This window comes from Neomonachus schauinslandi, chromosome 11, assembly GCF_002201575.2.
Source record: "Neomonachus schauinslandi chromosome 11, ASM220157v2, whole genome shotgun sequence".
Taxonomy (NCBI): Eukaryota; Metazoa; Chordata; class Mammalia; order Carnivora; family Phocidae; genus Neomonachus; species Neomonachus schauinslandi.
In genome coordinates, this window is record NC_058413.1 from 10,773,555 (window position 1) to 10,917,733 (window position 144,179).

Consider the following 144,179-nt stretch of genomic DNA (forward strand, 5'->3'; position numbering starts at 1 on the left):
CTTTAGACCTGAAGTAGCCGATGTGGAGGAAGTAAGAGAATGGCTTTTACTAAAAATGGCGTTTTTACCAAAGTTTGCAACTTCTCAGTTACTTCAAAATCATGGTTTCTGAAAACACCAAAGGCTCTGCACTTTGCTACCCAACATGTTCTCTCAAACTTTGAAAATTGTGAGACTTCAGCATCCCAAATCCCTGCACCTGGTCACAACCTCCACAAAGTTTTTTTGTTTGTTTGTTTCCAGTGGAAATATCTGTTAGACTAAACAGACTTGAGCCAGCAAATCACATACCTTCTATCCTGTTCTCTCATAAGGTGTGAACATAAAAATATTATGTAATACGACATACCCTTGTCTAGGGCAAATTATTTACCCTCAATTGTAGAGAAACCCATGTAGTACACAGAAGTGCAGAGTGTTTTCAGCAATCTATAACACAGCTTAGAGAGGACACTAACTTCTTATCAAAATCTTAGTTCAGTTCTTCAAACAGGGTTAATAACAGAAGCCAATATCATCTATTTCACTGAGGGAGAAATGAGATACTCACCACGTCTTTATTATCTGTGATATTTTGCTTTGTATCCCCAATGGACCACTGTACACGTCAAAAACAACTCGAAGAAGGTGAATAGGAACAGATATTCTGAAAGAATTTTACCACTTCTCTGTTTCCAAAAATAAAATATACATTCCTTACAGATCTCTGTATGTTAACACGTTAGAAATAATAAAGGAATTGTACAATTGCAGGAAGGTGGAAAAATAAAAGAGAAAACTACTCAAAATATCCCCATCCCCTAAAGCTATGGGTATTTATATATACTTTTCTTGATCATAATGATAACCGATAATTATTAAGGATGAGTATAAGCTGACAAATTTCTGCCAAATGGCTAACGAGAATCATCGATTGTGTTTTCCTGTGTGTTGTTGTGGATAAAGTCAGCGAATTTTCACTGAGGCCAATGAGCCTCTGGAGAAGATGGAACTGAGATACTTTTGAGGTCGAGTGCTACAGAACTTATTTAACAGAGAGATGTTCAGAATTAGGCCTCTTTTGGGAATGGGCCCTATAGAGGAACTTACAGTGAAGGAAAAAAAGGTTTGGGTTTGTGATCCAGGCTCAATAGAAGAACTTATGCGTCCTGTGAGGAGGTGGTTTCCTCCTGGAATTGTGCCTCTGACTATAAGCCCCAGTAGACCTATAGCCTTGTAGGATTGTTGGATATTTGAAGGATAGAATACTGGAAGCCTGAAGAACCCAAAGCACTTTTGTGACAAGGCCACCATGGGCTACTGGGTCCAGTTTTCAATCCTGACACCATTTAATAGTAACTGAAGCCATGGCAGTGAAATTATGGGTATGCTAGTAGAGATGCTCTAGGATTCTAACAACTAGAGGTCTGGAGTCCATATGGAATCTTTGATTCTCAGTATTCTTGAATAACTTGAGAGGGTCAACAGGAAAGGGACCTCGGGAGGAAGGTCTTGGATTTCTTGCTAGTATGAACATCGGTGGTTCAAGAGATGAATTGGAAAAATGAAAGAATCAAAATTATAATTGCACTCCAGCCCAGTAAAATGAGACATTTCTGTTATGCAAATGTAATCTTAAGCAATATCTGGAGGTTTATATTTATTTAAGATTTACTTTCAGGTATCCTTCAGGGTATGTGTCCTAAAATATTAGCATTCCCTGCAGCAGTAAGATGGCTCTTTGATGTGTCATTTAACTGATTGCTGTTAGAGCTCAATTTTTTGTAGTGAAATAACTTGAAATTTAGACCATATTTTATTAGAATGAATGTTCTGCATGTAAATAGCTCTGACCCTGAGCAAGGAGCTTAACATTTCTTAGCTTATTTCTTTAATTGAGTCAGAGACATAAATCATTCCTTGAGGAAGTTTACAATCCTACTTGCCATAAAATCACTTTCAAATCTATGTAGAAATAAGAAAAAAATCAGCAAAATTCAAACCAACATATGCTTTAGAACAAGCTAATTAACCAAGAGTTTGGGATGTTGAAATAAGGAGAGTTTGCTGTATTAGGCTAAGAATTTAAAAACAGGCAACATCTAATGGGCTCAATTAGAAATTGAGAAAGAAAAAAGTTGGTTTCTAGGTCTTGGTCAAATGCCCAGATCTTTTGACCTCTGTCAAGCTCTGGGTAGATATGATAGAAGAGAAAGACAGGAATCCACAGAAAAGGCTTTAGAATTTATGGTTTTAATTTCTACCCAACTTGCTTAGCACTGATTCTCATCTCCTTGACCTCCTAGCTTCTTCTCTCCACATGAACAAATCTATATAGTTAAGTGCATAGATATCTACAGTTCCACATGGACAGAAACACAGAAATATATACAGATAATGAAACACAAACACGGACACACTTAAACAGACTCACGTAGACCTGCTGACAGGCAGACTGACAGACACAAAGCAAGCAGTTCAAAAATGTCCTATAGTCATGTGCATACAGAACTGAATATACATACATTCCAAATTACATACATCTATAGAGTCCAGACTTTTTCGCTCTGAAGATTACATCTCTGATGAACATAAATTCCTGGGCATCACAAGTACATAAGGATATTATTTCCTTCTTTGAAAATCAAATCTTGCTATAATAAACTTGATCACCTAGGAAAACTGGCCTCAGAGATGCAGGTACCTAGAAAGAACTAAGCGCCTATTATAAAAATATTTTGGATACCAGGTGGGACCAGAATTGAATATAATGCTAAATCACTCAAAATATATCTATTAATATTTATAATATATTCCGTTTGCTTACTTGAGGATTTGGGTGATCCTAGGTTTAGAAATGTAACCTGTAGTTTGAATCACATTTGTAGTACGTACATACACCAGAGTAAACTAATGATAAAGGTCACTGTCATATCTTGCATAATACTTAAATACTTTGATCACTCACCAAAGAATTTAAATGTAATTCTAAATTTGTGATGAGATTTTCATAGAAACCTGGTACTTACCTCTGGCCAAATAGGAGCATGTGTACTCAGACTATATATCATAAACTCAAATGATAGTAAAAGCAGACCAATCACTGAAATGCAGGTACTTAGAATGTTCACTATTATGGTATAGGATAGCTAAAATAGATAAAAAGAGTCACCTGGTCATTGGAAGTTATCCATATACATCACTGTCAAGTATATTCAAGTAGAAGATTTATATAAATTCTGATCTTTTCTGAATAGTAAGGTCATTAAAAGGACTGTCAGAACTGCAGATTTGTCAGGATCCCAATAGAACTGAACAATTTTGGAAAAAATAAAACTTTTGATGTAGCACGCATATATTTATTCCTTCACTGACAATTATGGAATGTTAGTTCTGTACCATGCAAATTATCGTCTGTCTTATTAGATCAAGAGGGAGAAAAGAAGTGGTCTCTGCAGTCAAGGAAGACTACTGGGGGAGACAAGCAAGTGCATATTAAATGTGAATAGAATGTAAAAAAATGCTAACAACAACAAAACGTACAAACAAACCAACATGCTAACAATATAGGCAAATTCATAGTGCCATACAGGGTCAGATTACCAGAGACCTAATATTCCAGGAGTTTGCCATGGTTCATTTAACAGTGCAAGAAGAGGAGTCATAGGGAATTTTGTTGGAGAGACAGGTGCTATCTAGATAGATAGTTAGGATTTTATCTTGAAGATAGGGGGGAATTACATTGCTGGAGGTGCCTGCTCTGTTTTTAGGCCACACCCCTGTCAGGCTATGTACTCGGGACAGTACGTATGTATAATGTTGCTGCATAATTATTCTTTGACCATGTATGACGTCAGAGAGGTGATAAGCCCTATGATACTGCTTTCGGGGACATCCTCTCTTATACTTATTTCCTTGTTCTCATTTGCACCAGTAGAATTCTTTCTACCTTATATGAAGTAGATAATAAATAAGAAAACCTAAACTGGATTCTGAAACCTATTTCACTGGATAAATCATATGTTTGTCTATATGCTATTCATTATTGTAGAGCGATCTTAATTTATTCTTTTGGAATAAATCTCCCTTACAGAGAGAGAATCACATTAAAATAAAATGTTCATTAACTCATTTTTACAACCTAAACACCCAACATTATTGGTTAGTAAATTGTAGTATATAAATGTAATTTCATCTTTAAAATGAAATATCTCATGAGTTTTTAATTATATGAACAAATGGTTATGACACATTAATCTTATATAGAAAAGGAGCCACCCTTGTTGAGGAAATGCATAGATGAGGCCACGTGGAGCAGGTGTTCTGTGCAGCATGGAGTTTTACTGGCAAAAATTGAAGAATTAAAAGGAGAAATAGAAAAATCCACAATCATAATAGATTTTGACATGTCTGTCTACGTAGTAAGACAAGTGGACAAAAACCGAGAGTAGAAAATGGAAACATCTGACCTCATTGACCTTCGTATATGTATGTACATGTATATGTGTATGCATATATTTATATCCCAGTGTACAAGCTGGACATAAATACACACGTACACACACACATGTGTGTGCAGTAATATTGTCTTGATTGTGGTAGCTATATAGTATTAGTTTTATACTTTCTTCCTTTTTTGGCTATTTCCATATAGATTTTGCAATCAACTTAATCAATACTGAGGAAAAATCCTTTTAAAGTTTTGATTGGGATTATATTGAGTCTATAAAATGATTTGAGGAAAAACTGACATCTTAAAAATGTTTGTCTTCCCATCCATGAACATACCCATTTATTTAGATACTGTTCAGTTTCTCTCTGCAATGTTTTGCAGCTCTCTATGTAGAGGTCTTAGAAATATTTCACTGATGCTTAGGGAAAATAATTTCTAAGTGTTTTATTTTTGAGTGTGATTGTAAAGGTGTTTTTACAGATTTCATCTCCAATACATAGAAATACAATGAATTTTTTATATGAATTTGTATTCCTCAATGTTGATAAATTCTTAGTTGAATTTTTTTTTTGTAGACTTCTTAGGATGTATAAGGGTGTCTATGATTAAAGCAGGTATTACTGTTAACTTTTTAAACCTTATGCCTTTTATTTCTTCTTGACTTATTGCACTGGACAAGAATGCCTGCACAAGAGCTCTCTCTCTGACAAATAAATAAATAAATAAAATCTTAAAAAAAACCCCTCCCTCACAATATTAAACAAATTTGGTGAAATGGTAATTTCTTGCAACACTTATGATCCAAAGGGAAACCATTTAGTCTTTCACCATTAAGTATAATATTAGCTATAGTTTTTTTTGTAGGTGCCCTTTAGCAGGTTGAGGATGTTCCCTTCTATTAATAGTTCAATAAGAGCTTTTCAAAAAAACATTTTTTTAAAGATTTATTTATTTATTTGAGAAAGAGAGAGGGAGAGAGAGAGTGGGGGGAGGAGGGGCAGAGGAAGAGGGAGAGAGAATCCCAAGGAGGTTCCATGCCCAGCTTGGAGTCCAATGCGGGGCTCGATCCCACGACCCCAAGAACACCCTGTGAGCCAAAACCAAGAGTCAGATGCTTAACCTACTGTGTCACCCAGGTGCCCCTAGAAAAAAAAAACCCCAAACATTTCAAATGATTTTCCTTCATCTCTTTAATTACCCTAATATGTTGAATCACATGTGTTGTTTTCTGAATGTTGAACTAAGCTTGCATTCCTGGAATAAATTCCACTCCATTATGCTTTTAAAAATATATCACTGAACATGATTTATGATATTTTAAGCATTTTGACACCAGCATTCATTATGGATAGTGATCTCCCATTTTTCTTTTCTTGCAAGTAAGGTTCTTGTAAATTTTTGGTGTCAGGATTATGTTGGACTCCAAAAAATCAGTTGGGAAATGGTCCTTCTTTGTTTTCTGAAATATTTTGTGTACCATGCGATATCATTTATTTATTAAATCCTTGATAAATGTATTACTTAACATGTGTGTCCAGAATTTTCTTCATGGAAAGATTTTTAATGACTAATAGAATTCCTTTAACAAATGCAGAGATAATTATGTTTTCTATTTCTTCTACTTTCTGTTTTGGTAAGTTGCATTTTTCACAATTTCTTAGTATAGAGTCATGTGTACCATTTCCTTGGTATTTCTTACTGTCTCTAGTATCTGTAGTGATATTTCACCTTTCATTCCTGATACAGTAATTCGTGTTTTATTGTTTTCTTGATCAGTCTTATCAGAGGTTTATCAATTTTATTAGTATTTTCAAAAAATAAATTTTCAGCTTTGCTAGTTTCTTTATTGTTTATCTATTTTCTATTTTATTGACATCTCTTTATTCTCTCTATTTACTTTGTATTAAATATGCACTTTCTTTCCTAGCTTTTTAAGTTGGAAATTTAGATAATTTGATTTTAAGCCCTCCATCTTTTCTAATATATACTTTTATTTATTTTTTTAAAGATTTGTCCATTTATTTTAGAGAGAGAGAGAGGGGAGAGCGTGCGTGCACGTGCATGAGGGGGCGGGGGAGGGGCAAAGGGCGAGGGAGAAAGTCCTAAGCAGACTCTGCCCTGAGCGCAGAGCCCAACCTGGGACTCAATCTCACTACCATGAGATCATGACCTGAGCCGAAGCCAAGAATTGGACGCTCAACTGGCAGTGCCACCTAGGTGCCCCTCTAGTATACAATTTTAATGCTGTAAGTTTCCTTATAAATAAAGCATTGCTTTATCTCAAAAATATTGATATGTAGTGTTTCCATCATTCAGTTCAAAATATTTTCTAACTTCTGTGATTTCTTTTTATCCATGAGTTATTTATTTAATGTGTTGTGTAATTTCCAATTATTTGGATTATTTCTTGGACATATAATAATTGATTTTTAATTTAATTCTGTTTTCTCTTAAGTTATTTCTATTTCCATGCAGTTGGTTGCCTATAGTAAGAATAGTAAACCTAGTCTATAATATATCATTCAATCTTGTGAAATTTGTTGTTACTTTTTTTCCGGTTCAGTGTATGCTGTATCTTGTTGAATACTCTATGTACAGTTTATTTATTTTATTTTTTTTAAAGATTTTATTTATTCATTTGAGACACAGAGATAGAGAGAGAGAGCATGAGCAGTGGGAGAGGCAGAGGGAGAGGGAGAAGCAGACTCCCTGCTGAGCCAGGAGCCCGATGTGGGACTCGATCCCAGGACCCTGGGATCAGGACCTGAGCTGAAGGCAGACGCTTAACCATCTGAGCCACCCAGGCGCCCCTCTATGTACAGTTTAAAAGAGCATGTATTCTACAGTCTTTTTGTGTAGTGTTTTACAAAGGTCAACGAGGTCAAATGTTTCCATTTTCTACTCCTGGTTTTTGCCCACTTGTTTTATCAATTACTTAGAGAGACATGTCAAAATCTATTATGACTGTGGATTTTCTATTTCTTCTTTTATTTCCTCAGTTTTTGCATCATTTATCTCAAACTTCTAATGTTAGATACATATACCTTTGTGGCAGTTATGTATTCCTGATGAATTAACACTTTGTTACACTGAAATGACTCTATTTCTAGTCACATGTTCTGTCTTGACATTTATTGGTCTTTAAGTATTATAACCACATGAGCTTCCTTATGCTTATGCATATGCATTCTTTCATGTATATATTTTTTCCTATTATTACTTGCAATCTTTATTTGTCTTTATATTAAAAACAAGCTTCTTAAAGACAGTGCATGCTTGGCATTATTTTTTATTCAGTCTGACAATACTGGACTTTTAACTGGAGTGTTTGTCTATTTACATGTGATATGATTATTGTCCTAATTTTTTCTTCTTCCTTTTCTGCGTTCATTTAGGTTAAAATAGTTTTTAAACTTTTATTTCCTCTATCGGCTTTTTAACTGCATTTTTTGTATTATTGAATAGTCTAGGTTCTACGGCATGTATCCTTAATTTTTCACATTCTACTCAATATTGTCCTACTTCATATAGAATGTAACAAATTTATGGTACTTTAATTCTATTTGCCTTTGTGTTATTTTGTAAATATTTTACTCATACATGTTATAAAATTGAAAATATGTTAATTTTTAAATTGAGGTATATAATTAACATACACCATTATATTGCTTTCAGGTGTACAATATAATGACTCAATATTTGTATATATTACAAAATGATCACCACGATTAGTGTAGTTAACATCCACCATCATACATAGTTAAAAAAGTTTTTATTCTAGTGATGAGAACTTTTTCTTTTTTTAAAGATTTTTATTTATTTATTTATTTATTTGAGAGCGACAGAGAGCATGAGCAGGGAGGAGAGGGAGAGGCAGGCTCCCCACTGAGCAGGGAGCCCAATGTGGGGTTTGATCCCAGGACCTTGGGATCATGACCTGAGCTGAAGGCAGACACTTAACTGACTGAGCCACCCAGACACCCCATCTAGTGATGAGAACTTTTAAGATTTACTCTCTTAGCAACTTTTAAATATGCAATGCAGTATTATTAACAATATAACTGCCCTATTGTGTGTTACATCTCTATGACTTATTTATTTTATAATTGGATGTATGCACCTTTTGAACTCTCTTTACTTATTTTGCCCACCCCCACCCTCCACTTCTGGCAACCAATCTGTTTCCTGGATGTATAATATTTGTGTGTGTGTGTGTGTGTGTGTTTGGATTTTAGATTTTTAGAAATCTTGGATTTTTTTATAGGTTTTATGTGTGTGTGTGTGAATATATTATATATATATATATATTTTTTTTTCATTCCTTTTCATGCCATTATGTAAAAAATGCCACATCTTATCCATTCATCAGTCTATGGACACTTGGGCTGTTTTTATAATTTTGCTACTGTTGATAATGCTGCTATAAACATCAGGGTACATGGAATCATGGAACACTACATCAAAAACTAACAATGTAATGTATGGTGATTAACATAACATAAAAAAAAAAAAAGAGTAAATACCCAGTAATGCAATTGCTGGATCATCCATTTTTAACTTTTTGAGGAAACTCCATACTGTTTTCCAGAGTGGTTGCACCAGTTTACATTCCCACCAAGAGTGCAAGGGGGTTCTCCTTTCTCTACACCCTCACCAGCATCTGTTGTTTTCAAAGGAAACATACAGAAGGCCAACAGATACATGAAGAGAGGCTCAACTTCTCTAAACACCAGTGTCTATCAAAACTATAATGAGCTATCACCTCACACCCATTAGAATGGTTAAAATCAAAATAGCAAGAAATAACGTGTTGGTGAGAAAGTGGAGAAAAGGAAGCCCTCATGTACTGTTTGTAGGAAGGAATTGGTAAAGTCACTTTGGAAAACAATATGAAGGATTTTCAAAAAATTAAAATGGAACTACCATGTGATCCAGCAATTCCATTTCCAGGTATTTATCTGAAGAAAACAAAAATACTAACTTGAAAAGATATATGCATCTCTATGTTCATTGCAGCATTATTTACAATAGCCAAGATATGAAAATAACCTACATGTCTATTGGCAGATGAATGGATAAACAAAATGTGATATATATATATATATATATGTACACATATATATGGATATATATATCACATATATATACTCAATAGAATATGATTCACTCATTAAAAAGTATGAATTTTTGCCATTTGCAACCACATGGGTGGAGCTAGAGAGTATTATGCTAAGTGAAATAAGTCCATCAGAGAAAGACAAATACCATATGATTTCACTCATATGTGGAATTTAAGAAACAAATGAACAAAGGGGGGGGAAGAGAGGGAGGCAAACCAAGAAACAGACTCTTAACTATAGAGAACTGATGGTTACCAGAGGGGAGGTGGGTGAGAGATGGGTTAAACAGGTGATAGGAATTAAGGAGGGCACTCGTGCTGAGCACCTCATGTTGTATGGAAGTGTTGAATCACTATATTGTACACTTGAAACTAATATTATACTGTATGTTAATTAACTGGGATTTAAATAAAAACTTAAAGAAAAGTCTATTTCAATCCTCTGCCCATTTTTAAACTGTTTTTTTTTTTTGCTACTGAGTTGTATTTGATCTTTATGTATTTTGGATATTAACCCATTATCTGATATATGATTTGTAACTATTTTCTCCCATTCTGCAGGTTGGCTTTTCACTTTGTTGATGGTTTTCTTTGCTGTGCAGAAGCTTCTTAATTTGGTGTTGTCCCCTTTCTTTATTTTCACTTTTGTTGCCTTTGCCTTTGGTGTCAAATCCAAAAAAACTCACCGTCAAGACCAACATCAAGGAGCTTATGGCCTATGTTTTCTTCTAGAAATTTTATGTTTTCAGGTCTTACATTCAAGCCTTTAATCCATTTGAGTTAATTTTTTATATGGTGTAAGATAGTAATGTAGTTTCATGCCTTTGCATATGGCTGTCCATTTATTAAAGAGTCTGTCTTTTTCCCATTTTATATTCTTGGCTCCTTTGTCATAAATTAAATTTTTTTTATTATGTTATGTTAATCACCATACATTACATCATTAGTTTTCGATGTAGTGTTCCATGATTCATTGTTTGTGCATAACACCCAGTGATCCATGCAGTATGTGCCCTCTTTAATACCCATCACCAGGCTAACCCATCCCCCACCCCCCTCCCCAAACTGAGAACCCTCAGTTTGTTTCTCAGAGTCCATAGTCTCTCATGGTTCATCTTCCCCTCCGATTTCCCCCCCTTCATCTTTGTCATAAATTAGATGACGATATATGCATGGGTTTATTTCTGGGCAGTCTATTCTGTTCCATTGATTAATGTGTCTATTTTTTAATGCCATTATCATACTGTTTTGATTACTATAGCTTTGTAACATAGTTTGAAACTAGAGACCATGATGCCTCCAGCTTTGTTCTTCTTTCTCAAGATTGCTTTTGGCTATTCAGCAGTAAAATTTCTGCTTTTGGTAGTCAGTAAAGATATTAAGAAATAAAAAAACACAATATTTTATCTTTACTCATACGTGGTAGGCTAAATAATGGTTCCATCATAGATATCCTAATCCCCAGATACTGTGACTATGTAACTATGTGGCAAAAGGGAATCTGCAGATGTGATTAAGTTAAAGATCTTTGAGATGGGGAGATTATTCTGAAATATCTGGTTTGGCCTAATGTAATCACAAGGGTCCTTGTAAGAGGGAGGAGAGAGGATAATAAAGAAAAGACAATGTGTTCATGGAAGCAGAGGAGAAGAGATTAGAATGGTATGGCTCCAGACAAGGAATGCAGCAGCCTCTAGAAGCTAAAAAAGGCAAATACCCAGTATGACCACAATAGCCGAACTATGGAAAGAGCCAAGATGTCCATCAACAGATGAATGGATAAAGAAGATGTGGTATATATATACAATGGAATATTATGCAGCCATCAAAAAAACCTGAAATCTTGCCATTTGCAATGACGTGGATGAAACTAGAGGGTATTATGCTGAGCGAAATAAGTCAATCAGAGAAAGACATGTATCATATGATCTCAGTGCTTTGAGGAATTCTTAATCTCAGGAAACAAACTGAGGGTTGCTGGAGTGGTGGGGGGTGGGAGGGATGGGGTGGCTGGGTGATGGACACTGGGGAGGGTATATGCTATGGTGAGCGCTGTGAATTGTGTAAGACTGATGAATCACAGACTCTACCTCTGAAACGAATAATACATTATATGTTAAAAAAAAAAAAGATAGTAGGAAGGGAAAAATGAAGGGGGGGAATCGGAGGGGGAGACAAACCATGAGAAACTATGGACTCTGAAAAAAAAATTGAGGGTTCTAGAGGGGAGGGGCAGTGGGGGGATGGGTTAGCCCAGTGATGGGTATTAAGGAGGGTACGTATTGCATGGAGCACTAGGTGTTATATGCAAACAACGAATCATGGAACACTACATCAAAAACTGATGTAATGTATGGTGATTAATATAACATAATAAAATTAAATTAAAAAAAAAGCATTAAAAAGAAAGAAGCTAAAAAAGGCAAGGAACAAAATCTTTTCAATAGATTCCAGAAGGAAAGTAGTTCTGTCAACATCTTGATTTTGAGAATTTTGATCTCCAAAACTGTAAGATAATACACTTATATTGTTTTAAGCCCATAAGCTTGTGATAATTTATAACAACAGCAACAGTGGACTAACAGACCACATATTTACCATTTCTGGTGTTCTTTTTTTGTCTTGTATGTCCAAGTGACCAAATATGTTATCATTTCCCTTCACCCTGAAGAACCTTAGCTTTCTTTGATAGTGTAGATCTGATCATAGAATTTTTTCTCAGCTTTTGTTTCTATGAAAAGGAATTTATTCTACCATTGATGCTGAAGGGTATTTTCAGTGGATATGGAATTCTAGTTGACAGTTTTTCCCAGGGCTTTGAAGATGCTATTATATTGTTTTCTTGTGTCCTTTTCAGAGAAGTCTTGTATATATTTTGGTATACTTGTTTCTAGGAGTCTTAACAATTTTAATATTAATGTAAATGGTACTTTAACATCAGTTTATCCATTGGCTTCTGCTAGCATATAGAAAGATAACTGATTTGGATTTTGTATATTGAAGACATTGTAAAATTCCTATTTCTTAAATTTTATCATCTAAAAATATTTTTTCTTCTTTCCAATCTTTAATATACTTCCTTTTTCTTTGACTTATAGCAATGGATAGAACACCTTAAATAAAATACTGAAGAAACATGATGATAGCTTATATGCTTCTCTTGCTAAAAGGTAACAAAATGTTAGAGGAAGTGTTAAAATTTTCACCATTAAGCATGATGTTATTTCTCCCTCTCTCTTTTGATAGATATCTTTTATTGATTTTATCATTTTTTTTGCATTCATTGAGTTGATCATTTAGTTTTTATGTTTTTAATGTGGTGGATCACATTGGTCTTCTGTCCCTCCTTCCTTCCTCCCTTCCTTCCTTCTTTCCTTCCTCCCTTCCTTCCTTCCTTCTTTCCTCCCTCCCTCCCTTCCTTCCTTCTTTTGAGGAGAGGGGGGAGAGAGGCAGAGGGAGAGAGAGAATCTTAAGCAGTCTCCACACCTAGCACAGAGCCCAACACAGGGCTCAATCTCACATGACCTGAGCCAAAATCAAGAGTTGGATGCTTAACTGAATGAGACACCCAGGTGCCCCCACATTGATTTATTTTCAAATGTTAATCTAACTTTGCATTTCTGGAATTAGTCATGAGGTATCATTCTATTTGTTTTTCTCACAGTATTCTATATTTTATTTGCTAATATGTATATTAGGATTTTTACATCTATGGTCATGAGAGATTTTGGTTTGTAATCCTCTTTTCTTGTAAGATCCTGGTAGAGTTTTAGGATCAATGATATACTATCCTCACAATGGGTTGGGAGGTATTACCTTCTTTTTCTATTCTCTGGTAGAAATTTGCATAACATCTCCAAATATGATTGTAGATTTCTTTTTCTTTTTAATTTCGGCAATTTTATTGTCTTATTTTGAAGTCACATTAATAGGTGAATAGATATTTAGGATTATTATACATTATGTTGAACTAAACCTTTTATTGTTATGCAGTGTCTCTTTCTAATAAAAATCTCTGATAATTTTTGCTTTAAAGACTACTCTGTATAATAATTAATATAGCCTTCTTTTTGGTTGGTGTTCACAAGAAATATCTTTTTTTCCAACTTCTTCTTAGACCTGTCTTTAATGTATGTTTTTAAAATAAATAACAGTGGTGGAAGATGGGGATCCAATTTTATTGTTCTGCATGTTGTGTATCTAGTTTTCCCAGCACCATTTGTTGGAAAGACTATCCTTTCCCAACTGGGTATTCTTGACTCCCTTGTTGAATATTGGCTGACCATAAATGCAGTGATTTAATTCCAGGCTCTCAATTCTGTTCCATGGGTTTGTATGCCAGTACCATACAGTTTTGATTACTATAGTTTTGTAGTATAGTTTGATATCAGGAGGTGTGATGCGTCCAGCTTTGTTATTTCTCAAGTGACTCAGAGACAATGCTACCTCCTTACTGACCCTCCTTCTTTTGGCAAATAAAACCGTTATCTCTAGAGTTGCTACAAACATCTGACTTACCAAGAACGTTGAACGCCTCTTCTCTACTATTACTGCAAGGACTCCTGAGAAGATAAACTGGAAACAAAAATCATGTTTATTAATACCCAGTAATTATGTTTATATATAAAGAGTAAGAGAATTCTGGAATGCTATAACATGAAGAATACCATCTTAATTCTTTAGTGGGACCGTTGAGAAAATCATTCAGAAAATAAATCAAAGGTTCCATAGTACAGAGATGGGGAAGTCATGAAGTCTCTGTTCAGTAATGTAACACATGCATTGGAAATGGAAGTAGGGGCACCTCAAGCTGACTTCATAGGGCAAAAGGAGTGTCAAATTTTATTTAGATTTTTGTCAGTAATAATTTATTGATCCCATAAGGTGAATTACAAGAAAATATATCCAGTTAATGAATTTACTAATAGACAATGTTCTATCTTGGTGATTTCACATGCAAGTACTTTTAATATAATGTTTAAAATAGTTTAGTAATGGAAAATATAATTCAGAAAATATTTAAGTTTCATTTTACATATTTAAACATAAGGTCACATAATGTCTTCCATGAGTAGATTGTTCTGAAGCCTTCCATCATTTCCTAAAACTTGTCAGAAACATGACAAGGTGTATCAGAAATTTATTTTTTTCATTGGTGCAACTTTATGCATGCATGGAAACTTCCTACAATTTAAAAAAAATAACTATTGAGTTAGTAGTAAAGGGAAGGAATGTTCTTTCCAGAGAAATGGGGCCATTAACATGTCAATACTAAGTAGCCTTTTGGGGTCTGGAGGATCCAAATTTGAATTCTTTGCACTTTACTTTCTATGTGACTTAGGAGGAATTACCTACCCTATCATTAGTTTTGCTTTTTTCATTGGTAAAATGGGGATTTGTATTTTCTACCTTTCTGTATTACTGTGTTGTTGTAATAATTACATATAGAGGAATTCACTGAATGATTTATAGCTAGCTTTGTCCTACTAGCTTGCACCTAAGGCTCAGAACTATATTTTCCAGAATTCCCTTCCTTATGTGGTCCCTGAAAGTATTGTAATACTCCAAACTGGAAGCAACCTAAATGTCCATCCATTAGATTACTTAAACATAGTAGATTAATATAATGGAATGTTAATCAGCAATAATAATGAATGAATGATTGCTGTATCAATAACAAGGTTGGGGCTCACAATCCTAAATTGAGCAAAGAAGCCAGATACAAAATAAAAATACTATATTATTCTACTTATATAAAGTTTAAAAACACTTAAGAGTAATATATCTGAAGTCAGGTTAATGGTTAGGGTAGGAGGGAGAAAGAAGGGACATGAGAGGGACTTCTGAGATGCTAGAATTTTGCTAATTTTTTTTGACCTGGGTGTTGATACACTGATTTATTAATTTTGGGATAATTGAGATGTACAATTATAATTTTAGATTTTTGTGTATGTATGTTTTATTTATATGTTAAAAAATTTAAAAACAGGATAACAAACAATAGCACCTAACTCACAAAAATTCTCTCCAACAGCCTTAGATAATTCAGAAAATTAATATAGATGCTAATGTACTAAATCTAATTCACTGTCAGCAACTTTCTTTTGGAATATCTTACATTCAGTGGCAAAACTTAGAATTTTTTCTCTCATTAAAATTTTGATTCAATGTTTTAATAACTCCAGGCACGTATTAGTGATCTAATGTCTTTGTGATTGTAATGTTATTTGAGATATTAATACAATTGACTCATCTGTTCTTTGCTTAGAACCTACATATTTGGTACTTTTAAAATTGAATTAAGGCCCTCATTTTTGTTATCTGAATTATGGTGGCCTCCTAGTTTTCTCAAATCTAATCTCTTACTACTCACAGAATGATGACTAAAACAATCTAACCATGGCACTATCTTCAGTCAGAATACTACTCTTCAGGGCTGTCCAATAGAAATATGATGCAAGGAATATACGTAATTTTAAGTTTTCCAATACACACTAAGAAAAGTAAAAAAGAAATAAACAAGTGTTGGCAAGGATGTGGAGAAAAGGGAACCTTTGTGCATTGTTAGTATGAATGTAAATTGGTACAGCCTCTGTGGAAAATAGTATGGAGGTTTCTAAAAAAATAAAAAATGGAAATACCATAGAATGCAGTAATTCCACTACTTGGTATTTACACATAGAAAACAAAAACACCAATTTGAAAAGATATATGCACCTTTATTTTTACTGCAGCATTATTTACAATAGCCAAGATATGAAAGCAACCCAGGTATTCACTGATACATGAATAAAGAAGATGTGCATGCGCACACACACACAAATGGAATATTACTCCACCATAAAAAGAATGAAATTTTGCCATTTGTGACAACATGGATGGATATAGAGGGTATTATGCTAAGTGAAATAAGTCATACTGAGAAAGACACATAGATATGATTATACTTATATGTGGAATCTAAAAAACAAAGGGAACAAACAAAAAACCAAACAGACTCTTAATACAGAGAACAAACTGGTGGTTGCCAGAGGGGAGTTGGGTGGGGGATGGGCAAAATAGATGAAGGAGATTAAAAGGCACAAACTTCCAGTTATAAAATAAATAAGCCACAAAGATGAAAAGTGCAGCATAGGGAATATAGCCAATAATACTGTAATGATGTTGCATGGTGACAGATGGTGACTACACTTATGGTGAGCACTAAGTAATGTATAGAACAAATCAATATGTTGTACACATGAAACTAATATAACATTTTATGTCAGTTATACTTCACTAATAACAAATGAAGAGAATTACAAAAGTGTAAAAAAATTTCAATAAAACGATTATGTTCCAAAGATTTAATTTTACACAAATATAACAAGAAATAAAAGTAAAATTACAAAAGTAAATATAAACATGTGAAATTTATTTTAATAATTTGTTTTATATAACCCTATAGATCCAAAATATTGTCATTTCAACATAGAATCAGTTCAAAATTATGCTATATTTTACATTCTTTTTATGCATATTAAGTTTTTGAATTCTGGTGTATATTTTACATTACAGCCCTTCTCAGGGTGGTTTAGCCCCATTTTGAATGCTCAGTAGCTACCTGTGACCAGTGGCTGCTATAGTTGACAGTGCAGCTCTAGTCCTGGGTCATCTTCTCTATTTCCACCCACTTCCTTAGTGATTTCAACCAGTTTTACAGGTTTCAAACATCTGCTTGCCAGGGACTCCCAAGCTCCTATCTGAAGCCTAGCTCTTTCTTCTGAACTCTAGATTCCATATCTAACAAGCTACTCAAGATCTCCAGTTGAATATTAAACAGATATCTCAAACTCAACAGGTTCAAAACAAACTCATTATCTTCCCTGAAAACCAGGTCTACCCACAGTCTTCCCTGTATCAGTTGATGACAGTCCATTCTTTCTATTTGCTTAAACCCAAACTTGAGCATTCCCCTTAACTTCTTTCTCTTATATTCCACACCAATCCATCAAGATATTCAATTAACTCTTAAAATTATGTTATTTTTAACCACCCTCACTACTACCAACCCTGTTTGAGTCTCATCTGGATTTCTTCAGGAGCTTTCTAAAAGGTCTCCTTGGCCCTCTTCATTATCTTTTCAACATAGCAGCCAAAGGGATCCTTTTAAAACTTAAACCAGCTTATTTAACTCTGTTCATCAAACACTACAGTAAGTCCAATTTCACATACACTGAAAAGCCAAATCCTTACAGTGGCTCTTGGAGTCTATGTTTTTGGCCCCATTATTTTTCTGACCTCTTTTTTGCTACTCTTGTTCTTTCTTACTCGGCTTCGGCAATCCTGGCCATACTTTTTTAAGGAGCATTGCAGGCACATCAGTCATTGAAGACTTTGTTCTGGCTGTTTCCTGTCCTAGAATGTTCTCCACATTTGGCAAAACCTCACTTTTTCGAACATTTGCTCAAATATCACTGTGGTATTTTGAATTATTGGCCACAATTCTTTACTTCCAGGCAGTAACATATTTCCATAATCTTGCCATGGTTTCATGGTGGTTGGACTGTATTTCTCTGTCCCTCAACTTACAACTTGGCCATTTTATTTTCTTTGGCTAAGATGTTAGCAGATGTGAGCCAAGCCAGCTTGAAATGTTCTTGTGTGATTAGGCTTGTCCTCTTGTGTTCCTGCCTTTTACTGTGAGAATATGCCTTCAGGAGTCAGTAGTCTAAAGAGGATGAGTTACATATGGAATAGATCTGTATCTGATCTGTAGCTTGAGCCAAGCCTGATTGGTACCAGCCTAGATAACCTGAATTTCTGCCAGCTTACAGATGCATGATTAAGAAATAAATACACTTGGGGTGCCTGGGTGGCTCAGTCAGTTAAGCATCTAACTCTTGATTTCAGCTCAGGTCATGATCTCAGGGTCCTGAGACTGAGCCCCGTGTTGGACTCCATGTTCAGTGTGGAGTCTGCTTGAGATTCTCCCACTCCATCTCCCTCTGCCTCTCCCCGTTCTGTGCTCTCTCTCTGTCTAAAATAAATAAATAAATAAATAAATAAATAAATAAATAAGTAAATCTTTAAAAAAAAACTTAAAAAAAAGAAAAAATAGAGTTGACCCTTGAACAAGTTGGGTTTGAACTGTGCAGGTCCATCACACATGGATTTTTTTGGATAAGTATAGTACAGTATTGTAAATATATTTTCTCTTCCTTATTATTTTCTTTTCTCTAGCTTACTTTCTTGAAAGGATACAGTATATGATACATACACAAAGTACATGTTAATTGACTTTATGTTATTGTTAAGCTGTTAGTTAAGTTTTGGGGGAGTCAAAAGTTATACGAAAAAAGAAAAAGATTTTCTTTTTTTTTTCCTTGAGTATAGTTGACACACAATGTTACATTAGTTGCAGGTGTACAACATAATTATTTGATAACTTTATACAATATGCTATGTTTACAAGTCGTAGCTACCATCTGTCACCATACATCTCTACTACAATAATACTGACTATATTCCTCATGCTGTGCCTTTTATTTCCATGGTTTATTCATTCCATAACTGGAAGCTTGTATCTCCCACTCTCCTTCACCCATCTTTCCCTCCCCCCAACCCTCTCTCCTCTGGCAACTATCAGTTTGTTCTCTGTATTTATAGGTCTGAGCCTGTTTTTTGTTTGTTTATTCATTTTTTTTTTTAGATTCCACTTATGAATGAAATCATATGGTATTTGTCTTTCTTTGTCTGACTTATTTCACTTAGCATTATACCCTCCAGGTCCATCCATGCTGTCTTATATGGCATGATCTCATTCCTTTTTATGGTTGCATAATATTTCTGTGTGTGTGTGTGTGTGTATGTATGTGTGTGTACCACATCTTCCTTATCCATTCATTTATTCATGGACATTTATTGATGGTTGCTTCCATATCTTGGCTATTATAAATAATGCTTTAGTAAATATAGGGGTGATTATATCTTTTTGGATCAGTGTATTTGTTTTCTTTGGGTAAATATCCAATAGTGGAATTATTGGATCATATGGTATTTCTATTTTTAAATTTTTGAGGGACCTCCATGCTATTTTTCACAGTGGCTGTACCAATTTACATTCCCAAGAACAATACTCAAGGGTCCCTTTTTATCCACATCCTCGTTAACACTTGTTATTTCCTATCTTTTTTATTTTAGCCATTTTAACACCTGTAAGGTGATACCTCATTGTGGTTTTGATTTGTATTTCCCTGATGATTAGTGATGTTGAGCATCTTTTCATGTGTCTGTTGGCCATGTGTATGGCTTCTTTGGGCAAATGTTGTAATCAAATTGCTTATTTTTTTGGTGTTGAGTTGTGTAAGTTCTTTATATATTTTGGATATTAACCCCTATCAGATATATCATTTGCAAATATCTTCTCCCATTCAGTAGGTTGTCTTTTAGTTTTGTTGATGGTTTCCTTTGCTGTGAAAAACTTCTTATTTTGATATAGTCTGAATAATTTATTTTTGTTTTTGTTTCCCTTGCCTTGGGAAACATATCTAGAAAAATGTTGCTAGAGCTAATGTCAGAGAAATAACTGCCTATGCTCTCTTCTAGGATTTTTATGGTTTCAGGTCTCACATTTAGTTTTTTAATCCATTTTGAGTTTATTTTTAAAAAGTGGTCTAGTTTCATTCTTCTACATGTAGCTGTCCAGTTTTTCCAGCATCATTTATTAAAGAGACTGTCTTTTCCTCATTGTATATTTTACCTCCTTTGCCACGGATTAATTGGCCATATAATCATGGGTCTATTTCTGGGCTCTCTATTCTGTTCCATTGATCTATGTGTCTATTTTTGTCCTGGTATCATACTGTTTTGATTACTACAGCTTTGTGGTTTATTTTGAAATCTGGAACTGTGATACCTCCAGCTTTGTTTTTCTTTCTCAGGATTGCTTTGGCTATTCAGGGTCTTTTGTGGTTTCATACAAATGTTAGTATTACTTATTTCTAGTTTTGTAAAAACTGCTGTTGGTATTTTGGTAGGGATGGAATTGAATCTCTAGATTACACTGAATCTATAGACATTTTAACAATATTAATTCTTCCAGTCCATGAGCACAGTATATCTTTCCATTTGTTTGTGTTGTCTTCAATTTCTTTCATCAATGCTTTATAGTTTTCAGAGTACAGGTCTTTCACTGCTTTGGTTGAGTTTATTCCTAGGTTTTTGTTTTTGTTTTTTGGTGCAATAATAAATGGTGTTGTTTTCTTAATTTCTCTTTCTGCTACTTTGTTATTAGTATATAGAAATGCTACTGATTTCTGGGTATTAACTTTGTATCCTGTAAGTGTACTGAATTCATTTATTACTTCTAGTAGTTTTTGGTGGAGTCTTTAAAAATTTTCTATGTATAGGATCATGTCATCTGCAAATAGTGACAGTTTAACTTCTTATTTACCAATTTGGATGCTTTTTATTTCTTTATCTTGTCTGATTGCTGTGGCTAGGACTTTCAGTACTATGTTGAATAATATATGCAGATTTCCAATGCACAGGGGGTCAGTGTCCCTAACCTCCACATTATTCAAGGGTCAACTGTACTTTTGGTTGTATGCCACTAGGTTTTGCATGGTTTTTATATAACAATAGATTACTAATAGTAATTTTTTCAATGAGGACTACCTCTACCATCCAATTTAAAACAATAACCTATATCCTTTTGCTACTTTCTCAGAACCTTCATTCCCCCTTACTCTACTTTTTCTTTTTTACCTCTATAGCCTTATCATCTTCTAACACACTAGCCCTGCTAGAATAAAGGTCTCTAAAGTCTGGGATCTGTTTTGTTTGTTGATATATTTCAGGCACCAAGAACAGGACTTGACACATAGTGGGTACACAGTAAGTACTGGTTGACTGACCAACTTTCAACTGTATTATTATTATTATTAAGATTTTCTTTTTTTTAATGTTATGTTAATCACCATACATCATTATTTTTGATGTAGTGTTCCATGATTCATTGTTTGCGTATAACACCCAGTGCTCCATGCAGAACGTGCCCTCTTTAATACCCATCACCAGGCTAACCCATCCCTCCACCCCCCTCCCCTCTAGAACCCTCAGTTTGTTTTTCAGAGTCCATAGTCTCTCATGGTTCCTCTCCCCCTCTGATTTCCTCCCCTTCATTCTTCCCCTCCTGCTATCTTCTTCTTCTTTCTTTTTAACATATAATGTATTATTTGTTTCAGAGGTACAGATCTGAGATTCAACAGTCTTACACAATTCACAGCGCACACCATAGCACATACCCTCCCCAATGTCTATCACCCAGCCACCCCATCCTTCCCACCCCCCACCACTCCAGCAAACCTCAGTTTGTTTCCTGAGATTAAGAATTCCTCATATCAGTGAGGTCATATGATACGTATTGACTTATTTCACTCAGCATAATACCTTCCAGTTCCAACCACATCGTTGCAAATGGAAAGATTTCATTCCTTTTGATGGCTTCATAATATTCCATTGTATATATATACCACTTCTTCTTTATCCATTCATCTGTCGATGGACATCTTGGCTCTTTCCACAGTTTAGCTATTGTGGACATTGCTGCTATAAACATCAGGGTGCACCTACCCCTTCAGATCCCTACATTTGTATCTTTGGGGTAAATACCCAGTAGTGCAATCGCTGGATTGTATGGTAGCTCTATTTTCAACTTTTTGAAGAACCTCCATACTGTTTTCCAGAGTGGCTGCACCAGCTTGCATTCCCACCAACAGTGTAGGAGGGTTCCCCTTTCTCTGCATCCCTGCCAACATCTGTCATTTCCTGACTTGTTAATTTAACCATTCTGACTGGTGTGAAGTGATATCTCATTGAGGTTTTGATTTGGATTTTCCTGATGCCGAGCGATGTTGAGCACTTTTTCATGTGTCTGTTGGCCATCTGGATGACTTCTTTGGGAAAATGTCTGTTCATGTCTTCTGCCCATTTCTTGATTGGATCATTTGTTCCTTGGGTGTTGAGTTTAAGAAGTTCTTTATAGATTTTGGATACTAGCCCTTTATCTGATATGTCATTTGCAAATATCTTCTCCCATTCTGTTAGTTGTCTTTTGGTTTTGTTGACTGTTTCTTTTGCTGTGCAAAAGCTTTTTATCTTGATGAAGTCCCAATAGTTCATTTTTGCCCTTGCTTCCCTTGCCTTTGGCAATGTTTCTAGGAAGAAGTTCCTGCAGCTGAGGTCGAAGAAGTTGTTGCCTGTGTTCTCCTTTAGGATTTTGATGGACTCCTGTCTCACATTGAGGTCTTTCAGCCATTTGGAGTCTATTTCTGTGTGTGGTGTAAGGAAATGGTCGTTTCATTTTTCTGCATGTGGCTGTCCAATTTTCCCAACACCATTTGTTGAAAGAGACTGTCTTTTTTCCATTGGACAATCTTTCCTGCTTTGTCGAATATTAGTTGACCATAGAGTTGAGGGTCCATTTCTGGGCTCTTTATTCTGTTCCACTGATCTATGAATCATCAAGACAGTATGGTACTGGCATTATTAAGATTTTCACTCAGGATTTTTTGGGGAAAAAGTTGCATCATCCACCATACTCTCAGACACAATAAAATTTTCTTTAGAGATTTCTTTTCAGTTCCACCAAATTCTTCTTGGACCAACAGAACAAAAAGATTTCATTTTTCTTTCTCTACATAAATTCTATATGTCCCACATTTCCTTAGCAATTATGCTCTCTCATCTTACTTGCCCCATTGGCAAAATAAATGACCCATGGGTAGTGAAACAGTCATCAACCATTTTCTATTTTCCCCAAATTCCCCTTGTGCATCTTACTATTGTTCCCCTTATCCAAGGAGCATGTAAAAAGTGTCCCTTTAACAAAGACATACTTTTATTATGAAAAAATATCACTGGTATGAATCTAGGTTTTTTTCTTTTTTTTTTTAAGATTTTATTTATTTATTTGAGAGAGAGAGAATGAGAGACAGAGAGCATGAGAGGGAGGAGGGTCAGAGGGAGAAGCAGACTCCCCGCCGAGCAGGGAGCCCGATGCGGGACCCGATCCCAGGACTCCAGGATCATGACCTGAGCCGAAGCAATCGCTTAACCAACTGAGCCACCCAGGCGCCCAAATCTAGGTTTTTTTCATACTGATATATTTCTTTTCAACTAGATATAAGAATTCATTCATTGAGAATAGGGATTGCAAATTTTTTGTGTTCTATCTCTGACACACTGCTTGGTTCAGAAACAGTTATTAAATATGATGAATAAATTAATGAATAACAACGAGGGAGTAGATTATTCACTTACACATGCAGATGACCAATATGGGTATCCTGTTATTGTTGAGAGAGGAAGATATGATTTTCCAAATGCAGAAGTTTGTGAGAGAAACAAGTATGTCCAGAGGAGTCCCACGCCATGAATATTCAGACCAGTCATTATTTGTATGGCCTGGGAGAAAAGAATGTAACTAATTACTTACTACTATTCTGGTCCAACCTTTGAAAGAAACAAACATCATGAAAAAGTAAAGATGGAGAAGGAAGGTGACAGCCTAACATGATTTTAAGATTCTCAACATTTAATTCAAATGAGGAGGTGTTGTTATCATTTCAGTGCAGTTTTCAGATACAGTGACTATTTCCATGCCTCATAAAACTTTACTAGGAGCTTGTTTATCTACTTGGTTCAAGAGGTCATATGGCATGAGCCCTGGATCCCTGGAAGAATTGATCTCCCTCAATATTCATCAGTTGCTATGTGGCCAATAATCCATATCTGCAGATATAACTCTTATGTTCTATAGGTTACCAGGCTTGGTATTTCTGACCTTACCTGCCCTTCTCTCATCCTCCCAAAATTGGGATTTGGACTTTGATTCCTTTTGTTCTACCCACCCTCAAGTCATCTGTAACTATAGTTTATAGCTGGGTCCTCAGTCCTTTATAAACAAGAGTCAGAGAAAGATAGTGAACCCTTGGGATTCCTGGTTTTTTATAACTCTTCCTAGGAACCATTGCCAGGTATGGAGTTTGAGGAGGATCTCTGCCCACTGAAGCCGACCAGCTGTGATAGTTTCTGAGTCAAAGGAGGAGGAGAATTTGAAGCTTGTGACATGGAGCCACAGCTCACTGTAGGGATTTCAGTTGGTTTTCAGATAGATGTTTCTCAGGCATGCTTCCTTCTGGCACGGCTGAGTAAACCACCCCTCCCTGCATCCCTACCACCCAAACACAGGAGTCAAGCCTGACAAAAAACTGAAGGAGTTACACTGGAGTTCAGAAACTGTCATATCTTGCCTTGTTCATATTTCTATGATGCCTGGGGACACTGACATCTTTCTTCCTCACAGATACTCTGAAACAGGATAACTTTAACTTGAAGTTTGTGATAAACTTCTGTTCTGGTATGTGATTATAAGGCGACCCAAGAAGTGGCTAGTTGGTGGGGATATTTCTCTCATTTAGAGAGTACTCTGCTTTCCAGGCAACACACAACTATACATTTAATGGCATTTCTGACAGGTTGTGGCAGGGGGAAGGAAGCAAGGGGACATTGGGGTAGATAGGTGGTGTAGAGTTTCATAGAATACAGTGAATTTGTCTGAAGTCTGAGTTTGGTGAAGGATATAGGATCTTTAAAAACTTTTATTTTTAAATAATTATAAATTCACAGGAATTTGCAAAAATAGTACAGAGAGGTCCTGTGCACCCTGAACCTGGATTCTCCCAATGGTTACATGTTATGTAACTTATAGTACAATTATCAGAATGAGGAACTAGACCTTGGTATAATGTCTGCCTCAGGTAGAAACATGTTTCCTATCCCCCAAAATCACTATCAATAGGCTGGGATGACACGACAAACTTTTAGTAGAAAATACAGAGGAGACAAGCTTCATGACATTGGATTTGGCAATGATTTTTGGAAAAAATGGATGAATTGAAGTACATCAAAATATAAAACTTCTGTGCATCAAAGAACACAATCAGCAGAGTAAAAAAGCAACCCACAGGATGGTAGAAAATTTGTGAAACATATTATCTGATAAGGAGTAAATATCCAGAAAATATAAAGAACTCCTCACGCAACAACAACAAAAACATACAATCCAATTAAGAAATGGGCAAAGGACTTGACATTTCTCTAAAGAAAATACACAAATGGCCAATAAGGACATGAAAATATGCTCAACCTCCTAACTAATCGTTAGGGAAATGCTAATCAAAACCACAGTAAGGTACCAGTTTATACCCATGATGATGGCTATCATCAAAAAAGAATACAAGCATTGAAGAGGATGTGAAGAAATTGGACCCTTTGCGCACTGTTGGTGGGGATGTAAAATGCTACTGATGCTATGGAAAGTTTCTCAAAGGTTAAACATAGAACTATATGACCCAGCATTTCCATTCCTAGGTGTGTGTGTTTGTGTGTGTGTTTATATACTAAAAGCAGGAACTCAAATAGATATTTGACACCTATTTTCATAGCAGCATTATTCACAATAGCCAAGTGTCTATTGATGGATAAATGGATAAACAAAGTGTAGTTATACATACAATGGAGTATAATTCAGCCTTGAAAAGGAAGGAAATTCTAACATAAACTACATCATGGATAAACCTGGGAGACATTATACTAAGTGAAATAAGCTAATCACAAAAGAACAAGTGCTACAAGATTCCACATATCTGAAGTACTAGAGCAGTCAAATTCATAGAGACAGAAAGTAGACTTGTTAATGCTAGGGGCTACAGAGAGGGAGAGGAAATGGGGGAGTTATTGTTTAGCAGGTACAGAGTTTTAGTTTTGCATGATGAGAAGAGTTCTGTGGAGGGACAGTGGTGATGGTTGCCCAACAGAGTGGATGTATTTAATGCCCCTAAACTATACACTTAAAAATGGGTTTGATGGCAAATTTTATGTTATGTTTATGTATTTTAGTAGAGTTTAAAGAACATATCACTTAAATCTTTTGCTTCAGCAAATCTTCTCTTGTACTCTGTTGGCAGGGACATGGGGGCATGGCTTTGTTACTGCTAGGTGGGAGTTTGATACCCTATTCAGCCTCCATTGACACTGTGGGAGCTCCTTAGGGCTTCCCACTAAGCCTCTGCTGATATCACCATGGCTTGTTGAGGAAGGGTCACCACATTACTGCTTCCCCATGTGGCCTCTACTGACACTGGGGAGGCTGGGATAGGGGGCTCGTTCCTGCTGAGAGATGATGAAGGTCTTAGCCTCCTACTCAGTTGCCTCCTGACACCACCCTGAGGAAGGGGAGGGGCCTTGTTATAGCCAGGTGATGGGGTGATGGTGAAAATCTAGGTTCCTGCATGGCCTTTGTTTATGGAGGTAAGAGTGGGGCTATAGTTTTTCCTATGGTGTGTTTGGCTAGAGTAGGGCAGTTATTGTCTAAAAGTTTTCTGCTTTTCTAGGCTGTCCCTTTCTTGGATCGATGATAAGCTTTTTTTTTTTTTTTTTTTTTTGCCTGTGCTTATTAATGTTTCTGGTTATAGGCTTCGTGAGCACTCAGTTTTGGATAAAGCAAAAAACCAAAAACCAAAAACCAACCAAACAAAAAAAAATCACGAAAGACCCAGGAAACTCACCACCATATCATTCCTTGGATTCCAAGGTCCCTAGCTCTTCTGCCTCCTCTGTACCTTTCAGAGTCGTCTTATATTTATCCAAAGTTTTAACTGTAATTAGTGATAGAAATAGGGAGAAGTGCATCTACTTCATCTTGTCCAGAACTGATGGAGTTCTGGACAAGATGTTGGAGTTTTATTGAATGAAATGAGACTCGAACCCTTGGGTAATGGTAGATCTCATTAGAAGGGCAGTAATGTGGCCAGTAACAGACCTATTTATTCTCAGACACACTTTAACTATTTCTTCTCAATACCCAGACCAGATAAGTGGGAAAGGGGGTTAGGAATCAAAATCTTTAATATCATAATATTGGGAATGAAGAGAGGAAATTTTGGGTTCATTGCTTTCTTATGTAAAGTTTTAGTTCAATTCTAGCAGAGGATTGGGTAGATCTTATGTAAGTGAAGGCAATAATAGACTTGAGATGTTGGGAATATCCTTGGACCAAGGTTTAATCCTGTTGGTTTGATTCCTAACCTGGCTCTATCACCCAGCAGTATGGGTAGATAATGCAAAAGGATGTAACCTGCTAACATTTGATGGGAGCTGACTGGGAAAACAGTGGCATGTCTGGGGGATGATGTCAAGAACATAGTGCCATTATGATCACTGTCCACAAAGCTTTATGTCTGCACCTTCTGAATATAGTTTCCACAATCTGACCATCTCCTTTGGGACCGTGTTATCATTAGCTTAGCGTGAAATAATTTACAGATGCCCAAAAGGGATTTTCTACCCATTTCCAGACTCAGAGTATATTTTCTGGGAGTATGATGAGGTTGTGATGGTTTGGGGTTATTTAAACGTAGTTGATAGATTAATAATCTCTGCTTTATTTAACTTTAGCCTGACATACAGTTTATCTGATCAGGCTGCATGTGGAAAATGCAGGTATTACATAACTCTTAACTCTCCTCCATTTGGAAAGGTCATAATAGAGGTGGTTAAAGTCTTCTCATTAGTCTATAGTAATTTACTTGCTCAAGTAGCATTTAGTTCTTACCCCCAACAATCTTGTTTCCTCTCTTATCCACAGACGACGTCTTGGCATTTTTCACTAAAGATAGAGAAGAGAAATGAAAGATAAATGTGTTTCTCTTCGTAGGAAAATATGAGGACAAATTAATATTAATTATTTTCTTGGGTACGACACTTAAAATCAAGAGGAAAATCTACTTCTAGAGCTGCTCATTTTTCAGTTTTGTAGTTCCCTGAGAGATGTTTTTCATCAAACCATCAAGATGGCTATCTTGAAAAAAAATCCAACAATTATTTCTCAAATAGTTTTATTCATTTGTCATCCTTAACTTGGACTGTAGCAAACTGTATGGGGTGGCTGCTCGGATCCATCAATCCCTCTAGAAATTACCCATATCACCGCATTCATGGGGTCTGGGAAATTGGACTTCTGTTTGCTGTGCTTTATTCTCTTACTCCATGCTATTTCTTTCCAAATTAAAATCTGGTGGGGGGGCACCTGACTGACAGAATCCATTCACATGCCTTTATCGGCTGCAAGGGAAGCTGAGAAATAAGGTGTCATATATTCTATTTTGGAAAGGTGGCTTCACAAGGTAGGGACCTACAAAAATATAGGAGAGATGTTCAATAGATAAGCCAATTAAAACTCATAGATATCTATCATTAAAATTGTGGAAAACCTTTGAGATTTCTGTAGAGCTCCTATCAGTCTTCCCTAGAATGCATATTTAATATGCATGAAAATATTAGAGAATTTTTCCTGATTGGGCCAAAGGTGAACATCTAACTCAAATTGGGTCCATAATATACTCTTTCCTGGGTTGTTTGAGCTGGTCTCCTAATGAGATCTAAAACCTTGGGAGCTATGGTTTGTCATGCTCCACCGTAATGGACAAAATGGTAGAAAAGGTGAGTTTTGAGTGTGAGATGAACAGAAAGGACACTCAAAGACATGAAGACAGGGAGAAGGAGCAGAACTTCCTGAATTTCTGATGGCTTTCAATTTTCTCCTTCCAGTTTCTTTTGGAAAACTGACTGACTTCTTGCCCTTATACTGTGTAAACATATCTGTTCATATATTACAATAGTTATATCTTCATTTTGCTAAAACTAGTAAGAGATAGTTTCCGATTCTTGCAATGCAAGTCTTCTTCTTCTTCTTCTTCTTTTCTTCTTCTTCTTCTTCCTCTTCCTCTCTCCCTTCCCCTTCCTCCTCCTCCTCTTCCTCCTCCTCCTCCTCTTCTTCTTCTTCTTTTCTTTCTTCTTCTTCTTCTTCATTTAATGGCCTTGTCTTTAAACTTTCCTCACATGGCTTTGAGAATCTGCTCTCCAGAATCTCCAATGTCTGACGGCTCTTCCTTTTTTTCTTCAACCTCTTATCTATAACCATACCTTAAGTCCAAGACCTGTCTTCAAATTTCTCACTTACAAACTTTTCCTTCCATTTACATAAACCGACAAATCTTACAGTTTGAGTTGCCCCCCCCCCCCCCCCCCGAGATGGACTATTGATGCTTGAAAATCAGAAAATGTAGAAAGGTATAGTGGAAAGAATCAAGCTGAAGTTCAAATTTTGTCCTTCACCAGTTACTACGTGGCCTTGCCCATATCATTCATTCTTTCAAAGGTTGTTTTCTCAGCAGCAAAAACAAACCAAAACAAAACAACCAAAACCCCCAAACCAAAACAAAACAAAAAGATCCCAAGCCAAAAAACCCTGTAGGATTGCGTTGGGGAGCAAATAAGAGAAACTGGCACAACACTGAAACTCAAACAAGAACTATCACTGGGAACGCCTGCTTTCAGAGTGGTCCGCACCAACCACCATGGATCTCTGCGGTCACTTGATCACAGGGCTAGGGGGCGAGATTGCACACGTGGCGCCCTTATGCCCTACCTTTCCGCTCCTCCCGGAGTCCCGGCCGCAGCGCTTGCCCAGCGGGCGCCCCTTCCTCAGCGGCGCCCCTCATTCCCCCTCGCGCGGTTCCAACGCCGCGGTTGTGGTCAAGAGCGCGGCGTGGCGGCGCAGTGCGAGGAGCCCCGAGCCGCCACCCGCGAGGTGGGGGCCGCCAAGTTCTGCTGAGTGCGGGCTCCTAGAACACTGGCTAGGCATGGGATGGGGAGCGGAGAGGGCACAGACTAAGCCTTTCCCGCCGGTGTTAGCATGGCACCCTGACGACAGATCTGGGCTGCTCCTGATTTCCCTGGCGGCCTGGGCAGAGACATCTCCATCAAATATCCTCCTCTCCACTTTTCTGCTAGGTTAGCGTCAGCAAAAGCCCTTTCTACCTTTAATTTCCACACAGCGTAGAGGAAAGAGTACTGGTCAGCAAACCTGGGTTTTGGTCCTTAAGTCTCCTTTTTATTAGATACATGAATGCCTGGGCAACATATTTCTCTTCCCTGTTCTTTAGATTGTTTCTCTGCACAATGAGATAATCTGTGTTCTGTGTACCTCCCACATTCACACTAATTTACTCTGAAAACCGAAATCCGGTTATACAAGCTTAAAATCTGCCATAATCAGTTCCTGAACACTAAGATGTTAGAATCCTAACTTGAGTGCTATCTCCATGAGGCAGGTACCATGTAGAACCTTTTTCCTTTTTAAAGATTTTATTTATTTGACAGAGAGAGCAGAAGAGCACAAGCAAGGGGAACAGCAGAGGGAGAGGGAGAAGCAGACTCCCCACTGAGCAGGGAGCCTGATGTGGGACTCCATCCCAGGACCCTGGGATCATGACCTGAGCTGAAGGCGGACCCCTAACCTTCTGAGCCACCCCGGTGCCCTAGAACATTTTTTCTTAAACAAATCACTGAACACTCAGTGTTAAGGGCACTGTGTCTGACACATAGTAGAAATGAATAAATGAATCAAAGGTCATCCACTCAAATTCCCTTGGTTTATACTGAGTCCCAGCTTACGAGAATAAATGCTTTGCTCTGATGGCTAACTAAAGGGAACCTTAAGACAGGGAGTGGAATGAACATTTTTTGAGGCTTTAGGTATCAGATGTTTTACACATTGTATATTTTTTTGAGCAAATTATTTGTTAAGCATCACTGTGTGTCAGGTACTATTCCACATACTGGGGCTAAAGCAGTGAAGAGAATACATGTATGTCCCTGAACCTCACGGGGCTTACCTTGGAGGTGGGTATGGATGGAGGAGACAAATACCAGTGTTAAGAAGTCAGGGAAATGAATATGACTCAGCATAGGAGACGAAAAGCATGGCCACCAAAGGACCTGAAGCGCTCTGGAATCTGATGAAGAAAATGCAAAATTATGGTAAAAGCCTCCCGGTTGGTCAGTTAAGATGAGCACTGAGCATTGGTCATTAGATTTTGCAATATGAAGATCCCTGTTATCATTGGCAAGAGTAGTTTTAGGGGAAAGTGGAGGCCAAACTAACTGGAATGGATTCAAGAGAGAATAATAGGAGATAATTGGGGAATAGTCAATACAGACAGTTCTGAGTTTTGTTTTTAAGGGAAGGAAAGAATGGAGTTAGAGTAGAGGCAGAGAGGATCAGGAGATTTTTGTTTTGTTTTGTTTTACGTAGGAGAAAGAATTACACGTTTATATGTTGGTAGGGGTAATTCAGAAGAGAGGGAAAAACTGAAGTCATCAGCTGAGCTGAGGGCACAGTGGGGTCTTTTGACTGTGTCCCCCGGAATCTGCCCTCTAGTGTGCACAGACCCCTGTACGTTCTCCACCACTTTTTTTTTTTTAAGGTTTTAATTTTTTTATTTTTTTATTTATTTGACAGAGAGAAAGACAGCCAGAGAGGGAACACAAGCAGGGGGAGTGGGAGAGGGAGAAGCAGGCTTCCCGCGGAGCAGGGAGCCTGATGTGGGGCTCGATCCCAGCACTCTGGGATCATGACCTGAGCTGAAGGCAGACGCTTAATGACTGAGCCACCCAGGCGCCCCACTCCACCACTTTCTGTACCTTCTTGGCCTGAAACCTAGTTTTCCTTTGAGGATAATACATTTTTTTAAACATTTGCTCACTCTCTAGAACCATGGATCCTTGGGTAGGGAGAATGAGGAATGCGTTTTCTATGAATTCTGCTGAAACTTTGAGACCCACACTGTTCAGAGCAAAAACCACTAGTCACATGCAGCAATTAGACATTTCAAATGGAGTCTGAGTTGACATGTGTTTTAAGTGTAAAACGCACACCAAATTTTGAAGACTTGATACGCTAAAAAGAATGTCAAAAGGATAAATATTTTTGACATATTGGGCTAATGAAATTTATTATTAAAATTAATCTCATTCGTTTCTGTTTATTTTCTTAGTGTGGCTACTAGAAAATTTGAAATTGCACATGTGGCTCATATTATACTTCTACTGGATAGTGCTGTTCTAGACCTTTTTACTGTCTTATAAACCTCTTCCCTTTCAGCTCTTCTCATCTTCTTAATGTCTTTTCTTTACATTAACATAAAATCCTAACAACTTAACAAGGCCAAAGAAGTACTACGTGAGCTGGCTCTGTCTATCCTTCCAACTCCATCCTTAATCACCTTCTTTTTTGATTAATGAGTTCTAACCACACCATCCCCTCAAATCAGCCAATCCTTTCCCCTTCTCAGACTTCCTTCTATCTCCTCTGCTTGGAGCACTAGTCTTCTGACTTTAAAAATGGTTGGCTCAACTTTTTCCTGCTGGTTTCAACCGAAAAGTCACATTCTTAGAAAAGCATTTATTTCTTATCTAAAATAGTGCCCACTATAAACCCCACCTCTCTTCCCATCATCCTGATTTCTTAAAAAGCACTTCCTAAAATTCTTTCTCTTTTTTAAAACTTATGTATCATTTACCTTCTTTATTTTTCTTATTTTCTTTTTTTTTTTTCAGATTTTATTTATTTATTTGTCAGAGAGAGAGAGAAAGCACAAGCAGGGGGAGTGGCAGGCAGGGGGAGAAGCAGCTCTCCGCTGAGCAGGGAGCCCGATGGGGGGCTTGATCCCAGGACCCTGGGATCATGACCTGAGCCGAAGGCAGACACTTAACCAACTGAGCCACCCAGGCATCCCTCATTTATCTTCTTTAGTTCCATTAGAGTAGGGGTCTTGTTTGTCTTGTTTACACCCAGTGTCTGAAACAAGGGCAGATGCCTAAATCTATGCTATATGAACATAAGCAATAAAAATGGGTTATATGTATGATAACATAGGAATATTTAATTTTTTAGTCAAAATAGTACAAATGTGGCTTGGCAGTATTAGAAACTATGTTTAAGTGTTAATTGTAGGGATTAGAAATAAGTGATTAAGTTATCTTAATTTAATTAAGAGTTATTATGGTTAAAACAACTGTGGGGTTTTTTGTTTGTTTGTTTACCATTGTCTGTCTCTTCTTTAGTTTCCAATACTTGGTTCACTCCTAGTTCTCTTTGGACTCTTGTGGACTCCTTTCTCTGGCCTTATATTTTGGTCTTAAATGATATTCTTCCCTTCCCTTCTATTTTCATTTTCTTCAGAAATCACAATTAGAAAGATATCGAGCTGAACTTAACAATTTAGTTTACAAACTTTAACGGGTTTTATTTATTTGACTAATTCTGTGATTTGGTTTTTTAACTCTGAGGGCCTTTTTGAGGACCTTTACAGGGGTCTTGGAATCTCTAAGATATCATCTGGCCACTACTTTGTAAAGTTTTATGCCTGGTTTCTTGTGGACATTTAGATTGCTGGACCTGCGCTTCTCCATGGGACATGCCATTTGCACATACAGAGTGTACCACAACCATATAAACAACTTCCAAAGCTGAACTTCCACCTTAGAATTCTCCACTGAGTTCCTAGTCTCATATTCCCAACTTCCTACAAAATATTTCTACATATATTCAAAGCAACTAGGATCTGATTTAAATTCATCATGTGCCTATAAAGATTTTCTTTTTCCTCTATGTCAATTAATAGCATCGCTATCCAGCTAAGTGCCCAAACCTGAGCACTGGAGTCACTTGCGAATCGAAATAATCTCCAAATCCTTTTGATTTTATCTTTCACATACAGTTTAAATTTTTCCTCCCTGTCTTTGTCTCCCACCATTCGAGGGGAAGTATGCATCATTCCTCCCCTGGAAAATTGTAGTAAACTTCTAACCTAGATAACCCACTTTTAGTAAAACAGCTGCTTCAGGCCCATCCTCCACATTCCAGCTACAAGGAACTAACCAAAAGTCTAATCATGATTTTATTTATTATGTTTCCACAGTACTCCGTCACTTACAGACTAAAATGCCAATGCCTTAGTGTGTCATCCAAGTGATGTTATCTGTTCCCTGTCTACCTTCTGCCTTCATTTACCACCTCCTCTCCACAGGCACTGTGGTTCACCTTCATCAAGTTACCTGCCATTCTGCAAATATGCCATGATTTTTCCCCTTGGTCAGAGCAGGTCAAGTTGCCTTTGCAATATTAAGTCATTCTGATTAAATCTATATTTCTGAATGAATGTGACAAAGTTGGGTAAGTAGAGATACCATTATCAATAGGCATTAGAACATTTTTTGTGTGGGTAGAATTAATCTGTTTTACTTTTTTCCCATTCAATCTCAGAGTCTGGATCTTAATTTTTAATGGCTGAAAACATTTTTTTTCTTAAAATTTTGTGGGTTTAATGTCAGTCCAACAGTTTGAGTTCTTAAAAATTTGGTTAATTAATAACACTGAGGCATTATTGTCAAATTATCTCTTTATTTTTTCTTTCCCCTTACTGTTTTTTACCATCGAATTGTCCCTTTGGGAAGTTTTTTCATATTTCAGTTACTATAATCTATATTGTTGAGTATTCCCTATTATCTGACATTTGTTATGAGTAAAACCCAAAAGTCTTCGGCCTAAATTTGATAGATGAGTGTGTTTATTGATTTCCTATTCTGCCAGCCTAAAATCTGTACTGAAAAGTCCCTTATAATTCTATTTCTTCACATTATTTGAACTCTTTGTTTTTATTCCCTCTTCTATCAATTATTTGTACTTTCATATGAGTGAATTTTAAAGTTGAAATTGCTGTTAGTCTATTCCCATGAGAACCTGGATTAAAACAAAAGAATGATCTTGGTATCTCTGATTTTACACGGACATATATGCAGTATCTGAAGACAGGCTCTGTTACCATCTGGTTCTTAATACCCTCCTGCCTCCCAAAGTCCTAACCCTCAGCACTTCCCCTACCTCAAATCTTATCCACTTCCAATACTCCCAGGTGCCAGAATCTGTTCCCATAAATTCCTGACTCTTCATACTCTTTTGGAGCAAGTATATAGACAAGAATCCGCACTATTGGAACCTAATATTGCCTTTGATTTGTCCCTTAAGTCTGGGCCTGTGATGTGAGTTTTAAAAATAGTTGACATCCAGCAGACACATGAAAAAGTGCTCAACATCAGTCAGGCATCAGGGAAATCCAAATCAAAACCTCAATGAGATACCACCTCATATCAGTCAGAATGGCTAAAATTAACAAGTCAGGAAATGACAGATGTTGGCAGGGATGCGGAGAAAGGGGAACCCTCCTACAATGTTGGTGGGAATGCAAGCTGGTGCAGCCACTCTGGAAAACAGTATGGAGGTTCTTCAAAAAGCTGAAAATAGAGCTACCCTATGTCCCAGCAATTGCACTACTGGGTATTTACCCCAAAGATACAAATGTAGGGATCCGAAGGGGCACCTGCACCCCAATGTTTATAGCAGCAATGTCCACAATAGCCAAACTGTGGAAAGAGACTAGATGTCCATCAACAGATGAATGGATAAAGAAGGTGTGGTATATATATACAATGGAATATTATGCAGCCATCAAAAAAATGAAATCTTGCCATTTGCAATGATATGGATGGAACTAGAGGGTATTTTGCTAAGTGAAATAAGTCAATCAGAGAAAGACAATTATCATATGATTTCACTGATACAGGGAATTTAAGAAACAAGACAGAGGATCATAGGGGAAGGGAGGGAAAAATGAAACAAGATGAAACCAGAGAGGGAGACAAAAAATAAGAGACTCTTAATCTTAGGAAACAAACTGAGGGTTGCTGGAGTGGAGGGGGTTGGGAGGGATGGGGTGACTGGGTGATGGACATTGGGGAAGGTAGGTACTATGGTGAGAGCTGTGAATTGTGTAATACTGATGAATCACAGACCTGTACCCCTGAAATAAATAATACATTATATGTTATTAAAAAAAATAGTTGGCATCAAAGTGAAAGAGGTAGACGTGCCTTTGACAAGAGTTTTCTGAATGAGTGATAAATGAAACAAGTTGAAGATAAATTTTGTCTTCCAGATTTGGAGTGGTAAATGTGGAGAGAGTAGAACTATATATAGCTTTACTAAATAGCTTCTGCACCAACTTTTCTTGGGATAATATCTGATGTTCCAACTCTCTAGCTCTAAAACATCTGATTTTTGAAGACATTAGAATATCTTGAATTTTTATATACGGCAAATTATAAAATATAGGGACCACAGATTTCTTTCTAAAAAATATTTATTTATTTGAGGGAGAGAGAGCAAGTGAGCAGGGGGAGGGGCAGAGGGAGAGGGAGAGAGAGAGAATCTTAAGCAGACTCCATGCTGAGCATGGAGCCTGATGCGGGGCTTGATCCCACAACCCTGAGATCATGACCTGAGCTGAAATCAAGAGTCAGACACTTAACAGATTGAGCCACCCAGGTGCCCAGGACCATAGATTTCAGCGTGCCTTTAATCCTGTGCCTGGTGATGGCATGCCAATTGTCCTTGGTCCCAGGGGAATATATATCAAATAAAGCAGATCTGAGACAGATAATCATACCTACCTACCTCTATTGTTTCAGGAGAGGGAAGATATAGAAAACAAACTTCTAATTTATTCAGTTTTGTATAGGGGGGTGTTTTTTTTTTTTTTTTACATTCAATTATAAGCCAAACAAGCAAACAAATAAAACAAAAAGTACTCATTTACCTCAGGATTTTTCAAATTTCTAGAAAACTCTGTAGAGTGAACATTTTCAGTTTTCCAATTATATCAATATATTAGCCCTTCATAGTGGGTTTATGTCCTGATTTACCAGAGAGAAATGAAATGCTGACTCTAGCAGTCATAGATGATTAAAACATTGCTTTTTATGTCCAGTAAAACTTTGTGCTCACTCCAAGATGTTGAATAGGAATAAAATACTCTTCCATAGCTTGAAAAGAAAAATGTATTATGTATATAAATCTGTAAAAATACTGGGGCGTCTGGATGGCTCAGTTGGTTAAGCATCTGACTCTTGATTTTGGCTCAGATTATGACCTCATGAGTCCTGAGATTGAGCCTCAAGTAAGGCTCCATGCTCAGCAGGGAGTCTGCTTGGAGATTCCCTCCCTCTGCTCCTTCCCCCACGTGCTCTCTGTCTCTCAATTAAATAAATAAATCTTTAAAAAATATATATATAAATACTTATTTTAAAGTATATAATAATGTAAAATTATAGAACGTTTATAAAAGAGGAAAAACACCCATAATAGCATGATGATTTTATGAATTATTCATATCAGTATCTTTAGTCAGTTAAAATTTATTATTTTTCTTTTTTTAAGATTTTATTTATTTTAGAGATAGAGATAAAGATAGAGAGAGAGTGCAAGATGGGGAAGAGCAGAGGGAAGAGGACAAGCAGACTGCCTGAGCACAGATCCTGACTCGGGGCTTGATCCCACAACCCTGAGATCATGACCCGAGCAGAAATCAAGAGTCAGATGATTAACCAACTGAGCCACTCAGGTGCCCCAGTTAAAATTTATTATTAATAGGTATATATTATGTGAGATTTAAACTTAAAAATATGCCACAGGGTGTTTGGTGTATCAGATCTGAAAATAATAATTTTCAGAAGAGTGAGCTGTTAATCATTTCTCTGTGTAAGTGGATACAAAGTATTATTTTGGAGTTTTTTTTTTTTTTAAGATTTTATTTATTTATTTGAGACAGAGAGAATGAGATACAGAGAGCATGAGAGGGAGGAGGGTCAGAGGGAGAAGCAGACTCCCTGCCGAGCAGGGAGCCCGATGCGGGACTCGATCCAGGGACTCCAGGATCATGACCTGAGCCGAAGGCAGTCGCTTAACCAACTGAGCCACCCAGGCGCCCTATTTTGGAGTTTTAATCTTTTTGGATTCTTCTCTGACCCCATATGTGGTTCTACAGATTTCAGGAAATTGGCATCCAATATACATAACATAACAGAACGTCTTTGAGGGGGGCATGGAGAGGACTTGACAAAAGATGCCTTTCCTAGTATATTGGGATGTAGAGGTGGCTGTTGAGCAGATAAGGTGAGAGAATTTGCATAGAGGGCAAAGGGTATGTGAGGAGAAAGGAACTAAGATGGTAACACATTTCCTTCGAACCACAGTTATTAGAACTTTCCTGGTGGACTGACATAGTCCCAAATTAGGTGTGCTCTCAGGAAAGGGCATGACAGGGGAACTCACCAGGAAGGAAGGTATCTGGATGGTGCCTTTGGGCTTAACGGAAAGGTACAAGAGTTCTTGGAGGCCTCCCTGTACTATGTGGGACTAGTTTTTCAGATTCACCAATTGACTCCATAGGTTGACATTTGCCGTCTTCAATCAGAGGGACTGAAATTTAAAAAAATTAACATTAAAATATATTAAAAATTCATGAAGCTAAATGTGAAATAAATTTAAATAACTAATAAAATGATTTGTTAAGTTTGCACTTCTGAAGTTATCTAAGCTTAAAGCTACCTTTTAGGACACTATAAATTGAAATACCTTCTCCTAGTCTGTGGCTTGTCTTTCCATTTTTTAAATAGTGTATTTTGTTGAACAGATGTTCCTAATTTTAACATATACCATTTTATCAATTTTATCAATATTTTTCCCATGGTCAGTGCTTTCTGTGTCTATTTAAGAAATTTCTACTTGCCTCAAGATCATGAGGATATTCACCTATATTAAAATCTAAAAGTTTATTGTATTATCTTTTTAAAAAATTGTGGTAAAATATATATAATATGAAATTCATCAGTTAAACCCTTTGTAAGGGTACAATTCAGTGGTATTAAGTACATCCACAATGCTATATACACATCACCACTATCTATAAGCCTAAACTTTTTCATCATAAACTCTGTATCCATTAAAATATAACTTCCCCTCTTCTCTCCTTCTAGTACCTGGTAAGTTCTCTTCAGCTTTCTGCCTCTATGATTTTGACTATGCTAGGTACCTCGTGTAATTGGAATCATACATTACTTATCCTTCTATGTCTGATTTATTAACTGTGTATAATGTTCTCAAGGTTCATTCATGATGTAGCATGGATCAGAATTTCATTCCTTTGTAAAACTAAATGCTATTTCATTGACTGTACAGATCACATGTTGTTTAACCATTCATCTGTTGATGAAGATTTACCTTGTTCCCACATTTCGCCTATTGTGAATAATGTTGCTGTGGACGTTGGTTTACAAGTATCTGTTCGAGCCCCTGTATTCAATGCCTTGGAATATACATCTAGAAGTGGAATTGCTGGAATGTATGGTAATGCTATGTTTAAGTCTTTGTTTAATTCCACTGCTTTCCAGAGACTACAACATTTTGTATTGCTACTGGCAAAGCACAAGAGTTCCAACTTTCTACATACTCATCAACATTTGTATTTTATTTATTTATTTTAAATAATAGGCATCCTAGGGTGTGTGAAGTGACATCTCATTGTGGTTTGGCTTTGCATTTTTCTAATGATTAATGATGTTAAGCATAGTTGCATGTGCTTATTGGCCATTTGTACCTCTTTGGAGAAATGTTTATTCAGGTCCTTTGCCCATTTTTGGATGTTTTGCTGTTGAGTTGGGAGTTTTTATATGTTCTGGATATTAATCCCTTGTCCTATATGTGACTAGCAAATATTTTCTCCCATTTGGTAGGTTGTTTTTTCACCTTTTTGATTGTGTCTTTTGATGCACAAAAGCTTTTAATTTTGATGAAGTTCAATTTATCTACTTTTTCTTTTGTTGCTCATGCTTTTGGTGTCATACCCATGAAATTGTTGAAAAATCCAATGTCATGAAAATTTTCCCGATGTTTTTCCTAAGAATTTTATAGTTTTAGCTCTTAAGCTTAGGTCTTTGGTCTATCTTGAGTTAATTTTTGTGTATGTATATAAGGCAAGGGTCCAATTTCATTCTTTTGCATATGAATATCCAGCCTTCCCAGCACCATTTGTTGAAAAAAACTGTCCTGTCCCCATTGGATGGTCTTGGCACCTCTGTCAAAAATCAGGTGGCCAAATATGTGAAGATTTATTTCTGGTCATCCTATTCTATTCCATCAATCGATGTCTATCTTTGTGCAAGTACCACACTGTTTTAATTCCTAAGCTGAAATGGCACAAAGCAAAGAAGTAATTACCATTCACTTATGTGGAACAAATTTTGAAAGTTCCCAGACCCCCAAAATAACCTCATAGGCTTTTCTGGTACTTTAGCATACATCTTGCTATGGATGCACAAGATAAATTGAGATAAAGCACAGATGCTCAGAGACACAATTCAAAGTTATGGCAGCTTGATGCTGAGATGCTGAGTATAGCTCTCTAGGGAAGGAGCTTGGCAGAGCTATGTTTGCAGCTTAGGATGCACAATGCCTCTATAATGGCTCACTGCAAAACAAACGCTAAACATTATTTTCACTTTTTGTCCTTTTTTGTTAAAGCAAAAATCTTCTTTGGATTTCTTTCAGTTAGTGAAAACAGGCATTAATGCAAGTCTTTTTTCTTCTTTCTTTTTGTAGGTCTTTTGTAAAAGTGAAGTGACACAACACAGACTTTTGAAAAGTGTGGGGGGGATACATGTATAATTTTGTAATACAATTTAAAATCAGGAAGTGTGATGCCTCCACTTTGTTATTTTTTCTCAAGATTGCTTTGGCTATTTGTGGTCTTTTGTGGTTCCATCCAAATTTTAGGATATTTTTTTCTATTTCTTAGAAAAAGAAATACCATTGGAATTTTGATGGCTTGCAATGAATCCGTAGATCCCTTTAGGTAGTATGGATATTTAAACACTGTTAATTCTTCCTTCCAGGAACATGGGGTATCTTTTCATTTATTTGCACCTTCTTCAATTTATTTCATCAATGTGCTAAAGTATTCAGTGTACAAATCTTTCACCACCTTGGTTAAATTTCTTCCTAAGTATTTTATTATTTTTGATGCTATTGTAAATGAGATTCTTTTATTTCTCTTTCAGTTAGCTTATTGTTAATGTGTAAAAATGCAATATTATGTTGATTTTATATCCTTCAACTTTACTGAATTCATTTATTAGTTCTAAGTGATTTTGTGGAAACTTTAGGGTTTTCTACTTATAATACCATGTCATATGCAAACAGAGATGATTTTACTTCTTTTCTGATTTGGATGTCTTTTATTTCTTTTTCTTGCCTAATTGCTTAGGCTAGGACTTGCAGTACAATGTTGAATGGAAATGGCAAGAATGAGCACCCTTATATTGTTTTTGATCTAGAGGAAAAGATTTCAGCTTTTCAACATTGAGTATGATGTTAACTGTGGGTTTGTCATATATAACCTTTATTATGTTGGGGCACATTCTTTCTATTCCTAATTTTTGAGAGTTTTTTTTATCATGAAGGATATTAAATTTGGTCAAATGTTTTTACCTCAACTATTGAAGTGATTATATATTTTTTATCCTTCATTATGTTAATGTGTTATATCACATTTATTTATTTGGTTATGTTGAACCATACTTGCATCCCAGGGATAATCCCACTTGATCATGATTTATGATCCTTTTAATGTATTGCTAAATTCAGTTTACTAATATTTTGTTGAGGATTTTTGCATTTATGTTCAATAAGCATATTGGCCTGTAATTCCTTTTTTTGAAATGCACGTGTCTGGCTTTGGTATCAGGGTAATGCCGGCCTTGTAAAATAAATTTGAAAGTGTTCCTTCCTCTTCAATTTTTTTTGAAGAGTTTGAGAAAAATTGGTATTAATTATTTAAATGTTTGGTAGAATTCAGGGAAGCCACATGGTCCTGGGCTTTTGTTGTTTGGGAGTTTACTAATTCAATATTCTTGCTTGTTATTGGTCTGTTCAAATTTTCTATTACTTAGAAAATGCAGTCTTAGTAAGTTGTAGTTTCTAGGAATTTCTCCATTTCTTCTAAGTTATCTAATTTGTTAGCATATGATTGTTCATAGTAGTCTCTTATGATCATATTTGCTTGGTATCAGTTGTAATGTCTACTCTTTCTTTTGTGGTGTTATTGAGTTAACTTTTTTCCTTAGTCTAGCTAAGGGTTTGTCAATTTCATCTTTTCAAAAGTCCAACTCTTTTTCTATTGATTTTCTCTATTGTCTTTCTAGTCTCTATTTCATTTATTTCCTTATTATATCTTTCCTTCTACTAATTTTGGGCTTAGTTTATTCTTCCTTTCCTAGTTCCTTGAAGTATAAAGTTAGGTTGTTTATTTGAGATTGTTCTTGTTTTTTAATGTAGGCATTTATTGCTATAACTATCCCTTTTAGAACTGCATTTACTGCATCAAATAAGTTTTGATATGTTGTGTTTCCATTTCTGTTGTCTCAAGATAGTTTTAATTTTTTAAAAATTAAATATTTTTTTGATTTATTATTTGACCCATTGGTTGTTCAGAAGTGTGTTATATAATATTCATATTTTTATGAATTTTTCAGCTTTTCTCATGTTCTTGATTTGTAGTTTCATATCACTGTCACTGGAAAAGTTGGAAAAGCCTTGATATAGTTTGACTCTTGTTAAATTTGTGAAGACTTGTTTTGTGACCTAATATATGGTCTATTTTGGAAAATGTTCCCTGTGCCCTAGAGAAGAATATGTATTCTGCTGCTGTTGAATGGAATGTTCCATATATGTCTGTTAGACCCATTTGTTCCAAAGTACAGTTCAAGTCAATTATTTCCTTACTGACTTTCTGTCTGGATGATCTGTTATCACTATTAATATTATTGCATTGCTGTCTATTCTTGCCTTCAGATCTGTTAATAATTGTTTAATATATTTAGGAGCTTCAAAGTCACATTTCAAAGGAGCGCACATATGGGGATATGAAGAATTTGTGACCATTTATACAATCTACCAGTTATCAATTCTCTGTACCCTCTCATTTCTCTTTGCCTGTATGCTGGCTCAACTTTCTCCTAACCTTCTTGAGAGTATCAATAGTATAAATTAATTTATACTCTTGTCTCTACTTTTTCATATACTGTTACATCCTTTTTACCTCCTGAAATTTAGCCCAAGATATAAATACCAACAATTTATTATTTGTCATTTCCATTATTTATTTGACACACTAGAATCCCTACCTTGGAACTCACCTCTCCTTTGGCTTTCGTGATACCATAATTATCTAATTTTCTGTATTTTCTATGACCACTGCCTAGACTTTGTTGTATCTTCTTTCTTGTCATGAATCTTAAAATTAGGTTTCTCCATGGTTCTTCCCTCAGTACTCTACTATTCACTCAGTACTTTCATTCTGGCTGGTTTCATTCATTCTCATATTTTAAAAAAATAATGGGGTTGAATTAAATATACAAAAAGCTGTATGTATCAAGTATACAGGTAGATGAATTATCCAAAGTGAAAATCCATGTAACCCACCCCATTTAAGTAAATATTACCATCTCTTGAGAAGCTCCCCTTCAGCCCTGTGATATCAAAACCCCTTTTTTTGTTTTTAACTTTTTATTTTGTAGTAAGTATAGATTCACAAAACTTCACAAAATTATAAATTCACAAATATAGTACAGAGAGGTCCCATGTAGCTTTCACTCAGTATCCCCAGTGGCTTTGTCTTACATAGTTATAGTGCAATATCCAAACTGAAAATGTGATATTGGTATTATGTGTGTATAGAATTCTGTCATTTTTTTATATACGTAATTCATGTAATCTCCACCACAATCACGATACAGACCTATTCCATTACCACAAAGATCTCCCTGATGCTACCCTTTATAGTCACAACCATCCCCCATCTCCTTACCATCTTTAACCCCTGGCAGCCATTCACCTGTTTTCCATCTTTGTCATTTAAGAATGTTTATATAAATGGAATTCTACAGTATGTGACCTTTTTGAAATTGACTTTTTTTTCCCTCACTTAGAATAATGCTCTTGAGATCCATTCAAGCTGTTATATTTGTTAACACTTTATTAAGAGTTTTTGCATTTATATTCAAGGGGGATATGATCTGTAGTTTTTTTCTTTTTTCCTTTTTTTTTTGTACTGCCTTTGTAATGTTTAGCCATCAGAGTGATACCAGCTTCCTAGAATGAGAGGTAAAGTGTTTCCTCCACTTCTATTTTCAGGAAGAGATTGTGTAGAATTGGTGTTAATTTTTCTTAAAATATTTGGTAAACTTCTCCAGTGAAACAATGTAGGCTTGGAAATTTCTTTTGTGGCTAGTTTTAAATTATCAATTCAATTTTTAAAGTAGTTGCAAGGCTAGTCAAATGGTCTATTTCATATTAGTGAGTGGTGATAACTTGTATTCTTCAAGGAATTGGTCCATTTCATGTAAGTTGTTGATTTTATGCAAGTTGTTGATTTTATGCATATAGCCTTGTTTGTAGGATTCCTTTATTGTCCTTTTGATGTCTGCAGGATCGATAGTGAAATCTTGTTTCATATATTGTTAATAATGTGTTTCCTCTCTTTGTCAGTCTTGCTAAAGTTTTGTCAATTTTGTCAATCTTTTCAACAATCAGGATTTTGTTTCATTTAATCTATTTTTCTGTTTTCAGTTTGATTTATTTTTTGCTTCCTTCTGCTTGCTTTGGGTACATTTGCTCTTTTCAAGTTTCCTAAGGTTAGGACTTAACATTAATTTGAGGCTGTTTCTTTTACTAATGTAAACATTAAATGCTATAAATTTCACTGTTATAGCTGCATCACACAAAATTTGATCTGTGGCATTTTCATTATCATGTAGCTCAATACATTTTTAAAAAAATTCCCTTAGAGACTTCTTGTTTGACCTATGGATTATTTAGAAGTGTGTTAATAACCATTCTTTCTTCTGAAAAGTTACCACTATATTGACTTCCAAAAGGTCTTTTACTTGCTTTGATCTTTAAGCAAATCGAATCCTGAACTATGTAATACTTTGTGTTTGATATTTTTGTTCAACATTAATCCATTCTATTATTGATGAGCATTTGGATTTGGAATTTTAGATTTTTTCAGTTGGGGTTTGGAATACTGATTCTATGGATATCTTGTTTTATGTTAAACATATGTACTAATTTTCAGGCTACAAACCTAGGAATGGAGTTTCTAGTGTTGGCTATTCTTAAAGTGTTATCCCAAGTGACTTTAGCAATTTATATATTTTATATGCTGGGCATGTAAGTTACGGGTTCTCTACATGATCCAAAAGAGTTGATATTATCATTCTTTTAATTTTTTTTTTTTTTGCCATTCAGTTGGGTGGGTAGTGTTATGTTTTATTCAACCTATACTCTGATATTTTTGTCTGCTTTTTCCATCAATTATTAAGAAAAGTTGCTAAAATTTTCCCAGTATAATGGATGGTCTGTCTATTCATCATTTTAGTTCTTTCCACCTTTGCTTTATGTATTTTAATGATATGTCATTATTTACTTACAAATCTAGAATTATATCTTCCTGGTGGATTGACGATGTTGATGAAATTTCCTCTTCATCTCAAGAATTTTTCTTGCTTTAATATTTACCCTAATACTAGTTTGTCTACCTCTGTTCTATTTCTTTTCTTTCCTTTCTTGCTTTCTTTTGGACTTCTCATATTATTTAAGTTATAAACTATTAGGCTGTTATACAGTCTTTAATTATTCTTTTAGTGATTACCTTAGAGATTACAGCATGCACCCTCCTTCAACTTATTAAGTGCTGTTATAAATCAGTTCTTTAAGGCAAGGATCCTAGAACACTTTAACTCCATTTATCACCTGTCTTGTGCTATTTCAGTTCCCTTTTAAATGTTTTAATATGCCTAGAAGTTATTGTTTACATGGGCACATTCATTTATCTTTACTCAGATATTTATCCTGTTTCATTTTTTTCCTTCTTCAAGTTTCTATGTGGGATTTTTTTCCTTTTGTCTTCAGAACACTTACTGAACTTTTTAATTCAATGAATTTTGGCATTTACTGTTTTTGTTAACAAATCAGCTGCCATTCTTTTATCACTGTTGCTTGAAGGTAAAATGTCTTTTCTCCTTATCTACTTTTAAGACTGTTCTCTCTCTGGCTGGTTTTATGCAGTTTTACTATGATGTGTCCTTAGATGTATTTGCTTAGTTTAGGATTATAACCCTTCTTGAATCTATGATTTGTCATTTTTTAATCAACTTGGGAAAATTCCCAGGATATAATCTCTTTGAATATCACTTATTTGTTCTTATCTCTACTCTCCTGAAATCTCAAATATGGGGTGTTAGAACTTTTCATCAAAGCCATATGTATCTTATTCTTTTCACCTCCCACATTGCATTTTCTATCATTTTTCTCAATGCTTGAGTATGATTTTCCTTCTACTTTTTCTTTAAGCTCACTGATTTCCTCATCAGTTATGTCTCATAGCTAGCTGTTACATTCATATATTTAGCTCTTAATTTGTTATGTGATTTCTCATTTCCATTTGATTCATCTTTATAATTTTCATTTCTCTGCTAAAATCTTGTCATTTAAGATTTTATAATTCTGTTATTTGGATCTACTGTGGGCCTGTGGCTTCTCTTGGATTCCAGTTAATTTTTTTTCCCTTTAAACTCTTGTTTTGATTAAATCCCAGACATTGTGTATGAAAAACTGTAGCGATAACTCGATGCCCAGGATAATGCTATTGTTCTCTTGAAATTTTTATTTTGGTAGAATATCAGATTTGGAGAAGCTCACTTTAGTACAATCTGTAACCAAGCTGATTCGGGCCCAAGCATCAGTCTATGAGAGGGAAGGCCCATTTTTGCTCACCTTTACCGTTAGGATGTAGCCCTTGTAGAGAACAAAACAGAAAATTCTGGGTGTTTATGAGTTTCTCACACTTCAGTGAGCCTGAGCTCCAATTAATTGTCTTTACAACCCAAAAGAATACTGGATGCTCTTCTCAGCTTCTTAATCTCTCATCTGCTGCTTGTGATTCAGAAAATGCATCTGGGAAAAAAGCTATGTCAAAAGCCTGGATTTATCTTGTCTTCAACCCTGGAATCTTGGCTCCTTAAATCTTAGCTTCCTTAAATCCTAGATCTCAGATACCCTCCAACAGATGGTGTTTTAAAATTTTGGCTTGCTTTTGTTGTGTTCTTTCTAAGAAACTAGTCCTTAATTGTTGAAAATGGAAACTTATTTCCATATTTTTAACTACCACCAAAATCAATCAATATATAGCTAACTTTTATTCAACCCCCAGGTAAGTATTTTCAACTGCCTAATAGATATCTCTACTTTAATGTCTCATAATTATCTCAAATTCAATTTATCCAAAACAGAACTTATCATTCAATCCTGCTGTGTCTTCTACATTTTGTATCACTGTAGGTATCACTCAATCCAGGAACTGGGGATTCTTTTTTTTCCTTTATAACTTATGTCTAATCAGTCATCATAGCTAAAATTTACCCTCTTTTTCATTGCTTGTCTGACTCATTGCAATAGTTATCCATTACTCTCTCTCACACTCCAGCTGTTCTTATCAAATTTATCCTTTCTAATGCATTCCCACCTAATTAATATTTTTTCCTCAAAATAAATCCAAGTCTGTCATTCCCTACTTAAAAACTTAAGGGCTTCCCACTATCTGCAAGATATGGTTCAGTACAATACAGTCATCAGTCCATCAATCTTTGATGATTTGAATTAGCACCTGGCTTCTTACCTCTCCAATTTTCACTTGACCTATTCCTTCCTGTCATTGTGTTTTAATGATATATATTTATTTTAGCTACTGAAATACACTATGATCTTTTTCACATTTTGATTTTTGCATGAGCTAATTTCATTTGAAATGTCTTCCCACCTTCCAGTCTGCTTTGTAAACTAGGATTAATCCCCTGCTGAGAGGCTGTATCCATCATAAAGCTTTATTCCCTCTCCCTCTTATTTTCCAACAAAAGGATTGTTATCTCCTCTGTGCTACTTCAATTTTTTTCATACTTCTGTTAATATATGTATCACACTGTATCACACAACTGATGAAACCTCTTGAAATTTAAATTATATTATATTGTAATATATAATAATTTTAAAAATTAGTTTATAATTTAAATTTTAAATGTGCTGCTGTTTATTTCCTACCTTGTCTTTCAAGAGGTTTCATCAGTTGTTACCTAATATTATAAAAAGATTTCATGGGTTTAAGAATTTCAGTGCTTAGCTTATGTCTATCAGTTCAACACATACTGAGTCTTCTGTGTGCCAATGACTATATTAAACTCAGGAGTATCAAAGATTAAGGGACCTCACCACAAAGAGTTTTTGTTTTAGGGAAAGAAACAAAGAGGTAACAAATCAAGACTATGCAGTGTGATACATATATTAACAGAAGTATGAAAAAAACTAATGATGTATGGTGATTAATATAACATAATAAAATAAAATAAAGGGCAATGAGGACCTTTACATTGGCAGGATATGTATCTCATTTTATAATATAGGAAATAGTTAAAAATAAAAGCCTTTTGAGTCAGCCTAAAAAAATAAATAAATAAAAAAAATAAAAGAGAGCTACATGAACTCAGTGGCATGATTAATACTGCTGAGCAAGGCTCTCTGAAGTTCTGTTCCCTATTAGAAGAGAGGGGGAGGGGCGCCTGGGTGGCTCAGTCGGTTGGGCGTCTGCCTTCGGCTCAGGTCATGATCCCAGGGTCCTGGGATCGAGCCCCGCATCGGGCTCCCTGCTCCGCGGGAAGCCTGCTTCTCCCTCTCCCACTCCCCCTACTTGTGTTCCCTCTCTCACTGTGTCTCTCTCTGTCAAATAAATAAATAAAATCTTAAAAAAAAAAAAAAAAAGAAGAGAGGGGGAATCTGAATTCAGAACAGATTTTTGGGAACTTCTCCTTACTACGGAAAAGCAGCTTGAACAGATGATCCAAGCAATGATAAGAAATAAGAAGCCAGGGAAATGAAAGGGAAGAAAGACAGTAGAGACTTTCAGGGCAGAAAGGAACTTTAATGAGGACAGGAGCAGTCAAAGAAAAACAATGAAGGGATTATGAGTTGGATGCAGGTAGAAGCTAGTTCAGGTAGAAGAGCTCATACTGAAATGTACTCTTGTAGGGGCATAAATTATTTAAAGTTTTCCTGAGAATTACATAGTATCGTGCTCCAAGTCTTTATTGCCTAGAGACAATCACAAATCTTTCTTTATGGTCTCTTACAAAAGCTCTATTAGGGAGAGTTGACAGCTTCAGAGTTAGACAGAGTTGACAGGTTCAGAGTACCTAGAAAATAAATTTTTCCTGTAATAATATATTTAAATAGGGAAAAGCTTTCTACTTGGAGCCTACAAAAATATGTGCAGAGAAATTTTTGAATACCAAGAAGAAAAATCCAACTTGTTTGTATTTTCTTTTGCACAAAATCTGTGGGCTTTGTAGCAGCCTTGTTATACAGATATCATGCCCACATCAGGTATGAGCACCAGGAAAAATCTCACATTTCTAAGGTTTTTAAAAAGTGCTCTCAGCTTCCTCTGTAACAGCTGTGAGAGTATCTTCATTATGATGATGACTCTGAAAAAAAAAATTAACCTTTTATAAGTCATATCATGCTTCCTAAGATCATACATGTAACAAATACTTATTTTTAAAAAAAATAAAAAGTGCTGATGTTTATAGAATAAAATGTTAAAGTACCATGTGTCCTCTTGGTGTCCCAACTATACTTCAACCCACTTTCTTAATTCCTACTAGACATTTGTAACTTTTTTTTTTTAAAGTAGGCTCCACACCCAGTGTGGTGCCCAACGTGGGGCTTGAACTCACAACCCTGAGATCAAGACCCAACCCGAAATCAACAGTTGGATGTTTAACCAACCGAGCCACCCAGGTGCCCCAGACACTTGTGACTTTTTGGCATACTTCCAAACTTTAACAACAAAAAATTCTTCTTGACTATGAACAGATGCCAGCACTCCAAAGGTTACCTTGTCATGATATTTCCCATTACCCATTTCTTCCCTCCAAAAGTAACTTGTGATTTTGACCTTTAGGTAATTAATCTTTTCTTTTCTTTCCAGTTTTACTAGCTTGCATCTCTCTGTAAACATTATAATTCAGCTTTAGTTTTGCCTGGTTTCAAACTTCATCTGAATGGAATCATAAAGTAGGCATTCTTTGGGTCTGACTTTCTGTATTTAACATTATATATGGGAGAGTCATCCATGTTGTTAAGTATAGGTATAGTTCATTTTAATTACTATGTAGAATTTTATTAGAGTAATATACTCAATATATTCACCCATTTGCAGTGTTTCCACTTTGGGACTATTATGAATATATTGGTATTTTCATGGAAGTGTATCTTAGTACATATGTACACATATTTCTGTTGGGTATATACTAAAAACTAAAATTACTGGGACGCCTGGGTGGTTCAGTTGGTTAAGCGTCTGCCTTCAGCTCGGGTCATGATCCCACGGTCCTGGGATCGAGTTCCGCATCGGGCTCCTTGCTCAGCAGGGAGCCTACTTCTCCCTCTGCCTGCCACTCCTTCTGCTTGTACTTTCTCTCTAGCAAATAAATACAATCTTTAAAAAAATAAAAAATAAATAAAATTACTGATAGGGTATGCGCAACTTTCCATAATGATGCCCCAAAAGTTTTCAAAGCTGTAATAATTTATATTCCAAGTAGGAGGGAGAGGTTTCTTTTATCCATCGGCATTATCATCACTTAGAATTGTACTTTGAAACTTAATCATTCTGTTAGGAAATGAATATCTCAGTGTAATTTTATTTTAATGTTATTATTGAAATGGTTGGATTTATGCCGAATACCTTGCTATTAGTTTCCTATAGGTCTTGTGTTTTTTTATGTTCCTCCTTTGCCTATTAATACTTTCTGTATATTATCTTAATTTCTTTGTTATCTTACTATATTTTTTGAGTGTTCTTAGTGTCATTAGTCTAGGAATTAGAATGTGCATCTTAATTTATCACAAACTGCTTCAGGTGCGTGCTACTTTAATTCCAGTAAAATATAGAAACTTCGTTCTCATGTAGCTCTATTACTTCCACCTTCCTTTATGCTATTATTGTCATATATATTACACCTACATGTTATATACTCAACAATACAGTGTTTTTAATTTTATAATCTTATCTCTTAAAATTTCAGAGGAAAAAGGAGACAATATATATCTATAGAACAGGGGCTGGCAAACTCTGGAGTATGGACCCAATCCGTTTCACTACCTGTTTTGCAAAGTTTAACTGGAACAAAACCATATCCGTTCATTTATATATTGTCTATGGCTGCTTTCATGCTATAAGGTAAAGCTGAGTAGTTGTGACAGATGGAATTAAGGTTGATAATAACATGACTTTAAAATAAAATTATTTTGGATTATCTGGGTGGGCCCAGTGCAATTTATGCAACTGTCTTTTCAATCAGTTAAGAGAAGCACAAAAGGTATATTTATATTGTTTTTTTATAGTCATCTCCAATAATTACCTTTACTGATGCTCTGTATTTCTTCATGCGTTTTTGAGTTCCATCTGATATCACTTCTTTTTAAAGAACTTCCTTTAGTGTTTCTTGTAAGGCAGTTCTCCCAGCCATGCATTCTCTGTCTGCTCACCTGTGTGTCTTTATTTGCCTTCTGTGTTTGAATGTTAGTTAAAGGATACCGAATTCATGCTTGACTGTTTTCCTCCAACACTCTGATGTGCCGTCTCATTGCCTTTGGGCCTCTATTGTTTCTGATGAGAAGTCAGCTGTTAATCTCACTGTGGTTCTATTGTACAGGAAATCATTTTTCTCTTGCTGCTTTTAAGATTTTCTCTCTCTTTTTTAGTTCAGTTTGGTTCTCAGGTGTCTAGGAGTGAATCTCTTTGTGATTATTCTAATCGGAGATTACTGAGCTTCTTACATATGCAGAATAATATTTTTCATAAAATTTGGGAAAATTTTGGCCACTATTTCTTCAAGTATTTTTCCTGTTCCCTCGTTTTCTGGGATTCTTATACATACATTGGTGTACTGGATGGTGTCCCAAAGATCTCTGAGGCACTATTAATTTTTCTTCCGTTTCCTGTTGTTCTTCAGATTGGATGATCTATATAATTCTATCATGTTTGCTAATTTTGTCTTCTGTCAGCACAAATCTGCTATTCAGCCCCTCTGGTGAGTTTTTCATTTCAGCAACTGTATTTCTACTAAAGAATTTCCATTTAGTTCTTTTTAATAATTAGCATCTCTTTTATTTATATTATTATTTATAAAAAAATTAATAGCTTTATTGAGGTATAACTGATATCCAAAGAACTGTACATATTTAATGGGTGCAATTAGACAAATTTAAATATATGTAAATACCATGATACCATCACCACAATCAAGGTAATAGACATTCATACTCTTATTTGATGAATCATTATCATCATTTTTAATGTTAATGTTAATTAACATTTCATTTTTTAACATTTTTTCTTTAGTTCTTTAAAGTCTCTGTTTGTGAAGCCCAACATTTTTCATTCTCTTCCCCCAAAAAACTGTAGCTACTGACTGCTTTTTTTCAGGTGTATATGTCACCATTTCCTATTCTTTGCATGTCATATTTTTGCTGTTGTTGAAAAATGGGTATTTTAGACAATATAGTGTAGTGACTCTGGATTCTGATTCCCTTATCTTCCCCCCAGAATGGTTGTTATTACTGCCTTTTGTAACTTGCCTGTACTAATTTTGTGGAGTCTGTGTCCCTTGCAGTGTGTGGCCTTTGATATATCTACTTATGTTTTTCATTTTTTTAAATTCATGTTTTTATTTTTAAGACTGGTTTAATGGGGCTCTCCCCTGGTCAGCATAAGTAGTCAGCCAATGACTGGTCAGAGGCTTTGCTTAAACACCATGTTAAGGGCCGCACTGTGTCCCCTTAAAGTTCGTATGTTAAAGTCCTAACTCCCAGTGCCTCAGAATGTGACTGTATTTGGAGATAGAGTCCTTAAAACAGTAATGAAGTAATAATAACTCATTAGGGTGGGCCTTAACCCAATCCAAATACTTACTAGTTTTACATGTAAAGATCATTGTTTATAATTTATACATACCTAAATATATATCTATATTTATGTAGATATAGATATATATTTGTTTGTTAATTGTCTTTCTTCTCCACTGAAAAGGAAACTTCCTGATGGTAGGGATGTTGTCTTGTTAATCATTGCATCCTTAGTGCCTATTATAATGCCTAGTAAATAGTAGGCCCTCCATAAATATTTGTGAAAGAATGAATGAATGTAGATATCTAGTTTCTTTTTTCTTTTTTTCTTGAAAGAGAAAGAGAGAGCACAGCATGCAAGAGTGGGGTGGAGAGGGGCAGAGAAAGAGAGAGAGAGAATCTTAAGCAGGCTCCACACCCAGTGCAGAGCCCTACGCAGGCTTTGATCTCATGACCTTGAGATCATGACCTGATCAGAAATCAAGAGTTGGACGCTTAACCAACTGAACTACCCAGGTACCCTGATATCTAGTTTTTTTTAAAGCTTGTATAAAATAATCATTCTCATAAACTTTTGTAGTACTGTGTATTATTACAGCATTTACGGATGTTATCAAACTTGTCATTACACTTCTAGGAATCAAATACCTACAGAAATACTAGTCATACATGTAAAGATCATTGTTTATAATAAAAAAAAACTGGAAAAAAACTAAAGACGCAGCAAGAAAAAATGTCAAAATAAATACTAAGGAAAAGTATGATGTTACTAAAAGGTATTGTTTTGTTTTACAATGAAAAGATGTTTATGATAGTTGAGAAAAATCATGTGACAAACAATATGAATATGATCACACAATTAGTAAACAAGAAAACTGTATAGTGTGTCTGTGTGTTTGTGTCTTTTTGTTTAGATTTGGATGGGTGGGTATGATGAGGACTACAGTAAGAGGACAATAACTTTTTACTCTATAATTTTACTTTATAGTTTCGTGTATTACTTTCATAACTTTATAAACAATAAAAATAAGGGAAAATTTTAAAGGAAATATGGTGACATATTCCATTTTCATGAGTTCTAACATACTGTATTATCTTCTTATAGGTTGTATGTGCTAGAAATCAGCATCTCTTGATTTGCCAGAGTAGATAAACACTTACCAAACCAATACAGCCAAAGATTGAGTATGTTAATGCAATAGAAAATTCCAAGGGGTAAGACATCAGTAAAATCCGTGAAACTTCCCTTCCAAGTTTCTGAAACCAGAAAATAGGGAGAAATCTTGCATTATTATCTTTAATAAGTATAATATAAATATGTTCACAGAAGGAGTTCCTACTATGAGAGTCAAGGAAAATAGGAAAAATAAATAAGCTGCTTTCACCATTCGACTTCCCTAGTCATCTCTACTAGTTTGCCTTCCACTCCACTTTTCCTACCCTTAATTCCCCCAGCTCATTATCTTCAGCTTCCACTGGTGGTCTTCATCACTCAGCATTCTTGTCTCACTTCTTACAACTCTTCATTCTCATTATTCTCTTCATGACAGAGTCTCTATCTGTTGGGGTTAATGTAGAGCATGAAATCATCCATAATACCTGGCTTGCTAAAATGTAACACAGAGGCCACTGGGGGTGAGGGAAGGTTTCGGAGAAGGGTGTAGGCCTTTGGAATGCTGAGGTCTGCGTGACCACTCTGCCATAGGAATGCCGTGGGGAGTTGCCTTCCCCGAAGCCTTCTTAGCCCAAACAGCTGCCCTGTGATCTAAGAGGTGTATGCACTGTCCCCTAGGCTATGTTTAGCAGAACTTGTAGAACACGCAGATTAGCATATCATATCATTCCCATAAACAGATCCTCCTAGTTGCAGTAAGACCCCTTGTCACACATCACATGCTTGAGAAACAGTGATTAAGATCTATGATTATCCTGAAGGACCAATAAAAGTGGGAGAATAGAAGGGCAAAGGGTCTTCGTCTCTGAGCACTGACCCCCTTGCCTTCTCCTCTCTTTCACAGCGAAGTTTGGAGTCATCGTTCATCCGTTGGTACAGGGATTGCTGGCCATTCCCGGCATCTATCCAAGCTCTTCGGTCAATAAGATTTGACTCTATCTCCAGTGATAAGATAGCTACTAAGGGATTTTATCAAGCAATTCTCATGTATTAAAACAACTGTTACTAATTACAGACTTAGTGAAATTTGTATGTGCAGTGATAAATATCTCACATAGAAATTGCTGTAACATGATGTGGAAGGATGAGTAAATCCTCAAACAACATCTCACTTGGAAGTATGCAGTGATTATGATTTTGATGGGATAATAAAGCAGATCCCTTCTGTTGTGATCAGAAAGATATTTTCAACTACATATCAGGATGAATGATATTGGTCCTAATCCTGAAAATAAATGTAGTTTTTGTGCTGGCTATAGAAAGACAAGAATGATATTCAGACCTGGAAAGAATAACATTACATTCTCTCTCCTTCAATTCTTTCTCTTCCACCTTTTCCGTTTTTGGGTTTATTTAATATCTTTTACGCAAGAAACTATTAGGTGGTAGGGAGTAGACAGTAAGAATGAAATGACAAAAAATTCCTGCTTTCTCAAGGTTTATATTCAAGTAGAAAAGACAGAAAGATAATATAAGGTAACATATAATAAGGTTAAATATGTCAGAATGGATAAAAACTTGCTCAGGAATTTTAGGGGACAGGAGGTTTGCCCTAAGCCATTCATATCCAGGAAGGCTTCATAAAGAGGTAAGACATTGTAAATAAGAGTAAGACTGAGAAAAATGGAGGGAAGCAACATTCTAAGCAGCTTTAAATTTTCATTTACTAGTTTTTTTGTAACTTATCTTGCTCCAGAAAAAAATGTAATAGCATAAATTAAAAGTGTGACAAAATAATTAAGAAATGGAGACATAAAATAGAAACAATAATAAAGTTAAAATACATATCACATGACCTGTGGTTTGATAATGTGAAGAAAAAAATGAATGCAAGAATGAACATGTAAGAAAATGATAAAGCGAGTTTAACTCAGGTATAGGGAGTATATGATAGTACCAGGAGGATAAAGAAAAGGCTATAGGGGGTGTGAAATATCAAGTTACCTTATCAGAATTCTGATTTAATTTTGTTGGCAGAAACACAATTGCAGCATTTTAGCTGAGAAGTACTGGTGACCTCTTTGTTGCCAAGACTGTAAAAAGTCATTTTGTCCACATTCCTTAACTTGTATTTGTTAGTGTTATTCTCAAATTCTGCCCCTGAAAATAGCAAGGTATCTGCCAGAGAAGTTCAAAGAGGCAAACAACGGAGAGAGTGACTGAGTTCTTGACAGGCGATTTAAGCCTTTGAGTCCAGCGCAAGTCAGTAAGTGCCCATTTCTTGCTTAAGTCAATTTGGGTTGTATTTCCCATCACTTACAACTAAGAGAGTCCTAGTTAATAAAAATTAAAGTGAATAATAAGCAAGCAATAATTGGTAATTGGGAGATAGTGGAAAGAAGGGTGAAGGATTACATCAAGGTTTTCAGCTTTAGAGGCTGAAATAAGGGAGTCTTGCAGCACAGTACTTTTGAGGAGGCAAACTTTTCCCATTTTATATCTGTTGAATTTGAGATGGTGACAACAGAAGCATATCGAAGTGGAAACATCAAGCTGGCCATTAGAAGAACAGGCCTGGAGTCTGGGAGACAAACAGTTTCACAGGTACGTGTTGGCACTTTCTCTACTGACACATAAAGAAACTCAGGAATAGGGAAGTTGAGAAACTTGTCCACAGGGTCACATTCAGTGAGTACTGAAGACAGTGTTTGAACAAAGTCAGTCTGGTTCTGGATTTAGAATATCAACCATTTTGCTATAAGATAAGTATGTTTCAGAGGCATGCACTTTTTGGGATAGCTGAACCTACCTGGGATCCCAACACTGATAACTTGATGAGTTTGTGGGTTTAGCCAAGCAGCTTGCTTATATTAGAAAAGCTGGCATTTGGAAAATCTTGTAAAATGTTGGCTGCCTTAGTAAATGTAGAACAGGATTCTATAATCCCTCTAAGAGAAGATTGTGGGTTAGAGCTGTAGGTCTAATATATAAGTTCATTAATGTAATTAATCACCACAAACAAAACTGAAACTTGTGCATTTGGGAGACTGTGAAATTGATCGTTAATACTGAGTTCAGATAAATACAGTCTACAGTGGTTTGTAATACTGTTTGCAAAAGGAAGAGTCCTGGAAATTATGCATTATCTTAAACTGATGATTATAAGCTTATGAATAAGAGTGGTCAGCTCAATATAATTTGGAACAATCCTCCACTTAATAACCTAATTCTTCTTCCTTATCTCTGCCACCAAAATTAGAACTGAAGATTCCCAGAATGAATTTCCAGGGAAAATGGAGAATTTTCTTACAATGTATAGGGAAAAATCTGATGCATACTTATTTAAATCAATCCATCATTCATTACACACAATCCCTTTTGGGGTACTATTGCATCTTCTCTCATCCTTTCATTGTCCTCTAGGCTTTTGTTCTTCATGCTTGGATTCCTTCGACTGATGGCCCCTTTACAATATAGTGCAGGTATAGAGAGAGGAAAGTTGAGGAAGGGGGAGCAGGAAGATTATGCCTCATCTACAATGAGTCTTCTCATTAGAATTATTTTTGAATTAAAACTTTCAAGTTGCTATTTTTTGTTTTGTTGTTCAACAATAAAGAGGAGCTCTACTCTAATGTATTCTCATTTGAATGTCCTTTGCAGCACTAATATTCTGTAATTCTGAATTTAAAGCCAACACAATTGAAATATATCAGTTGTGATATCAGTAAAGATATTCACATTTACTGGAGAATGTTACTATCTTAAGAAGAAATACAGTTACTTCTCTGGTGCAAAGTATGTGATTGGATATTTAATTAAATGGAAACAAGACAGGTTCACACACATGTAGCATTTGAACACATAAAACAAAATTCATGTGAGACACAAAAATAAGCTGTGTATGGGGGTGCCTGGGTGGCTCAGTTGGTTGAGCATCCAACTCTTGCTTTTGGTTCAGGTCATGATCTTAGGGTCTTGGGATGGAGCCCCACATTGGGCTCCATGATCAATGGGGAGTCTGCTTGAGGACATTCTCTCTCCCTCTCCCTCTGCCTCTCCCCCCACTTGCGCTCTCTCTCTCTTTCTAAAATAAATAAATAAATCTTAAAAAAAATAGGCTGTGTATGAAAAGCTCTGTGTTAAACCAGAAATTACCAGGTGTCTACAATTCCAAATATATGCATCAGTAACAGAATTCCTTTGTTGATTTTGGGAATGGTTTTAGGGTCTAGGATCATACATTTATTTCATTAAGAGAATCATCAGTGACCCCATGCCTAATGCATATACATTTATCACTGAAGTCTTCACATTATCTACTTGCTTTATTTTAATTGGGCATGTCAGGAATTCAAACATTCTATTAATATTTACCAAAAAATCATGTTAGAATTACTTCTGAATTGAAACTTTCAATCAAGAGCTTACTACTTAAAGTAAAGAATTTCTTGAAGACTAATAAAAGTCTTATTTTACCTCCAAAGGCTTTAAAACCTTGGAAGAGAATTGTTTGAATGGTCACTTACTGCTTGTCCATAATTCCTATATGACACGGAATTAAAAGAAGACAACTCAATTGTTGTTAGAATTGATGCAATAACTGCAACAATTATGCAGAAGATGTTCATGATCAAAGCAAATGTAATCTGAAAAGAAGATACAAAGTAAGCTTGTTATATTCTGAATAAACACTTAGGTTAAACAGTTTGTATTGCTGAAAAAAAAAATCATTTCGTCAAAACTCTGATCTAGGGGCACCTGGGTGGCTCAGTTGGTTGAGCGACTGCCTTTGGCTCGGGTCATGATCCTGGAGTCCTGGGATCAAGTCCCGCATCGGGCTCCCTGCTCGGCAGGGAGTCTGCTTCTCCCTCTGACCCTCCTCCCTCTCATGCTCTCTGTCTCTCATTCTCTCTGTCTCAAATAAATAAAATAAAATCTTTAAAAAAAAAAAACAACTCTGATCTAGTTTCTGAAGCTTTAGAGGTGCTGGAATGCTTGCCATTAGAATAAAATATTTTCCTGGTTTACATGAAACCCAGTTAATCTGGAGGGACCAGTGAAATATCACATCAGTAAGCATCAATCTTCCATTTGGGCTAAAAAATGTATTTTACAATCTTCTGAGTCATATGGAAGAAAGATTGTTAAGATGGGATTTGAACAAAAGGAGATCCACTGTAAAATGGAAAAAGAAACAAAAAAAGATGGAAAATGACTGCTTGTAGAAACAAGCCAAATAAGATTCAATGATTTTTAATCCAGGATTTTCATTCTCTAGGGAAATCCATCAATATCTTTGGATATGTTTTTATCTGTACAATTGTGAGATCAGACTCATTGATTTCTTAGCTCTAAGAGTCTAAGATTTTTTTCTTTCCAATATCTTATCTATACCATAGATGGATCTTCTGGACAGATCCTCTATCTTATTATAAGATATAATCCTGTTCCCAAACTAGGTAGTTAGGAAAATGAAGTTTTACAGTAATATTTTATCTATATATAAAGGCATTATTAGGTCCTACTAAATTTTTTCACTAGTAAAGTTCATACAATGTTAAAATAAGGTAGAATACCAAACAAAAAAACTCCTGTATTTAAATTTAGAACTTTTACATAATGATTCTAATTAATATAGAAAGTTTGTCTACATTAAGTTATGTGCTCCTAGGGGCGCCTGGGTGGCTCAGTTGGTTAAGCGACTGCCTTCGGCTCAGGTCATGATCCTGGAGTCCCTGGATCGAGTCCTGCATCGGGCTCCCTGTTCAGCAGGGAGTCTGCTTCTCCCTCTGACCCTCCCCCCTCTCATGCTCTCTCTATCTCATTCTCTCTCTCAAATAAATAAATAAAATCTTAAAAAAAAAAAAAAGTTATGTGCTCCTAGATTTTCACTTAATTATTTTAAAAGTAGGGTAGATGCCTTCATTGCTTAGGTACTCACTAAAACCTACTTAGCTTTGTGACAAGTGATTTCTAGGATACCCGAGGCATCTCCACTTACCATGCCTTGAGTTGGATGCCTTACTACTCTTATTATGGAGACTCCTGCAATGATAAACTGGATATAAAAACATATTTATAAATACTCATTGATAATGCTCATAAACTTAAGATGTATTTTTAACAACTCCCTCTTCCAGGTCAGTTATTTTTAGAATACCAAGAGTAAGAAAATATAAAGAAGTTTCAGTAGAAGGGGTCAGGACAAGTTTCCATCATATAGTCATGAACTGAAAGCTAATAGCTGGGTCCCTAATCACAGAAACATAGGGGACAGTGGGCAGAATTCAGGTTGTGGTATATACCAAAGATGACTTAAAGAGTCCTGAATCAGGGGCCAAGTTTGCTTATATTTGTGCATGCTTTTTGAACTCATTTGATTATCATTTCAAATGCTATCCTTCCTAATAAAATGAAGCCATTGATTGCAATTTTTGTATACATATCCAAATGTGAAAAAAGTGGTTCATGAGTCTATTCCAAATTGTGTTTGTACAAAATATATCTCTTGAGACTGTGGCCATTATTAAAATAATAACTGTAATTCATGTTTTTGCCTTTTTTAAAAAGAGTTTCCATTATTTCACACCAGGTTACTTTGTCTATTTCCCAGAAGTGTAAAGTTATGCCATATTGTTTGAAGGTGAGCTGCATACTTCCCTTGGAACATTCCTTTTGCCTTATCTGTTTTAGCGGATTTTACAAAGACCTAAGTCAAATGATAATCTGTGGAAAAACAGCACTCATGCTATACCATTTATAGGAAGGCCAAACCTTAAAGCTTACTAACTCCTCCAGGATAACTTAAATTTACACACACAGCACTTCATTCTGTAATAAAAGCTGAGATTTCTAAGGAGGTACACAGTGAAAGGAAGAACATAAAGTTGAATTATAAACTGGAGTGCGCTGTAGCTAGATTACCAAACCATGTGCTTCACAAAATGCCTTTCAAAGTTTATGACAGTTTTGCATTGGATTAAATTTAACTGAAATTTTAGATAATTTATTCTAGGAGCTACACATGCTATTTTTATAACATGTACAATTAAACACTGAGGGACATGAATCATTATCTGGATTTGTCTGCAAATTCACTATTGTTTTCTAAAGCAATGCTCTGACAATTGTGAGCCAATGTATAAAGGCAGAGGATCTCCTAGGGGCCACTGCTTTCTCTGTAGCCCTCTCAAGTGGTGGCCATTTTCTCCTCTAGCCCTTATACCTTCCCTCTCCTCCAGCTTTGAATCAAATGTCATCAGATTCTATCACCACTATCCAGCCTGGTTGAAGTCATCAACTGATGACTTGGTCACTCTAGTCTTGGTGATTTTAATTTCTGTCTCTCTCTCTCTCTAACACCTCTTAAACCTTGGTGTGATTGTGATCCTTCTAATACCTGGGTCTTCTGTTTCTTTGAATTTCTCTTCTCTAATCCTCTGACCCCATCCTAGCTCAGTCACTCACTCCCATATTCATTCTCTTGTGCTTCTTTCTGCCAATAAGGATGACATCTTTCAAATCTCATTTCCAAGTATCCCACTATGACCACCAGCTTCTATCTTTCTACATCATGTCCTGTAGTATCACAACTTTAACAATTCTTTGAACCCATCTGGATCTATAATCAAGCCCCTCACCTCTCTGTTATATTCTCTACTTTACCAGCTTAAATTTCATGGTTAACTATTACATTCACTTATATACACTTTCAACTCCTTTGCACTGTTCTTGTTTGATCACAGATGCATGGTTAAACCCAAATCCTGATTAAATGCAGTTCTCCTTCTCACTGAATGCCTGAACCCATGCGGCCAAACAGGACTTGAGAAAGACACACAACCATCTTGACCCATATCTCACTACACACATTCTGTTCCTAAAGCTTAAGTGAGCTCTTAATCTTAGTGAAAGTCTAACTACTTTTCCACAATGCATATACTCTCTTTTTCTAGGTGACTATTTCATATCCTCTCTTCAAACAACCAATTCATTATCCCATTCTCCTTCTCAGCTCATGATCTGGCTTCTTAATTCACTGAGGTATTTGAAGCCATCAGAAGAAAAGTTCCACAAGCTCCCAATATCCCATCTACCTACCTATCAAAATTTGTCCTTTCTCTGTTTCTCCACCTTTCCATCCTGTTACCCACCTTGGCACTATTTACATTAAAGATGGATAATTCTTTCTTATGAGGGCTATCCTATACTTTGTAGGATATTTAACCATATCCTTGGCTTTGGCCTACTAGATGCCTACCCCAGCTGTGAAAACCAAAAATGTCTCCAGACATCACCAAATGTCCTCTGAGGGGCAAAACCACCTCTAATTGAGAGCCACTGCTAGAGATGAACTGTCCATGAACCTAAGTATTTGTGTATTAAAATTCATCACCTCTTGCCTACCCCAGTATAGGATTCTAATAATTCCTCCTTCCCTCCATTTATTTCATATTGATTTTCCCTCTTCTGGCTCAGTCCCCTCAATAAAAGACATGATACTTCCAACTTACTGAAACAAATAAGCAAACCTTGTCTTGATCCAAACTTCCTCCCACTACTACTTCATTTCTCAATGCCATATTACACCAGAGTCCTTAAAGGAGTTTTATTTGCTGTCTCTATAGTCTTCTCCTCCCATTATTTCTTAAACCAACTCCAGTCAGGTTTTGCTTCACCATTCCACTGAAACTACTTGTCAAGTTTATTGCTAACTCCAATGGTCAATTCTCAGCCTTATTTGGCAAAATAACAGAATTTAATATAGTTTATCTTTCCCTATTTGTTCACTCAGCTTTGAGGATGCCATACTTTTCAAATTTTCCTACTAACTTATGGCTGTCTAGAAACCACAGAAGAATGCAGGTAATGACAAATTTAGAAAATGTGTGAGTAGGCACATTGTGTGAAGAAGGTAAGGATCCTAAATATGAAAATTAACCATGCTAATGGATATTATGGTTAAGATTCTTTGTCTTTCACATATCTAAAGACAATCCAACCTATGGTTGTCATTGTGTATTCCCTCCTGTATCCACATTTCTTGTAACAGCACTGGTAAGTTAAAGGTACTAAAAAAACATGTGTTGAAAAAAAGAATTTGATTTTGAATAAATTACCAACATGGGATTTACTTAACTGTTCCCTATCTTCCACTAGTGGCATGAATAGTATTTATTGAATGATTAAATCATATAAATATATTCTACTCACAAAAATTCCCCATAAAGCACATCCTGTTTTGTAAGTTATAGGTTCATACGTCCCAAAGACTCCTCTAATTTGTCCCATATACAAAATCAATAGGAAATACCACATGAAAACATGAAATATGCCAATCATAATCTGGAGAGCCTGTGAGAAGAAAATGATATTAGTACCCAAACCATGTAATTTATAACATTATTCTAGTAAGTGTTAGCTATAAGAAATATTCAATACTTTTATGAAAGATAAAAGGTAAATAACAATGCACTTACCATGTATTTTCTGGACTGGTTAGCCCCAAAGGAAAGCCCTAACCAGGAAGTACTGAGGTTTACCAAATAGGAGTCAACCATTCATGGAGCATCAGACTGTTCAATAATAATTCTAGTCAATTCTCCCATAAAATAGTTGACAATCTGACTCTTAATACTGGCTATCTTCCCTACCTATCAAGTAATGGCATGAAAGGAGAATACTGAAGGTATTTGGGGGGAAATATGGTTACTAATCTATATGGATGCAGGAAACCATGTATCCAATATATTCTTGTATATTAGTAATTATTAAGGTTGAACTACTTTTTGCATCTTTTTGAAGGTTTACCTCTGCCTTCAAGGTATATTTGGTATGTATCTTTATCACAAGCATGCTGGTGTGAGGTACAGTTCAACACAGAGATACAAAGAATATCCAATGTAGACTTGCTTGTACAAGGTCTTCCTATTGGATAGGGGATGAGTTGCTGGAGGGGTGAATTATTACCCAACTTTAATTTGTAAGAAGATAATTATAATCCAAGTAAATATGTGCCAGTAAATTTATTTCTCAATTTATATGTGGACTAATATTTCATATACTGAATCACATTTTTAATTACTGTTTAAAAATTTCAGAGGATTGGGGCACCTGGCTGGCTCAGTCGGTAAAGCATGTGATGCTTGATCTCAGGGTCATGAGTTCAAGCCCCATGTTGGGTGTGGAGCCTACTTAATAAAAAAAAAAAAAAGTAAAAATTTCAGAGGATACACTATTTTTACTTAATATAAACTTTAATAGGAAGCTATTTAATGCTTTAACTTTAATAGTTCCAGCTCTTTGTAAAGTAGTCTAAAAACACATAAATGCAATCAGCTAATATTAAAGATATATTTTAGAGAATTCTCTTTTATTATAGAAAGACGACTTTTTCAGTAACAATCTTATGCATTTTTATAGATTTAGAATTTTAGATTTCCTCTGCATCGAATTTGGAAGAATGGCATTATCTTCAGAGATTCTTTGGATCTGATTGGGAGAAAATCCTCTACTAGATAGCAAAATCCTTGAGAGCCTGGACTTCAGTTATCTCACTGTTGTCACCAGCCTCTAAAAGTGGGAACCCAGTAAATATCTCTTAAATAAGCACATCAGAATGAAGGACATTAATCCCACATGACTTTTCCAACTCTTAAGTGAGCTTGAAAAATAGTGTCTCCCTTTATAATTGGCGGTTGTCCTATATAATACTATGAAATATCCAAGTAAACAAAGCTTGAAAAGAACTCTATAAGAAAGCAAGGTTGCTAGTGTGTGGAGAAGAACAAGATGGGTTTTCTTATTTAAAAATCGTTCTTAATCTCGAGCCAATGAATGGCATTTCAGGAGGTCATAGGCCTCTTCTCCACACACAAAAATATGAGTGCAAAGGATTACAATATATACATGAAGCTGGGGAGAAGATCCGGAGCTTTCTTCCTATGTCTGAAGGGGTCTGTGACTCCAAAGAGATTAAGAACCTCTGCTGAACAGTCAGGTGGGAGACAATCTACACAGCGGCCAAGTTCAAAGGAAAAGTTCACATCCGGTGGAAAAGTTCCTTTTCTTTCAGATGTGAAAGAGCATGATCTTCAAAATTCCTTGGTGTTTATTAAGAGATAGCTAAGCTCTCTGTTTATAATTGAAGAGACAAATTAATAATCATTAAATTACACAGACATCAATACAGTAATTGAAAGAGATCAGCAAGAGATCCCTCTCCCAGTTTAAAAAAAATACTTCTTTTTCTTTTATTCCTTTTTGGGATTTATCTACTACCCTATGTATGTTGGTTTAGTCAGTATGCTTCTATCTGAGCGCATATTTGTGTATGAAGAGACGAGATCAGTTAAAATTTGTAGAAGACAATCAGTATTTAAAAAAAACATTTTTTGGGTGAAGGGGAGTGGGAGATACAGGGAGATTCCAGTTATGGAATGAATAAGTCATAGAAATAAAAGGTACAGCAAAAGGAATACAGTCAATGATCTTGTTATAGCATTGTATGGTGACAGATGGTAGCTACGTTTGGGATGAGCACAGCATAATGTATAAAGATGTCGAATCACTATGTTGTATACCTGAAACTGAGGTAACATTGTGTGTCAACCATACTCAAAAAATTTTTTTAAACCCATTTTTGACTTAACCAAGTATGCCCCTCTCCAGATTCAAGAATAATCCTTAGTAAATCGAAATATTCCTGAATTTAGTCAAAGTGAAGTCTTACTTACCCCTAAAACAAGACTATCTGCTGTAGAGATTTTTGAACACATACATGGAGCCATACTACCAGCATTTCCTCTAGATGATTATGCTTCTAATCTTTGGTGATATTTTTATTAGCAAACTTCTACAAAACAATACAAAACAAGTATACACACTTTGCTCAAAAGAAAATACTTAAGTTTGGTTGTTTCCCTACTGTTTTACAACCACCTCCCCAAACTCTGAAGCAATTGCTTTCTTCTTTCTGTGCCTAATTTTGTAAAGGCATCAGCTTGCATCTACCTGTTCTGAATAATGGCCTCCATAAGTGAAAACCCTCTCGCTACGGCTAAAAGGTACAGGCATATTACAGTTATTTTCTCTGAGTAGTAAACAGTGGCTCTGGATGATAAAGTATGAACACTTGGGGAACAGTGTTAGAGAATTTTCAGTAAAGCTTTTAACAACTTATTTGCAATTCATAATCAGTTCAATGCAATTCATAATGCCATGTTTGCATTTCAAAACCAAGTTCTTGTACTTAAATTCATCATGGGCTCATGATTTTTTTTTTTTTCCTGTCACATACTTGCTATCTAGTTCTTCTTTATGTGAAAGAACTTTTTCTGCCCTCAGACAACTTACCAAAGTTGCTTCCACAATCCTAAAGTCTTCTACTAGGGGTTCTTTTGTTGTTATCCGCCCCCTCCCCATTATTCCTGCATTTCTGGTGTTCAGAAAACCTGGCTAATAACTATATCCTTTGTGGATATGACATTACATTGTTCTACATCTTCTAACAGATCTTACTTAGGTCAGTAACATGAATCATGCCACTTAGCCAGGTGATCATCTAATGGATGATATTAAACCCTGAATCTTGGTCCTTTCGAAAGGAGGGTTTGAGTAAATGACTGCTCATTCCCTATACCCTTGAAATCTCATGATTTGATTATTTTAATGCATCTTTGGTTTCTAAAATTGATTTTTGGTTTCTAAAATTGATTATCTCTTAATTCTATAAAGTACAGAGAGAAAAAAGCTAGGTAAGAATACAAGAGCTATTGACAGTAGAGAAAACAATATGTTAATAACTTAAGTATAAATAATAAGTTTCATATATTAAACAGCACCTTTGAGAAATGCCAAAGAAAGGGTACAGGCCTAAAGGCACCCAAGATTAAGATTAATTATTCTGTTATGCTTAAATAAAAGACATAGAATTATAGAAGTCATATATAAAGTAATGAGGAAGTTATATCTAGATTGCTATTGTCACTTTTGAGAAAAAAGGAAAATAATAAAAAATAATTAGCCCTTTTTTATATGTATAAAAATTCTCACAGTTGATAGTGGAAACACCATGAGTGACTTGGGGAGAATATTTAGCATCACTATAGTGTCCATCAGGCCCCCACCAAAACCATCCCAGGTGAAGTACCAAGAAAAAATAGGTTGCACATGTGTTTAAAATTCTTTAGCTTAATTGATGGAAGAAAATAAGAAATTCTACAATATTGTTTCTGGAATAAATGATGGTCAGAATTTTTTAGAAAAACATTCTACAATACTCTATAATCCAGTTAAGTATCTCATTTTTGTAAAAATAATAAATAAATAAAAAATAAAAATTAATAATTTGTTTTTATTTTCTGGTGATCTCATCACTAATCCAAAAAGCAGCTGCAGAACAAGCCCCTAGCCTTTATTCCCAACCCTGTCCTCATCCCCTACACTTGCCTTAAAGACAGGAATTCTGGAACAGTCACAGAGAGCTTATGTCTAGAAGCCACTTCTCCATCTTTGTTTGGCAGAGATGCGACTCCTGTCTTCAGAATAAAGTTCAAACTCTGGCAGGGCCGGTAAAGCCCTTCATGAGCCCTGCCCACTTTCTCGGCCTCATCCAGCCCCTCCCTGGGTTTCTGCCCTAATGGCTCCAACAGCAACCTTCTTTGGGAAGCCTTCCCTGCCCCAGTCTGTTAGTACTCCTCTCCCTGCTCCCCTACATCACAGTGTTGTCTAACTGGATGATCAGGACTGGCTCCCAAGGCAGTGTGAGCTCCCGGAAGCCGAGGAATTCATTTCTCCATGTCCCGGGCCAGTCCTGGGCTGCGACCGAGGGGCTCACACTTGATGAAGCGGACTGGGCTGGGTGCACAGGGGGTGGCTGAGGTCCAGGGTCTGCACAAGGATGGACCGGGCAGGAGAGGGAAGGTGGGGGGCACCGAATTCTATCTCCGCGCCCCTTTTTCAGCTTTTAACACTTAAGAAATACTGTAAGCAAAGCGACATCATTACCCTTCATTTTACTTGTTCAAGGTCCTAAGGATCGAGTTTCGCCCTCTTGGGTCCAGGCCCAGGCTAAGGGGGCGGAGTCCCGGCGTGGGCCGGTCTCCTTGCCCAGGAGCACTCCTCCAGCACCCGGTCCAGGTCCTACCGCCAGTGCCCAGGCCCAGATCAAGAGGCAGATGTCAGCGGGCGGCGCCCTCAGGGCCAGGTTCCCAGACGCTGCTGGGCAAGCATCACTGAAGCAGCAAGGAGCCCAGGACCTAGCAGGCCCTCAGGCTCCTCAGGCCACGCGGGCCTCCAACGGCAGCAGCGAAGGCGCTGTCCTCGTGCGCCTGCGCACCCCCTCCTGGTATGGGGCGGGGGCGGAGAAGGCCGTGTGCGCAGACTCACTAGGGCTTTGCGGACCACGTGGTCAGACTCGCGGGAACTACGGCTCGGTGTCTGGAGAAATGGCTTCTCCAAACATCTATTTCTGATATTGGCCCTTCTGGTGCATTCGCTGCAGAGCGACTAGGATCACTGATGAAAAGTCAGCCCCTCACCTTCTCTGTCCTCAGAGGAAAATTGTAGCGCAAGTGCATTTTAGGAGGTGTAAATATTGAAAAAGGCAGTTGAGTCAGTGACTACCCTCCACCTATTTTTTTTTTTTTAAAGCGTTAGAAGCCGAAGAAGGAAATTAATGAAGAGACTATTTGGCAAGACACCAGAATGACTTTTTCATCCACCTGCTGAGGTGAGTTTACATTTCAGTTTATACCTGGTATCAGTTTTCTATTTGATGGGGAGAGTCGTTAAAACAGTGTGTGTGAAAAGATGTGTAAAGAAGTAGAGGTAGCAGCTGGAAGATACAGAAGGGTCCGATGTGGTAGATGAGGAAGTCGGGGGGTGAACCTCAAGCAAAAACTGTGATCTTAATTTAACTGACAAGTACGGGTACCCCTGTTACGCAACTCTCATGACTTACTGAGGCAGTAAAGTACCTGGAGAGCAGACATTCCTGCAGCTACTGAATATTAATGAAGTCTCGTTTGTTCCAGGAAAATTTTGATTGGTATTTTGGGAAAATTAAAATTCAAGCTACTGATGTAAATATTTAGTAAGACATAAATAATAGTAAAACATTAGGGAATAGAGACTGATTTTTCTTTTATAACGAAATTGCCTAAATGATACTAACACCTTTTTTATTTTTTATTTTTTTGCCAAAGCCAAATTACAATTATATCTTAAAGCCACCGAGATTTTTTATAATCATTTATAGTTCGAAAATCAGTTATAAACTCAATAACTTTATTATTAGCCTCATAGCTAGCTTCCTTATACATTGTGACTGTGCAGCCCCCTCAATTCAAAGAAAAAAAATATGTCCAGGATATTCTAATGCCTTTACATTTTGTTTTGGTCATTGTATCACTGAGGATATGAGTTTTAGTTGTAAGTAATAAAACAGTTTAGTTTCTGACATTAGGATTGTTCTTTTCTGCTTTACCTGTCTGTGAGCAGAGAGTAATCTGACAATGCTAAGCATTCTATGTGCTGTAGAAGAACTCACTTGAATGTGTTTTCAATGTCAAGATTATGGAATTAGTAGAAATGAGAGTCAGTTCTGATGAGATGACTCCTTATTGTAACTTGCTACCCTGACTGATTGATTTTGAGAGAAGAGAGCTATCTTTTCCTTTCATCTAAGGTTTACCCAACAGTCTTTGGAAATTAGCTTGGATTTGATGATTTTCTTGGATGGGGACCAAATATGTATTTGTATTTGTTCGGTGAATACAAATACATATTCATATATATTCAGTATGAACATAGACAAGAATAGATGATAAGTCAAACTGTGGGATAGGCAAAGTTCCTTGGCACTTCTTAATTCCTTTGATAATATTACAGATCAATCAACCAGTTTTGCTTTTCTCTATCCCTATAAACTGGGTTTAGAAATTTAGAATTAATTTCATTCTAATTTTTCTCACTTGGTTCTCAAAACTGCTTCCTTCAACAATGGAGAGGCAGTCAATCATGGTATGACATCCAATATAACTTACTTTTTTTTTTTTTACTTTTACTTTTTGTCATTTAAAATATTTTTCCATGCAGGTTATGTTGTTAATTTCCCTTGAACTGGTTCTAAGAACAACAAAGACATTATGAGGATAACAAAGACATTACTAGGAAATGTGCTGAGACCACTATGTTTGATATAATCAATGTTGTTAAGACCATCGTTGGGGGATCATTATAAGGATTCCATCGGCTATAAGCCCGCATAAAATATTTTGTCCAAATTGCTGTAAGGAATTGCATTTTACTTATGCACAAGACAAAACAGATACTTCCTCTGTGTAAACACGTTATTCTAGTAAGAAAAATGGAAATAAATCTGTATAACACTGGGGAAACTTAGCAATTGAGTTTATTGTAGGTGTGCAATATGTGTATATTTATATAAAATATAGTATATATGTATATGGATACACATACTTGAACACACACATGTATGTAGTAGATACTCATTTTCATATAGTTAGCGTTATTACGTTACTTTAAGGAAATGCTAATTAATAGTTTAAAAATTATTTTGCCCCCCCTTTTTTTTGCATTTACTGTGTCCAGGCAATATGTTATGTGCTTTACATGTGTTTAAAGATAAACTCAGATACATCAAAAATTTGAAGAGTTTGAGCAAACATTGACTCGAATTGGGCAACACCAAATTGAAAATGGTTGGGAACACCTCATCAGCAGGAGCTAGGGGAAAGGTTTTTATCTAGAAGATGTGGAAGCAAAGCAAGGAAATTATTTGATTGGCTGTAGTTTAGACAGCTGCCTTATTTGAGAGAGCTTAGTTAGCTGTGGTTAGTTGTTCTTAAGTTTAATTTTCTCGGGTTGGAGTGCATTGATTCTGGCTTTAGTTTCGGTTTGCTTATGTAGGTTATCAACGCATTAGAGCCATTCTGGTCTAATGGCCTTCTTGTTTAGCTGCTTTAACACATTGGCTTATCTTACGTAAACTGCACCATTGTTACTATTTTAACTGGTGAAAATACTGAGGCTTGGGGAGGTTAGGGGTCTTGTTCATAGTTACACAGCTTATATATGTGCAAGTTGCGGTTCTAACTCCAGCAATCTGGCTCCAGAATCTGTACCCCTTTGCTTTCTCAGGCCTCCTTCAGGAAGAGCTGTGCTGTATGACTGTCGCAGAATTGTGTAAAGAATACTGTTGGTGAAATCACAAGGTCTAGGGATGGGTCTCAGCTCCAGTTCTGGCTGTGTGTAATCCATTGTACTACTCTTTGACTTTGTTTTCCCCTCTGTCTTACGGTGTAAGTCCCTGACATTAAGCTTTTGATTGCCAGTGCATCCATTTCAAAGGCATCCCTCTCTAATAAATGAATTGCCAGCTGTATGACACAGCTACTGGCAAAACAACTAGAGAAAAAATAGGCCACTCCACCTCAGAAGATTCCCTTTTAGAAAGCTCTCTCTGGTTAACATAGATAACTAACTGCTTGAATGACCTCGCTTTTCCCTTTCTGTGCCCTAATTCCTGCTCTTATGTCTTAAATTCACTCATAAAGAGTGAACCCAAGAAACTGTGGGTACTCTACCTTCAACTCTAATAAAGGCAGAACCCCAGGTTTGTGCTTTCTCTCTGTCTCTCTCCCTTGCTACATGGCCCTTGGGGCATGCTGTGGACCTTCCAGGACTTGTGAGTAGTGAGTCCTGTCCTTCAAAGTTTCCTGATGGTTGTTGCTGAGGTGCAACCTGCAATCACAGTAAGAACCACAAGGGTCAGTCCCCCACTTGTTTCAGTAGGGGAACATCTGTGGGGGCTGCCATGAGTAGTAGGGCTCAGGCGAGGGCCTTAGGCATTCAGATCGATAGCATCACTATCAATAGGCTGAGACCAATAGAACTGGACATTGCAGCCAGCATTATATGACTATATGAAGTGATATTTGGCCAAAAAGTCTGTACCAGATTATAAGTGTTGCTAAGTTCTTAGGTGAATGGCAGGAACTGTGAAAACAAAGTCAAATTGTGAGTGAGGTTTAAACCGGATAGGCACCACGAGTGGAGAAAGAGATTGGTGCAGCCCACTGAGTACCAGTGAGCCAGGCAGTAGAAGCAAGTAAAGGGATATTCATTTTTATTTTTTTATTATTTATTATTTTTTAAAAGATTTTATTTATTTGAGAGAGAGAGAAATATTTATGTTTCTTGAGTGAAGTCTTTGTACTCAACTCCAGCATTTATTACTTGTAAATAATAAGTATCTGCTTGTGGGGAGGGGCAGAGGGAGAGGGAGAAGCAGACACCCCGCTGAGCAGGGAGCCCGCTGTCAATGGTCATCACCAAGCAAGGGGTTTCCATTTTTAGAGCGAAGTCTTGCATTTTCTTCAGTCTTCCTCACAGAGCAGGAGCCTCGTCATAGTCCATGTGCAAATGAGAACCCCCCTTTCTCTATGGGGATCAAATCTGGTTTGACCCAGGCTGGGAACTGGACTTCATGTCCTGCACTTTCAGCTTGATCTTTAGATACTTGAACTCAAAGCTTCCTGCAAGATCTTTTCTCCTGATTCAAATCTCTCCTACAAATAGATGCCTGGGGAACCTTGGCACCTCCGTCCCAGTCACCCGAATTTAGGATGGGTTTGGCCAGCATCTGCTCCATGGGATAAGGGGACAGTTGTGACTGATTGATTTTTAAAGGGATTTAACAAATGCAAAATAGACTCTGGAAAAACCTTTCAGAAATGTTGTGTAGGCCTGGCATGAATCAGTGATATGTATGTATCTATGATGTATTTGTAGATTCTGGAAAGATAACTCTGAATCCATGCATTTCATGAAATCTTGACCTAAGTCTTAGAATTTAGAATTGGTTGACGCCCTGGAGCTCTAGAAATCTAATAATAACCTGTGTTTTTCTGAAGAGGGAAGACACTAAATATAGGACGCACTTGGGTTTTCCTTGTATAGCTTCAGTTATATTTCTTGAGCGAAGTCTTGGTACTCAAACCCAGCATTTATTACTTTTATGTGAAAAAAGCATGTATATACTGGTATTAAGATAAAGCCTGCTCTATCCTGTTTTATATTACCCTAAATAAAAAGTATGTAAAACCTTAATTTTATGTAATAGCTTAGCACAGTGTTTGGTCACAAAGTAGTAATGTAATATATTTTTCTGGGCAAATGAATAAATAAATGAGTATGTTTTTAGATAATCCAGAATGAAAATCCGTAAGTCCTTTAATAATTTAGTATTAGTATTTTAGGTAATTTAGTATTTTAGTAATTTAGTATTAGTAATAGGCATATGACTTCTGTGCTGGGATATAATCAGGTCTTGGGTCACAGGTGCATTTTTAGAAAGCTTAGAAGATTTTAAACTTAAAATTAAACTTTGATTTTATTTTTTACAGGAAGTCTAACACTTAGATGACATAAGTATCCAAGGAACAGCATCTTTGTTTTTCTCAAGCACACGGAACAGTGCCCTGTACAGAGTAGGCACTCAGTTAATTTTGATTAGTAAATGAATACCTTCCCCAGTTGCATAAAAACATGATTGCATTGTTTAAAATGAATCCACTATATAAGAATTTTATGCTTACAGCATAGTTAAAATTGTAGAATTAGGCAGTCTTGTTTTTTACACTTTATAGCCTCAACTTAAAATACAAATTTTAGATGGTTGAAACCCAAATCTATTAGCATCTTTTGACTCTCCAGCAAAAAGAGGAGTTAGGGGGGCAAATCCATTGACACTCTAGATATTGAGTTAAGGGACTCTCAGGTGGGATTAAAAGTAACAGGGTATAATACTTTTTGATGGCTGCATAATATTCCATTGTGTGTGTGTGTGTGTGTGTGTGTGTGTGTGTGTGTGTGTGTGTGTATATACATACCACATTTTCTTTATCCATTCATCTATCGATGAACATCTTGGCTCTTTCCACAGTTTGGCTTTTGTGGACATTGCTGCTATAAACATCGTGGTGCACGTACCCCTTCGGAGGTATTATGCTGAGTGAAATAAGTCAATCAGAGAAAGACATGTATCATATGAACTCACTGATATGAGGAATTAATCTCAGGAAACAAACTGAGGGTTGCTGGAGTGGTGGGGGGTGGGAGGGATGGGGTGGCTGGGTGATAGACATTAGGGAGGGTAAGTGCTATGGTGAGCGCTGTGAAGTGTGCAAGACTGTTGAATCATAGATCTGTACCTCTGAAGCAAATAATACATTATATGTTAAAAAAAAAAAAGAAGAAGATAGCAGGAGGGGAAGAATGAAGGGGGAAAATCAGAGGGGGAGACGAACCATGAGAGACGATGGACTCTGAAAAACAAACTGAGGGTTCTATAGGGGAGGGGGTGGGGGATGGGTTAGCCTGGTGATGGGTATTAAAGAGGGCACGTTCTGCATGGAGCACTGGGTGTTATGCACAAACAATGAATCATGGAACACTACATCAAAAACTAATGATGTAATGTATGGGGATTAACATAACATAATAAAAAAAAATACACCTAACATACCAAACATCAAAAAAATAAATAAGTAAAAAGTAACAGGGTAACTTTCAGGAGGCAAGTCCTGAAAGTAGTAGTATTATATCACTAAAACCCTTCTCTCCCATCAGAGAGTTAGGTGGTTCCTTACACATGTACTACAGGTTTACTATAGAGAAACATGTTTGTTTGTTTGCTTGTTTTGGAGCTACTAATCTCTGATTCTATCCCAGAATAAGAAGAGTGGGAATAATGGTTAGGAGCACTGCCTGAACTTAGGAGCCAGACTGCCTGGGTTCGAATTCATGCTTCCGTCTATGCTAACTGCATGTCTTAATGGCAAGTTTTTAATCTTTCTGCTATGGTTTTCTCATCTGGAAATGATGCTGATTACAGTACTTGTTTCACAGGGGTGTTGTGAGCATTAAGTGTATTAACTTATGTAAGTGTTTGGGGATGTGCCTAGCACATAGAGTGGGCTAAATATTTGCTATTATCATTATTACTACTACTAAAGTAAAATGAAAATGGAATATGTTTGATGGAAATTTATTTCAAAAATCAACTTTGCTAGAAATGCTTCTCTTCCATAAAGCAAGTCTTACTTTTTAAGTCGTTTATATAGATTTACGGTATGCCAATCCTACAACCATTCTGGGGACACTATTTAGTTCCTAGACCCTCAGACCATGGACTATATGTCTTTACTTTCACTTAGCTGCCAAGCTTCATGGTAAAGGACACAGCATTCCTGATCACCCAGATTGCTGAATAGTTGGGACCCACGCAGACCAGGAAATTTGGAACTATGTAACATTCACCTGACATAATACATCTGCTTTCCCAGATACAGAAATTGCATTCTTCTCATCTGCCTCCTCCTTGATTTTGATTTCTCTACCTACTCTTTCCTTATATGTTTTGTCCCATTTGGCTTTTAAAAAAATTCTCGGGGCGCCTGGGTGGCTCAGTTGGTTAAGTGACTGCCTTCGGCTCAGGTCATGATCCTGGAGTCCCTGGATCGAGTCCCACATCGGAGCTCCCTGCTCTGCAGGGAGTCTGCTTCTCCCTCTGACCCTCCCCCCTCTCATGTACTCTCTCTCATTCTCTCTCTCTCAAATAAATAAATAAATCTTTAAAAAAAAAATAATTCTCAAGCTTCAAAAATAGGCATTACTTTGCTGTTTCCAAACCGTTTTCACATAATGTTCTCTTATTTGATCTTTAACCGCTCTGCTGGAGAAAGGCAGATAGCAATTTTTGATCAATTGATCTGTCCTTTTTTCTTTTCTTCTCCCCTTAATCCAGTTTAGATTCATAGTCCATCGTTGCAGCAATACTTTTGGCGATATCCCACACTTTTTTGCCACTTTGCTATTTTATCATTCCCTCTTGCAAAACCCTAATCCTGGATGAAACCAAATAGGCACTTTATCTGGATTCACACTGAGCAGCCAAGTCTTGCTGAAGCAGACAGTTTGTTTGTGCTATAAATTTGTGACCACTCCTTCAAATGTGCCCTCGGTACAGCCTGGCAGTCCTCTTCTGTTTCTCTGATTAGTTTATTCTCTATTTCCATGACTTTTCCAACACTACCCTTTCTGTTTAATATTCTGATTATACACATGGTCCCCACGTTGGGCATGACCTCACTTCTGCTTTGATGGGGACGACATGAGCCATTGTAATGGAGCCTCCTACGTACTCTGTACCATCCCTGCAAACCTACTGATATCTGCAACAATGACATCTTCCTTTCTTTCTGTTATGTGGATAAACCACCCTTCCTCATGACTTAGGCCATGCCTTCCATATACACTTTTGATTTCTTGATACACTGCAATCATCCCTTTTCTCTAGTATATTCAATAGCTTTCTGTCTTATCTGGATTGTTCCCATTGGCTTTTAAACATGCCCATGTTTTCCCTGTTTCAGAAACAAAACAGCCATAACCCAAATAGAACTCCCTCAGTGTACCATCCTTGGCCTGTTCTTGCCCCATTGCAAATGAGATTAATGTACATGAAAATACTCTGTAAATAGCAAAGCTTTGTAGCTATCCAGGAGGCAGGGTTTGATGAAATTAATGTACAAAATACTGTGAGCCATTTTCAGTCTTCTGGCCATCCGCCTCGCCAGCGTGGTAATGGTATGTAGGAAGAAACAGTGGCAAGGAAATACATGCAGTTATCATTAGTGATAAACTAAGAAAAATCTCAAACACAGTCTTGAAAGATGAGCAATCATCATGGACAGTAGAGGCCAGCTTCTTAAGAAGTTCCCGCAGAGCAGTTTAACCTCATGAGATTGCATGGTGCTCCTTTTTGTTTTTAGCCAAATTCTTTTTAAAGACTTTTTATTTATTTTAGGGTGAGGGGGGAGTGTGTGTGCACATGAGTAGGAGGGGCAGAGGAGAGGGAGAGAGAATCTGAAGCTGACTCCGCGCTGAGTGTGAAATCTGACGCGAGGCTCCATTCCACGATCACAACCCGAGCGGAAACCACAAGTCGGATGCTCCACCGATTGTGCCACCCAGGTGCCTCTCCTTTTTGTTTTAAGTGGCGTAAGTGAGGTAGCCATCGTTTCTGGGAGGAGCTGAGGAAAACCCTGGTGCTATGGGGCTGGCTGTATACACATTGGGAATAACCAGGACAGGCTGGAATGAATAAAACAAGCAGTATTATTACTACAGTCCTATTCGGTCCTGTGCCCCACCCTCCTCCCTGCCCCATGACTCAAGGACAAAGTGCACTCTTGTTAACCCACAGTGGGATTTAGCTGACACTTGTCTGTATTTCTCCAGCACATACGCAGAATATTTTACAGAGAAGAGGCCCAGCTCACCCTGTTGGTTTTGGTGATTGCTTGTTTGGCAAAATAGGCTGTAGTACAATTTGTGCAGAACTCCAAGAGAGAGAAGATAATCAGCATGGCTGCAATTCCTTTCCCAGAAAGCTGAAATCAGGAAAAAACATACCAAAATGTTGACTAATCAAGAAGTCTTCACACAAGCTTCAAAAAGTTACTGACTCATCAAATGTGCCATTGCTCTTACTCAACTTACTCCGTGATTGTTTCTCTATTATCATCAAATGCTTATTTCCTGGGAATGTGAATTAATTTTGAATTTAAAATGCCGGAAGATTTTCCTTTTCTCCAGCAGACTATTTAGAAACATCAGAAAGGAAGTATATATTTTTTTCTTTTAATGGCTTTCTTGTTTTTATAAAAATGTAACCTACTTATTAAAAGAAATCAAGCTATATAGAAAACAGTTGATTATTCCTAATGTCACTGCCTAGAAATAAGCAAAATTGAAATTTGATGCCTATTATTCTAGATCTGTATGTAGAGGCCAAAAGGCAGATAGAGAAATGGATGCATGGAGAGACAGCAAGAGAGGAAGCAGAACGAGAGAGGGGATGAGAGAACAAGAGAAAGAAACATTGTTCTTGAAGAATGGAATGGTTTTGTACTTACTGTTTTGAAGTAAAAGTATTACTTGATTTTTAAAAGAGTAGAAATAAGTAAATTAAATCTGCAAAAATTGAAAGTTTAGGGAATCCATGAAGAAGCTGAAGTAATTTTAAACCAACAAGTTTCTGTTTTAGACAGTATGAAATGACTGCTATGAAAAATGAGCCAAGTGGCACTCTCATTTGATATTTCTCTCATGTTCCCTCTCTTCACCTCCCAGTTTTTGGTGGTTATGTCATTTTTTCACTTTTTTGGGGGGGTGGTGAACATTAAAAGCTTTATATTCACTTCTGTAACTGTAATTTCTCCAGTTGTTCAGTCTTACAGTCTTAGATGAATATTTAAATGGTTTAGTGCTCTTCACTCATCTCTTTACACAGCTTCTCCCTGCCTTTCTGATCTTAATTTATCTCCTTTATGGTAGAATATTCCTTTTTTTTTTTTTTTTAAAGCACCAGTGTGTTGTTGTTTACTGAGAGTATCTTCTTTTTGCTTTTATACTTGTACAAGAATTTTATTGGATGTGTTATTCTTGAGTCACAATTTCTGTTCATCAGAATTTTATGACATTGCTTTATTGTCTTCCCTCATTGAACATTGCTGTGGTGGAGACTGAGCCACACTGATTTTTTTCCAGCTCACAGGTAATTGGGTTTTTCTGCCTGAAACCTTAAAAAATCCTTTGTTGTACCTTCTATCTTATCTTTGTATCTATGTCATCTATCTCAATTATTTTACATCTCTTTCTCCCAGTATAGGTTATTCCCTTTCAATGTACAAATTCAGTTATTCTCTTATTTCGGGATCTTTTTTTCAGTATTACTGGATACTTTTTTTTTGTACCATTTGTTGGATTCTCTAACACAGGGATACCACTTACTATGTTGGATGAAACTTGCCTGTCTTCCATGTTTATCATCTCTCTAATTATTTAATATATTTGTCATTTTCTTCTGTGAAGACTGTGATTACAGTTTTTCTCTCTACCATTTTTATCTGAGTCCATTCTATTTCTTGCTAGATCTATCTAGTAAAGATATGATTTCTTTACTAGATCTATCATAGTGGTTTGGGGTACTCAGTTGGTTTCTATAGTGCTGCAGTGTTCTTTTTTTCCTTCTGTCATTTTATTTTCTTATTAATGATTTTCAATAGTATAAAATGCTCATGAGGAATCTTCTATAGATAATTGGGTAATGTTTCTTCCATATTTTTTTTTAATCTGTACCACTGACATGCTATGGTATAACATGGCTTGACCTGCTTCTTGGAAATTCCTTTTGCTGTCTCTGTGTTAAATTGAAAAACGTATACCTAGGATTGAATTGAATACGAATTCCTGAAACCCAAGTGCTATGTCTGGGTCACGTGGTAATCACAGACTAGAGTCACTGTTTCATAGAACAGGAATTTGAGCTAAAATTTGAGGATGTGGCTTTCCAAATTAGTAAGGAATCTAACCATGAGAATGAGGAAACTCAGTGTATTCCTGATTTATGTGACTCATATCCCCATCAAACCAGGGCACATCTTGTGAGGAAGAGGGAAGGCACATGTGTTTGTGCCATTTTATCATCTGATACGTCTTTTATTCCAATCAGTTGAATTGTATTGTTTACTCAAAATAAATAATAGACATCTGAGTGTTCCTGCTGACCCACTAACCCATGGAAATCTTTAGTCTTTTTTCCTTTCATTTCTGCCTTTAATCACTCTAATGTATTTGGATAGTTTCCCTACCATTTTTATTTTTTCAATTTTCTTGTTCTTAAAGTGAACAACTGTATATAGGCTTTATGTTTGTTCAGATATGGTATAGGTGAGTTTTCCTTGATTATATTTCTACTTAACTACATCCACTTTGTCTTCCTTGTTTCCAGCTTCAATTTCAGGGCCAGATACTGTTTTATGTTCATTTTACGGAATGCTAACCATGCAGCTGTAGCAGTGAAAGAAATGGCTTAGTTGGCACTGAGCACAATTCTTGCTAGTGAATGTAGACTTTGCTTTCTCTTTCTTTTGAGAAATGTCTATACTCAGACCTGCTCCAAGGTCAGAGGTATATTCTGTTCCTGTGGATTTCTGTTCATTCCTCCACGTTATCAAGGTGCACTGGAATATGTTAATTCTGGTGACATTTCCTACTTTTCTTGAGGTCCTGAGGTGCTACACAAGGGCTTTTACCATTCAGGATTTGCTTTATACATTCTTTTTATTTTTAAAGATTTTATTTATTAGAGAGAGAGTGAGTGCACAAGCAGGGGGAGGGGAGAGGGAGAGGGATAAGCAGACTTCCTGCTGAGTGGTGAGCTGGATGTGGAGCTCGATCCTAGGATCCTGAGATCATGACCTGAGCTGAAGTCAGATGCTTAACTGACTGAGCCACCCAGGTACCCCTGCTTTATGCTTTCTTAGAATGGACTGCTCTCCACCTAAGTCTTCTTAGCTCCAGATTGGAGAGCATTAGTGAGACTTGTCTGTATTTTTTGGTGTCCTGCTTTTCTTAGTTTTGTTTCTGGGGAATAAAAGACAGGATCAGGAGCTGTACTTTCCTCTACCACCTTGAGACACAGCAGAATCATTTGGTTTTTTACTTGGATGCCAATTTAAAAGGTAGTTTTTGAGTAATTTTTGTTTTTTGGTTTGCTATTATAGAGGATAAATTTTGTGTTCTTGCTTCTCTCTACCACTCTTACCAAAAAGTTCCCTCATACCAAAAAGTTCCCTCATATTCTTGCCTTCTTATAAGAACTTCCGTACACTTTCTCTGCTCTTGGGGTAATTGTCAGAGTCCATGCTTTGCCTAATATGATAATGAATGGATGATTCTATTTTGAGAACATTCAGAGGCATGTGTTTCATTTTGAAGTTGTTTCATTCTTTGAGTTTCTCTAATGAAAGTGAAATGTCCTTGTTGCGGCCAGTTTCCCCTCATCCCATTCTTACTCTAAAATAAAACTACTCAATAACTTGACTATCTTATTTACATAGAATTTAAAATCTTTGGAAAATTCTATCTTGGTATCTTTAAGTGTTTTCCCCATTGTTCACATGATTAACAGTGAGACCAATAAAGGATGCCCTTTCTGCCCCAGTCCCTCTGTAGAGGTAGCTCTCCTACTTTTTCTGCAGTCCTAGAGATCATATGACTAGGAGTAGGGCTGGAATAGAAAAAGGGATTTTCCACTAGGGCTACTGTACAGTCATAAGAGATAAAAAAATAGACCTGCTGTGTGGGAGTGGAGAGGAGCATGGTAGGGTACTTACAACTGCCCAGTAGTCTTGGTTGGGTAGGCCATTGATGCTTACGTCTATCAGCAGCAGAATCACTCCAATGAAGGCAAAGAAAGCACTGACAATGTTCATTCCTAAGCTGCTTTTGATCTAATGGAGATGACAGGAAAAATAAATCATATATAGGAGAAAAAAAATTAAATGAAGTAAGAATCAGCTAAATGTAATGGTTCTTAATCTCTGAAATCTTGAAAAAATTTTTGAAGCTAAAATGACTTTTTTTTCTCTGACTTTCTGAGTTTTCATGAAAACTGTTCTGCATGCAGCCTAAATGTAGTGTACTTCTGAAGTCTGTAGAAAAATGTAAATAACGCAAAGCAGAAGCTCATCTATTAGGTTTGCCTAAAAGCCTCACACACAACAATTATATTACCTTTTTAAAGTAATAAAACAACAAATAAACCATTAATGAGCATTTTTCTGTGACAGGCGCTGTATTAAATTATTTAAATACAGTATCTCATGAAACTCTTACAACTACCGTATGAGGTAATACTATGTAGCATCCAATTTTATAGGTGGAAAAGCATGTGTGCAAAAGCATCTTTGCTAATAAATTTAGAAATTGACAAAAACCCTGAAGTCTTTCTAGGGACTAGCTAAAAAACCCCAGATTTAGAATGAGGAACTCATTAGGCTTTTGTGGGTAGAGGTGTATGGGTAGAGTACAAAACTTTCCTGTTTCTACAAGAAGATTTTGACAGATTCTGTGCTGGGACAAACAACCTCAGTTAGAGGGAAGGATCCATAAATGGTGCAGAGAAAGGGTGTTCTACTTCGTTTTTTGATTACAACAGAAGTGGTTAATTGGGATTAGGCTGATTAGTTCAGTTTAGTTTAGCCTAGTCTTTAGTTTCTAGTCTAGTGTTTAGTGTCTAGTTCAGTGTCTGTTCTAGTCTCTAGTCTAGTCTCTGGTGTCTAGGAGAACATGAGCAGCAAGATTCTGTGTTCCCATTTTTCCATTCTTTCCTCTTGTGCTGGATTAAATATCATCTTGAAACCACCTCTGCTTTAGTTGTCACAATTTCTTGGCAAATCATTTTCTCCTGTTTCAAAAGTAGACCAGGAAATTGTAAAAGGTGGAGAGCTGTGACCAAGAGAATTGAAAGACCTGTCTCAGTGATTATTTTTATAAACTTTTTGTGTACCCAGTTGGTGCTTTTAGTGATGATTTAACACACTGTAAAACAAAAGTCAAATCTGAGTAAAAATAGATATGTGCAAAAAAAAAATAAAAATACAAGGCAAGGCAGAACTGAGAAATGGCAAATGAATAATAGAGCCTTTGATAGTGAAATGGCAGGTGGGTATTTCCTGGCTCCTATCTTCTGCTTTGGACTTCCCCTAATGCAGCGTGACCCAGCTGAGCCAGGCAGCTTTTAGGATAAAGCTAAACAACTTTATCTGTACCACTTCTCACTTTTGTGATTGGAGAGTCAGAAGGTGGGGCTCTTCCATTTATGAGTGGCAAATCGTGTGGACCATGCTGGGGCACGCATGTCGTGAAGGCAGTCAATAGAAATATTTTTGGGGGGGCGCCTGGGTGGCTCAGTCGTTAAGCGCCTGCCTTCGGCTCAGGTCATGATCCCAGGTCCTGGGATTGGGTCCCGCGTCGGGCTCCCTGCTCAGCGGGAAGCCTGCTTCTCCCTCTCCCACTCCCCCTGCTTGTGTTCCCTCTCTCACTGTGTCTCTCTCTGTCAAATAAATAAATAAAATCTTTAAAAAAAAAAAAAAGAAAAAAAAGAAATATTTTTGGGAAAAAGTGTTCCCCTTTGAATTTGCTGAATCCGCTTTCTCAGTTTTCCTCTCCAAATCAACTAATGAATCTTCAAAAGAGTCTAAAAAGTGGAAACATTCTGACTTACCAGACTAGGAGAAAGTTTCTTGGGCGCCAGTATAGAGAGAGTACCAGTAGTAATGAACTGTAGAAACAGACACATTTATTTATGAAAGATGGGTTCTTCAATTCTGGGAGCTTCTCTCTTTGCAGGAAAGATTGGTCGATTGATGTTCAGCTAGTTTCCCTCTCAAAAATTCCTCTCATGCTTCTCCATTTTTCTGGAGTAACTTTCAGAGATTGTTTGTTTGACTTCTCCATTTGTTTCCTTAGTTTCTCGCATGTAAGGAGCTCATTTTTTTGTGAGCTTACCTGTTCTGATGATCTCTGAGCTCACAGCTCAGTCTCTTGTCATTATCACTTGCATATTTTTAATCATGCTCCCCATCACCTCCTTTTGCTTCTCCACCCAGTGCATACATTTCCATCTAAAATGTAATCGGGAACTAAAATTTTGGCTTATTGGTTACTTGATCAGAGTAAACTTGAGGGTATGAGTTTAAACTGCAGGTTAAAATGGAGGACAGAAGCTCTCCCTTATTTATAACCAACCAGAGCTGTTATTTATCAATTTTCCAGCTGATCTGATGCGGGGCTTATCAGAAAATGAGTTGTACATACGCTGGGGCCGTCCTTGATAAACTGAGAAGGAGAGGTGTTCTAGCAGTCTACTCACAGAGATGCCACCCCAGAATGGATATCCACTAATAAGAGCAAAGGAAGCAAATCCCAAAACTTGTCTATAAACGACGCTCATGAAACCTAAAATAATTCCGAAGCCAATGTGCATCAATCCAATCATGATCTGGATTGCCTGAAAAAAGAAAACAGGCATGTTAAAGTTGCTTCTTCATTTATAGGCGCTAAGGAGACATTACTGACATTGCTGCTACTGCGTATTTATCGTCTCCTCCGTCAAGAGGCACGAGTGTCCTTTAGGCATGCCTACTGTACAGCAGAGGTGGGCCAGGAAGATTCTGGCATATGCTGGAGCCAGGCCCACAGCATAGGCCTTGTTTGAGGTATCTGGGCTGGCTTGTAAGGGTGGCCCAAGGAGAGTTCTTTAGAAGCTGCTCCTTGTTAAGCATGCATTGGTGTCCCCTGAGAGCCTCTAAAAGACTCTGAAAAAAATGCTTTAACTGTGACTTCAGTGCTGTTTCAGATGGACCTATTCTCTGCATGGCAGATCCCAGTTATGGGGAAAGTATCCATGAAGGAAGTACCAATGAATTTTGGGGGCATTAACTACATATTTGATAATATTCTAAACACTTCACTTTTATTGTTGCATGTAATCTTCCCAGCGACTGGATGGAGATGCAGAGGTGTCTGTTTTAGTCTTCTCAGGCTGCTATAAGAAAATACTGTGCTACCCTCCGGGTAGCTTATAAACAACAGAAATGTATTGCTCACAGTTCTGGAGGCTGGGATGTTGCAAGTTCATGAAGGTTGCTTCTAGTGAGGGCCCTCTCCCTGGTTCCTAACGGTGCCTCCTCATTGTGTTCTCATGTAGTGGAAAAGGCTCAGGATCTCTGAGGAACCTCTTTCATAAGCCCATTCATGGGGGCTCCACCTTCATGAACTAATAAGTACCTCCTAAAGGCCCACGTCCTAATACTATCATTGTTAGGGTTAGGATTTCAACATAGGAGTTTTGGGAGGTCATTCAGACCATTGCAATGTCCAAACAATTACTGAGCGGCAGATCTGGAAAGTTAATACAGCAAATTGATTCCAGCACCCATGTCTTTTAGCTATTGAATATGGCCTCCCCTCAGGCTCAGCTCCAGCTCTTCTGTGAAGTTATCTTGATTATATTAGTCAATTTAAGCTTTTTTCTTCCTAAATTTCTGTTTTATCTGTAAATTATACATCTTATTACTTGGTTTTGTACTCATTTATATTGTTATTTTTTTTAATTGCAGGTATGCAAACATTTTCTTATTGGCCAGGCATATTCTCAAAGACAGAGGATACATCTTTGTACCTCTTAGAACACCTTCTTTCATTCTGAATAAACAGATTTGTGAGAAGTAAGTGCTTGTACTTTGGGCCAGAAGCTAACCGTAGATTTACCATTTGTTTCTTCCTAAACTTACATCTTATCTGTCCAAGAAGACTGCAAATACAAAGATTGCTGTGTTTATTTCTTCAATAACTTGCTATTAAATACAGTTAAGTTATTAAGCCAAAACAGAATTGGAAAAAATCACAGCTTCCTAAATAATGCTAAGAGATTCATATTTTCTTTGAGTACTCAATGAATTTCTTTGAGAGTAATAAAAACTATGAATCTTCTCCTTGAAAATCTGGTCTTACACATCCATACATACACACACCACACTTTTGCACATGACTTCAGAGGTGTCATGGGCTAAAGCCAGTCATGGATCTCAGTTGAAGGACTCCTGCATTAGGCATTATAATTGGTTTTTACAAGCTCTTCCTTAGAGCGGCAATTCAGTCATCTGGCCACAAACTTCTTATTCTCATCCTTGCCGTCATCTTGATGGCAGTTAGATATTGGATTAATACTGGCTTACTTTTCTTCCGGTATAACGATGGCTCTACCATTTACTGACCAAGCTTGCCTACGGGCCAGACGGTAATTTAGCCTTTTAACTCACTCTGGAGTTTTGGCCACAGAACCACTTTGAGTTCTGAGTCAACTGGGGCAGATGCTCCCTGTCCTACCCCATGAGGCCCCTGCATTGTTATGACTGGGAGCTACTAATAGCATAAGTGTACAATCTTGAGGGAGAAGAAGTAGCTTCTGCCAGCTGGGGCTTTTAAAAACAAAACAGCATCCGTCACTTTAAAGTGCTTTTCTTGAGTACCTCTTTGTTCCCAGGCAGAATGCTCCAGGGTTTCCCCACTCCACTCAGAGTTCAAAACAGAGCCTCTGTCCTCCAGGCCTCACAGGGTCTGGCCCCCACCCCTCCTCTGCCCTCCTTGAGGCGACAACCTCCCTCCATCATACTGTTCTACTTTACTGGCCTCCTCCCTGTTCTTCAAACACAGCAGACGTTTTCCTCTAGAGACCTTTCCAACTTTACCTGGAAGCTCTTGCCCAGATGACTGTGTGGCTTGCTCCTCCCCTCATGTCTTTGCTCAAATGTCATCTTCTAAGGAAAGCCTACTCTGATCAACTTGAAATGGCTACCCATACCCTTCACTGCCTGGTACTAATTATTAGCCGTTTTACACTTCTTTATTCTGTCCAAATCATGTATCACCTTCTAACACATCATGTACTTTAGTGCTTTTTTTTTTTTTTAAAGATTTTATTTATTTATTTGAGAGAGAGAAAGCACGAGAGGGGGGAGGGTCAGAGGGAGAAGCAGACTCCCCGCCGAGCAGGGAGCCCGATGCGGGACTCGATCCCAGGACTCCAGGATCATGACCTGAGCCAAAGGCAGTCGCTTAACCAACTGAGCCACCCAGGCGCCCACTTTAGTGCTTTTTTATGTGTGTAATCTGAGCTCTGTGATTCTAGTCTACGTGAGGGCAGAGGTGGTGCCTGTTTTGTTCTCTGTAGTCTTCCCAGCACCTGTGTGGGGTCGGCTTTGTGGGATGCCAGTTTGTCCCTTTGCTCAGTGGGAGCAGGGAATTTCCTTTCTCTGCCAGGAGGAGGATCTGAGGGGCCACCCCCACAGCCTCGATCTGCCTGCTAGAGGGGGCAATGCTTATTTTTACTTTTCTAAAGTAGTGAAACTTGAACTCGGTAGTAAGATGGCTGGACGAGTTTCTGGTACATAGTGGGCACTCAGTATAACTTACTGAATGCTCTAGCAGAGAAGTGAGAACTGCACACAGGGAGAGACAGTACTGTGTCGTGGAATGGTAGTGGCATGAATGAGGAACCTGGAAAGCAAAAACTAACAATTCTGTCTCTGCAGGTGGGTCTTCATCTACAAGTAGGGCATGTCTTACAATGCTTACATAAACAAGATTATGAGTGTTTAAAGCGCCCTTTGTAGAAGTAACATGGCAGTTAAGTCATAACATCTGCACAGGCCCTGGGTGAAAGGCACAGTAGATGGACTGGCCAGGAATTCTTCCACACCCAGTTTCCCCAGACTGCCCACTTATAGTTGTTTCTGTTTTTAAGGCAGCTGTCAGTGTTCATTTTAATGAGAATTCACCTATATACAAATACGAGGCTTGCACTACTGAGACGGGATTGAGGGTGCCCAAAGTGTCCTTTGCAGAAGTGAGATCAAGCTAGAAGTAATGGTGTTCCCATAATGTCAGCGTTACTGAATCATCCTGCTAGGAAGAGTCCTTTGTCACTCGTTAGGGTCTTTCTTGAATCTAAAATAAAGTGAACTCAGGGTAAAGTCTATATGCAGATGAATTATTTCTGCCTTAAAGGGACACAGTTTCCAGAGTAACATTCAGAACTTTTTAATGATTGAATGTAGGTCATGAGATCATAAACTTCTCTCCACCTATAACTTATAAGTACAGTATAACCTTGCAAATGCAAAATTAAAATTCTCATAGTAAGTAGACTTACCCCTAATATCTTTGCTTCTTCTGTGAAGTTTATGGTTGCTGTTCCTGTAGCTGGGATTACCACCTGTGGGTTTTCCTGGTCTTGCTGACTGTTGGTGATGATTCTTGGAGACCCGAAGAGGGGAGGCTGACCACCCTGAGCTTGGTTTCCCAGGTGTATGAAACCCATGGTTTGTTGAGACCTGGGAGCCTTGACGTTGTTTGGTGGATAAGGACTGAGCATGGTTTCATACATTCGGGGCTGGGTTGTTGGCTGGGATGACATCATTATGTCCTAAGTACTACAAAAGATAACAAACTGATCACTTTACCCCACAAAAAAAAAAAAAAAGACGTCAAATTTCTATGTAAATACTATAGAGCAAGTGAGCAAATAATGGGCAATGACAACCAATGTAAACATGATCCTCATTTGACTTTGGAATCTATACATCCTATAGTTCAAAGGAAGTGAAGGAGGGGAAGATAGGAGTAATTTTATTTTCCAATTCCTATTTGATTTTGTAAAGTATTTGTATGTATTTACCTTCCTTGAGTTCATGGCATCTGAAGGACAACAGAGAGAGGGAAGAGATGGTGGTAGGCAGAATAATGCACCTTCCCTTCCCCAGAAATGTCCACATTCTAATCGAGGAAGCCATGAGTGTGTTGGGTTACATGACAAAGGGGATTTAAAGTTGCAAATGGAATTAGGGTTGACAGTCAGCTGACCTTAAAACAGGGAGATTTCCTGGGTTATTTGGGTGGGCCTAGTGTAATCACAAGGGTCCTTAAAATTAGAAGAAGGAGGTAGAAGAGAGTTAGAGAGATGTGGTGGTGGAAGCAGGGTCAGAGAGATGCTGTGCTGCTAGCTTTGAAGATGGAGGAAGGGCCTGGGAGCCAAGGACTAGGGTGGCCTCTAGAAGCCAGAAAAAAGCCAGGAAAATAAACTTCTTCCTAGAGCCCCTGGAAAGGAATGCATCTCTGCCAACACTGATCTTAGCTCAGTGAAACCGGTGGCCTACAGAACTATCAGATAATGAATTTGTATTGTTTTAAGCTGCTAAATTTGTGGTAATTTGTTACAGCAGTAAATAGAAAACTAATTAATGGCGCCAAGAATACAATTGGACAGCAAGAAAGGCAGTCCATGATTTAAAATTATTTGTCACTACTTTTCCAAATAGATAATTCATATATGGCCAATTAAATTGTCGTGTTCTTTAGGAAGAATACTCTTGAGATTCCCTATTCATTTTTGTTCTTTGGAAGCACAGAGTATCTCAGGTCCTTTGTGGCCAAGGGGAATTTTGTTGGAAATCAACTAGCACAACTAGATATGGACAGCAGTCACTATTTATCCTTGAAAAAAAATTATGACACTTAAAAATGTCCAGTGTCCTTCAGTGTCCTTAGATTCCTCCCCAAACCATTTTTTTGTACACCATAAATACTAAGAAAGAAGGAGTTCTGAATGCCTTCATCACCGCAGGAAAGTATGAGTAGTCCACTGGCGCATTGCAACACTGGAATTTTAACAGGGGCACTTATTCAGACTATGTCCTAGAATCCTGGCATTTCAGAGCCTTTCCAATCATTCTGTCCTTTACCCTTGGTTTACAGAAGAGAAATTGAAGTGACACAAGTTAAATGCTGTGATCAAGGTCACATAGAAAACGTGTGGCAGAGCCAGGATGAGAAAACTGAGCTCTTGGCCTTGGAGTTCCCCACTCCAACCACACTGCTCACTCGGGACGCTTATAGAGCTGGTGTTGCAGGCCAGCCTTGGTGGATCAACTCTGCACCTACAACTGCCCAGCAACAAAACTGCTGTCTTCTGATGCTCTGGAGAAGACTCTACAAACCAGACTCACTCCTTAATGATTCAGTGATTAAGTTAGTAAGGTCTCTCCTCCATGAGCCTCAAGTGAGCTGTCTAGAGAGCTAACATTTCATTAAGCCCTCATTGTGGGCATAATAGGGGCTGTACAGTGTCATGGTTTGGAGCATGAACTCAGCATTAGAATCCTGGCTCTGATACCAGCTCTGTGTCTTTGACAAGTTTGTTAAACCCTCTTGGCCTTACCTTCTAGTCTGTAAAATGAGGATCCTAAGAGTACCTTCCTTATAGGGTTACTTTGAGTATGAAGGAGTTATTCCATGTAAAGTTCTTAGAATTGTACCTATTATAACTGCGTGTGTTGGGTAATTATTGCTTAGTGGGTGAAATATATTATCTCTCTTAGTCTTTAAAACCTCCAGCGAGGCAGGTACTAATATCCTCCCCATTTTACAATGAGAGAATTGCATCAGAACCTGTACTCAGCCCTTAACTCTAAGCTGCTTGGATGCTAGATACAACTGAAAAAGGTTGAAAACTCAGTGGAAAGGTGGGAAACACATTTTGGAAACCTGTGATTAAGAGATTACTTTTTTCAGAGTGGAAACAAATTTTAATTCACCAAAGTTTATTTTATTTTATTTATTTATTTTTATTAAAGATTTTTATTTATTTATTTGACAGAGAGAGAGATAGCGAGAGCAGGAACACAAGCAGGGGGAGTGGGAGAGGGAGAAGCAGGCTCCCCACGGAGCAGGGAGCCCGATGCTGGGCTCGATCCCAGGACCCTGGGACCATGACCCGAGCCGAAGGCAGACGCTTAACGACTGAGCCACCCAGGCGCCCCACCAAAGTTTATTTTAAACAAACAAAATAAACAGTTCCATAGCTGTGATTCTTGGAGTGACTCCCTGTAGCTCTCTAATAACGTTTGAGAACATGAGGTTTTATAACCTGTGCACGTGGTTTCAGTGGCCATTTAGTGTTGAAACCCTACCAATCTGGTCTCCTTAATCCTTAGTCTGCTACTTTAATAACCCTGGGGCCTTGATCAACTTCCTTAACTAAATCCACGTTAGTCCCTCTCTCAGCTATAAACTGAGACTGGATGTCATTCAAAGTAGCTGGTGTGGAGGCAGAGTTTAGATGGTGGAGTAGTAGGGTTACCCTGAACTTTCCTCGTCCTTTGATCACAGCTAGGTCAACATCCAACTGTTTTGAACAACTAGGAAGATGATCTGAGGACTAAGGAAACAATCTACACAGTTGGAGGGAGAGAATGTGGTAAATGTGAGGTTCGGAGCTGTGAATTGGAGAGGAAAGCCTCATGGCCGTGAAGGGGAGGGAACACTTTTTGTGGAGCAGAGTCAGGGAGAGGGAGAAAGTGGGAGAGAGCACAGTGGGTAGGGACTGCCCAATAAGCCGCAGTGAGGAGATCCCCTGAGTCACACTGGGAAAGATCAGCCCCCTTCCTGGACTACATTTGGAAGAGCGTATTTTCCCTCTCCAAGGACAAAAGGCCAGTGCGAGCCATTGAACAGTGGTGTGTGCAGGGGGCAGAAAACCTCTTAAATTTTCACCATAAGCCACAATAGGCTTAAACCTCTGTGTGCAGGCAGAGTGGCTGCTTTTCAGTGGCAGAACTGAGCAGAGAGCAGAGACTTGGGCAGATTACAGACAAGCGGGCTGCTGCTTCTCAGTGTCTGCCTCTGTGCTGCTGCTTTTCTGGGACAGGACAGCGCTGGGCATGCCGCAAGGCTCTCTTCCAGGGCTGGGGAGTGGGCCTGCACCTTGCCAGGCCTTTTAAAACTTGGAGTTTTGAATCCCAGCCACCAGCCAGAGATAAAATACAGGAGATTCATGGTGCCAGGTGTGCGGATGGCCCAGGAACAGACAGGTTAAGGGCAAGGAACTGATGAAAGCCAGGGCCACAGGAGATTGGTCGCTTTTCTGAGAGGGCCTCCTGAACAGCGGTGGCCAGTAGTTCTGCTCCCTGGGACGAGACGGCTGGGTGACACCATATTCTTCCTCTTCCCCTACCCCCTGCCCCCACAGCATAGTCAGACTTCAGAGAAACACAGCATCTCCAGTGGAGGCTGGAGTCCCCTACACTAAACCCTGCTCCCCTTCACCTGGCAGGGGCATCTTTACAAGGGCAAGTCAACTTGTGAGCCAGCCCAGCAGGCCTCTCCCTCAGAAGACCAGTGCAGGCTGCCGCATGTACCAAATCCACTGATTAAAGAATGCTCCAAAACATCATAATCTGCTGGAAATAGGACCAGGCTTGCTGCTGCTGCTTTTTTTTTTCCCCTTAATTTTTTTACATTTTTACATTTTTTATTTTTTTATTTCTCATTTTTTATTTTTTATCTTTTATTTTATATATATATTGTTTCCTTTTTTCTTTTCTCCTTCTCTTTTGTTTTGGTATCAGGCTTATAATTTTTTGTTCGTTTGTTTGTTTCCTTATTTCTTGGATCAGGCTTCTTATTTTTTTTTCTCTTCTTTCCTTACTCTTTCTTCTTTCTTTCTTATTCTTTGGAAATAGGCTTATGGTTGTTTGTTTGTTTGCATTTTTGTTTTTCTTTTCTCTTGGATCAGGCTTTTTTTTTTTTTTTTCTTCTTCCTTTTTGTTTTTTCTTTTCCAGGCTTATCACACCAGTTCAAGGTCCAGACACTCCCCGCTGCAAGCAAGGAGGAACTCTGTAGGGGACAGACCAGTGGAAAGAGCAGCCAAAACGCAATAGCAGGGTGTACATGGCATACACCAGAAACACTTCCTCAAGTTTTTGTTGTTGTTGTTGTTTTTATTGTTTTTTTTTTTTTCTTCTTTCCTTTCTTTTCTAGACAGAATGACAAGGCAGAGAAATTCACTCCAAGAGAAAGAACAGATGGTAGTACTCACTTCCAGGGATTTAATCAATACAGATAAAAGTAAGATGTCTGGACTAGAATTTAAAATGATTATTAAGATACTAGCTGGGCTTGAAAAAGGCATAGAAGACAATAGAGAATCCCTTACGGTAGAGATAAAAGAACTAAAATCTAGTCAGGCCAAAATTAAAAATGCTATTACCAAGAAGCAGTACTAAGTGAAAGCCATAAAAACGAGGATGAATGAAACAGAAGGGAGAATCAGTGATATAGAAGATAAAATGATGGAAAATAAGGAAGGTGAAAAGAAGAGAGAAAGAAAACTGTTAGATCACAAAAGGAGTCTTAGAGAACTTAGCAATTCCATTAAGCAAAATAATATATGTATAATAGGGGTCCCAGAAGATAAGGAGCAGGAGAGGGGGGCAGAAGGTTTGTTTGAACAAATTATAGCCGAGAACTTCCCTAATCTGCGGAAGGAAGCAGGCATTTAAGTCCAGGAGGCACAGAGAACCTCCCCCCCCCCCAAAATCAACAAAAAAATCTCGAATTATTATAGTGAAGCTTGCAAATTTCAAAGATAAAGAGAAAATCCTGAAAGCACCTTGGACAAGAGGTCCTTAACCTACAAGGGTAGACACATAAGGCTGGCAGCAGACCTGTCCACAGAGACCTGGCAGTCCAGAAAGGCCTGGCATGATATATTCAACATGCTAAATGAGAAAAATATGCAGCCAAGAATACTTAATCCAGCAAGGCCGTCATTCAGAATAGAAAGAGAGATAGAGTTTTCAGGACAAACAAAAACTAAACAGCCCTGCAAGAAATATTAAAGGGGATTCTTGAACAGAGAGAGAGAGCGCAAAGTAATAAAGACCAGAAAGGAACAGAGACAATCTACAGGAACAGTGACTTTACAGGTAATACAATGGCACTAAATTCATATCTTTCAATAATTACCCTGAATGTAAACGGACTCCAATCAAAAGACATAGGGTATCAGAATGGATAAAAAAACAAGATGCATCGATATGCTGCTTACAAGAGACTCATTTTAGATTCAAAGACACCTCCAGATTGAAAGTGAGGGTGTGGGGAACCACTTATCATGCTAATGAACAGCAAAACAAAGCTGGAGTAGCCATCCTTGTACCAAACAAACTAGATTTTAAACCAGACTATAATAAGAGATGAAGAAGAACACTGTCATAATAAAAGGGTCCAACAAGAAGATCTAACAATTGTAAACATTTATGCCTCTAACTTGGGAGCAGCCAAATTTTTAAAACAATAACAAAATTAAAGAAACACAGTTGATAATAATACAATACCAGCAGGGAACTTTAACACTCCACTCACAGCAGTGGACAGATCATCTAAGCACATCAACACGGAAACAAGGACTTTGAATGACACACTGGATCAGATGAACTTAACAGATATATTCAGAGCATTTCATTCTAAAACAGCAGAATACAAGAATACACATTCTTCTCGGGTGCACATGGAACATTCTCCTGAGTAGATCACATACTGGGTCACAAACAGGTCTCAACTGGTACAAAAAGATTGAGATCATACCATGCATAGTTTCAGACCACAATGCTATAAAACTTGAAGTCAATCACAAGAAAATATTTGGAAGGGCCACAAATGCATGGAAGTTAAAGAACATCTTACTAAAGAATGAATCGGTCAACCAGGAAATTAAAGAAGAATTAAAAAATACATGGAAGTAAATGAAAATGAAAACACGACAGTTCAGAACCTTTGGGATGCAGCAAAGGCAATCCAACGAGGGAAGTATGTAGCAATACAGGCCTTCTTCAAGAAGCAGGAGAAGTCTCAAACACACAACTTCATCTTACACCTAAAGGAGCTGGAAAAAGAACAGCAAGTAAAGCCTAAATCCAACAGGAGAAGAGAAATAAAGATTAGAGCAGAAATCAATGATACAGAAATAAAAAAAACAGAACAGATCAATGAAACTAGGAAATGGTTCTTTGAAAGAATTAATAAAATTGATAAATCCCTAGCCAGACTTATCAAAAAGAAAAGAGAAATGACCCAAATAAAATCATGAAAGAAAGAGGAGAGATCAAAACCCACACCGAAGAAATACAATTAAGAGAACAATTTAAAGATTTTATTTTTTTATTTTATTTTTTTTGACAGAGAGAGACACAGCGAGAGAGGGAACACAAGCAGGGGGAGTGGGAGAGGGAGAACAGGCTTCTCGCGGAGCAGGGAGCCCGACACGGGGCTCAATTCCAGGACCCTGGGGTCATGACCTGAGCTGAAGGCAGACGCTTAACGACTGAGCCACCCAGGAGCCCCCGAACAATTAAGAGAATATTATGAGCAATTGTATGCCAACAAATTAGGCAATCTGAAAGAAATGGATAAATTCCTAGAAACTTATAAACTACCAAACCTGAAACATGAAGAAATAGAAAAGCTGAACAGACCCACAACCAGCAAAGAAATTGAAGCAGTAATCAAAAATCTCCCACCAAACAAGAGTCCAGGGCCAGAGGGCTTCCCAGGTGAATTCTATCAAACATTTAAAGAAGAAATAATGCCTATTCTTCTGAAACTGTTCCAAAAAACAGAAATGGAAGGAAAACTTCCAAACTTGTTCTATGAGGCCAGCATTATCTTGATCCCACTAAAAAGAATTACAGACCAATATCCCTGATGAACATGGATGCAAAAATTCTCACCAAGATTCTAGCTAATAGCATCCAATTGTACGTTAAAAGGATTATTCACCACGACCAAGTGGTATTTATTCCTGGGCTTCAGGGTGGCTCAACATCTGCAAATCAATCAGTGTGATACACCACATTAAAGAAGAAAGGACAAGAATCATATGATCCTCTCAACTGGTGCAGAAAAAGCTTTGACAAAATACAGCATTCCTTTGGATAAAAACTCTCTGCTGTGTAGGGATAGAGGGAACATACCTCAATATCATAAAAGCCATATATGAAAGACCCATAGCAAATATAATTTTCAACAGGGAAAAACTGAGAACTTTTCCCCTAAGGTCAGGAACATGACACAGATGTTCACTCTCACCACTGTTGTTCAACATAGTACTGGAAGTTGTAGCCTCAGCAATCAGACAACAAAAAGAAATAAAAGGCATCCAAATCAGCAACATAGTGATTTAAAGAGTCACGTGTACACCAATGTATATAGCAGCAATGTCCACAATAGCTAAAATATGGAAAGAGCCAAGATGTCCATTGAGAGATGAATGGATAAAGAAGTGGTGTATGTATATAATGGAATATTACTTAGCCATCAAAAAGAATGAAATCTTGGCCTTTTGCAATGATGTGGATGGAAATAGAAGGTATTATGCTAAGCAAAATAAGTCAGAGAGAGACAAATACAGTATGATTTCACTCATATGTGGAATTTAAGGAATAAAACAGAGGATCTTAGGGGAAGGGTAATAAAAATAAGATAAAAACTGAGAGGGAGACAAAGCATGAGAAACTCTTAACGATAGGAAACAAACTAAGGTTTGCTGGAGGGAAGGTGCATGGGGGATGGGGTAGTTGGGTGATGGGCATTAAGGAGGGCACTTGAAGTAATGAGCACTGGGTGTTATATGCAACTGAAGAATCACTAAATTCTACCCCTGAAACTAATAAGTATATGTTAACTAAATTGAATTTAAATAAAAAAAAAAAAAACTCAGTGGCTGGTATGAAGATAGGATAATCCTAATTCTTTTTTTTTTTAGAATTTTTTTTTTTTTTTAGATTTTATTTATTTATTTGAGAGAGAGAGAATGAGAGAGAGAGCACGAGAGGGAGACGGTCAGAGGGAGAAGCAGACTCCCTGCTCAGCAGGGAGCCTGATGTGGGACTCGATCCCGGGACTCCAGGATCATGACCTGAGCTGAAGGCAGTTGCTTAACCAACTGAGCCACCCAGGAGCCCTAATCCTAATTCTTATTAAGCTGTTAAATCTGCCCAGCCAATGGCAAGAGCTTGATAAAAGATAGCTATCTTTCTGTTATCAGAGCCCAAAGGCTAGCTTTGAGAAGTGGATGTAGGCATATGAAAAGTTTATAATGGAGATTGGACTCAAAAGGTTAATTTCAACACCAGGGAGATGGGAGATGAGAGCTCAGGGTACAGAAATTAACCAGAACAAGATTTTTCTTGAATTTTTTTTTAAAGTATTAAAGCAATTAAATAATTTCTGCATGTATATGATCTCATTACCTCCTTCCTTTCCTGTTATTTTCAGTTTTGTTTGTTTCATCGAGAAATTTAATACAAAAACTAAGGCTTCTCATTTATTTATCAACATTTTTTTTTAAGATTTTATTTATTTATTTGACAGAGAGAGAGATAGCGAGAGCAGGAACACAAGCAGGGGGAGTGGGAGAGGGAGAAGCAGGCTTCCTGCCGAGCAGGGAGCCCGATGCGGCACTCGATCCCAGGACTCTGGGATCATGACCTGAGCCGAAGGCAGATGCTTAACTGAGACACCCAGGCACCCTATTTATCAACATTTTAAAATTTAGTATCTGCTATTTACTTTCTGGACTAAGCCCTATCCTGTGAGTTCCATATAGAATCCAGATTATTAATAGTTTATAATGATTATGCTAGTCTCAGATGCATTTTTACAGATCAAGTTCTGGTTTTATAAAAAGAATTAAAGAGCTGAGCCAGTCTCCATCCTTTGACTTTATACCAAAATGACTTAATGTGTAAACAGCTCTACTGGTTACATAGTTTGGTACAAGGGGAAGGAAAAATGCTTGCAGGAATAACTAAGTAATTATGTAGTTGAAATGAGGATAATCCTGAAAATGATGGAAGAAAAGGGAAACCGGGGCACCTGGGTGGCTCAGTCATTGGGCGTCTGCCTTCGGTTCAGGTCATGGTCCCAGGGTCCTGGGATCGAGCCCCACATCGGGCTCCCTGCTCGGCGGGAAGCCTGCTTCTCCCTCTCCCACTCCCCCCGCTTGTGTTCCCTCTCTCGCTGTGTCTCTCTCTGTCAAATAAATAAATAAAATCTTAAAAAAGAAAAGGGAAACCAATGAATAGACTGTTTTCATTGATTGCACCTATTGTGGAATTTTTTTCTTGACCATTGGTAAAATACTTACTATCATTTGTCTTTTCATCTAAAAATTAGAGCAACTGTAATTATTTGTAAACCCAAGAAACACATCAAAAAATAGGTCTGATGAGATCAAAAGGACAGGACTGTCACAAATAAAAATTGTAATAATTTACTTTATTCTAGTTTTTTTCTTCCTCCCTTCCATATGAATTTCACTTTTAACATTATAGGGTGAAGATGACTGCTATCTTTGAGAAGAGGTAGCATACAGGAGAGCATAATACCAAATCATTTCTACTGTGTCACCCAAGTACATACATGAATAAAAATACCGACTTAGTGAAAATCAGTGATATTCCCCACTTATTTTTGGTTTTTTCCCCCATAACAAAGCACCTTAATTAAAATATATTACAAAAGCAGTGCTACAGTGTTTTTGCTGTGATTTGTAGTCCTGTGGTAGCCACATTATCATCAGATTGCTCTCATTGGGTCATTGCTTCCCCTTGTTGATTAATATTCATGGAATGGCATACATTTGAACCTCCTATGTGTCACCTCTCTTAGCATGAATTTTGATTTTGTTTTAAGGTTTTATTTATTTGACAGCGAGAGAGCACAAGCAGGGGGAGCGGCAGAGGGAGAGGGAGAAGCAGGCTCCCCCCTGAGTGGGGAACCTGATGTGGGGCTCTATCCCAGAACTCTGGGATCATGACCTGAGCTGAAGGTAGACACTTAACCGACTGTCCACCCAGGTGCCCCTGAATTTTTAATTTTTTTTCTTGAAGTATCTTTTACCTGTGTTATAGCAACTGACATTCTTTTTTTTTAAATTTCTGTCCTGTTTTTCATTTTCCCCTTGTTTCATTTCCTATTTCATCCCTCTCATGATTTCTTTTCCCTCATTTATCTCTTTGGCCCAATTTAAGAGTCAAGATTGGCTTCATCCCTCCAACCTAGAGAATGGGATGCTGCAGAGAGCCCACACAGACAGACCAGCCCTGCTGTTTATGCCCATTGATTTGGGTGAAGAGATAGATAAATAAGTCAGTAGACTTACTCTGTTTCTTTGGCACCTGTCTGCTTCCTCTTTCTCCAAGTTCTGTGCTAGTTGGAAATGTTTATCTGGGTATAATAGGTACTTTTTACTTCCTTCTGTCAATCCAACCTGTCTCCTATCTTTATTTAATTCCAAAGTCCTTCTATTATGTATTATGCTTGCTGTGCTTTCACAGTTTCATCCTGTTTGCTCTGGGAAGCCTTTTCTGACACACCCAAACACTTAGGTGCTCATTTCCTCCAGCCCCTTTGTACTTTCTGATACTCATTAGTGCAACATCATACTGCATTTCAACGTCTTTTAAGTTAGATGAACAAAATTGGAAAATGTAGATAATAAAAAAGAAGAGAAAGAAAAAAGCATCCATACTCCCACCACCCACACATAATCAATGGTAGTATTTTCATTTAGAATTTTTAATCTTTTGTTTGTAAATATACATTTTACAGAGAGACATTTATGATTTTGTAAAATCACCAAATTAGGATCATTTTGTTTATAAGTTTTATAACCTGCTTTCGTAACTTCATGTTTTATAAACAGTTTTTCATGTCACCAGCACCTAAGTATTGTAATTCTTAATAGTGGCATGCTATTCCATTTTGGGGAAGTGTCTTATTACATTTCAATTATTTATCTTCAGGCCTGTCTCACAGATACAACTGAATGCCTTAAGGGCAGAGATCCTTGGGCAGGGGCCAACGTCCCATCCCTAGCCCTGTGTATTATACAGTGTCTCAACCATGATAAGATCCATTCAATATATATTGAACGAATTAGTAAAGTGAATACAGATTTCTCTTTTCATGTTTTTTTTTTCTTGTATATACTATTGAAAATTTTCTGTCTCTGGTGGTTTTACATTTGTATGTATTTTTCTAAAATGGAAAAATAGGTACTGAAGACTTATTAATGCTGTGAGCTAGGAAAGTGACAGTTTCAGACAATAACATCGCTCAAAGGCTGAAGGTGAATAAAGGAACAAGAAATCAGCATTGTTTTAGAAAGAGTCATGGTAACTGGCTGGCAAGTATCTCATGATTACCATGATTCATGTTATCCAGACAGCAGAAGAAGAAAGGTGAAAATAAATGGTGTTTTTTAAACCTAGAGTGCCCTCCTTTCTCCTGTAGCCTTCCAGACCCACATCCATGCAATAAATCTTACTTCATAAGACTTCTGCATTGTTCTCTCTCCTTCCTGATCTCCTAAGTGTGTGGTTGGTGCTGTTGGTGATGTGATTCTTTCATGTATTATTTTGATTCTTATTTCTTCAAACAATCTCTAAATTCCAAGAGGGCAGGAGATATAGCATCATTTCATAATCTCTTTTGTGTGACTGGCTTAGAAACATATTTGTAAAACTGAGTTTAACATTAAAGAAAGGTGACATGTTATTAGTTAAACATTAATTTTTGAAATAAACTGCTTACTTCGTTTTTATAAGGGAAGAGAAAGCTTCTTTCTTAAGTCAATATGGAACTCATTCTTCAGAGTTCAGAGCTCTGAAATAAGGGCTACCAGGAAGTATAAGTATTCTAGAACATGTGGTTTCTACTTCGGTGATCTTATCCAGCAACTTCCTATGGTGGTATCCTGTGGGATTGCAGTTCTTTGACCTACAACTGAAAGGATTTCCAGAGAAAGTGTGGAAATTATATCAGTAGATAATGAAAACCCAACTAAAGAAGGGATATTTGATGGTAGTTGCTATTATTATGATAATGTAGTTAACAGTTTTTAAAAGCTTATACTTTGACATGCCTCATTCTAAGCATTTTTCATAGATTAACTTTATAAAACTAAATCATAAAGAGGTTAAGTAACTTGCCCAGGATCATACAGCTAGTAAATGCTGAAAATCAAGGCCCCGCAAATACCACTTTTACATATGTTGTAATACCTGACTTTCATAGCAAAATTGGACTGCTCTCGTCTATAGTAATTTCTGTAGAAAACTGAGCATCAGCCCCTTAACCATGCAAATATTTTCCTTTCAACACATTGGGGTGGAATTCTTTCAATAGGTGCCCTACCTTAGAGGTACTACCCAGGGTAGCCAGGTCATAATCTAAATTTCTTTTGTCTACTGTTTTCTTGATCACATCCCTTTGTTTCATAGAACAAAATTAAGATGCTGATGCGTGAATTGCTGAGTTATATTTTGTTAATATTCATTCTCAAATTAAAGGCTAACAAACCTTTCTTAAAGAATTACTTCTCTTTTACCAACAAGATAATATACTTGCTGTTTTTCTGTAGATTTTCAGCATGATTTCAAGTATTCTCATGTCATTTATATCAATTATATTAATTTCTTGGTCAACTAAAAGTACACCCCTACTCCATTTCTCTAAAAAGTGGACAGTATTGCATTTAATTTTTCTTGTCAAATCACTGTTGCTAGGTAATAGCCTATTTCACTGACTTTATGTTGTCACTGGATTATCATTTTAGAAGTACGTTAATCTGTGCCTACTTGATTTCTCAAAAACTGGAAACAGCCAGAGGAGTGGTATGGCCTTAGTGAGAGAATGCCATGCATATTCACAAGTACAGTGTCTTTCTTATACAGCACCTTAGCAATGCAGGCTAGCTGCTAAGGGGGCTTCTTTGTACTGTGGAGTGGTTAGCTGTTTACTGTTTTCTCCTGTTTGTCTCTATATAAAGACACATTGTCCTGTATTAAGAGAAATTGCTGGTCAGTTTGTTAAATTGCATACATCCCAATCTTCTAAACTTTGCACATAGGTAACTGAGTGAACTTCTATGGCAAAAATATTATGGAGCAAATGATTTGTTCTTTTAGTCTGAAATTTTTATGTGTGTATACTTACTAGCACTCTATTGTATACCCAGAGATCTGTTGTTATAATTTAAGTACAATGAAAACACTTCTCTAGTTAGCTTTTCTAATAAGTAAGTCATTATTTTAGAAAATTTCAAGTCTGGGGAAATTGTGAAGCTGGATTCCTAAGAAAGAAATTAACAGTCCAAATTTTAGACAAGATCCAGAGAGGCGTGGTCCGAGCTGGATTTTGTGCGGGTGTGACGATCCCTCCTGGTTCCACGGGTGGGGTGGGTGAGTAACAGGACCCCTGACCAAGGACACAGACCTCCAGCTCAGAGATTCACAAACTAGCTGGGAAGAAAGACTGTTTAAAAAATTTTCTTTTCAATCCATTGGGAACTAACAACTTTGGAAAATATGAAAACAAAGTGATTTACTAGGAAAAAATAAAAACTATTCAACCCCAGTTCTTTTGTTAGACTCAGTAGGCAGAAAATTATAATAAATATAGTTTAAGCATACGTAACAGGGAAAATAGAAAACAGTCACAATATTGAAAGCATTCACTCATAGCAATCAATATTACATTGCACATAACTTTTTGTCTTTTCAAAATTGTAGCCAAATGAAAAGTTACAAGGGAAATCATGGGTACTCATGATTTTCCAAGCATTACTCATGCTTGGAATGAACACTGTGTAAACTTTCAGTGAACAGTTTAAAGTTCCACATTTAAATTAGTTTGTTTCCTGCTTATTATTTGGTTAATCTAAATTGGATTGAGGGCAGTGCTACTTGCAGAGGATAATGTATTTTTAAATTGTTTCTATGTTTTGTTTTAATAATACTCAAGAGTAGAGAAATCAATCACACGGTGGTATGTTGACAGGAAAAGGAGAGATTTTAGAATATTTTCAGCAAATGCAGGATATTTAACATCTTATTCCTAGTAAGGTAAGTGATGCCATATTTTGAAAACACATTTTCAACCTATCAGTGGTCAGTTCCAACAATTTATCCTGTAAAGTTACAGAGTAACTTTTTTTCTTTTGATTAAAAAAATGGATTCTGGGGCACCTGGGTGGCTCGGTTGGTTAAGCAACTGTTTTCGGCTCAGGTCATGATCCTGGAGTCCCATGATTGAGTCCCACATCGGGCTTCCTGCTCGGCAGGGAGTCTGCTTCTCCCTTTAACCCTCCCTCCTCATGCGCTCTCTCTCTCTCAAATAAATAAATAAAATCTTAAAAAAAAAAAGGATTCTGGAAAGGTTAACTTTTGACTTGTGGAGCTTTTTAAAGATTTCTTTATTTCAGTGAGAGAGAGACAGCACAGGAGGGAGGGGCAGAGGAAGAGGGAGAGAGAAACTCAAACTGTGCTGAGCATGGAGCCTGACGCAGGCTCGATCTCATGACCCTGAGGTCAGACCTGAGTCGAAACCAAGGGTCGGACGCTCAGCCCACTGTGCCACCCAGGCGCCCCTGGACCTTCTTTTGATGGGATATAAAATTCAGAAGGTGATTGGTCATGGCTTTTTGCAGATATGTTAATATCAAAATCATCTACCATTTCTTTGCTAGTTGTTGTTAAGTTAGATTACCTCCCATCACTGTTTGTAATCATTCTGTTTTTCTAACTTTCTGGCGTTTGCTTTTGCCTTTTCATCTTTTCATTGTAAAACATCTTGCAGTTCTCTTGGCATCGAGATATTCAGATTATTCCCCAGCAGGGAGCTGGGTCTGACTGAGTCTTAGGTACTTAGGAGCCAACCAGGAGGCAGAGTGCATTCTTGAATGGATACATGGGGCTTCCAGGGTTGTGCCTTTTCACAAGGCTTAGAAACTGTGTTTGTGTGGTTTCTGAGCCTGAGTTGTGGCCTCAAGTGACAAGTGCAGTAAGGAAAGTAATTTGACATAATGGTGACAAGATTTCACCGCCAGGTGTCCTTCGTGGTTAATTTTTGTTTTTTCATTTCACTTTTAATTTTTTTTCTGGAATATCAGGAAATTAGTTAGCTTGGAACCTTGGGAGGCAAGAAAACATGGCCTTGTGCTTCTCCCCTGACATTGTGTGGTCCTAGAAATTGATGAACACCTGGGAATCTTAGAACAGTGCTAGCACCGTATGTCTCTGGGTCAAATATCTTGATCCTAAAGAAAGTATTTGTCTGCTAAAGGCCTTGAATTCTACTAGGTAGGGATTAGTTGGTTTAGTGATACTAGTCAACACTAGGAAAGTGCAGAAGAACAGAACATGTTTTAAAATTCACTAGATGTTTACTGAGGGCCAGTTCAGTACCAGATACTGCCTTATGTTCTGATGAGTGAACAGGACAGAAAGTACTTTCACACTTTAGGGGCTGTGTCTTTTAGGGGCTCCTCTTTCTCCTGTTTTGCTTGAAAGCTTCAATTGAGCTGGCATGCCCAAGTATCCTAAGATAGGATTCTCTCATCAGAGCCCTCTGGTTCAATGCATAGGTAAGGGTAAAGGTTACAGACATAGATACTTATATCCTGTTCATGTAAGGGTCGGAGATGTTTCTGAAATATTAATACCTTCCATTTCACCAGTGGAAACCCATTTCTAACATGCCACTGACATAGTTTTGGGATGTTGGTGAGAAAGAATTCCTGAGACCTCTTTGTGCAAAAAGGTGATTTTATTAAAGCACAGGGACAAAAAACTGCTGCCCTGGCATTATGAGGAATGGCTGATTATATACTTGGGAGTTGGGGGAGGTAAGGAAAAAGGGAGGTGTCCAAAAGGACTTTCATATGCTAAAGAAGACCCTTCAGGTTACTGGAGGCCTGACTATTATCAAGCTAAGGTGGTTTTTCCCTCTAGCAAAGCATTAATATTAAGATAGTTGGAAGTTTCCTGGAGGAATGTCACACATATCCCACCCAGGAGTTGGGGTAGGGGGTTGCAGGATGTCAGCTTGTGCTTTGTCCCCAGCTTGCCTTCTGCTCCCTCAACACCAGTACTATGTCAGAAGCCACCCATTTTCAAAAAAAATTATGACATTTATCGCTCTAATTAGCAAAGTGTCTATGTCTAACGTCAATCACTACAACTAATTGCCTCTGGAGAATGGGTTTCATAGTTAGCATGCTAGTTAACCATCACCATTTCTAATTTAAATAGTGGCCACATTGGTTTCTAGCTTAATGCAGCTAAAAAGTAACCATTATTACACTGCACTGCTGTGTTTGAATTATGGATATTGTAGCCCTAGTCCTTACCCACAGATACTCAGATTGAATGGATCTGACATGGGGTTCAGAATTTTTAATCATCATTCCCAGTTGGAGGTAACCACCATATTTTGAGAATCACTGGATGATTATAGTAGAGGAAGCCTAGGAAGCTAGAAAAAGCTATAGAAGCAGGTAAGCAAAGTAAATAGTTTTCATTCAATGAATACTATTTAGTAATAAAGAGTAATAAACTTTTGATGCATACAACAACTGATGGATCTCAGGGGTATTATGTTGAATGAAAAAAGGCAATCTCAGAAGGTTACATACTATATGATTCTATCTATAGTATATTCTTAAAATAACAAAATATATGTGATGGTGAACAGATGGTTGCCGGGGTTAGCGATGAGGGTATGCCTGTGAAGGGATAACATGGGGGAGTTCGTTTGTGATTATGAAGAGTTCTGTATTCTCAAGGGAGTGTTTTTGGGGTGGCAGAACTGTTCTGAATTTCGACTGTGGTGGTCATTACATGAATCTATACACATGATAAATAAACTATATACACATAAAAATATTGTCTGTAAAAACTGGTGAAATAAGTTCTAAGGTTTATTAGTTAATAGTATACAAATGTCAGTTCCCTGGTTTTGGTAATTATACTATGATTCTGGAAGGGGTGAGCATGGGGGGAGGCTGGGAGATGGGTACCCAGGAGCTTTCGTACTATTTTAACAACCTGTTTGTGAATCTAAAATGATTTCAAGATAAAAAGTAGAAACAAACAACAAAATAAACCTACATGGATGTGAGGTTATAAATGTAAAGGTTAAAGATAGTGTTTGAAAAGAGAAAAGGATTCTCCCTCTCCCTCTGCTCATCCTCACTCTCTCAAATAAATAAATAAAACCTTAAAAAAGAAAAAAAGGAAGGCCTAGCATAAGGTGGGATCTAATGCACATACCCTGGGTTCAGATTCCTATTTTCCCTCTTGCTAGTTGTGACCTCGGGCAAGTTAGCCTCTTTGCGCTTCAGTCAGCTCATCACTGAAAAGGGGAAATAGCAGTGCCTATGCCAAAGGCTTGTTGCGATGGGGAAATGAATATGTATGCAAAACACTCTGTATAGTGTTTGATACATAGGAAAGACTCAGAGACTTTCCTTATTTGCTTAGAGAAGTGGGGAAAGAACCATCAGGGTGGGGGTTAAAGTGGCTGTGGGAACAAGGGCAAGTGCCAGGACCCCAGAAACGCAGGGACGGGGGAGGAGGACAGCCTGGCCTGCGTGTGGAATCCATAGGAATACATAGGTGGGACTCATCTGTTGGCTCAGAAGTTATAGACAATAGGATTAACTACAGTAGTGATTTGAACTACCTCTCCCCTCTCAGAAAGTTTGAGCCAAGAGAATAAAAGCTGAAGTACTTGGAACTGATGTTTGGGGGGTATTTGGAGGAAAGGAAAGTTGCATAGAAGATAAAGACGTATTTATTTTTGTTCTAATCTGAGTGCCTTGAGAAGTTAATGCTGCTGATGGAAGTTATGTCAGAGGTGATTTCACTAGGTTCTTAAAGAATACGTCTAACGTAATTATTCAAAAAGGATTGACTGAGCAGGAACTGGGGATGCTGAGGGGAATGGAAAAGCTGATATCCTAATGAGAGAGTCAGTGAATGAAAATCAATAAAATATGAGGTTACTCTGCAATCCAATGAGTTCATAAGAGAAGAATTTACAGTGCTTGGTGGGGAAGGATTTCACCAACTCATCCTTGACCCTGCCTTTGAGCAGGATTTCCTCTGAGGTAAGCGCTCTGTGGGATCTCTGGGGCTGAGAAGCAGTCTTTGATTTAAAAGCATTGGCCTGAGAATGTCACTTTGGCCAATACTGGGATCCGTTAGTGGCCTCTAAATTCTCTCTCATTGACTCTCCCCCAAAAGAATCCGTTAAAACGGATGAGTGGCCATGTTTGGTGGTCACCTTTCATATTCTCCCCCGAGTTTTTGAGTGGGAGAAATGCAGCCCACCCTCTCCCCAGGTTAGGAAACAGGGGTACGGATGTAGGGGGAACACAAGACTGGCCAGCTCCTGGCTCCATCCCCAGATGAACATCCTGTTCACTCTCTGCACCCCGCCCCCACATGAGTAATTGCTTTCTGGCGTAGGAGATGAAGGAGGTGTAGTGTGGGCCCAATCTCTTGATTATGGGGGGGGGGAGGGCCCTGAGCTTTCTCCTCCATGATCCTTCTCTGATTTTACAGGATACCCCCCAAGCACACCTTAGCTTTTGCATTATTAATAAAAGATTCTTTTTGTGGGTGTAGTCTATCACAGAATGTTCATGTTCTTCAGACAAGCAAAGCAAAAGAGCTTCTGTAGAAAATGATTTCTGCCAATTATTGGAAGGTAGAATATTTGAGAAATAAGAGCCATCATTTAAGTGTAAAGAACATAGCCAAACAAAGAAGACACCTCTTAGAAATTTTCTGTTCCAGACACCTGCCATCCAAGCGTGAATATCCAAATCTAAACTGCTTTTTTATTTTTAAAAATATATCTGCCAGAACTTCTATCAAGAGCCAGTTATATATCTAATTCCATTGACTCTGTCACATCATTGTTGGTAGGATGCACTGTTATTTTATAAAACACTAAGAAAGTAAAGTGGTGTCACTTAGCCTGTAACACTGTGAGATTTCAAAGATATTATAAGGTGAAAAAAATGAATTATAAATTGTTAGAAGATGGTGCATCTTTAGAGGAAGACAGAGATTTTCCTTTTTAGCCTTAAGAGAGACAGTAGGAGAAAGGATGAGGAGTTTGTCGTTAGACTGATTTGTGAATCCCAGCGCCCCTCTTACTAGCCCTGTGACTTTGAGAAGTGACATTTCTTTAAACTCCGTTTCTTCATGTGTAAAATGGAGTCACACCCACTGCAACTGGGTGGAGGTGAGGAATACATAATTTACTGGTTATAAAGCTTCTACCCTAATGCCTGTTACATGGTGTATATTTAACAAAAAGCAGTTTCTCTTCCCCTTATTTAAACCAATATATTTCTTGTATTGATTTAAATCCATTTCCTCATTTCAGTCCTTTCATGTGCAGGCAAAGTTCTAAATTGAGATGCCTTATAGAGAGCAGTCTTTGTTCCAGCAGAGCATCGCTCTTTCTTGCCATTGCTGTCCCTTTGCTCTTTGTTCTCATTCCTGCCCTGCCGGTTGAAATGTAGACCTCAGTGATTCATCACCTGACTGATTCATTATGGACTTCAGTGATTCATTACCTGACGGAATCATTACCTAAACTGCTTTGCATCTAGACATAGCAAGATGAGCTCACTTGCTTCTGGATGTCTCATCTAGTCCTTGGTTTTACACCTCCTCTTGTTTAAGACACTTTTTGCTTCTATCGTCATCTTTGATTGCCTGTAAAATCTCTTGCAGCACCTTGTTCTCTGCTGAATATCCAAAAAGAGCAATTCTCATTTCTTCTATGATGGACAGTAGCTTGGCTCAGCAGGGTTATCCCCCCTGTTAAGTATCTTCCTCTTTCTTAGATAATGCTATAGAATGCTGTTAAATATTGCCTTCCCGTTTTTTCTCTGATAACGTTCTACTCCTATCTTCTTTAACGCATTGTATCTTTTCTGTCACCAACTCTACTCTCTTTATTAAATTATCTCTTCATTATCTCTTTTATTTCATTTATTCACAAATTAAAGCATCCACCTTCTTTAAAGGTGCCCTCTCCAAAAAAACAAAACAAAACAAAAAAACCCCCAAGAAAAACAAAAGAAATAAGAAGGAAAGAAAAAGGGAGGTAGAGAGAGAGAAAAAAATGAACATAGTTTTATTCCACACTATTTGGGTCTTGTGGTTCATTATGTCTTGCATTTCCACTATGTTTTAAATATTTGATATTATTAATTTACTAAAAGCATAAACAAAGGGAAAACATTTTAGCAGGCAAATAAAACAAAAAAGAAAAATCAATTAATATATTAGAATGCTGTTTCATTTCACTAGAAATAAGAAATTATCACAATGACATACAGTTCTCTGCTTGATGAATTAATGAGGAGGGTGTGAAAGAGAGAGAGTGGTAATTTATTAAAATTATTTCACATCTGTCTTTTAGGGGGACAGTACATCTTATCTATAAACTATATAGAACAAATTGTCACACATGAAAAAATATTGAAATCCCTTTGATTCAATATTTCACTGACTTCTAATGCAAATTTCTTTAATAGATGGGTAAAAGAAGAATAAAACTGAACACATTTTAGTAGTTAAATGAGAAAACAGAGACCTAGATATATAGACAGCTAGGTACTGTGTACAGCTGGTGTCATCTGTAATGCTTACCAAGATAGTACAATAATTTTGGCATTTCTAGTGATGGACTATTATGTAACCATTAAAATAAGGATATGGAAAGATAAACATACATACATGGAACCCATTATAGGGGCGCCTGGGTGGCTCAGTCTGTTAAGCGTCTGCCTTCGGCTCAGGTCGTGATCCCAGGGTTCTGGGATTGAGCCCCGCATTGGGCTCCCTGCTCATCGGGGAGCCTGCTTCTCCCTCTGCCTCTGCCCTTCCCCCTGCTCATGCTCTCTCTCTCCCAAATAACTAAAATCTTTTTTTTTAAAAAAGAAATCCATTATAAATGTTATATAGAGAAAAGAGTATGTCTCTTGATTAATGTGAATCCAAGTAACCGGAACTGCTTTTCAGCCATGATTATTTAATAGATATTGTTTGAGGACCTTCTCTGTAGCACACACTCTTACGTGCTGGAGGTTCAGTGATAAACACTACAGTCAAGTCCCAGCTCTCAGGCACCTGTGTTCTTGGAAGGAGAAATGAACAAATAAACAAAGGAACATCAGATTGTGGCAAACGAGAGCCAGGCAGAGAATTACAGTGAAGTGGAAGTATCTAGAGAACAAGGTGAAAATTGGTCAGAAAAGACCATCAAATTTTATGTTGTCTTTTTTCCCCATCATTTCTTCAAAATTCTTGGAATAATGTCTTTATGATGCAAAAGTGTATTTTAGGAACTGCTTAAAGTGATAAGAAGTTACATAAATTTTGTCTTAATTATTTGGATTCCACAGAAGGAATTTAGACCAGTGGTCCTCAAACCAAAGCACCTTAGACTCACATGAGAGTTTTTAAAATTTCAACTTTAATTAAAAGAAAAAAAAATGCATGTGTCTGCTCCATGTAATAAGTTTTAATAAAGTTTTCTACCGTCTTGTGACTTGGATTGTTCCTGCCATAAACCTAGATTCACTGCAGCTGTTTCCTGCAAACGTAAAAGCGTAACTTAACAAGTTTCATTTCCTATGAAGATGAAAGCACAGAGAGGTGGCTGGATCTCTCGGCAGCTCTTTTACTGCAGGAGCTGTTGAAAAATGGTGCCAGAGTTATTTACATGATGAGAGCGTCTAGGCGTTTTAGGGCCAGCGACTTCTCTCTTCCTTCATCTCACCTGGTTAGCCCCAAAGACTATTGCTCTTGTCACTGATGCTGCAGTCCATGGATTTGTTTCAACCGTGCTGCATGTTGGTTGTTCCTATCAAAGCTGAGAACACACTGGTTTGCAGATCAGGGACACCGTGAAAGCCACCCATAATTGTAAGTTGTCAGAACATAAGTTAGAAGTGATACAACTGAACCCCAGCTGCTAAGCGAGTGCAAGTGTCCACACGGGGCTACATCCTCTTCACCAGTCCCTGGTAAACGCACGTTAATACATCTGCGTGACGTGAACCCCACGAGCACGGGAATTTTTGTCCGTGTTGTTCACTGCTTACATTCTCATCACTTAGAACAGTACCAAGCACATGGTAGGTGCTCAATACATACTTGAATTTGTTAAATGAATGTAGCCTCATACTTGTCTGTGCTTGCAGGTTTTAGGCTGCCCAGCATTCTGGGTAATTCCCTCCCTGCTTCTCTCCCAAACCCCTGAATTATCTCTCTCCTTGCCTTAATGACTGAACATCCCAAAGCAGATGCTCTTACGGTTTAAATGGTTTAAATGTTTTCCTGCCACATTCACTTTTCAGTGAATCGCAGTGAGTCTTCTTTCCTGAATACCCTTCTGCGATTGTTTCTCCTAATGCTGCCAGTGACCTGATTCCTGAACCCAGTGGCCTCTGCTCAGTCCTTGTGCTTTAGGACTTCTCAGCAACACCGCTGCTGCCTCCTTGCCCTTTGAGACACATGTCCTTCCTCAGCTTCCAAAACAGGACACTCTCTTAAGTCCCTCTCCTACTTTCCTCGACATCCTCAATTTCATCTTTACTGATTTCACTTTCTCTGGCAGCAGCTAAGTGTGGGCATTCCTTACAAAGTGTCACCCTCCCCCAGGAACTCCCACTCATTAAATCTATCAGTTTTAGGTGAATCCTTCCTGCAATTCCATTTTCAGTCCTGTTGTCCCATCTGATTTTCCAACTTGGACTTGCAGGTGTTTGCATATCAGAATGAATCTTTAGTCTATAGTGTGAAATTCTAGAACCAGTCTAGTCTGAGCTCATGATCCAATTCCTGTGCCTACAGTTTCTCAGTTTCCCATCTCTCTCCATTAGCATCATCCCCATCTCATGCCCTTCCTACCCCTGTCATCCAAACTCAAAGCTGAGAGAGATCTTTGATTTCTTCCCTTTTATAGCTAATAAAGTCCTTCATATCCATTAAGTTCTGTCTATTCCAGAATATCTTTATGTACACTCCCCCTTTTTTTTTTCTAGTTTCTAATTCAGGTCTACTTTGTTACTTATTCCTGTTGTCTCACTTTTGTAATTTCTTGCTTCCCGACTCAAACACCTCCAGTGATTCCCTAATGCTTAAGAATCCAGGTCTAGATGCGGTGGGCATTGGAGATTCTGCATACTGTGGTCCCAGCCTTTCTCTTTTGCCTTGGGTCTAATTACCTACTAATTTAACCAAAACCCATCTAGGTGATTCTGTTATTGCCCCTGAACACAACTAGAATGTTTCCGTTTTCATCCTGTATAGGTATTGCCCCACCTACCTGGAATATTTTTTCCTTATTCTCTTACTATAGATTCTACCTATTCTCAATTCAACTCAAATCCCTCCTATTCCATGAGGTTTTCTTGTGATGCTCTAAGCCCTCATAGAGCTCACTCATTTCCTTAACACTTTTTTTATTAAAGATTTTATTTATTTATTTGACAGAGAGAGACACAGCGAGAGAGGGAACACAAGCAGGGGGAGTGGGAGAGGGAGAAGCAGGCTTCCCGCGGAGAGGGGAGCCTGATGCGGGTTTCGATCCCAGGACCCTGGGATCATGACCTGAGCTGAAGGCAGATGTTTAACAGACTAAGCCACCCAGGCGCCCCTCCTTAACACTTTTGAGCAACTATTTTGCACTATGCACTAGGCATTTTACTGTTATTTAGTCCTTCCCGGCCATCTATCTCTTTTAAAATTATTTTTATTGGAATACATTCACACACTGTAAAACCCACCCATTTTAAGCGTTTTTAAATATATTCACAAAGTTTTGTAGCCAGCAACACTATAAATTCCAGAATATTTTCATCATCTCCAAAGGAAACCTGAATTAATTAACAGCCACTGTCCCTTTTCCTCTGCTCCCAGCCTCAGCAACCACTGACCTTGGCTCTGTTTCTATCGATTTGCCTGTGACAGGCATTTTGTATAATAGAATCATAAATTTGTGTCTTCTTATTTCTGGTTTCCTGTACTTAATGAGGTGTTTCCAAGGTTCATCCAAATTGTGACATGTACCAGAATATTGTTCCTTTTGATGGCTAAATAATGTTTTATTATATGGATATACCACATTTTCTTTATTCATCAGTTAATAGACATTTGGGCTGTTTCTGCTTTTTGTATACAAGAACATTTGTGTGCAGGTTTCTGTGTGATCATATGTTTTCGGTTCTCTTGAGAACATACCTATCAGTGGACTACTGGGTATTTTAGTAACTTTACGTTTAGCTTTGTGAAGAACTGCCAAATATATTTTTCAAGGAGTTACACCATTTTATATTACCACTAGCAGTATTATATGAGGGTTCCAATTTCTTCAAATATTCACCAACTCTTGTTACTTTCTTTTTGATTATAGCCATCCCTGTGGGGGTGATGTAGTTTCTCATTGTGGTTTCGATTTGCATTGCCCTAGTGACTAATGATGCTGGCATCTTTTCATGTGCTTATTGGTAATTTGTATGTTTTCCTTGGAGAAATATGTATTCAAATCCTTTGTCACTTTTTAAATTGGGTATTTGTCTTTTTAATTGTTGAGCTATAAGCTTTCTTTATACATTTTAGATACTAGACTCTTCTCAGATATATGATTTACAAATATTTTCTCCCCTTTGGTGGGTTGTATTTTCTCTTTCTTTATTGTGCTGTTTGAAGCACAAAAGTTTTTAATTTCTCTGATGTCCAATTTATTTTTTCTTTGTTTGCTTGTGCTTCTGATGTCATTCCTAAGAAACCATTGCCTAATCCAATGTCGTGAAGTTTCCACTTCTGTTTTCTTCTAAGAGTTTTCTAGTTTAAACTCTTACGTTTAGGCCTCTGCTCCATTTTGAGCTAATTTTGTGTGTAGTGTGAGGTAAGTGTCCAATTTCATTTTCATGTATCTATCAGTTTTTCCACCATAATTTATTGAAAAGATTATTTTTTTCCCATTGAATTTTCCTGAACCTCTACTGGTTTCCTTTTATTTTTCCCATAAAATAAATTTTTATTGTATGTTCTTACTTAAGTAAAATTGATATACAATATCCTGTTAGTTTCAGGTGTATGTATAATGGTTCAGTGTTTTTATGCGCATTGAAATGACCTCAAGTGCTCGCTTCGGCAGCACATATACTAAAATTGAAATGACCTCAAATTAGTGACCATTAGTCACCATATAAAGTTATTACAATACTATTGACTATATTCCATTTCCTGTGCTGTGCATTACATCCCCATGACTTACTTATTTTATACCTGAAAGCTTGTACTTCTTGACCCTCTTCACTGATTTTGCTCCTCCCTCCCCCAACACCTCCCCTCTCTGGTAACCAACAGCTTATTTCCTCTATCTATGAGTTTTTATGTTTTGTTTATTCATTCATTTTGTCTTAGATTTCACATGTAAGTGAAACCATTTGGTATTTGTCTTTATCTGACTTATTTCATGTAGCATAATACCCTCCATGTCCATCCATGTCATCTTAAAAGGCAAGATTTCATTATTTTTTATGGCTGAGTAATATTCCACCACACACACACACACACACACACACACACACACACACACTTCACATCTTTCTCCATCTATCAGTGGATACTTAGGTTGCTTCCATATCTTGGCTATTATAAATAATGCTTCAGTGAACATAAGAGTTGCATATATCTCTTTGAATTGGTGTTTTTATTTTCTTTGGATACTCAGAAGTGGAATTGCTGGATTGTATTGTAGTTCTATTTTTTATTTTATTTTATTTTAACTAGGCTCCATGCCCAGCCTGGAGCTCAGTGTGGGGCTTGAACTCACAGCCCTGAATCAAAACCTGAGCTGAGATCAAGAGGCGGATCCTTAACTGACTGAGCCACCTAGGTGCCCTTGTAGTTCTATTTTTAGTTTTTGAGGAACCCCTATACTGTTTTCCATAGTTACTGTACCAATTTACATTCCCACCAACAGTGTATGAGGATTCCCTTTTCTCCATCTCCACCAACACTTGTTATTTTTTTGTCTTTTTGATAGTAGCCAATCTGACCTGTGTGAAGTGATATCTCCTGTAGTTTCCATTTGCATTTCCCTGATAATTAGTGATGTTGAGCATCTTTTCGTGTGCCAATTGTCCACCTGTGTGTCTTCTTCGGAAAAATGTCTATTCAGGTCCTCTGCCCATCTTTTAATTGGGTTTTTTAAAAGATGAAATTGTGTAAGTTCTTTATATATTTTGGATATCAATCTCTTATTGGCTATATGATTTGCAAATATCTTCTCCCATTCAGTAGTTTGCCTTTCTGTTTTGTTGTTGGTTTCCTTTGCTGAGCAAAAGCTTTTTAGTTTGATATAATCCCATTTGTGTATTTTAGCTTTTATTGTGTTTGCCTGAGGAGACTGGTACAAAAAAATACTGCTAAAATTGATGTCAAAGAGCTTACTGCCTGTGTTTTCTTCTAGTAATTTCATGATTTCAGTTCCTACATTTAAGTCTTTAATCCATTTTGAATTTATTTTTGTATATGGTGTAAGATAGTGGTCCAGTTTCATTCTTTTGCATGTTAGCTGTCCAGTTTACCCAATTCCATTTATTGAAGAAACTGTCTTTTCCCCATTGTATATTCTTGCACCTTTTATCATAGATTAATTGACTATTTAAGTGTGGGTTTATTTCTGGGCTTTCTATTTCATTCCATTGATGTTATGTGTCTGTTTTTGTGCCAGTATTATACTGTTTTGATTACTATAGCTTTGTAGTAATGCTTGAAATCAAGGAGTGTGATAACCTCCAGTTTTGTTTTTCTTTCTGAACATTGCTTTGGCTATTTCGGGTTTTTCTGTGGTTCCATACAAATTTTAGGATTCTTTGTTCTAGTTCTGTGAAAAATGCTTTTGGTATTTTGACGGGGATTGCATTGAATCTGTAGATTACTTTGGGTGGTATGGACATTTAACAATATTCTTCCAGTTCATGAGCACAGCATATCTTTTCATTTATTTGTGTCACTTCAATTTCTTTCATCAGTGTCTTACAGTTTTCAAAGTACAAGTCTTTTATTTCCTTGGTTAAATTTATTCCCAGGTATTTTATTCTTTTTTATGCAATTGTAAATGGGATTGTTTTCTTAATTTTCTTAATTTCTCTTTCTGATAGCTCATTATTGCTATCAGAAATGCAACTGATTTCTGTATGTTAAGTTTGTATCCTGTGACTTTACTTATTTCATTTATTAGCTCTAGACTTTTTGATGGAGTTTTTAGGGTTTTCTACATTTAGTATCATGTCATCTTTAAATAGTGACAGTTTTACTTCTTTCTTTCCAGCTTGGGTGACTTTATTTCTTTTTCTTGCCTAATTTCTATGGCCAGGACTTCCAATACTATGTTGAATAAAAGTGGTTAGACTGGGCATCCTTATTCTTGATCCTTGAGGAAAAGCTTTCATTTTTTCATTGTTGAGTATGATTGTGGTTGTGGGTTTGTCATATATGGCCTTTATTATGTTGAGGTACATATCTTCTGTACTAACTTTGTTGAGAGTTTGCTTATCTTTTAATATGTACATTTTTTAATCACCTCTAAAATTTTTGAGGGCTGGGAGCTTCTCTTATCTTTAGGTATACCCCTCTGTACTTAACAGTATGTCTTACCCATAGTAGGTGCCCTGTGGATATTTTGCTAATGTCTCTTTCTCTAACCAGATAATAAGCTCTAAGAGGAGAGATCTCTGCTCATTTTTGCTCACCAGTAGGCTGAGCTCAACAGATATTTTTGGATGAATGAATGAATGATTTCCCAATGATTGGCTTGTGTCTTACTTTAAGATTTTTGTTCTTTCTTGCAGCAGAATACATACTACGTAAGAGTAATTTTCTTACAGTAAGTCACCAAGGGAAGAGGTGAGTAAAGGGCAAACATGACTCCAGAGGAAAATCTTAAGTTAGTTTTGATTTTGCCACCATACGATCCTACCATATTCATTTTATATTGCGTGGTCCTCTTTAGTTCAGAACACACAACCAAGTTTTGAATTAAAGGAAACCGCTTTAAGAACTGTAGACTTGGGCTGCCTGGCTATCTTGGTCAGAAAAGCACACAACTCTTGATCTCAGGGTTGTGAGTTTGAGCCCCACGTTGGGTGTAGAGATTACTTAAATAAATAAAAATTTTAAAAAAAGAATTTTAGACTTAGGAAAATTTCCAATTTCAACCTTCCCCATCAATGTTTTAGGTTTTGCACCAAGAATTTAAAACATATCAAATCTATCAGTGAACTCATGATAAATCAGTCTGAAGCTACCATTTTGATGTATTAAATCTTTTACTATTCTCTTGTCAAAGTGTTAAATTAATTTCCTGGCTTGATTTCATTACTTCCTATTGACAGACTGTGACAATGCTTGAAGTGTAAAGCCACATTTTGAATAATGAGAAGAGGAAATGTGTATCTTGCTCATGTTTTCTGTAGCTCCAAACATTTCCAAAAAAAAAAAAAAAAAGGCCCTTAGTACCCGACTATAGAGGAATATTGAATTATTCTATATTGACTCAATGAAGTACTAAGTTACCATGAAAAGTAACTTATGAAAATTATATATCAATAAGGAAAAATATGTATGATATAGTGTTGAGTATAAAAAGCAGATTATATAGTGATTGCAACTAGGTACAATTATGTATTACTGTGAACTGGAGTGACCAACCATCCTGGTTTGCCTCTCACTATTTGGGTTTTAGCACTGAAAGTTCTGCATTTCAGGAAGTCCTTCAGTCCCAGTTAGACTGGGGTGGTTAGTCACCCCATTAGGAACAAATTGCCAAAGGGATAATTGGGGAGAAATCATAGCAATTACTTTCATTCTTCTTCAACAATAGACATTAGTGCTGTCTCATAAGAAGTTACATGAGGTCAGTAAAAACTAATTATTTGAGATCATAAAATCGAATAAAATAACTAATATAATACAGTATGCTAATTATACTTGAACAAAAATATATAAAATATATATAAAAATATATATAATAAAGTATGTACTTGAATAAAAAACATACTTGAAAAAATATATATTAAAGACAGTGGATTCGGAGAGAGATCCTCATATATATTTCAGAAGTGGAGAAAATAAGATAGAGGTGAGATCTTGTCTTCTTTGAAGGTTTTCTCATTAATTGTTTTCCTCTGGTCTGCCACTGCTCTTGTCCCTTTCCTCTAGTTCAGGGCAAGATTGCCTGTTCTATATTTTAGCCACATTCTGGAGTGCTAAGTGGGAGAAATCTGTTATTCAATTATTAAATTTTCCATGAAAATATTCCTTGGGAATCTGTGTGTAAGAGTACACTGGCATAAATAGTTGAAGTCCTGACATCACACAGTTCAAACTCAGATTGAGCTTATGTGAATATGAATTTAAGGCTATGGGAGCTTCCCTCATGGGTTGACATCACAAGAACACAGAAGACTGGGCAAACACCATATTTGAATCATCGGTTTCAGACAAGAATACAAATATAGTTTTATTCATTTAAAGCTAATTTTGAGGACTTTACATAGAGAAATATCTTATCTCTTTTTTTTCTAATCACAGAAAATATCTTCTATTGGTGGTCCCTAAAAAAGTAGAAATATCACAAGGAGTAGAAATCTCTTTGTATACCTGCCAGAATCTGGCAGCACTTAACATATAGAAAATGCTCAAATGTAATTGATAGATTATAGTAACATTCTTTCTATGTAGGGTACTAGTATGTCTTAATATAAACAGGAATTGAGAAGTAAGGTAGCTATTGCCTGAGATTTGGCATCATAACTAATTATATTATTTTCAAGCATGATCTTCTTTTTTGAGAATGTCCATAGTACTTAGTGTCTACATTATGTAATCTAACAGCTAAGTATATATTAATGATGTAAGTAGTTCTCCAAATGTTGTGAATGTTTAAGTCTTTTTATCCCCAAGGAGTAAAACTTGATTCCTGACTCTTGTGTCTCTCTCAACACCTATTTCATGCTGGTCAGAGAGCAGGTGCTTATTAAAACCTGTTGACTTTGCTCAAGTAATTTATGCAGGCAGTTTGGTTATTTCAGACATTATAGGATTTGAGTAAGAAGATCTGGGTATGAAAAAAGGCTCTCAAAATTACTAGCTGTGACCACTGACAAATTACCTTTACTTCTTTATAAATTACTTAGCCTCTTTGAATCATTTGTATGATGGACATGGATAGGGTTTTTTTTCTTGATTATGGAAGATCAAATGTAATTATTTGATAGACTACTTTGTGAACTGGAAATTACAAATAATACAACTGTTGATTATCATTTAAGATTTGGGTACTCATTATGGCATTTTCTTTGATTCTTCTCTTGCCTAAAGGCTAAAAGTAGGTAGACAGTGCAACCAAGAGCCTAGAGCAGGAGTTAAGAAAAGTTAAGACAGATACAGACATGTCCATTTATAAGCTGTGCTGTTTGTACAAAGAAAGGGTTGGTGTTGGCCACTTAGAGCTTCTGTGATGGGGTGTGGATGCTCTAAGAATGTACCACAGTGTCAGCCCCAGAGAAAGATGGAATAGTTCCTTATTGCACCTCATTATTACTATTTTTTTACTTTCCTTAAGACAGTGGTGCAAAAGAGACTCCACAAAATATGTAGATGTGGAAGGAATTAAAGATAGTTTCGGGATGGCCTGGAGCCCACGTTTATCTTTCTCATTAGGGGCAGAGATGGAATTGCCACTTTGACCACTACTACAGAGCCTTATCCAAGGAAAAGGCTAGTGAGAAATCATGCGGTGCAGCACCTAGTCCGCCTTGTTGTAATGTAAGTAAGCTGCCCTGGACAGGAAACATGCTGACATGTTTTGCCTGCAATGGCTGTGTTCTCTGCATGAGAGAGAGAGAGAGAGTGTGAGCGTGAGTGAGCTGTGGTCACTCCATGCAAAGGCCAGAGAGACAGATGGAGGATACTTGCAGAAGGCCTCAGGAAATGGGGGTGGATATGTCTCTTGGAAGCTATGAACACTAGTTTCTAATGCCTAAGAAAAGGAAACAGAAAGAAAAAAAAAATAATTTAAGGAATGCTGTCATTTTCTATTGGTGAAGGTTCCTGATCCTGGGGAGGTTCTGGAAAGTTTATTTCCATTTCTTCTTCTTCTTCTTGGACTGGAATAATTTCAATCTCTTCTTCATTCTTTGGTTGGGAAGATATTTCAGTCAGCTCAACCATTTCATCAGTTGTTTCAATTGGCTGTTCTTTTTTTTCTTCAGCAGCTAACAGGACAACTACATCCTAGGACACAAAATTAAACAAACGTTTCTTGACCTTTTATATTGGCACATTTGTCAACAAACTCTATGAATATTTATCAAATACCTCCTGGTTTTTATGCTGTTTATGTTATTTCCTATATGCCTCCAAATACCAGGACTGATTTCCCAAGGGATCAAGTCACTTATCAAAGCTCATCTTCAAGGTCAGCAGATATTTGCTACATTGCCTGGAATGATCACACAGTATTTGGGAAAGAACACTGCAGTAATTGAGGAATTTAGATTCTAGTTTTGATTTGCCTTTATTGGATATAACCTTGGGAAGTTTGTTTTCCCTCGAATCCTATTTTTCTCATCTGTAAAATGAAGGAACTGTGATGATTTCTAAATTTTAAGCTAACATTCTGTAGTTCGAAGCAGTTGATAATCAGTCTGTCACTGGGATATTCCTATCTCCCAATTGTGGAGCCTCTCTGAACCTACTGTTTTGGAAGAGGGATTTGATGAAAAGGTGCAGGTGCGGCGGCAGGGGAGGGAATACTGAGAAATTAAGTGGATGAACTAGTGCTTTTATCAGCCTTCAACCTGCAGCCACCCCACTTTTACACGCTCAGTGTGGAATCATGAAATCAAGATGGGCATGTGGAGTGAAGCGGAACTCAGGGTCAGTAAGTGCACATATCAGAGGGCTGTATCCTCTGTCTAAACTTTAGGCTTATTTCAAATTTCAAGACACTTTTGCCTCATTAGGTATTTTCTGCTTTCCAGAAATCTGCCAAGACCGTTTTTCATGAAGCTCTTAGTCTCAAAGATAGATTAGATTACATTTGCTGTAAATGATTTTTTTGTAGGTATGATTTCCCAGAGGGGGTGAGTGGACAGGGTGGCTACTACTTACAGACTTAGGTTTGGAGCACAGTTGTTTCCATTCATGCTCAACAATGCCAGCCGTCACAAGTTTCTGGAAGAAGGTAAAGATCCCCATCACAGCAAAAATGCCCTGAAGAACGACAGAAAAAACAAGGGCAAAAATATAATAATAGCTTAAAGAATATGGTTGCTGCTCAGTCAGTGACTGTTGGCTAAAATTAAGATTAGAAGTTCAGTTCTTTAGGTAATGATCAACTGTAAGAACTACTATTATCTTTAAAACCCTAACACTTAGCACAACAACAGGCACCCCACAGATGGTTAATGCATGTTGCTGATAGAAAATAAGGCAACGGAAATTAGTTGAAGAATCAGTCCTATATAGGAAAAATTAACCACTGAATCCCAAATTAAGTTGTATCCAGCTTTAGGTGGTATGGTATCACAATGAAGGAAACCTATCTATACTTGGAAGATACATTTTCCCCCTTCAAATTCTACCCGGAAAATTCATTGAGGCAAAAGATGTTCATAATAACGTAGGTACTTCTTCAGCGTCCATCTTAATCATACTAATAATTATTAACCAGTAATAATAATAATAATAATGATTAATTTTAAAGCAAACACGTAGCATTTTCTGTGTTCCAGTTCTAAGCATTTTGCATATGTTAACTTAATCACTCAAAACAGCCCTACGAGATAAGTACTGTTAATTTCCCCATTTTACAGCTGGAGAAACTGAGGCAGAATGTGGTTAAAATTCTTGCCCAAAAGCTGTATAGGCCAGTAAGTAGCAGATATCTTGATCCAGAGTTGACACTCATAATAAAAACACTAAATTTCTTCCCTGAAAAGAAACCTGATTTCACACTTACCAAGAAAACAGATCGTATGCTGTCACAATATTGTATAGACAGAGAGTTTTTCTCAGCAGGGTTGGCTGGTTCACAGTTGTGTATGTTAATATATGGCATGGAAACGTTAATAAGATTCAAATTATCCATTTTAAAAAAATGGGAAATGGTAATATTAAATATGTCCATGATCAAAAAAATTATTCCAGAAATAGCAGCAAAGAGGCTCAATGAGTTCATTATCATTTTCCCTTTGACCTGAAATGGAGACATGAAGATTTGTTAATGGGGTTTGATTTCATTTGAAGAATCTAAGCGAGGAAGGAATTCCAGATCCCATTCCTCTGACTCACAAGGGCACTACACCTACATCATATTAAACCATACTTCTCTCAGTGGTTTTAGTGTCCTTGTCACTGTAAAATGACAACCTTCATCTCTAACTTGCATTCCTTCCTTGGTCTTCCCCATCTCATTTTACCGCTTCATATCCAGTTTATCAAGAGAAAATTCTAGGCGTCATCCTAAATTCTTCTATTTTGTACCCCTGCACTTGCTTTCACTGCCACTGCCATCACCCTGCTAGGCATTCAGTAAATATTGGTTGAGTGAGTGAATATAAATAGTATTCAGATTATGTCTGCATAGGAAGGTAGAGGGAAGAGGGGGGAAGGAGCTTCTTCCATCACAATGAAGTGAGGTGGTTCTGTGGGTTTAGGGAGGGAAGGAGCAGATAGAACCCTCTGGGTCTATCCCAACAAGTGGAAACAACAGTGGCAAGAACACCACCACCTACTCCCTGTTGACACAGGTTGCAATCAGCCTCAGCCTGCCATCTTTCAAAATGTCATTAGGGCTGATGTCTCTAGGTAGCGTAGGTAAAGGGTGTCAGAGGGAGTGTTCTACTTGCAGGAATGATAAAAGGTCAAAACAGGAAAATATATATGACAAGTACCTAATGATGATGATTATTTTAAGACATACATAGCTCATCCCTGGCAATAAGACCTACAGATGGCAAGTCAGTAGGACTGGCTATATCTGGAGAATAAAACAACTTGTTCCCCCCCCGCCCAAAACTGAGTTTGTCAGACCACTCTAGAGAAGAGCCATTTCCATTCACTCAATCCCTCACTGACTTTGGAAGTGACACAAATTAGTAATAACTTATTAGTAAGTATAAAAAACTTGGGGGAGGAACTTGCTGATAAGCTCATGACCCTGGGTATACATGTGTTATAGGGGTTATAGAGTAAGTTCCCCTGTAGCTCCTTGAAGCCCCTGAAGCACTTTCATGTATATTAGGCCATTCATCCTCATGACAATATGGTAGCACCATTTTATAGAGGTACATAGAAGTAAACTGACTTGCTCACAGTTAACGAGGATTAAGTGAATCACAGTATTGATTAGAGTTTCCTAAATGGTGGTCTAAGAGAAATGACACAGCTCTCAAAGAGATCTGTTACTCTCACACAACATTTAACATTCATTAGACCATAGCATGTTGCTGTTCATGGGTCAGCCTATATTTCTGTTTCCACAGACATCATAATTCAGGTAGGTCTCATTTCCAAGTTTATTATGAATAACATCACAGCAGCTTTCTAGAGAATATTTTGCTTTTGGGATTGAGAGATAACTCAGTGCTACTGTCATCCCAAAGGTTTTTAAAGGTTTTGTTTTCAACTGAGAAAGTAGATATTTCTCTGATGTGGGGAAAGAAGGACATACGATTACTTGCCAAACTCTTCCTGGGGTTTTTGTCCGCTGCTGCCAGGAGTGATCCAGAAATGATATACTGTGAAAAAAGAGGTGGTGGTTGGGGAAGGCATGGGGGACATGGGAGAAGAGGCAGAGAGGGAGAGAGGCAGAGAGGGAGGTCACTTTTTACATTGAGACCTGGTTGTAAAAAAGCTATCCACATTTCCAACCCCTTTCACAAAACTGTCCAGCCATTTTTACAGTATTCATTCATTTTTCAGCAGTCACATTTCTCCTTTATTCGTGCTCAGCTATATTCAGTCTATGCCTTTTATTCAACTAACTGGGGAGCTGTGACTAGGAATATAGTAAGACCAGAGGCAGAACTCATGTTTTCAGGTCAATGAATACTAACAACTGTGAATTTGAAAGTTTTAGTTTTAGTTTTTCTTTTTTCTTTTTTGAATTTGTGGATTTCTCTTTGGAGTTCACAGTGGTTTAAAGGACTGACGCCAATGAAGAGTGAATCAATGTGGAAGGAAATACTTGGCCTGAAGGCCGTAGGCGCTCCACTAAAATGTTGGCCACTGCAGGAAGTGACGGCGATTATTTCTTATCTTCCTTGTCTACTGTTCAGGACATAAAAAGGGGGAAACTCTTGTTTTAATCCATCTCTCTTTGTTCTGAAATTTTCAATCCTGGACACATCTTTATAGTGGCAACTATGGAAGTTATCATGATGGCATAAAAATGGCTGCCCCATACCACACCCAGACAAGATTACAAGCTTGGAAAACATGTACATGAAAGAGCCATAAGGATTGCTGCTCTGCTCATAAGCCAGAGGAGATTAATTTGGGATGGGACTGCTTTTACCACCTGCGACAAAGGTGCACAGAACTGTAGGAGAAAGGACCAGGTGGGAGGAAATGGGATGCTCCCTTGCCTTCCTGCTTTCTGAAACACCATGCTGTACGGTCCAAATGTTTAGTGCCCTTCTCCCCCATCTCCACATTGACTTTGGAGAGGTCCCACTTTGGACAATCTTCCTTCCCTCTGAATTCACGTGAAGCATGACCACTGACTTTCAATGGGATTCATGCTCAATTTAGTCAACTTCTCTTTCTGGTAAATTATTTTAACCTCATAACCTATTTCCCAGCCATATACTTTCCTCAGCCTTTTTGTCTGCATCACTTCCCAAATGGTTGTTAGCTCTTACTCACCATAATGCCTCCCCAGAGAGGGTACCACACAGTTATACATATAGGTGCATAGACATCCGTGTGAATCATCAGGAGGCCGCCTAGGGCAATGTGGAAGAGCCCATTCATAATCTGGATGACCTGGAGAGAGAATGGGGGCACTGATGATGCACTGAAGTCATCATCAAGTCAGAAAACAAAGGTAAGGCTGGAAGTCCTGGCTCCTGACTTGGGGTTGTGTAAAATGCCTAAAAGAAGTGGCGGAGGTGGCAAGACCTTTGTCTTGTTCAGATCGATTTTCCCCACCGCCTGGGGCATTTCCAAGGCAGATGTCTGGGATGCTGGTGACAAACTTGGATGGGAGACCCCTAAATACGCAAACCACAAAATCAAAAGGAGAAAGATCACTGTGGTAATTTCTCTGCACGTCCCTGATTTGGCACATTGTGTCAGATGTAAAGAACATCTCGGGTTGGGTCATATACCTTCTAGTTGGATTGCATTCTGTACCTAGCCTACAGCATCTGCTTCTGTAGGCCAGAGAGTCTCTAGGATACAGAATGGAGTGCAGCTGACTTACCCCTAATGTCTTAGATTCCCTCATGAAGAAGTTTTGTGTAGGGCCCACCACTGAAGGCATCCTTTTGGGAATTATTTTTTGAACAGGATGCATGGCAGTAGGACCTTTCATAGGATCTGCTTGGAAAGTTCCACTCCTTGAATTTCTGGGTGTCGTCATTTCACCCTCAGAACTCCTAAAAATAAAACAAATAATAAAATGGGCAAAGAGAGAGAGAGAGAATAGGATTTTCAGCAGTCTTTTATCTTGTCTCGTGCATCTGAATACTTTTCTCCGTATTCCTTCCACGAATGTTGTTGAGGGTGGACATGGCCTCTTCCCAGTGGCTTTGGGTCTGAGGCAAAGCCTACTGCTGTGTTTGAAGACAGGATCTGAAGGGGGCATCTCAGGCAAGGACCCATGAGCCCAGGGATCCCTGCCAGGATTCTTTTTTTTTTTTTTTTAATTGTTTTAATTTACAAACACAAAACACCTTGGAAGACAAAAAAATGAAAGAAAAACACAAAACATATAGGCAAATTTTTACTTCTTGAGCTTCTCAAATCCTCACTTATTCACCAATCCCCAAGATGAAAAACTCTTCTAAAAAGGTATTCAGCTGCCAACAATGATGTTATTAAGAGGGATAAGGATTAATTTTACAAAAAAGCCAATGAATCCCAGTATAGCAAATCCTAATGCTGTTGCCATGGCCATCTTCTGGCATTCTTTTCTATCAGGTTTAGTGCATCTTTTAACCACCCGAATTGAGTCCTTCACAAACTGCCGACTTGGCTCAACAAACTGCATTACCTGATCCTTGATGACTGCCAGCCAACCGCTCAGACACCAGGGACACGTAGCACAAAAGCAAACTGACCTCCCTGCCAGGATTCTTGACAACCATGTTTGGGGCATGCTTTATCATTGTAGAGAAATCCATGTTCGTCTGTCTGCATGGCCCGTGTGTCTCTCATTCCTGGATGCTTTTCTGCACTCTCATATTGGGAAATGTATTTTGTCATTGCCTTATCCTCATCCTTTTGCTTACCTGCTTTTGTCCATTGTGATGGGCCAGAGGCATCGTGAAGGAGTATGGTGAGCACTCATTAGAGTCAATAGGAGCTGATTCTAGTCTTCCTCTACCACCAGTTCTGCAACCTTGAATAAACCACTTTAAGGAGGCTCTCTATGGTTGTATGTAAGACTTGGCCTCCTGAGACAGGTTGCCTAGTTCAAATTGTGATTATTCTGTTGCTGCAAAACTACAGGCAAGTTCTTTAAATTCTCTGGGACTCAAGTTTTTCAACTGCAAAATGGGAATTATCATTCTTGTCTTATAGTATAGGGTTTCTGTAAGACTTAAATGGACTGATGGACTGTGCATGGCTGGTGTCTTTTCATTCAGGTGTAGCTCAAATGTCAGCTCCTCAGAAAAAGCCTTGCCCGAGTCCTCAGTCCACAGTGATCCTCATCCACAGCACCCCAGTTTTTTGCTTCATGGTACTTACCACTATGGGGAATTACCTTGATTATTTGCTTGCTTGTTTATTGGCAGTCTCTCCCCACTAGAATATAAATTCCATCAAAGCAGAGACCTTGACCCTCTTGTTCAGTATCTAAATTATGTGGATTGAGTAGTTTCTTAACATTGCTGAGGAAATAAATGTATGTAAAGCACTCGTGTCTGCATAATTATTACCTGTTTTTGTTGCTATTCTAGTTCTTAGTATTATTACCTTTAGGAGCATTAGTTCCTGTCTTTCCCACTGGAAAAATGAGACCAGTACCCCAGTCACGGATACATTGTGAGAAATAAGTAAGCTCACATATGAAAGTGCCTCATACATGGGGAGAAAGTAGGAAGTGCTGTCTGTTCTTAGATTTCATGATTTATTCATTTCTGAAGTTACTGATTATTACCAAGACCCTTCCCAGTTCTCATGTTGTAAGACTGTTCGACTGTCTTCATCTGTGCTTCCTTTTGGCACTTATTTGTTTATGTCAATTACTTACATGAATTCTATTGGGTCTTTCCTGGGCCCTGGACATCTCTCTTTAGGGGACACATCTTTGGTCTCGTCTTTGTCAACTGTAAGTCATGTAAGGGGCCTTGGAGACCAAGACTGTCTGCCCAGCTTGCTTATCCTGTTGAAGTCACACCGAGCTGGGTGCCTGTCGGTGTGCTGTGGGACAGGTGCTTGGGAGTCGCCCAGGCCTCATGTTTGCACCCACTTTATAGTGACAAAGAGATTTCACATCTGAAGTTCATTTAAGCCTCCCAGAGTGGACAAGGGATGAATTGTTGCTTCTATTGTGTAGAAAAGGTGATGGGGCACGAAATCGTTAGGTCACTTGTTCCAGTTACATGACTACTAGAGATTGAAAGTGAGGGCTTGGACCTATCTAACAAGGTATCTGGCTGCTTTGGCCCCCGTGCAGAACAGGGGTTCAGCCTTTCACCTATGAACCTCTCCCCTCTTCAGATGGTTGTGCTATTTGGGTGACTAGAAAGCAATCGAAAACAATATTTTTCAGGACCATGGGCTGAAGGGAAGAGAGGAGGCTTCAACTGGGTGCTTTGCACTTGATTTTGCTTCACCTCTCAATTATCAGGTGTCATGTGGTCTTGGAGGTTTTGGTGCTTTGCACCACAAACCAACCAACAAGATCACTGACGAAAAGGAATGTATTAATATAGCCCACGAAGGAGTTTACAGACTGATTCTTATCACCAGGCAGAATTTTTGGAGCTGGTTAAAACCTCAGAAACCATTCTGTTCGTTTGACAAATGAGGAAGCTGCAGCCCAGGCATGGGCTGTGGCTCGTTGCACACCTTGCATTCGGTGACAGCTAAACCAGAAGGCAGTCACCGCAGCTCTGAGGCTGGCGCTCTTACTGCTGCCTCGTGGCCAGACCACGTAGCTCAGTTGTTTACTGAGCACCCTCTGCATGCCTGGGATGTCATGCATCTAGTGCCAAGCCGCCTGCCTTACTAAGTAGGCATTTTGTCTTTTTTGCAGATGTGGAAGTGCAAGCCCAGAGAGGTTAGTTTTCCCATTGGTAGGAAGGGAATGAGCTGGAGTCCCCACACTCCTCTCCAGAGGGCTCTTTTTAGTGAGGACAACTTAAAGAGCAAAGGTCATCAGTTCTCTGGACAGAACAAGACAACTGGACTAGTGTTGTTTTAATTTCTCCTTATTTTTCAACTGCCTGAGGCTATGTCTGTATTATTGGTGAGATAAACCTCCTGTATAAGCCAAGTTCTACTGGGGCCATGTCTGCAGTGGCAAGGGGCAGTAATGACTGTTGGGGAGAAATATTTTATTTCGCTATTAAAACTGATGTCTCACTATGGCAACTCTATTTCTATGAAGCCTTCAACACGTATTATGTAAAATAGTAGTTTATAAACATAAACATACCCGTTTCAATATGCTACTTCATTTTTTATGGAAATAGTCTCTCTAAAATATATACATATTTTTATGCCAGAGCATTATAGACTAGGTAATGAAATTTTTGTTGTGTGGGAATATATAAAATTAGAGCACATACTCCTAAGGATATCATAGATTCCTGCAGCTTTGCCCTGTCATTGTTTTTTAATTTTTCACAATGACTTAAACAGTGCCCAACACACAGTTGTGCTCCAAGCCTAGTTGGTATATTAGCAAAGGGTTACTGGGCACATTGATCAGAATGTGATCACAGTAGGATTTTGTTTTCACTAAACTGTATTACCATCAGGGCTCAGTCGATCAGACACTGCCCCGTATTTTACTACAGTGACTTCTGCAAATCTCTTTTTGGTTTTTAAAAGGCACCACTGTTTCTGTGTACATCCGCTGCAGAAAATCTCACAGCCTTTATGGGTTTTGGTTCAAATAATGACTTTTAGGTCCAGTAATTACATCATGTAATGAGAAGTTCAAAGCTGCCTAGATTTTGTCACCTCAACTTCCTCCTTTGCCACTCAAAATAGTTCTGCATTTTTATCCTTTCTGGCCTCATGCGCGTATTATCTCTGAGGAAGGATGTTCTGACTTCCTTTCCCTCTGCCTGTGCTCCTCGGCCATCTCCGTGCACCAGGACGTCAGTCCTTCAGAGAAAGTGGTTCTTGTACCTTCGGTCTTTATTTGTGCTGCTGTACCACGGAAAGTGCTAGTCCCGGCTCTGCTGCTTGCCACTTCTCTCGCCTCACTATTCAGAGTACTGTTCGGGAACATGAGGTGATTTGCAATTTATAATGTACTAAACACTCAAACAAGAACCGTTACTACTGGACCTTTTGGTGATTAAAATGCGCTGCAGTGTCCCCATTCCCAGCCCCCTTCCTTCAATCTGGCAATGTCCCCAGCCACTGCCTAGTGTCCCTGTCTTAGCGCCAGCTTCTTCCAAGCTCCTCGCCTCCACCTCCTCACCACTCACTCGCTCCGCGAGCTTCGCTGCCTGCCGGATGCTGCCAGAGCCACTCAGCTGAGGCTGCTGTGTCCGAGGACTGTGCTGCAGAGTCTGTGGTCTTTCCTCAGGCAGGACCACTCAGACTGCTTTATTTCTGTTCCCCTGTCCCCCAGGCTTAAAGAGCGGGAGCCATGTTTCTCTCCAGCTCCTTCATCTCCATGTTCGGTCAGTCATGGCGCTTCTTCCTCTGTAAGGTGTCTTACTTGGCGTGTGGACCATTTTCTACTCCCAGTGTCACCCCATGAGTTTGATTCTCATTTCCCCTCCTGGGTTAGCACAAAAGTCCTACTCTTCTGCCTTTGGTCTTTCTCTTGTCTAATCCATCCTCTGTAGAGCCGCTAGATCAGGCCCCAAATCACCACTGGAAGGCCTGCCCATCCTGAGCTTGAACTCTTTGTCTGGGCTGTTATTGCCTCTGGGAGAAACCTGTACCTGGCCCCCCCATGGCCTTCAAGGTGCAGGTCTACAGCCCTTCTGAAGCTGCACCCCACCGCTCCCCACCAGAGCCACTGATCTGGACACATCTCCTGCTTTCTTCTTGGAACCCTGTCCACATTGAAATGCTCCCCTCCCGCCCCCTTCAGGGCCAGACTCCCCATTAGACACTCACATCACCTGAGACTGTCTCGCATGGCTTCTTCAAAGCCCCCAGCTCTCTGCATTCCTTCCTTGTCACCAACTGTTTTCTTTCTCATGAGCTAATACTGTAACTTTTCTAATGGGGTGTACATTTCTTAAGGGATGTCCTGCTAGGGTTACATAGAGAACCTGTTTTCTCCGTGTACTATGAGCTCAACAAATTTTAAACTGAACTTTTTCCTCAGGGAAGATTTACACGTAAATGCTCAGGATGTTGGACCAAAAGGTGATCGTTTCACCTCGCTTGATGATCAGTGAGATCAAGCCATTTTGTGGGAAATGGGAAAGGTAATCACATTATATATGGGTTTTAGGAAACAATTATGACATGGCTAAAACTCATCTTTGTGGCCCTTCCTTAAATCTTCCTCGTCTACAGTGCACAGTCTCACTGTAGGCTTCTTTGATAGATTTGAGGCAGGAATTTTGTGCTCAGTTTGATGTCCCCAAGTCCCCTCCAGAATATGTTAGCCTGTGATGTTTAACAACATCTCAGGGTATTCACATCTAGCAGGATATCTTTGGAGAAAAAAACATTCAGAACGAGAGAAGTCGAAATATTTTCATGATAGCCATGGCTGATTATTTTCTTCTGTAGAACCAGGTGGTTCTAAGAACTTTAGGATTTTAGCTCATTTAATCTTATATAAAGCAGTGTGTAATACATTGGCTGCCATCTTATAGGTGAGCAAACCGAGGAATGTAGAGGTTTGGTAACTTGCCTGTAGATCTGTAGGTGGTGGAGCTCCGGTTTGAGCCCAGGAGCTTGGTAACAACGCTCTTGTCTCCATGCTGCAATCTGCTGCTTTTGTAGAATGGCTCCTAGTTCATTGGCCAGGCTCTCTCTTGAGAGAGGGAGTGGTTAAGGGAGTGGGTGGGCAGCAAGCCCTGGTACCCCTCCTCACATTGTGACAATACCAGAAGACCTGACCAGGGAAACCCTTGAGGGAAAGCCGAGAATCTAGTCTCCAAAACCATCCAATACTTTACCCGTCACTCCCTTTTAGTCCCTTAAAAAAAGCAAACTGGCTCCTTACCTGAGTGTCCGAAGCCTTCGGGCGCGTGGCTGATTCGGATGCTTGCTGCTGAGTTCACTTCCACTGCTGGTGTCTCACATACACAGGGGTGAGTGACATAAGGCAGGTCTGGGGCCTCTCATAGATACCAGGTGACAGGAAATCAGTGGCTTCTGCTACCTTGGCCTTTGCCCCAATCACTCGGTTTAATGCACACTTACCAGAGCCAAAGGATATACAAAAAAGTTTCTGCCTTACCAGGAGGTTTCACTTCTTGAAAAGGACCCCAGGGGACTGCCTGGCGTACTTTACGCTACCTTAATTAGAAGAACTTTGCAGCCCCCACCCTGTAAGCAGGTGTGGATGGTGGATCCCCAAGGGCAAGAAGGGCTCTAGAAATTCTCTAAAGATGGGCTGTTAGGACTTTTACCTTTTTACTTCACTTTTAGGAGTGAGTAGGTAGGAAGAAGGTATCCAAGTGGAGAGATTCAGGAATCATTAAGCCCGGTCGTTTGGGAGTGTTGTAGGTATCCTTCTCCAAATATTGTCCACATTTACCCACACTTAGGGTTCTAGTGGGACCAGGTATGTCTTGTGTGGGATTTACTAGAAATGGCCTAAAAGTATACGTTGGTGCTATAGAATACATCCTCAGAAGCTTGAGGCAAGAGTTCATGTTTTGGGATACAAACTGAAGTAGCCCTTTTACCTACAAACCACCTCTTTTTCTTCCATCTGTCTCATTCCCTTGTGTCCCCTCTCTTTTCAGTCTGGCCTGGAGCTATACCACTGCTAGATCAAGTGAGAGAATGGAGGAAGCCGGTAGCCAAGGAAGTGTAAATATTTGGGAAAAAATCAAAGAAAGTTTTGCCCAAAGATATTGTTTCCCTTGCCCCCAGCAAATACAACTTTTATGTTCATATGTTGGATTTCTCGTTGCTTTTAATTTCCTTGTCCCTTGCTTTATTTTAAGAGAGACCCAGGGCTATAATTAGGTAGTTGTTTGCCTAATCTAAAAATATGGCAGCTCTCCTGCCAAATTTGAGGTTAATTCCTATCTTCCCTCCATCTCTCCCTCTATCCCTCTCTCTTCTCACCTCTCTCTCTCTCCCCACCTCCTTCCTCTGTTCTCTGTTTCTCCCTCTGCCTCTCTCTATGATGACGGTTTGGATCAGAGGGTTAGAGCCGATGGGTAGGAGTAGTTCTGGAGTGCCTGATTTTGGGGTAACATCAAAACAAGTGCCATCTTCCCACCATCAAAGCAGTTCATTAGTGGAACAGGCTACCATGTGAATAGAGAACTTGCTGTCATCAAGTATACACAAGTAAAAGGCATACAGTCACCTCTCATAAATCTTATAGAGAGAAGAGGAGCAGAAACATAAGATCTGCTGTCTATTTAAGCATCTGGTTGTAGGTCTGATGATCTGCCGGAGTGCTTGAATGTTGGCGACAGGGATGATAATTACAGGAGATCTGAGCTGTGGGTGATTGTGAGGCCAGAGGTTGGAGTCCAGGATGATGGGTGGTCACTGGAATCTGCCTTCATGTTAGTTGGCATGGAAATTTGGCAAATGCCTGGCATCAGTGAGGCTTGGACTGAGTTTTCATATCCTTTTCTCACACAACCTGAATTTTCGTATCCTTTTCTCTATGTAGGCCCTGTTCTTCCAAGTCTGTCTTAGAGTGTTTGTTACTCTGTTTTTTTTGTGGCCAGTGAGATCAGTTAGGCAGCTCTTGCGTGATTCCTCCTGAATAAACTTGAATTTGAATTTATATAAACAAACAAACTTTCACTTTGTCTTTGCTGGTTTGGATTGATTGACTGCAGTGCTGAGTATGTTGAAATCCCAACTACAGTCTGGATTTCTCAGTAGCACTTCCTGTGTTTCATAATTTTTTTTTCTCTGTAATGTTTGAGGGTATTAGGTCAAATATGTACACATTTAAAATCTCTCCCCCTCTTGTCATTACCTAGTGGCCCTCTTGCTTCCAGACGATGATCTCTTTCTTAAAGTCTACACAAAATTTTATTAACTAAACTTTAATTTAGTTCATATTTGCCTTCCTTTTATTCCCCCTACCTCCTAACTCTCCTATTTTTTTTTTTTTTTTGTCCTTGGAACATTTTGCCTCTCCTGTGGAAACTACGTTCTACATCATAATTACTTGTGTCCTTGCCTTACTCAGCCATTTGTCTATGTCCCTTGAAAGTGGGGCTGGTTTTCTGATTGCTGTGAGAGATTGTGATTCTGCTTTAGTTCTCCCATCCAGATGATTATCACAATGCTATCCAGTATCAGGAGAGCTTTGTAGTTTACGAGGTCTTCCTTCTGTTCTGAGGGACTACTTTATATTTTTAACAGGCAAATAAAATGAGTTCAACACCTACTTATATGCCAAGCACTGTCCATATAACACCTATAGTATTGATTCCATTTTGTAATTGTGGGGACTAACAATCAGGAAATGAGGGAAACTGGCCCCAAGCCACATATGTGATAAAAAGTGATGCTTGGAAAGCAAAAAAACCCCTCAATTATAAATTTAAAAGAAAACCTACCATTTACCATGTGATTTTTAAGTTCAAGGCACTGATTAAATTAGTTCACATTTCATTTAAGGCTCATGGTAAGCCCATTAGGTAGGTAATATTATTGCATTTTAGTCTAGGAGTTTAAAGCTCACAAAGGTTAAATAACTTGTTCAAGTCACTAAGCTTTAAATTGTAAAACTGACATTTAGACCTAGGTCTGACTTAAAAGCCCTTATTGTTAGGTGATGGGGATTCTCACCCTTAAATATATCTCACATACCCATTCCTCTCAGCCTCACTCAGGCGCCAGATATTTTTCATCAGAACATGATTCCACTGGAAATAAATTTTTTAAATAAATGTTTTTCATTAGAATCTCATTCCCCTGCCTCCTGCCCTCACATATGTACCCATAGGCCTTTCTCCTTCCAGCTTATGGCAGAAATGAAAACCTGATAGTTTATCTCTTTGCATATGCTAAATGTTTTCTATGCCAAAAGAAGCAAAGGATAATGAGATTTGGAGTTGGGCATCTTGACTCAAATCCTGGTTCTAAATCCTACTCCCTTTTGTGGTCTCAGAAAAATCAACCACTTTGAGCTTCAGTTTTCATGTCTGTGGACACAGGCTAGATGTACCTACCTCAGAGGGCTGTCGTGACAGCTGGGATGACAGAAGGAGATCCCTAATACTTAGCAGGTGTTCAGTCAGTGGAAGGAAATATAATGTAAGGCAGCCATCTCCCTGTGAGGCCTGGGAATCTCCCGGAGTCCTTGAGGCTCTTTCAGGGGGTCTGTGATCTCAAGACAGCTCTCATAATAATACCAAGACTTTAGTTTCCCTTTACGCAAGTTTACATCTGTCATCTCCACGGGCTACAGAACATGAGATATCACATCAGACTGAATGCAAAAGCAGTTACCAGAATCCAATTGCCTTTATTAAGCTCGAGAGAAGCTCTGCATTGGAATCACCTGGAGATCTTTAAAAACTATTGATGCCGGGCTCTCACCACATTCTGATTTAATTGCTATTGGGTGGTATCTGGTGCATTTGGGGGCGGGGAGGGCGGCGTGGGTTATTAAAGTTCCTCTGGTGATTTGAATGTGCAGTAAAGTTAAATTGGCCTTTGTTTTTCAAAGTTTTTGTTATGCAAAATGAATAAGTTCTAAAGATCTACTGTACAACAGAGTACTTAGTTACTAATACAGAATTGTACACTAAAATATGTTAAGAAGATAGATCTCATGTTGAATGGTCTCATCAAAAAACAAAGAAACAAAACCCCACAAAAGAGCACAAGAAAATTTTGGAGCTGATGGATATGCTTAGTACCTCGGTTATGGTGTTGGCATCAGGAGAGTACATATACATTAAGTGTGTGCCTTTGTTTGTAAATAAACTATAACTAAAAATAGCTAAAAATAAAATAAAAGAATGTTAAGTAAGCTAAAAAAGGAGATTTGTAAAACTATGTATCAGTGCCACTCTTCACACTCATTTTTTTTAATTTTGGAAAATAACAGTTATGTTAATAAAAGGTTACTTTTATTGATGTGTAATGAGTCTTCAGTAATTTTTTCAGAGTGTAGAGGAGTTCTGAGACCAAGAATCTAAGAGACGTTGGTATGTTGGTGTAGGGATTAAGACCCTGGGCTCTGGAGCCAGACTGCCTGTTGCTACCATGCTTTGTCACCTGGGACACTCTGCTCACCTTCTCTAGCGTTCAGCTTCCTTGTCCATGAACCGTGTATAATAATAAAATTCGCCTCTTAGACTTTTTGTGAGGTTAAATGAGTAATACACAAAAAACACTTAGCATGGTTCTTGGAACGTTATAGTGGCTTTCAACCAACATATATCCTCCGTGTTACTATTCTAGTTGTTATGAGTGGCTCACATTGATGATCTTGCAGTATCAATGCAAAATCTGTGGGCCAAGCCGTTCTTCCAACCAACTCATTTTTCCACACAACCATGGAGCCACTAGGTAGAATCTCTTAGAGAAATCATCAGGAGATATGATAGACCAGGTCACTCCACACCGTGGGCTTTGGTTCATTTCTCTGTTTGTACAGTGGCAACACTGCATTGCTGTCCTTCGGTTCAGTGCATGCATGACTAACAGAGGAGTGGCACCAAGATGACCATGTGATTTGGGGAGAGGAAGAGATGGCATTGCAAAGAGGCAGGATGTGTTTTATCAGCCAAAAGTGTTCCCAGACCCCACTCTCTTAAGTCACTTCCCTTTGCTTCCGACAGTTGCCAGTCTTAAGATTCTATGTTCCTTCTGGCTTTTTCTCACAAACATAATTCACTTCTTGATGATATTATAACACGTCTTTATTCCCACGGTGATATTCAGCACCATTAGTCACAACAATAAAAGGGTCTCCTCATAACTGAGAAAGACAGAGAGATGAATAATTCAATAATGCTGAAGGCCATCAACATAATCAAAATTCCCTGTAACAGAAGAAGAAGAAAAAAAGAATCACGGTATTAGCACAATAATGGTTTTTCTGATGACAGTGAGGTAGCAATGCCCATTTAAGAAAATCTCTCCCACATGTCTCAAGTGTATTGGATGCTTAGGAAGTAAAATAGTGGAGGATCACGAGAGCATACAGCTGTTTCAGCACAGGACAGCACATTATTTTCTTAGAGAAAGTCATACAAAACAATCCACATTCTATATCATATGCAGAAATGTTCCATTTCATAAATATATACAATACAAAGAAATAATGTGAAAAAGTGGTCTGTTGAAGGAGAAAGAAAGGTTAAGAAATAGGAAAAAAAAATAGAAGCGGAAATAGAAAAGGAAAGAAAAAGAGGGTAAGAACCCTAAAGGCACAGACAAAAGAGGAACGTGTAGAAAAACACACACAGAAAAGAAGCATAGGTGAATAGTACCGTCTTCTGTTCTTTTTATCACTGCTAGAGACCATTTTCAAATGCTTTGTAGCTTGGCAACAGAGAGCATGAATAGGATACACACCTTGTTAGGAACCCAGAGGCTGGACATACAAGTGTTTTGCCGGTGAAAGTTTGTGAAGGTCATATGGTTAACATTCTGTTCTGCAACTGTATCTTTCTACATGTTTTGAGTATAGGTTAAAATATTGTTTATTTTAGAGTCACATGGTTTTTAATGGCCACATAATAATATCTCATGGTAGAGTTGCCATAATTCATTTATTCTTTAGTGACAGGAAATAATTTATTTACTTTTCCTCCTCTTCTGTTGTGTTTATTCATTTTTTTTTTTTTTTAGATTTTATTTATTTATTTGACAGAGAGAGAGATAGTGAGAGCAGGAACACAAGCAGGGAGAGTGGGAGAGGGAGAAGCAGCTTTCCGCCCAGAAGGAGCCCCATGCGGGGCTCCATCCCAGGACCCTGGGATCATGACCTGAGCCAAAGGCAGACGCTTAATGACTGAGCCACCCAGGCGCCCCATGTTTGTTCATTCTTAATGCTCTGAATAATGCTGCAATAAGCATTCTTGTACACATGCCCTTATATGTAGGTGTTTAATTGCTATGGAGATAGCTACCTGGATATCTTTCATGTAAATGAATGCCTCCTTCCTTTCTGAAATGGTAGTAACATTTCAGATTTCTGCCATCAATACACAGGAACATCCTTTCCACCATTTCCCTACCTGTGATAATTTTTATAACTTTTATTTTTGCCAATCTAATAAATGTATCTTAGTCCACTATTAATTTAATTGGCATTTCCCTGACTACTAGTGAATTCGAACATCACTCTGAGTATATTTGGCCACCACATTTGCATTTTTGTAAATTCCCTCCTCATAATCTTGTCCATTTTTTAAATTGTGTTCTTGACTTTTTGTTAGTTATATTCATTCTTTGTATGTAAAAGCACTGAAACTGCTGTTATCTGCTTTAAAAATATTTTCCACTTCTTTTACCATGCCAGATTTTATATTTAAGTATATATGTATTTTACCCTTTTTTGATTTCCAGATCAACATGTATCACCCCAGTAAGTTCACTTGTGTCCCTTCCCAGTCAATCCCCCCTACCCCAGCCAGAGGCAACCACTGTTCTGATTACTAACACCATTTAATAACTTTGCCTGTTCATTTTTGTATCTGAATTTGTTTGTTCAGTCTAATGGACTGAGATTCATCCATGCTGTTGCATGTATCAGTAGTCTGTTTTCTTTCTTGTTGCTAAGTAGTTTTCTGTTGTTTGAATAACCAGTTTCTCTAGCCACTCTGTTGTTGATAGACATTTGGATTGTTTCTAGTTTTTAACTGTTATGAATAGGTTTTCTGTGAACATTCTTGTATATATTGCTAAGACATAAAATAGGCCTTGTTAATTTTGATAAAAACTACCAAATAGTTTTCCAATGTGGCTGAGCCATTTTACATTCCCACCAAAAATGTATAAGAATTCCATGTGCTTTGCATTCCTGCGAACATTTTCTTTTGCCAGTCCTTTTCATTAAAGTCATTCTGCTGTGCATACAAACATTGTGATTTTGAATTTGCATTCCTCTGGTAACTAATAATGTTGAGCACGTTTTTACATGCTTACTGGCTGTTGGCAGATCTTTTACTGTGAAGTACTTGTTCAAGTCCTACTCATTTTTTTTTTGGTCTTTTTATTATTAATATTCAGGTGTGCTTGATATATTCTGGATATGGGTCTTTAGTCAGATATATGCATTGAGGAGATTATCTCCCATTCTGTGCCTTGCCTTTTTTTTTTTAACTTGAGATATAATTGACATATAACATTGTGTGTGTGCATTGTTTGCACAAGGCGTGCAGTGTGTTGATTTGAAGCATTTATATGTTGCAATATGATTACCATTGTGGCATTAGATAACACCTCTCTCATGTCACATAATTATCATTTCACTTTTTGTAATGGGAACAATTTAAGATCTAATCTCTTTGCAACATTGAAGTATATAATACAGTATTGCTAACAATAAGCACAATGCTGTGCATTAGATCTCCAGAACTTTTTCATCTTCTAATTGGAAGTTTGTACTCTTTGGCAAACATCAGTCCAAATTCTCTGCCCCACAGCCTCTGGTAACCACCGTTCCACTCTGTTTTTATGAATGTGGCTTTTTTAAGATTCCACATGTAAGTGATATTGTACAGTATTTGTTTTCCTCCATCTAGTCAGATGGAGATCTCATTTAGCACAATATCTTCAAAGTCCTTTCACGTTGTTGCAAATGGTAGGATTTCCTTCTTTCTTGGCACTGAATAATATTCCATTGTGAATGTACCACATATACATCCATTGGTGGATGCTTAGCTTGTTTCCATGTTTTGGCTATTGTGAATGTTGCTGCAATGAATGTGAAAATGTCCATATCTTTTTGAGTTAGTGTTTGCTTTCTGATAAATACTCAGAAGTAGAATTGCTGGATTGTATAGTAGTTTTAACTTCTGAGGACCCTCCATGTTGTTTTCCATAGTGGTTGCGCAAGTGCACTTGCATTCCCACCATTAGTGCACAAGGGTTCCATTTCCTCCACATCCTCACCAACACTTGTTATTTCTTGTCTTTTTGATAATAACCTTCTAACAGATGTGAAGTGATATTTCACTGTGGTTGTGATTTGCATTTTCCTGATGGCTCATGATACTGAACATCTTTTCATGTACCTGTTAGCCATCTGTTATGTCTTCTTTAGAAAAACGTCTCTTCAGATCCTCTGCCCATTTTTTATTTTTATTTTTTTGCTATTGAGTTGTACAAATTCTTTATATATTTTGCTTATTAGATATGTGATTTGTAAATTTTTTTCCTATCCCATAGGCTGCATTTTCATTTTATTGGTGGTTTCCTTTGTTGTGCAGAAGCTTTTTAGTTTGATGTAGCCCCACTTGTTTATTTTGCTTTTTTTGCTTTTGCTTTGGGTGTCAAATCCAAAAAATCATTGCCAGGATGGATATCAAGTAGTTTACTTCCTGTGTTTTCTTCTAGGAGTTTTATGGTTTTAGGTCTTACATTCAAGTCCTTAATCTGTTTTGAATTGATTTTTGTGTATGGTGTAAGATAGTCGTCTACTTTCATTTCTTTGTGTGTAGCTGTTTAATTTTCCTAATACCATTTATTGAAGAGACTGTCCTTTCCCTGTCATATATTCTTGGCTCCTTTGTTGTAAATTAATTGACCATATGTGCATGGGCTTATTTCTGGGCTCTCTATTCATTCCACCAATCTGTGTGTCTATTTGTATACTCATACCATGCTGTTTTGATAACTCTAGCTTTGTAGTATAGTTTGAAATCAGGAAATGTGATGGCTTCAGCTTTGTTTTTCTTTCTTTCTCAAGATTGCTGTTGCTATTTGGGGTCTTTTGTGGTTCCATAAAATTTTAGGACTATTTTCTATTTCTAAGAAAAATGCCATTGGCGTTTTGATGGGGATTGCATTAAATCTGTATACTGCTTTGGGTAGTAGTATGGACATTTTAACAATATTAATTCTTCCAATCCATGAACAGGGGATATCTTCCCATTTATTTGTGTCTTCAATTTCTTTCGTCAATGTCTTAAAGTTTTCAGTGTACAGATCTTTCACATCCTTGATTAAATTTATTCCTAAATATGTTATCTTTTTTGATGTGATTGTTTTCGTGATTTCTTTCTCAGAGCTCGTTATTAGTGTATAGAAATGCAACTGAAACTGATTTTTGTATATTGGTTTTTGTATCCTGCAATCTTATTGAATTTATTTTATTCTAATAGTTTTTTGGTGGAGTCTTTAGGGTTTTCTAGGTATATGCCCTCTGCAGACAGATATTTTTACTTCTGCCTTTCTGATTTTGATGCTTTTTCTTTGTTCTCTTCTCTTCCCTTCCCGTCTATTTTTCTTTCTTTCTTCCCCCAGTTGCTCTGGCCAGGACTTCTTGTACTTTGTTGAATAGAAATTACGAGACTAGGCATCTTTGTCTTGTTCCTGATTTTAGAGGAAAAGTTTTGGCTTTTCACTGTTTAGTATCATGTTAGCTCTGGGCTTGTCATATATGGCCTTTATTATGTTGAGGTGTGCTCCTTTATCTCAGTGTGTTGAGAATTTAAATTTTTTCATGTTGAATTTTGTTAGAGTCTTTTTCTGCATCGATTGAGATGGTCATATGATTTTCATCCTTCATTGTGTTAATGTGGTATATCACATTTATTGATTTGTGTATGTTGAACCATCCTTGCATCCCTGGAATAAATACCACTTGATAATAGTGTAGGGGACTTTTAATATACTATTGAATTCAGTTTGCTAACAATGTATTGAGGATTTTTGCATATATGTTCATCAGGGATATTGGCTTGAAATTTCTTTTCTTGTAGCGTAGTTGTCTGGTTTTGGTGTGGGTAATCCTGGGCTTATAAAATGAATTTGGATCCTTCTTTTCTATTTTTTTGAAGAGCTTAAGGATTGGTGTTAATTCTTCTTTAAATTTCTAGTAGAATTCACCAGTGAAGCCATCTGGTCTGGACTTTCCTCTTTGGGGAGGTTTTTGATTACTGATTCAGTATTCTTACTAGTAATTACTGTGTTCAGGATTAATTTGCCAATACCAATTGTTTTCAGGTTTGTTAGTCTGATATCTTTACTTCAACTTAACTTTTAAAGAACATTTTCACTGAACACTGAATTCTGGATTAGCAGTATTTTATTTCGGCAGTTTAAAATGTCATTCCAGTGTTTTCTGGCCTCTGTCAGGCCTCCAAATGAAAAGTCAGTTGGAAGTTTACCTTTGTTCCTTTGAATGTAATGTATTCACCTCTGCCCCCACCCCCAGCTTCTTTTTAGGTTTTGCTCTTTATACATTATTTTCCCTCAGAAATTTAAGTATCATGTGCTTTATGTACTTTTCCTTGTATTTTCCTGTTTGTGGTTCATGTCTTGTCTTTGATTCCTTTACAAAATCATCAGCCATTCTCTCTGTGAGCATCGTTCTGTGCTGCATTTTCATTTTCTCTCTTGTGGTTCTTCAGTTGTATATAGGGCACCTTTTTTTCTGTTCTGCTCCATATGTCCCTTATGTTTGTTCTTTCTAATATTTTATATCACTTTCTTCTCTTTGGGCATTAGACTTCATATTTTATACTGATTCTCTTCCTGTGCCCTTCTGAAGTGTCTAATATGCTGTTTGCCCCATCTACTGAGTGCTTAGTTGCGGTTCTATAAATTCCAATGACTTCTTTCTAATGGGTCTCAGTGTCCCATAATATTCTCCAACTCATTCTCTTCTCTCTTGGATATAACAGCCATGTTTACCGTCAAGTTTGTATCTGATGACCCTACCATTCTGTGTCACCACTGAGGTGGTTTCAATCATTGATTATTTTTTTTAAAGATTTATTTATTTATCTAAGTGAGAGAGAGAGAGTGGGGGAAAGGGCTGAGAGAGAGGGAGAGAGAGAGAATCCTAAAGCAGACTCCCCACTGAGCACAGAGCCTGACCTGGGCCTCGATCCCAGGATCCTGAGATCATGACTTGAGCCAAAATCAAGAGTCAGACACTTAACCAACTGAGCTACCCAGATGCCCTGATTATTTTGTTTTTATTTTTTAGATGTTCAGTCCTATCTTCTGGTATGACTAATTTGTTTTGTTTTGTTTTACACTTAATAACAAATGTAGTATGCAAAAAATGGTAGAAATTCTAAATTATGTTATCTTCCTCTAGGGATGAATTAATTTTCTTCCATCAGACAGATTAGGAGAAGGTTACCATGATCAAAATAATTCAAGGATGAATTTCAGTTTTGTGAGGCTGGTCTGTTTCCTTTGTCCTTAATTCTAGGGTGTAGTCTTTCTTCAGAAGTGAAATTTTGGAGTGTTTACCAGACTCCACTACTCCTCTTGGTGGACTCTGAACAATGTGTGTGTGTCTGCGTACTGCATGACTGCTGAAATCTCTTCTTGGCCTTTTAGCCTCTTAGCTTCTTATCAACTTGGCTCCTGAGCTTTGCATCCTACACATCTTAGGTGTCAGCAAATAACTTGTGGAGAAAAGTGATGGAGAATTTTGGGTTTAGTTCATTCAACGTGTACAAATCTCACAGGATCCTTGTACTTTAAATCCTGGCTGCCATGGTTTCTTTCATGTATATTCAAACATTTGGAAGTTTTTTGTTATTTTAATAAGCTCTTAATAAAAATGGTTTTCACTAGAGAGATGCTCTGATATAAATTACTCTGTCATAACCAGAAAAAAAGGATTTGTATACTTTACTAGTATTTTCAGTAAACCAATCATTGGCTGTTTTGATCCTTTCTGATGTGTGCATGATTTTTGTTTTGTTTTGTTTTCACTAATTTCTTCTCTTGTCATTATATATTAATTCCTTTCTTCTTCTTTCTTTGGACTAATTTTCTCTCCTTTAATCCCTGAGATTAATATTTGGGCCATTATTTTTCAAAGTTTCATGTTTTATAGTATCTACATTTCCAAGCTATGAATTGCCTTAAAAGTATTGCTTTACCTTCGCCCTCAAGTTTTTGAGCTTTCATTTCAGAACATCTTTGGATTCATATTATGATTTCTTTCCTGATCCAATAATTACTTTGAAACCTACTGCTTAATATCCAGCCACACAGGTTAAAATTATTTTTATCATTGCTTATTGTTTTATTGCATAGGTCATACACTAGGACTTCAACCTTTGGTATTAATCTGGAATTGTCATATTTACCAATATATAGTCATCTTTTGTTGGTATGTGTTACAAAATTGTGTATTCTTTGTTGTTGGATATAATAGACTAAATATATCTATTAGTTCTAGTTTTTTACTTTTGATGATACCATTAGGTGTTCAAACATATCAAAGTCTAAAAGTTCTTCAAACCTTCATGCTCTTCTCAGAGAAAACTCAGGTCCTTAGCAAACACAACTAACAAAAACACCATTTGCTCCCTTCTCTACTTATATGTTAATGCTGACTGGTATTTTAAATACTTTATTTTTAATCTCAATATATATTATTATTACTGCATTACACAAGCAGTATTCACTTGTATTTGTCCACACGTTTATCACATTCTTTATTCTTCAGTCCTTCTTGCATCTCATTGTGCTATCGTTTTCTATTTGGAGTTCATTCTTTATTCCTTTAATTCTGGTCTGCAGGAGGCAAGCTCAGTTATTCTGTATCTCTAAAAATTCTTCATTTCACTTCATTCTTGTAAGATTTTTTTCTTCTCCTTTTTCTGTTTCAAGTTTTTATTTAAATTCTAGTTAGTTAACATATAGTGTAATATTGGTTTCAGTAGTAGAATTCAGT

At 37.7% G+C, this 144,179-nt stretch overlaps 5 protein-coding genes across 5 annotated transcripts in view; all 5 read right to left on the bottom strand.

Annotated features, from left to right (window-relative positions):
• Positions 1 to 49,404: 49,404 nt before the first annotated feature.
• On the bottom strand, positions 49,405 to 68,807 carry MS4A13 (membrane spanning 4-domains A13). Its single transcript, XM_021684888.1, has 7 exons — positions 68,531 to 68,807; positions 66,259 to 66,377; positions 63,737 to 63,877; positions 60,525 to 60,581; positions 59,050 to 59,169; positions 54,571 to 54,666; positions 49,405 to 49,982 (listed from the first exon to the last, which is right to left on the bottom strand). The coding sequence occupies exons 2-7, from the start codon at positions 66,310 to 66,312 to the stop codon at positions 49,920 to 49,922; spliced, it is 531 nt and encodes a 176-aa protein (XP_021540563.1). The 5' UTR covers positions 66,313 to 66,377; positions 68,531 to 68,807; the 3' UTR covers positions 49,405 to 49,919.
• An 8,795-nt stretch (positions 68,808 to 77,602) lies between these two features.
• On the bottom strand, positions 77,603 to 88,442 carry LOC110576171 (membrane-spanning 4-domains subfamily A member 12-like). Its single transcript, XM_021685244.1, has 6 exons — positions 88,176 to 88,442; positions 84,333 to 84,470; positions 83,685 to 83,741; positions 81,793 to 81,909; positions 77,893 to 78,003; positions 77,603 to 77,704 (listed from the first exon to the last, which is right to left on the bottom strand). The coding sequence occupies exons 1-6, from the start codon at positions 88,440 to 88,442 to the stop codon at positions 77,603 to 77,605; spliced, it is 792 nt and encodes a 263-aa protein (XP_021540919.1).
• A 31,069-nt stretch (positions 88,443 to 119,511) lies between these two features.
• On the bottom strand, positions 119,512 to 131,425 carry MS4A1 (membrane spanning 4-domains A1). Its single transcript, XM_021684887.1, has 7 exons — positions 131,364 to 131,425; positions 125,244 to 125,418; positions 124,685 to 124,804; positions 123,499 to 123,555; positions 121,776 to 122,012; positions 120,926 to 121,027; positions 119,512 to 120,046 (listed from the first exon to the last, which is right to left on the bottom strand). Exons 2-7 carry the CDS (start codon positions 125,400 to 125,402, stop codon positions 119,828 to 119,830), a joined length of 894 nt encoding a protein of 297 aa, XP_021540562.1. The 5' UTR covers positions 125,403 to 125,418; positions 131,364 to 131,425; the 3' UTR covers positions 119,512 to 119,827.
• LOC110576170 (protein transport protein Sec61 subunit gamma-like) lies at positions 125,838 to 126,140 on the bottom strand. The gene has a single exon (XM_021685243.1). It carries the CDS (start codon positions 126,138 to 126,140, stop codon positions 125,838 to 125,840), a length of 303 nt encoding a protein of 100 aa, XP_021540918.1.
• A 4,823-nt stretch (positions 131,426 to 136,248) lies between the features above and the next one.
• Positions 136,249 to 144,179, bottom strand: part of MS4A5 (membrane spanning 4-domains A5) — a 19,163-nt gene continuing 11,232 nt past the window's right edge. The window contains exon 5 of the mRNA XM_021685242.1: positions 136,249 to 136,344. Within this exon, the coding sequence (XP_021540917.1) occupies positions 136,249 to 136,344 (96 nt within the window). The remainder of the gene's footprint in view (positions 136,345 to 144,179) is intronic.

Excerpts from the sequence above, each read along its gene's own strand:
- MS4A13 (XM_021684888.1), bottom strand. The coding sequence starts at position 66,312 with ATGGCTCCATGTATGTGTTCAAAAATCTCTACAGCAGATAGTCTTGTT. Across the intron at positions 60,582-63,736 it reads GTGCTTTATGGGGAATTTTT|TTTATCATTGCAGGAGTCTC; the intron begins GTGAGTAGAATA and ends TTTTATATCCAG. Across the intron at positions 59,170-60,524 it reads GGCATCCAACTCAAGGCATG|ATTACATTTGCTTTGATCAT; the intron begins GTAAGTGGAGAT and ends TCTTCTTTTCAG.
- LOC110576171 (XM_021685244.1), bottom strand. The coding sequence starts at position 88,442 with ATGATGTCATCCCAGCCAACAACCCAGCCCCGAATGTATGAAACCATG. Across the intron at positions 84,471-88,175 it reads AAGAAGCAAAGATATTAGGG|GCAATCCAGATCATGATTGG; the intron begins GTAAGTCTACTT and ends TTCTTTTTTCAG. Across the intron at positions 81,910-83,684 it reads AGAAACTTTCTCCTAGTCTG|ATCAAAAGCAGCTTAGGAAT; the intron begins GTAAGTCAGAAT and ends CATCTCCATTAG.
- MS4A1 (XM_021684887.1), bottom strand. The coding sequence starts at position 125,402 with ATGACGACACCCAGAAATTCAAGGAGTGGAACTTTCCAAGCAGATCCT. Across the intron at positions 124,805-125,243 it reads GGGAATCTAAGACATTAGGG|GTCATCCAGATTATGAATGG; the intron begins GTAAGTCAGCTG and ends TTCTCTCTCCAG. Across the intron at positions 121,028-121,775 it reads GCATACGATCTGTTTTCTTG|GGCATTTTTGCTGTGATGGG; the intron begins GTAAGTGTGAAA and ends GTCGTTCTTCAG.
- LOC110576170 (XM_021685243.1), bottom strand. The coding sequence starts at position 126,140 with ATGCCCCAAACATGGTTGTCAAGAATCCTGGCAGGGAGGTCAGTTTGC.